General features: G+C 34.8%; 9 protein-coding genes and 1 pseudogene across 11 annotated transcripts; 2 read left to right on the top strand and 8 right to left on the bottom strand.

Moving 5' to 3' along the window:
* Nucleotides 1–34,229: 34,229 nt before the first annotated feature.
* LOC131595286 (transcription factor bHLH147-like) lies at nt 34,230–35,480 on the bottom strand (annotated as a pseudogene).
* Nucleotides 35,481–50,667: 15,187 nt separating this feature from the next.
* Nucleotides 50,668–56,104, bottom strand: LOC131595285 (probable protein phosphatase 2C 42). 2 transcript variants are annotated; one of them, XM_058867596.1, is made up of 4 exons: nt 55,492–56,101; nt 54,853–55,223; nt 52,463–52,699; nt 50,668–51,107 (listed from the first exon to the last, which is right to left on the bottom strand). In XM_058867596.1, exons 1-4 carry the CDS (start codon nt 55,787–55,789, stop codon nt 50,895–50,897), a joined length of 1,119 nt encoding a protein of 372 aa, XP_058723579.1. In that variant the 5' UTR covers nt 55,790–56,101; the 3' UTR covers nt 50,668–50,894. The 2 variants fall into 2 exon arrangements, with proteins under 2 accessions (XP_058723579.1, XP_058723580.1); XM_058867597.1 differs by lacking the exon at nt 50,668–51,107 and adding an exon at nt 51,193–51,543 and having other exon boundaries at nt 55,492–56,104.
* Nucleotides 56,105–63,173: 7,069 nt separating this feature from the next.
* Nucleotides 63,174–65,912, bottom strand: LOC131599745 (GDSL esterase/lipase At4g16230-like). The gene is made up of 6 exons (XM_058872015.1): nt 65,664–65,912; nt 65,438–65,565; nt 64,923–65,165; nt 64,771–64,835; nt 64,353–64,546; nt 63,174–64,257 (listed from the first exon to the last, which is right to left on the bottom strand). The coding sequence occupies exons 1-6, from the start codon at nt 65,884–65,886 to the stop codon at nt 64,034–64,036; spliced, it is 1,077 nt and encodes a 358-aa protein (XP_058727998.1). The 5' UTR covers nt 65,887–65,912; the 3' UTR covers nt 63,174–64,033.
* Nucleotides 65,913–72,414: 6,502 nt separating this feature from the next.
* On the top strand, nt 72,415–74,821 carry LOC131599744 (probable pectinesterase 67). The gene is made up of 5 exons (XM_058872013.1): nt 72,415–72,744; nt 72,833–72,995; nt 73,546–73,752; nt 73,848–74,095; nt 74,383–74,821. Exons 1-5 carry the CDS (start codon nt 72,515–72,517, stop codon nt 74,534–74,536), a joined length of 1,002 nt encoding a protein of 333 aa, XP_058727996.1. The 5' UTR covers nt 72,415–72,514; the 3' UTR covers nt 74,537–74,821.
* A 630-nt stretch (nt 74,822–75,451) lies between these two features.
* Nucleotides 75,452–80,114, bottom strand: LOC131597934 (glycine-rich cell wall structural protein-like). The gene is made up of 3 exons (XM_058870591.1): nt 79,962–80,114; nt 76,923–76,957; nt 75,452–76,085 (listed from the first exon to the last, which is right to left on the bottom strand). The coding sequence occupies exons 1-3, from the start codon at nt 80,112–80,114 to the stop codon at nt 75,452–75,454; spliced, it is 822 nt and encodes a 273-aa protein (XP_058726574.1).
* Nucleotides 80,115–81,004: 890 nt separating this feature from the next.
* Nucleotides 81,005–82,228, bottom strand: LOC131597933 (glycine-rich cell wall structural protein-like). The gene has a single exon (XM_058870590.1). The coding sequence runs from the start codon at nt 82,226–82,228 to the stop codon at nt 81,005–81,007; it is 1,224 nt and encodes a 407-aa protein (XP_058726573.1).
* A 26,935-nt stretch (nt 82,229–109,163) lies between these two features.
* Nucleotides 109,164–109,733, bottom strand: LOC131599743 (large ribosomal subunit protein eL29z). The gene is made up of 3 exons (XM_058872012.1): nt 109,682–109,733; nt 109,494–109,597; nt 109,164–109,405 (listed from the first exon to the last, which is right to left on the bottom strand). The coding sequence occupies exons 2-3, from the start codon at nt 109,593–109,595 to the stop codon at nt 109,328–109,330; spliced, it is 180 nt and encodes a 59-aa protein (XP_058727995.1). The 5' UTR covers nt 109,596–109,597; nt 109,682–109,733; the 3' UTR covers nt 109,164–109,327.
* A 7,288-nt stretch (nt 109,734–117,021) lies between these two features.
* LOC131595284 (uncharacterized) lies at nt 117,022–119,282 on the top strand. Its single transcript, XM_058867595.1, has 3 exons — nt 117,022–117,303; nt 118,855–118,921; nt 119,001–119,282. The coding sequence occupies exons 1-3, from the start codon at nt 117,119–117,121 to the stop codon at nt 119,079–119,081; spliced, it is 333 nt and encodes a 110-aa protein (XP_058723578.1). The 5' UTR covers nt 117,022–117,118; the 3' UTR covers nt 119,082–119,282.
* A 586-nt stretch (nt 119,283–119,868) lies between these two features.
* On the bottom strand, nt 119,869–124,425 carry LOC131595283 (serine/threonine-protein kinase STY17). Of its 2 annotated transcripts, XM_058867594.1 has the most exons (14): nt 124,340–124,425; nt 123,872–124,231; nt 123,288–123,702; nt 122,533–123,178; nt 122,411–122,451; nt 122,197–122,265; nt 121,742–121,842; nt 121,532–121,610; nt 121,331–121,429; nt 121,169–121,237; nt 121,032–121,081; nt 120,861–120,942; nt 120,580–120,674; nt 119,869–120,408 (listed from the first exon to the last, which is right to left on the bottom strand). In XM_058867594.1, exons 2-14 carry the CDS (start codon nt 124,210–124,212, stop codon nt 120,282–120,284), a joined length of 2,214 nt encoding a protein of 737 aa, XP_058723577.1. In that variant the 5' UTR covers nt 124,213–124,231; nt 124,340–124,425; the 3' UTR covers nt 119,869–120,281. The 2 variants fall into 2 exon arrangements, with proteins under 2 accessions (XP_058723577.1, XP_058723576.1); XM_058867593.1 differs by lacking the exon at nt 124,340–124,425 and having other exon boundaries at nt 123,872–124,332.
* A 16,315-nt stretch (nt 124,426–140,740) lies between these two features.
* On the bottom strand, nt 140,741–141,160 carry LOC131597932 (uncharacterized). Its single transcript, XM_058870588.1, has one exon. It carries the CDS (start codon nt 141,158–141,160, stop codon nt 140,741–140,743), a length of 420 nt encoding a protein of 139 aa, XP_058726571.1.
* Nucleotides 141,161–144,179: the final 3,019 nt, after the last annotated feature.

Genomic DNA, 144,179 nt, shown 5'->3' with positions numbered 1-144,179 from the left:
TTGAAGATAGTGGCGACCATTCAGTTATTTTTCTATTGCTTTTGTGTGCAACGAAAGGTTGCTGATGGTCGATTCGGCTGGGTGTCCCTGAAACAGTCGAGGAAAATCTTCAAGTCCTATTCTGACTCCCTGAAGAATTATAAGTCGCGCTTCTATCTCATTCGTGCCTAGTCCAAGGAGGCTCGTGACTCCATTTTCTCTAGGATACCGACCCTGGACGTGCATGGTCGTCCGGTCCTCAACGATATAGGAGAGCATGTTACTGCTCGAAAACCGAAGTTCAGGTTTTTCTGGTCGCGAGACCATTTTGCATATGGCACGGATCAATATCATCCCAGGGTCGGGGATCTGGACGAAGATGAATGGACTGATTATGCCGTTCTTTAGGGATTTGTGCAGGGCCTCCCTCCGGCCACGAAGTTGGATCGATCGGGGAAGCCCGTAGTCGATGATGGAGGGGAGCCTGTTTTGGAGCCCCGCCTTATTAACATAAAAGATTTGCTGGCGAGTGGGACAGATGAGGGTGTCGTAGCTTACCTTGGTTTTTGCCCATTGCTATTTTTTCATTTTATGCGTGTGCTCTGTTTGTTATGACGAGATGACTCTTTATGTTTGTTTGTTTTTCAGAATCTATGGATCGGGCGCGTCACGATAGGATGCTCAAACATGAGAGCAAGACCAAGATGGTGATTAAGAAGAGTGTCGGCCCTCGGCTGACAGCTGTGTTGAATACCCTTGCGACTGGTTCGAGCACTTCCTTCTCCCTTGTGGCCGTTGGATCTCCACTTCGGGCCTCTGACCAAGGGGAATCTATGAGGCCTGCTATCGTTCATCCTTCCCCCCTTCGATAGCAACCAGATCCGGACGCTCTAGTCCGTCATAAGCGGCCTAGGGTTGAAGCTGTAGATTTGACCCAGGAGGAGACTGGTGGTCCCTTTACTTTGCCCTCGTGCTTTCTTTAGCCTCGATTTTTTGAGGGTGGACCTTATTTGCCCATTCCCCGAGCGGAGTCCCTCTACATTGAATGTCTGGAATCGTCTGTTTGTCAGAGGTTTTTGGTGCAGGATGCGGCCGCTGTCGTTAGGGTCCTTGAATTGGCCGCTTTGTATGCTCTTTCGGCGCCCTTGTCTACGGAGGATGTGAGGAGGCTCGAGGAGGATTGAAAGAACAAGGTAGCTGCTCTGGAGGAGGCACGGGGAGAGCTAAAGGACCAGGATCAGGAGCTGACGGACTTAAGGGCTCGATTGGGTGCTAAAGAGGATGCTCTGGCCGATGTGCAGGGGCAGTACACTCTGCTCTAGCGGACCTTGTATGAAGTGATGATGTCTTCCTCGGTTAGGGAGGCTTCTCTTCGTCGGTCTTTGGCCCCTGCTGAGGACGAGACGGAGGAGGAGAAGGCTCTCCTGACCCGGGCGGATCTAGTCCAGTACATACGGGATTTGGGAGGAGACTGCTGTTAGCTGAAGATTTCGTTTTATATTGTCCTTCGAAGGAGTTGAGAATCGAAGGAAAGATGGTTACTGATGGCCATCCCTTAAAAAGTGAAAGAATGGCTACTGATGGTCATGCCTCGAAGATACAGACTTTTAAGTTCGTTGAAGATAGTGAACACTGAAAGACTAATGAAAGCATATGTCTTCGGGACTTAGACAAAATTCATAGAATATGTATTCAAGTATTACTACTTAGCGTGTTTTTTAGTAGTGTTTGTTTAATACACTGCCACGCGTCGAAGATGGACTCAGGCGGGAAGATTTGAAATTCGAAGACGGTTTCGTAACCGTTCAATAACAGATGGCTTCGCTGGAAGTTCTGATGAGAAACGTGGCAGCAGATTAGTGTAGGACCGTTAAGGTCGAAACTAGTATAAATAGGGGTCTTTATGTTAGGATTCCGTGTGTTCATTTTGTACAAATCACTCACATATTTACTCAAGTATCAAGTGTTACGAGAAAGAGTTCGCTGAGAAAATGTACGTATGACACCACCATTTTAATACATGTGTATTGTATTTCATTTTCGAATACATTTCTGAGTTACTGCATTCCATTTATTTCTTGTCATTTACATTCCTGTATCTTTATTTTACTTTCGAATTTACTTTCATGATCATTTAATTTTAAAGTCTTTAACGTTTCTGCAGTTTAAGATCCTTTATGTTTTAACAATTTTTAAGTTTCATATGTTATGTTATTTATTTTTCTTGTTGAAGTTATAATTACATATAACGAAGCAATTACCAAGATTCTTGAATCGAACAATACTCATCGAAGAGGACAAATTACGAATATGATTCAAATGAACATTGATAACAATCTTCTTGACTATGTGTCCTAGGATCAATCTAGTCGATCCTGCAAGTAACCAAATCATATTTATTATAGTTTGGAAGACTAGCGGTTGTTTACCGGAAATCACCGTAAACAAATTGGCACGCCCAGTGGGACAGTGTCACGCGGATTGTTTTAATCAATTGTTTTGTTTTTGTCTAGACAATATCAAGACCTTGTATGAACCTTAGGAACGGTAAATTAAAAGACAGTGCACAACCGATTCCCAAACGAAGGTACAACAGGAAAATGGTCGTTACGGCCAGTGCAGGGGGTAATCAAGATCCCCCACAAGGTTCAGGATCAGGAGCGGCAAATTCGACTTCTACTCAAGAAGCACGAGATGCAACGGGTCCAAATGGATCGAGACCTGCAGACAATTCCCAGACTGCGCCTGAAAATACTACAGGACATTCAGGAACTATTCCAGTTTCGGCATCGACAACCGCACCCTCATCTACAAGTGCAGATGATGTACTGTATCCCTGGACAAACGCTGCAAACAATTCAATGGGTCAAGGCACAAGTTCTGTCTTCGAATGGAGACCAAATAGTCCATATGGAATGCCATACCCATTCCCATTTGGAACAGACGTCCGAGGGGCAAGACCTATAAACACCTCAACTAATAATACGACATTTTCACCAAATGTTAGTTCAGTGGGTCGAAGTGGACGCAACACTAATTTTTCTACCCAAATACCCAATTTCACCACAAATAACCAAGCAGCATTTCGACAAGAAATGGATGCAAGCAACCATGATATGGTAGGGGTTTTGGCCAGAGAACTAACTTCAGTCTTGAACCCACTAATGGCAAATGTTACTACGACAAATAGAGAAAACGTAGAAATTTTCCAAAAGATATCATCGCAAATGAATCGAATGGCAGAATTCATGGGAGTACCACCACCTAAAAGGAAAGACAAACAGCCTGTGAATCAAGAAGAGAGGCCTATTTTGGAACGTGTGCAAGATATGGTTCCCCCACCTAGGACGGTTCCTAGGGATATAGGCCCCTCACGAAGGACGGAGTCGTTCGAAAAGACTCCGGTAATTAACTTGGAGGATTCAAGTCAAAGGACCGTCCCCTTTCGACAAGAAATGGAGGAAGAACGACCCAGATTGAGGATTTTGGGTAGGGACGATCATCCAGATGAGATTGTCCAAAGAGTTAGAAGAGAAAATATGGCCACAGAAAATAATTTAACTGCCATGATAGAAAGGGTTATGGCCAATAATGGCCTTAGTACTGGACTCAGACGTCCAAATTATACATCCCCTATATCAGATTATATCATGCAAACAGAATTGCCTAGGGGAACTAAGGTTCCTAAATTCACAAAATTTTCTGGCGAAACTAATGAGTCAACTGTGGAACATATTGCTAGATATTTAACAGAAGCAGGCGACTTAGCGGGAAACGAAGATCTAAGGATTAAATATTTCCCTAGTTCGCTGACAAAAAATGCGTTTATTTGGTTCACTACTTTGCCACCAAATTTGATAGACGCATGGGCATACTTAGAAAGGTTGTTCCACGAGCAATTCTACATGGGTCAAACTAAGATAAGTCTGAAAGAATTGGCCAGTGTTAAAAGAAAATTCGCAGAGACAATTGATGACTACTTAAATAGGTTCCGCCTGTTGAAATCGAGATGTTTTACAACGGTTCCGGAACATGAACTCGTCGAAATGGCTGCGGGTGGTTTGGATTATTCAATAAGAAAGAAACTAGATACCCAATACCTCAGGGACATGGCCCAATTAGCAGATAGGGTTCGACAGGTCGAACGCCTGAAGGCAGAAAAAGCTAGGGCAAATAAAAGCTATAAGAAAGAAAGAGTGGCGTACGTCGAAGCCGAGAATGTTGATGAGGAGTCTTTCAATGACTCATATAGCCCTGAAGAAGTCGAAATAGACTTGGCTGAATTAAAAGAAGCGCCACCTTATGCTTGCAAATTGTTAAATCCAGCAAATGGAAAAAAACCCAGTAGAAAATGATAAGAATGATAGGTTCCCTAAGAAAACTTATACATTTGACATTACCAAATGTGATGAAATATTTGATTTACTGGTAAAAGATGGCCAAATGATACTACCCCCAAATTCCAAAATTCCTCCGTTGGAACAACGGAAGAAAAGAGGTTTTTGTAAATATCATGGTTTTTTAGGCCATAAAACTTCTCAATGTTTTCTTTTCAGGGATCTAATTCAAAATGCTCTCAATGATGGAAGGTTGAAGTTTGCTGACAAAGCCAAGAATCAAATGAGGGTAGATTCAAATCCTCTGAACATTGCTGACGCTAGCCTCTGTGAGGTAGAAGATATCAACATGGTGGAGGCGTCTGAAGTCGAAGTTGTAGAAACTAAATCAAAGTTCAATGGAAAGCAGGCTACTGAAAGCCTAAATGGTGACATAATCTTCAATACTGATGTTGAAGAATCTTCCAAGGCAGAGATAATTGAAGCCTCGAAGGAAGAAAGCAGCGAGGCCACTGAAGACCTCAGGATGAAACTCCAGAAAATACAAATCTCTGAAGTTCCTCCAGTAGCAGTTAACATGGTCAGTGCCAGACGCCCAGTGTCTGAGTTTGGCGAATTAGAGACTTGGTTAACAAGGCAAAATGGGGGCATCGAAGCTCCACAAAAAACTGAAAGCCTCAAAGAATATCTTTGGAAATGTCACGAGAGAAGCGATGGTAAGCAATGGATGTGTCCAAGGTGCTCGATCATGCTGAATCGAAGAGTCGAAGCCAACTTCGAGAGGGCTCGGCGCGAAAGATGGGAACACCCAGGAAGAGAGCCAAATCCTCTGCTACAACTATATCCAAAGATGGATGAGAGCTTGGTAGGATTTTTGGTCAAATGCCACAAAGGAAACACTGAAGTTGCTCTGTGTCCCAGATGTGGGGCAGTCTATGATGAAAGACTCGCACGATCATTCGAACGCATATACTGCCATATGAGTAGGGAAACTCAGGGGTTGCGTCCTAACCTTTACGGTTTCGACATATGGACTCCGACAAAGAGGCCTGATAGTCCACACCCTAGAGCTCGAAGAGTGACTTTCAAAGTCCCTGCGAATGCACCCAGGGATAGGTGGATACAAGCTGATGCAAGAACCAACAAATGGCGAAGCTGGGACCAAGGAGGAAGAACTGCAATGGCATATAGGAAACAATTTCAAAGACCAAATCGAGAGGCGAATCGATTGGAGAATTATAAAGGAAAAAATCCTATGTCTCGATCCCAGTGGAGAAGGCATCAGAGGATAAAAAAGTCTCAGAAGGAATACAGGCCAAGAGAAGTTGGAGAATCTAGTAGCAACCAAGTCTCATACCAGGGGGCAAAGTTAAACAAACCTCCGGTGGAACGCAGGTTGTTCGAAGCTGAGAAACTCTTAGATGAAGAAGAGAAGATGCGTTCAAATTCCTGGAAAGAAGAGGATAGAATGACAAATGATTTTGATTTCGATGGAGTGTCATCCATAAATCTTAATTGTAATGTAGTATCTGTACTCCCTCACGAGTTTAACCAGGAAGTTGAAGTAGAAGACTGCGAAGAGGCTGATATCGAAGAAATGACAAAACACAGACCTGTGTGTTACTATGTGCTGAATAATGGTGCAGTAGAAGAACAGAATGCTTTCTTCGAAAGACCAGATGAGGGTATGCGAAACCACTTGAAGCCACTTTACATCAGGGCGAAGATTGAGAATGTTGCTATTAATAAAGTCTTAGTTGATGGAGGAGCAGCAGTGAATCTAATGCCTCAATATATGCTGAAAAGAATTGGTATGTTCGATACAGATATAAGGCCACATAACATGGTCTTATCTAATTATGAAGGCAAAATAGGACAAACACTGAGAGTTGTTCAAGTCAATTTGACAGTAGGCTCAGTTACGAGGCCAACCATGTTTATGGTTATACCAGCAAAAGCAAACTACAACCTTTTGCTTGGTAGAGAATGGATTCATGGTGTAGCAGCTGTACCCTCAACAATGCATCAGAGGGTGACGATTTGGAGAGAAGATGGTATAGTGGAGAATATCGAAGGTGATCAGAGTTACTACATGGCTGAAGTCAACCAGGTAAATAGAACCAACTTCGATAGGAACCTGGCAAACATAGGTCCTTGTCATGCTGCTGAAGAGATGTATGCTCCAAATAGAAATGCATTGTACTATTTGACTTTGCATCCAAATGGATTCCAATGGGATAGGGAGATCATGGATGGTCCACCAGATCCAGCACCATTGGAGAATTATCAGACAGGACGGCCAACAGGCTGGGATGATGACGGTAATAATGTCTGAGTCTGTGTTCTTCGAAAAGATTTCGGCCTATGTGGCCGAGAACAAAAGAAAGGCGGCTCTCGAAGCCGAACTATCAAGTACAAAGATAGATACAGTTCCAATCAAGGAAGGAACAACAGAATTGGAGATACGTACGAGTTTCGAATTCCCTGAAGACACGGCTCCAGTTGAAGAGATCATAAGAGAAGAACCAAGTCAGAGGTTAGATGCAATATACGACGAAGAACCTTTGGGATTCGAGAAAGACCCAATGGCGTCGAACATAAAGATGTTGGCCCAAGATCCTCTTGAAGAAGTAAATCTTGGAGACAATGATCAAAAGAGAATAACATACATCAGCGCGAAACTAGAGCCTGAGTTGAAAGCAACGATCATCAAAATGTTGAAAGACAACAGAGATTGTTTTGCTTGGGATTATGATGAGATGCCTGGTCTCGGAAGAGACTTAGTCGAATTGAAATTACCAATAAAAGAAGGGAAGAAGCCAATAAAGCAAACTCCTAGAAGGTTCGCGCCAGAGATTCACTCGAAGATTAAGACAGAAGTCGAAAGACTCTTGCGTTGCAAATTTATCCGAACTACAAGGTATGTCGAGTGGATTGCTAATATAGTACCTGTAATTAAAAAGAATGGCTCATTAAGAGTATGCATAGACTTTCGTGACCTTAATGCAGCTACTCCTAAAGATGAGTATCCTATGCCTGTAGCAGAAATGCTAGTAGACTCAGCCGCAGGTTTTGAGTATTTGAGCATGTTAGATGGATATTCAGGATACAATCAAATTTTTATAGCAGAAGATGATGTATCCAAGACAGCATTTCGTTGCCCAGGAGCAATAGGCACTTACGAATGGATTGTGATGCCTTTTGGTCTGAAAAACGCTGGGGCATGTTGCACCCCAAAATTTGCCCATCTTAATCTATTTCTAACTGGCTTTTTGTTTTAACATCACTTGCATTTTAGGTCACCTAACATAACTCATACATTCATCATTTTGTAACTTAGCAGTAAGATCGAGGATCATGGAAATTAGGGTTTCTAATCCCTTATGCTGAGCTTGACAACATTTCAAACGAGGATCAAGAATCAAGGTTTATTTCCCTATGATTGCGCTCATCAAAGCTTTATTGAGATCAAATGGATTAGGTTTTATTTCACTATTCATTTATTAATCAATGGGATCTACAAATTAACTAGCAAAGGGTAAATCAAGGTGCAAAGATAAGGTTACAGGCTTATTCTATGTTTGAGACCTTGTCGTCACTTGTTTGTTTTGCGAGTATGGTGTGGAAAGAGTTGGAGTGAAGCAAATATGTCATTGAGATTGTAAGATTGCTATTATTATGCAAGATTAGATCAAAGGTTATATTGAAAATTCATTCATAACTATTCTTTGGTGCAAGACCATTCAAATGCATTGTTTCAAATACAAGTTACATGCTACAAAATAAAGGAGCATAGGTCAAAAGAAAGGAAAATAATACTTTGACATTCAAGTCAAAAGTCAACATTCAATTATTAAAAGGCCAAGTACTTGTTACAAAGTCCAAAAGTATTGATATAAGTTTGTGATCCCAAGTTCATTACAAATCCATACATTACAAAACTCCTCTCATAACTTCAACAATGTCACTTCAGATGCTGCCCGCCCTGTCGAATCATTTTTGGATCATGGTGTTGACAGTTTTATACGACTCTTCCCGTGATCAGAATGTTGTTATAACTGTCTTGGCCTTTGGGGAAGGGACTGGCTGTTTGCACCTACTGTTGGTGTTTGTGAACAATGCTTAGCAGATCAAGCTTTTAGTATATTCAATTGGAAAAAGCAAAGTGCATCACCCTGCAAAAGAAAAAAAACGGCGAACATATATATTAACCTCTTTCTTCACATCCTAACCATACAAACCAGAATTAAACCCTGCACACAATCAATATACCAGCCAATCATTTCCTAAGTTATTAAACAGAAAGCTAAAAAATGGCAGTGATAACAGGGGCTGAGAGCAGAGGGTTAACATGCTGCCAATTCTAAACCAGCCATTTACTAACCTCCACTTTCCTACCTCATTTCCAACCTGTTTCTAACTATCTCTAACAGCTTTATAACAAACTTCCAACAGAAAACCAACTTCCCATAACTTCTAACTTTTCCCTCTTATTCCCTAACCGAATCCCCCAACACATAACCATCTATAACTGTCAAACTGAACCATAAATAACTACCAGAATAACAATTAACTAACTACCTTCTAACCCTCTTAACCTCCTAACAGATCCTAACAACCTCTAACTGTCACATAACAAACTAACTCAGTTTCAAACTTTCTAACTTCCAATCTCCAAAACTAACATAACCAACTTTCAACAATCATAACAGATTCCCAACTGTACCTAACAGAATCTCAACAAACTTCTAACCAATTCAGTTATGAGCATAACGAAAATGCAATGGCAAGGGATCCAGAACAGAAACTAACAGAAATTCAGAAGGAGAACTAACCTGAAAAATTCTATAAATCAGAACTTCCATTCATCACTTTCCCCTCCACTATTTTCACACTTCATCACCATCTTCAATTCTCTCCCGTTCTCTCTCAGCTTCAACCCCCTGCGATCTTCATTCCTCTCTGCTTCACCATCTTTGATCTCTCGACTCCACCACTGCATCAGCCTCTTCACTTTCACCGTGCCTTCACTCTACTTCTCAACCTTCATTCGTTCATCATTACTCGGCCTCCACGCCCATTCACCGTTCAACCATTCATGAGCTTCATCTTCATCCGTTCTCAACAACTTCAACAACATCATCATTTCCGATTCATAATTCCAGTCGCCTCTGCATTCATCGTCATCGCGCTTCAGTAACGTCTCCGCGAACAACAACAATAATCGCATAGAAATTCAATAAGAAGAAAGGTTTAGAATCTGAGAGAAGAAGAAGAAGCAAGATTGAGTGAAGAGTCAAAGAATTCACCTGAGATTTCTATCGCATTCAAAGGCGTCGTTTATTTCGCATACGAAGAACGCGGATTCTCCTCTCCGGTTACCATCTCTCCGCCTCCGATCTCCAGCCAGGAGTGTAATTTTAGGATGAGTTTGTGTCGGAAGCACGTAGATTCGAGGTGAAACGACGGCGGTGGGAGGTGAAGACCGTCGCCGGTGAGGTACGCGAACGAGAGAAAGAGAAGGGGCTGAGTCTTGAATTTTGAAGTTGAAGAGTCACAGTACAAGTAACCCTAATCCCATTTCTTTCATTCTATTTTATTATTATTATTAATGTTGTTAATTTGATTAATTGGTATAATTAGAATATAGCATAAGGTCTAGTTTCCGATTAATGGACTTAATTAACATTAGTTGAATAAAAATCATCAATAATCTGAATTTGGATCAAACTTGGCCTTAGAAAATCTAGAAAATAACCTTGGGCCATGAACTTCAATATCTACACCTCCCCTAGCCCAATGCACACGGTTTTTTGTGTGCTGAGATTGGACAAAAAAGGCTTTGATTGGGCCTTGATTTGACTGGGCCTTGCGCCTGCTATTCACCACTATAGATTCATTTTACACCCCTGTTTCTATTTTCTCAATTACTAGAATTTAGATTTTAATTAGATTTTATCATTTCTTTGAGTAATTAAAATACTAATTTTCTCTTATCATTTTAGACTTTTAGTACATATTTTGTCATAAAAAATAATCATAAAAAATATTAGTTTAGGCTCATTCTCTCTTAATTCATTTTTTGGTTAATTAGAATTCAATTTTCTTTCATAAAAGCCATAGATAAAAAATAGTTTCTTTTATTTCAATTTTGCACTATATTTTAAATCATTTGTTTCCATGCTTTGTATTATATTTCAAGTCATCTTTAAATCATTTTGTGCTATTTTGTATCATTTGTTTACATTGATTCTTTTGACTTATAATTTTGTGACTTCACTTGTATGTTTCCTTTAAGATTTAGGACCTATAATCTTCATAATATTAGGCTTAGTCTTTTCCCTTAAAATCATAACACTTAGGCTAGTTACTTCATTTTAGGCTAGTTCTCTTCTCCTTTTTCTTTTTCGACTTTTTAAAACATTAATAAAGGACGACGCGAATCATGCTAATGCCCTTTTTTAGTGTGAAAGAAATGATTGGGGCGTAGGCCCCGATGTATGTTCTTTCCCACTTAGCGGAAGAGAAATGATTGAGGCGTAGGCCTCGGTGTATTTCTTAACCGTTATTTAGAGAAACGATTGTGGCGTAGGCCTCGATGTGCATTCTCTAATTATTCAAAAATTGTATTTCATTTAGAGAAACGATTGTGGCGTAGGCCTCGATGTGCATTCTCTAATTATTCAAAAATTGTATTTCATTTAGAGAAACGATTGTGGCGTAGGCCTCGATGTGCATTCTCTAAATATTCAAAACTCTTTTTGGTATGATCTAAGTCACAAATTAATCTCCCTTAAAAGACACCTAAACAAAAACACTTCAAAATATCTAATAAAGGCTCAGAGCTAATCAAAGTGAGGAAGTGATGCGATGCCTTGTAGTAGGTTTTCGTCCATCATGGAATTACACCTAAAAAATACAAACCAATTTTATCTCTTCTCTCTCTTGCCTCCGAGGCATTCTTTCTCTTGCCTTCAGGGCATTCTTTCTCCTAATCGGACACGTTATTTCCGCTCCATTCCCAGCTTAAGACTCCAGAGGTCGAGCAGCGGAGTGTGAATGTAACTGTTCAACTAAAAAACACAAAAACAAACAAAAACTAAAGAGCCGAACTACGGCGCTCTGATTCCTGAAAAGGATACGTAGGCATTGGGTCGCGGGGCCTAAGCGAGCACAACTATTTATAAACCTTATTTTCCCCGTGTTTCTTTTTCTTTCATTTGCATGCATTCCCTTAGTAATTAAGCTTTAGATTTATACACCCTTTAGATAGAAACAAACATAAGTGGATCCTGTGGAGTACCACAGACGTGAGGGGTGCTAATACCTTCCCCTCGCGTAACCGACTTCCGTACCCTATCTTTGGTCGAAAGACCTTGCTCTTATTCTTTTTAGGTTTGCTGACGTTCCTTTCCTTTTAGGATAGATATGTTAGTGGCGACTCTGCTGTTCACATTTCGCGAGCGTGCGACAGCTGGCGACTCTGCTGGGGATGTGATAGACCTTTACTGGTCCATTCTTAGCAAGTCGATCCTAGCCTTTGTTTGTTTCTTTTATTGGGTGTTTATTTATTTGTTTATGTGTTTACATTTTGTATATATGTTTGTATATCATGTCTATTTCCTGTTTGCATATCATGTTTACTTCCCGCATGCATCTGGACTATATTATGGGTCCCCGTGGGGGCCACATATTTTCTCTCTGTTTGCAGGTTGGGTGGGATGTTCTATGAGGTAAAAGGCCCAATACACAGGCTATGAGTGCACTCTAGGGACCCTAGGATAGAGTGGGAGCATAGTTTGTCTCGAGGTGTACGTCTCGGGATGGATTATGTGACTACGAGCAGAGTAGTGGTTTCAAACGGAGGTATTATCGTCACCCGCATCCGCGCTGTGATGGTACTTACCTTCGGGCGGACCGTATACTGCGTTTCATGACTTTACCCTGACCTAGACTACACCTGTGAGTGGGGAGGGAATCATACTCTATACAGGTGCAGGTACATGTTATGTTGGTGACTATTGGTTTTCCTGGCATTCAAAAGGGCGTCGAACCTTTGATCCTGGGACATTTGACTTATACAGAAGTTCTACATCAGTTATCTATCAGAATCAACGTCGAACCTCTGAATATGGAGGTTTGACCTTATATGACTTATGCAAAAGCTATCTATCAGAATCAACGTCGAACCTCTGAATCTGGAGGGTTCGACCATCTTTGACTTATGCACAAGCTGTTTATCCAGAAAGCAACGTCGAACCTCTGAATCTGGAGGATTCGACCATATCTTATTGACCATGAGAAGTTGTTATCCAAGAGGCCTTGATCCTTGATCCTGATTTATGTTGCATTTGCATCATCATTAACACTTTGCATTCATGCATATGCATCCATGGTTACCAAGACTCTTACCACACTTCCTCTCCATCAGATCAGTCAGGACGATTCCTCCACACCAATATCTGACAAGAGCTCACAGAAGAAGAATCATGGGGAATTACAAATAAGATCAAGTTGCTATCAGAAAACTCCATGCCTCCTGAAGGGGCACCTTCCACCAAAGGATCCTAAAGACTTTATGTTTACTAGAGAATATTTCATTTGCATCATAATAAGGCCAAGCTTGCCATTGTATAGATTTCTCTAGTATTCTCAATTGTACTATTTTCGTTGTTATCAAGTACTCCTCATTGTAAGAAATTCATTCTGTTTGAATAAATAAAAATAATGCAATATACATGTTTTTCTCAAATCATTTCATCTTTGTCATTATGTTCATTGATACTTCACTCATTTGTCTTAAGCAACCAAAAAAGGAGAATGATGAAAAATAAAAAAAATACATGAACTACTAATTGTATGCTTTTGGAACAAAGGTCCTGCTGACGATGTACAGGCATTGTTTCAATTCCTAAACACCGGAGTTATAAGGGAGTGAAACCTTCGTCAACCCCTTTGAGCCTAAGGAGTAGTAGTTTTTTTTCAAAAAAATACAAAACCCTCAATCTTTACCAGGGGCAGGGTAGTCTTCAGTTAGTGCGACCGAGCGTTCAAATTTCAGGTATTCCATCAGAGGATCAATCATATTCCATCTCTCATAACAAAAGAAGAAGAGCACTATCCACAATGGATGTCTCCCATTCACAAAGAAGAAGGCAGTCACAACCTTTTCATCAAGTCAATCACAAATATCATACAACTTGTTCCCGAACGAGACAAAAAAAAGAATGAAAAGAAAGTTATGAATCATGAAAAAAAAGGAAAAAAAGAGCCCGCTAAGTCAAAAAAAAAAAAGAGAAAGAAGGAAAAGCTTTGAAGCAAATGACTTAGGCAAAAATTAGGGCATATCCCGCTGGACAACGGAAACCAAAATCAAAAGAAACTTTTTGTCCAGGCAAAAGTTAGGGAAAGCAAAAAGCAAAATAAAAATCCTCCAAGGGACAAGTTGTTGTAACCATCAACAAAAGCACCGAAAGGGTGGCTGCCACCTCCATCAAAGCTATAAAGGATCCTCATCCATCACATTCCTTCCTGAAAAGTGAATACTCGTGTCGAACTAGCTGAACGTAGGACTGGAGAACATCACGAAGAAGGGGTGGGTTAAGTAGAACTTGAGCCTTTATCCTTTGTTTCTCAAACCGTGAACCCGGCCACGTTACAACCCTCAAAAGTCCTAATTGAAGCAGGGTTCGTTTCGAAAGCATACAAACTGTAAAATCATGTCAAACTGACTCCTAATGTTGCTGTGTCATTTGTGTTCGTATCAGTATAACATTTTGACAAATAAAACTTTTCTTTGAGATTAACATGTGCATTGCATTCTCATTATCCTTTTCAAAACAGAATTGTCTCTAACTTGAAAGTAAGTACTTGATACCAAGGATAGTTCAACATTGAAATTCCATCGAATAATCTTACAAAGGCAAAGGTTGGTCATCCACCGAGCAAATATCTTAAACATCCATTTGGTGGAAGAGTTCCTTTCAATATGGGACATTCATTCCATGATCTACACCGGGGCTGACCATTTCAAATCTCCATGATTCAAGCATTATCAAAGTTTTATCTCAAGAGATCATACACGCTGGGGCAAGCTAGTAACAATTCATCTCTTCATCTTCAATCAAGTGTCAGATATTGAGACAAGTGTCGAGGAGTCAAGCCGAACACCTCACCTTCACAAATCCTATCCTTCAAGCAACAACTTTTCCGCAAGGGCACACTCCATTCATTCCTTATATCTTGGAAACAATCATTGCACTCATAATCATACAATCATTACGCATATCATTGCATCCTCATTATCATTATCCCACATGATCCGATCATCAATAAAGCAGGGGCATCCACCCCACCTTGATTCTCAAGCAGAGTGTCAGAACTCCACCTAATCTATTCTACACAAAGCAGAAACTATAATCAATCAGTACACCGCATATAGAATTCATTGCATTGCATCTCCAGAAGTGAACAAATAAATCAAACATTTGCATGTGAAGCATAAGCCAAGTTACTCATCGGATGGGTTCACTACAAACATTCAATTGATAGTCCACTGGATCACTCAGAGTTACCATTGTGGTGTCATCTCCCATAGTCAATCATGTTCATCTTTCTTCAACCCAGAGTTGATGTTTTTGTGTTCAACCCAGAGTTGATTTTCCATTCATCTTTTAACCCTGAGTTAATTATATTTTCCCACTCAACCCAGAGTTGACGGTTATTTCTTATTGATTTCTCTTCCCCACTCAACCCAGAGTTGACGACCATCCTTTGTTCAATCCAGAATTGACTTCTCTTCCTTTTCCCTCTCAACCCAGAGTTGACGGATACTTCTTATTGATTTCTCTTTCCCACTCAACCCAGAGTTGACGGTTACCTTTTATTCAATCCAGAATTGATTATTCTCTTTTCCCACTCAACCCAGAGTTGACGGCTATCTTTTATCTTTCCCACTCAACCCAGAGTTGAAGGTTATCTCTTGCCTTTTTCCCACTCAACCCAGAGTTGACGGTTATCTCTTGTCTTTCCCACTCAACCCAGAGTCGACGGTTATCTCTTGCCTTTTTCCCACTCAACCCAGAGTTGACGGTTATCTCTTGTCTTTCCCACTCAACCCAGAGTCGACGGTTACCTCTTGCCTTTTTCCCACTCAACCCAGAGTTGACAGTTATCTTTTGTCTTTCCCGCTCAACCCAGAGTTGACGGTTATCTTTTGTCTTTCCCGCTCAACCCAGAGTTGACGGTTATCTCTTGTCTTTCCCACTCAACCCAGAGTTGATGGTTATTCTTAATTGTTCATCTTTCCTCTTGTAACCCAGAGTTGAATTACCCTCTCTCAACCCAGAGTTGATGTCTACCCATTGTCTTCAACCCAGAGTTGATTTTCCTTTCTTCTTCTTCAAACCAGAGTTGATACCCATATCTGGTCCCATCAATACTGATTTCCCTTTCTGTGCTCAATTCAAAGTTGACATTTTACCTCCTATCCAACCCAGAGTTGACTTCCTTTTATTCTTCGACCCAGAGTTGACCCACTTTTATTTTTTCAACCCAGAGTTGATATGTATTTCATTCCTAACCCAGAGTTACTTTGTTCAAACCTGAGTTGATACATTTTTCCTCGATGGAGTTGACACCTCCTTCCCCAGTGGATCCTATCTCTCATCAGGCAAATTTTCAGGTTCTTTTGGTATTTAATCTTCTTCTACCTTGAATGTTCGAAGGGCTAACGCCAATCTCACCTTCAGGTTTAAGACGATTAAATAGGGGCAGCTGTTGCACCCCAAAATTTGCCCATCTTAATCTATTTCTAACTGGCTTTTTGTTTTAACATCACTTGCATTTTAGGTCACCTAACATAACTCATACATTCATCATTTTGTAACTTAGCAGTAAGATCGAGGATCATGGAAATTAGGGTTTCTAATCCCTTATGCTGAGCTTGACAACATTTCAAACGAGGATCAAGAATCAAGGTTTATTTCCCTATGATTGCGCTCATCAAAGCTTTATTGAGATCAAATGGATTAGGTTTTATTTCACTATTCATTTATTAATCAATGGGATCTACAAATTAACTAGCAAAGGGTAAATCAAGGTGCAAAGATAAGGTTACAGGCTTATTCTATGTTTGAGACCTTGTCGTCACTTGTTTGTTTTGCGAGTATGGTGTGGAAAGAGTTGGAGTGAAGCAAATATGTCATTGAGATTGTAAGATTGCTATTATTATGCAAGATTAGATCAAAGGTTATATTGAAAATTCATTCATAACTATTCTTTGGTGCAAGACCATTCAAATGCATTGTTTCAAATACAAGTTACATGCTACAAAATAAAGGAGCATAGGTCAAAAGAAAGGAAAATAATACTTTGACATTCAAGTCAAAAGTCAACATTCAATTATTAAAAGGCCAAGTACTTGTTACAAAGTCCAAAAGTATTGATATAAGTTTGTGATCCCAAGTTCATTACAAATCCATACATTACAAAACTCCTCTCATAACTTCAACAATGTCACTTCAGATGCTGCCCGCCCTGTCGAATCATTTTTGGATCATGGTGTTGACAGTTTTATACGACTCTTCCCGTGATCAGAATGTTGTTATAACTGTCTTGGCCTTTGGGGAAGGGACTGGCTGTTTGCACCTACTGTTGGTGTTTGTGAACAATGCTTAGCAGATCAAGCTTTTAGTATATTCAATTGGAAAAAGCAAAGTGCATCACCCTGCAAAAGAAAAAAAACGGCGAACATATATATTAACCTCTTTCTTCACATCCTAACCATACAAACCAGAATTAAACCCTGCACACAATCAATATACCAGCCAATCATTTCCTAAGTTATTAAACAGAAAGCTAAAAAATGGCAGTGATAACAGGGGCTGAGAGCAGAGGGTTAACATGCTGCCAATTCTAAACCAGCCATTTACTAACCTCCACTTTCCTACCTCATTTCCAACCTGTTTCTAACTATCTCTAACAGCTTTATAACAAACTTCCAACAGAAAACCAACTTCCCATAACTTCTAACTTTTCCCTCTTATTCCCTAACCGAATCCCCCAACACATAACCATCTATAACTGTCAAACTGAACCATAAATAACTACCAGAATAACAATTAACTAACTACCTTCTAACCCTCTTAACCTCCTAACAGATCCTAACAACCTCTAACTGTCACATAACAAACTAACTCAGTTTCAAACTTTCTAACTTCCAATCTCCAAAACTAACATAACCAACTTTCAACAATCATAACAGATTCCCAACTGTACCTAACAGAATCTCAACAAACTTCTAACCAATTCAGTTATGAGCATAACGAAAATGCAATGGCAAGGGATCCAGAACAGAAACTAACAGAAATTCAGAAGGAGAACTAACCTGAAAAATTCTATAAATCAGAACTTCCATTCATCACTTTCCCCTCCACTATTTTCACACTTCATCACCATCTTCAATTCTCTCCCGTTCTCTCTCAGCTTCAACCCCCTGCGATCTTCATTCCTCTCTGCTTCACCATCTTTGATCTCTCGACTCCACCACTGCATCAGCCTCTTCACTTTCACCGTGCCTTCACTCTACTTCTCAACCTTCATTCGTTCATCATTACTCGGCCTCCACGCCCATTCACCGTTCAACCATTCATGAGCTTCATCTTCATCCGTTCTCAACAACTTCAACAACATCATCATTTCCGATTCATAATTCCAGTCGCCTCTGCATTCATCGTCATCGCGCTTCAGTAACGTCTCCGCGAACAACAACAATAATCGCATAGAAATTCAATAAGAAGAAAGGTTCAGAATCTGAGAGAAGAAGAAGAAGCAAGATTGAGTGAAGAGTCAAAGAATTCACCTGAGATTTCTATCGCATTCAAAGGCGTCGTTTATTTCGCATACGAAGAACGCGGATTCTCCTCTCCGGTTACCATCTCTCCGCCTCCGATCTCCAGCCAGGAGTGTAATTTTAGGATGAGTTTGTGTCGGAAGCACGTAGATTCGAGGTGAAACGACGGCGGTGGGAGGTGAAGACTGTCGCCGGTGAGGTACGCGAACGAGAGAAAGAGAAGGGGCTGAGTCTTGAATTTTGAAGTTGAAGAGTCACAGTACAAGTAACCCTAATCCCATTTCTTTCATTCTATTTTATTATTATTATTAATGTTGTTAATTTGATTAATTGGTATAATTAGAATATAGCATAAGGTCTAGTTTCCGATTAATGGACTTAATTAACATTAGTTGAATAAAAATCATCAATAATCTGAATTTGGATCAAACTTGGCCTTAGAAAATCTAGAAAATAACCTTGGGCCATGAACTTCAATATCTACACCTCCCCTAGCCCAATGCACACGGTTTTTTGTGTGCTGAGATTGGACAAAAAAGGCTTTGATTGGGCCTTGATTTGACTGGGCCTTGCGCCTGCTATTCACCACTATAGATTCATTTTACACCCCTGTTTCTATTTTCTCAATTACTAGAATTTAGATTTTAATTAGATTTTATCATTTCTTTGAGTAATTAAAATACTAATTTTCTCTTATCATTTTAGACTTTTAGTACATATTTTGTCATAAAAAATAATCATAAAAAATATTAGTTTAGGCTCATTCTCTCTTAATTCATTTTTTGGTTAATTAGAATTCAATTTTCTTTCATAAAAGCCATAGATAAAAAATAGTTTCTTTTATTTCAATTTTGCACTATATTTTAAATCATTTGTTTCCATGCTTTGTATTATATTTCAAGTCATCTTTAAATCATTTTGTGCTATTTTGCATCATTTGTTTACATTGATTCTTTTGACTTATAATTTTGTGACTTCACTTGTATGTTTCCTTTAAGATTTAGGACCTATAATCTTCATAATATTAGGCTTAGTCTTTTCCCTTAAAATCATAACACTTAGGCTAGTTACTTCATTTTAGGCTAGTTCTCTTCTCCTTTTTCTTTTTCGACTTTTTAAAACATTAATAAAGGACGACGCGAATCATGCTAATGCCCTTTTTTAGTGTGAAAGAAATGATTGGGGCGTAGGCCCCGATGTATGTTCTTTCCCACTTAGCGGAAGAGAAATGATTGAGGCGTAGGCCTCGGTGTATTTCTTAACCGTTATTTAGAGAAACGATTGTGGCGTAGGCCTCGATGTGCATTCTCTAATTATTCAAAAATTGTATTTCATTTAGAGAAACGATTGTGGCGTAGGCCTCGATGTGCATTCTCTAATTATTCAAAAATTGTATTTCATTTAGAGAAACGATTGTGGCGTAGGCCTCGATGTGCATTCTCTAAATATTCAAAACTCTTTTTGGTATGATCTAAGTCACAAATTAATCTCCCTTAAAAGACACCTAAACAAAAACACTTCAAAATATCTAATAAAGGCTCAGAGCTAATCAAAGTGAGGAAGTGATGCGATGCCTTGTAGTAGGTTTTCGTCCATCATGGAATTACACCTAAAAAATACAAACCAATTTTATCTCTTCTCTCTCTTGCCTCCGAGGCATTCTTTCTCTTGCCTTCAGGGCATTCTTTCTCCTAATCGGACACGTTATTTCCGCTCCATTCCCAGCTTAAGACTCCAGAGGTCGAGCAGCGGAGTGTGAATGTAACTGTTCAACTAAAAAACACAAAAACAAACAAAAACTAAAGAGCCGAACTACGGCGCTCTGATTCCTGAAAAGGATACGTAGGCATTGGGTCGCGGGGCCTAAGCGAGCACAACTATTTATAAACCTTATTTTCCCCGTGTTTCTTTTTCTTTCATTTGCATGCATTCCCTTAGTAATTAAGCTTTAGATTTATACACCCTTTAGATAGAAACAAACATAAGTGGATCCTGTGGAGTACCACAGACGTGAGGGGTGCTAATACCTTCCCCTCGCGTAACCGACTTCCGTACCCTATCTTTGGTCGAAAGACCTTGCTCTTATTCTTTTTAGGTTTGCTGACGTTCCTTTCCTTTTAGGATAGATATGTTAGTGGCGACTCTGCTGTTCACATTTCGCGAGCGTGCGACAGGGCAACTTATCAAGGAGCAATGAATTCTATATTTCATGACTTTATAGAAACATTCATGCAAGTGTATATAGATGACATCGTGGTAAAATCTACCTCGGGTATGAGTCATCTCGATCATCTAAGCCAATCATTCGAAAGAATGAGGAAATATGGTTTGAAGATGAATCCCCTTAAATGTGCTTTCTTTGTGCAGGCAGGTGATTTCTTGGGTTTCGTAGTCCACAAAAAAGGGATAGAAATCAACCAAAACAAGACAAAAGCCATTATGGAAACCAAGTCTCCATCCACGAAGAAAGAATTGCAGTCTTTATTGGGTAAGATAAATTTCTTGAGAAGATTTATCTCTAACTTAAGTGGACGCACCCAAGCTTTCTCGCCCCTATTACGGCTTAAGCAAGGGAAGTTCGAATGGAGTGCAGAACATCAAGAAGCTTTCGATCAAATAAAGCAATACTTGACGTGTCCACCAATTCTCATTCCCCCGAATGGGAAGAAGCACATGCGCCTGTATATCTCAGCATCAGATAAAACAATAGGCAGCATGTTAGCCCAAGAAGATGAGAACGGCATCGAAAGAGCCATTTATTACTTAAGTAGAGTACTCAATGATGCAGAGACTAGATATACTGATATAGAAAAACTCTGCCTTTGTTTGTATTTCTCTTGTATCAAACTTAAGTATTATATAAAGCCAGTTGACGTCTACATTTCATCTCATTGTGATGTTATTAAACACATGTTATCTAAGCCAATACTACACAGTCGGATTGGCAAGTGGGCTTTAGCCCTTACTGAATATTCATTAATATTTCAGCCTCTCAAGGCAATGAAAGGTCAAATTGTGTCAGATTTCATTATTGACCATGCGGTGGTTGAGAATCATCAGCATTATGTGGATTTGAAACCTTGGAAGTTATATTTCGATGGTTCAACACATAGAGAGGGTACTGGTGTTGGAATATTGATAATTTCTCCTGATGGAATTCCAACAAAGCTCAAGTATAAAATTGAGGGTCCATTATGCTCCAATAATGAAGCTGAATATGAAGCATTGATTGCTGGACTTGAGGCTTTGTTAGAATTGGGGGCAACCAGAGTCGAAATTAAAGGAGACTCCGAATTGGTCATCAAGCAATTGACAAAAGAGTACAAGTGTATCAAAGAGAATTTGATCATGTATTTTGTTATTGCAAATAGGCTACTCAAGAAATTTGAATATGTGGAATTAAAACACGTATCAAGAGTGAATAACCAGGAAGCAAACGACTTGGCACAATTAGCCTCAGGATATAAAGTATCAAAAGAAAAGTTGGAAGAATTGATTGAAGTAAGAGGAAGAGCAATGTTTACTAAACTTTCGCCAAGTGATCTGGAGAACTCACGATTGGGTTATGCCAACAAAGAACAATTCGAGGTACTGAATATAGATTCATTAACAGACACAGATTGGAGGAGTCCAATTATTAACTATCTGAAAAATCCTTCGACGGTTACAGACAGAAAAATCAAGTATAGAGCCCTGTCATATTATCTGATGGGAAATGAATTGTTCAAGAAAACTCCTGAAGGGGTATTGTTAAAATGCTTGGGAGAAGCAGAAGCATACTTGGCTCTGTCGAACGTACATAGTGGGGCATGTGGTGCACATCAAGCAGGGCACAAAATGAAATGGCTTTTGTTTCGATATGGGATGTATTGGCCTTCGATGTTAAAAGATTGCATAGAATTTGCAAAAGGGTGCCAAGAATGCCAAGAACACGCAGGTATCCAACACGCCCCAACAAACGAACTAAGTACGATAGTAAAACCATGGCCTTTTAGGGGATGGGCACTAGATTTGATTGGAGAAATTCACCCCAAGTCCTCTAAAGGTCAAAGATACATTTTGGTGGGAATAGACTATTTCACAAAATGGGTCGAAGCAATACCGCTGGCAAATGTGGATCAAGAGGCTGTGATTGAGTTTATTCAAAAACATATTATATATAGGTTTGGAATCCCAGAAAGCATAACAACGGATCAGGGATCAGTCTTTACTGGACGAAAAATGCAAGACTTTGCCAGAGAAATAGGTTTCAAGTTATTTACTTCTACACCTTATTATGCTCAAGCAAATGGCCAGGTTGAAGCAGCAAATAAAGTAATAATCGGCCTTATTAAGAAACATGTAGGAAAGAAACCCAAGAATTGGCATAAGACTTTAGATCAGGCACTTTGGGCTTGTCGAACATCTCCAAAAGAAGCCACAAATACAACTCCTTTTCAGTTAACGTTTGGACATGACGCAGTACTTCCAATTGAGATATGTTTGCAATCAGTAAGAATACAAAGGCAAGCAGACATTCCTCCCAACGTATACTGGGAATTAATGATGAACGAGTTAGTAGATTTGGACGAAGACAGGCTTCGAGCATTGGAAATGATAAAGAGGCAAAAGGAAAGAGTGTCCAGAGCATATAACAAAAAGGTGAAAGGTAAAACTTTTGTTAATAATGATCTAGTTTGGAAAGTTATTCTACCTATAGATCGAAAGAATCAGGCACTTGGTAAATGGTCCCCACATTGGGAAGGACCCTTTCGAATCTTAAAAGTATTCTCGAACAATGCCTACGAAATTGAAGAGTTGGCAGAAGATCGCAGGATCTTAAGAGTGAACAGGAAATACTTGAAGAGATATAAACCTAGCATGCATGAAGTAAAGATTGCAAAGACGTAGACACTCAAAGTACTACGAAAAGCCAAAATGGTCAGGCATGTGTCAAAATATACTTCACATTGATCAAAATGGCTTTAGAATCAGAAAGAATTATGGAAAGAAAAATCAAAACACCAAAATATTCTTTTCATTGCAAGCATGGAAATACATTTCATTACAAAAAGATCCAGAAATAGGATCTGAGATTACAAAAAAGAGAGGAAGGCATAGACATATAAAAAGATTAAACCTAGACTCGCTAGTTAATTCTGGCGTCTAGACTGTCCAGAGATAGCACAGGAACAGGTTCAGCTTCGAACATGTCCCTAGCCCCAGAATCACGCATTCTTCTCACTACGCCCTTCTTGAGAAAAATGTAACTAAGGAGTCTCCCGTATGGAAGACAAGTTACACTTTCTCGACGGTCCACGCCGATAGCAACAGCTTTGACAAGACCTTTGAAGATCATCAAAGGTATGTTAATCTTTCTTCCCCGAATACCACAGAGAATAAACTCCAGATCTTCAACCATGATGTTATTCTCATCAATCACCCGAGGTTGAAAGTTGCCTACGAGCATTTGGTGCCAAATCCTGATGGTTTGTGCGCTGTAGCGATCACTATCCATGAGTGTTCTCAACATAATATGAGTAGTCATGCTGAGAACATTATCATCAAAAGTTGCTCCGGTGTTATTGCATCTTATGAGATTGGCAATAGTGGTGGGGGTAATGCTAAGGTGAGCATGTCAAACGGATGAATCAATGGTGGCTCTACCTTCAGGGTCCATGCGTAAAGACGCATTCATCCAAAACTCTGCCACCATATTAGGGTAGATGGCACCCTCCAGGACTTCCTCAAAGTAGAAGTTCAGTTCCTGATTAGCAAAGAGATTTTCAATGTTAATGAAATGACGAAGGAGTTCATCCTCATCAAGTCTGAACTCACCCTTGATGAGAGCTTTGAGATCGTTAAAGGAGAGAATTCCAGCCATTTCAGGGAAAAATGGTGTTTGAGAGGAAAGAGTTGTGTTTTCTCTTTTTTCTGTGTTTTGGTTTGGGGAAGAAATACTTGAATGAAGAAATAAAAGTGATATGGAACCCTTTATATAGAAGGAGAATATTGAAGGCTGGTTTTACATTTTTAATGAGTGATTAGACGGCGGTTCGTTTTTCAAAGTAAGAAGTTATGGCCTCCGCCGTTTCCCGCCCTTGGAAGTTGAGAAGTAATCATTAAACTGATGCACGCACGTCTTAAAAACCGACGTTTTGGAGAAAATGACGTCACTTTTAATAATGATTATGGCTAGAAGAAGTGGAAACGTCAAGTCTAGAGGCAAGAGTGCTGCGAAGGATGTTCAGGTTCTACATGTTGCATTTAATAAAAGCACTATAGGAAATCTAAAGATATATTTGGCAGAAAATTGAAAGATTTGTTAAAATTAATGCAAGCAAATATTATAGATAGAAATGGGAGTCAGGCGTACAAATATTATATGTCTCGATTACAAAATAAAAATCCAACAAATGAAACAAGATTGAAGACATCTAGCTAAAGTCCTCAGGGAGATCCCTTTTGATCTTCAGATATTGAGTTTCCCATGAGGACATTCGAAGTTCAATTAGTGCCCTTTGCTTCTTCAACTTTTCGATCTCTGGCACTAACTTCTGTGCAGTCTCGAAATGTTTGATTCCTGACTGCACCACTTCGAGCAAATCTTGTTGGTTAGATTCTTGGAGGGCTGCTTGGCTACTTTCAGCTTCCTTTATCTTGCCCTCGAGCATTTTTATTTCTTGTTTCCAGGAGCTGATTTTCTTCTCATATTCATCAATGGCTTTTTGATTCGCCGAATGTTTAAGCTTGAGGGCTTCACCTTGTTTTGTGGCTTCCACAGCAGAATTCCATGAAGAGTCATGAGAGGCCACTATCTCAGATAATTCTTTCTCGACGTTTTGCTTTCGAAGAATGTCAGCTTGGAGTTGGTCAAGGAGAGAGCCTAGCAGAACAATCATCTCTGAGACTTCTGGGGAAACTTGAAGCAAATCTACTTTCTTTAAAAGTTGATTTAAGTTGTAGCTTTTAACAGGGTCCCGGTTGAGAACATCTACAAGATTGACCCCAAAGAATCTCTCTTTTATCTGTCGAAGAAGATTAGGAGTATCTTCCTTGTCACTGGAATCTGCAGTTACAGCTGGAGAGACATCAGGCTCCGAAAGTGAAGAAGTATTCACATTCATGATAGCCCTTAGGAACCCAAGAGGATCAGTTTGTTTGAGTTGTTCAAGCTCCGAAGGGGTAGGCTTCGTAGGAGCAGGCGTCGAAGTTGTCTCAGGAATAGTTTGTACATCGGGAGTCGAAGTTCCTTGAGAAATTGGTTTTTCTGGTTGAGAAATCTCCTCCATGGCATCTTTTTCCGATGTAGAATCTTCGTTGCCATGAGATTGCTGGTTCACATTGTCGCTGCCGGAGAATGGATGATCCTCTTCCAAATCTTTGCCTTGATGAGTAGGTGGGGATTCGTCAGTAGATTGGCTTTCTTCGATTGGCTCATTAGGCAATATAGTGGCAATTGGCCTAACGTCTTCGAAGACTGGTGAGAGAACATGGGTTCTAGCTTGAGAAGTATCTGTTTCGAACGAAGCCAAGTTAATCGTGAGGTTAAGCCTTCGAAAGTTTTAATTGACGAAAGTTGAAATTTAACAATTACCATAAAGTTTATCAACATCAATGGTGAGGCCAGGGTCTTTGAAACCAGAAGTAGCAGTGCCAGCATCATCCTGCAATAACAAGGTAAAATGCCAGTGCAATTAGTTAGTTAAAATTACAAGATAATATGTAAGACAAACGCAAGATACCTTGGGTGGATTATTGTCTGGGCTTGAGTTATGACTTTCCAAAACAAGAGCATTGCTAGCAGTCTTCAAAGGAGATTCTTCAGAAGACGCCTTATTGCCAGGAGAAGCAGCTTTTGAAGGACTTGCCTTTTTCCCTTTTCTTGAAGGGGTAACAGCTTTGTGTTTCTTTTTCTGTCCTTGTCTAGTTTGAGGAGGAGATTTGTCTTCACCATCTGAGGCATTGGTCGAAGAAGCTTTACGCTTCGAACCCGTTGGGGGTTTCGAGCTCTGGCAAGTGAAAGATGAGAAAGATGAGTACCAATCACAGAATTGTACAAGATTTAGAGTATGAGATAAGTATTTACCGTGGGCTTCTTATCCGTGACGATCGAATCACTTTCGTTTGGTTTGTCGCTTTTAGATGTCTCAGACTCTTTTGGGGCAGAAGCTTCTTTAATCTTCCTCCTTCGTGCAACAGCTGTAGTTGAGACTGAAATCAGTATATCAGTAAAAGAAAAGAAAAGTCAGTCGAAAAAGATTGCCTTAATCCAAACCTTCAGGTATTGGAGTCAGGACACGAACGTGTCTAAGATCTATATGAAGATGTCCTTTGAAAGTATCCAAGGTATGCTTAGTCGGAACCACTCGTTCAGCGCGTTTTTTGGCACTCTCTTGAAGAATTTTGAGAGCATTCCCACAAACGAACCAGTCTGGGAAAGGAGGACTTAGAGCCACACCAAAATCAGCACTTGGTAGTGGGGGGAATTTTGGAGGATGAAGTTTGAAAGCCACTTCATAACGTAGTTCTGGTCGAACATACGAGGGCAATTTCAATTTATTTAGTTTGGTGGAAAACTTTTCGCGCAAAGTGACTGCAGCCTCACGAACGGTCCGACTAAGATCATCAGGCCTATAGATAGTTTCAAAGAATTTTTGAAAAGCTTGGATTTCTTTAATATGAGTTGAAGTACCTTTTTTGAAGTTCTCCTGCACATCAGTGAAAGCTGCGGTTAGTTCTTGAGCAAGGCTATCAGCATCAAAAATTTGAGAGCTATAATACTCTGTCCACCATTGATGGAAATCTGGTGTAGAGTAGAAAGAAGGTTCGAAAGGAATAGGAGAAAGGTTGGTAACGCCAGTATATTTGCTGATTTTTCGTTCACATTCTTCTTCAGTCAAATACAAAGTGTGGAAACACATATGGTTTCTTTTTTCATATAAGCACTTGGGTGTTATTTGAGTTAGCCCAAACTGTCTCGAGACCAAATTTGGTTGATAGCACATGAGGGTACATTGACCTTTTGACGGTCGAAGACGTTGGGAAAGCAACCTTGGAGTTAGAAAGGCTTCCTAAATTTCCATAGATTCCATTTGTTGATCTTGAGAAGCTGGTGGAAACTTTCGAGTAAACCATTCGGGACCTATTGTTCTGTGTACAAATGGGGCCATGGAAGGATCGAACTGTTCACGCCGAGCAAACATCATCGAATACGCCAGGAAATGTTCATGGAGCTTTCCCATTTCTTCTTTTGGAGTTAGGTAAGCTAACCTGGTTCCTTCTATAGTTCGATTCTTGATTTTGCTATCTTCCTCATTGACATCTCCTCGAAAGGGAAGATGAGTTTCGAATGTAGCATTAAGCCACAGTTGCAATAGCCAGAAAGGACCAGCGTAAAGTAAACTACCAGATTTGAAATTCTTGGTAAGGTTTGCGGCTTCACTAAGGTTTTCATAAAGAGACCCTAAAAGCAGTTGGCTGAGGTTGAGCTTTTTTCCAGCATGCAACTGATTAGCCATGCAAAGGTACCTCTTTGCAACCTGGATAGATCTTGAGCAGAAGGCGCATCGTGAAAGCCATAATGCTAGGAAAGCAATATGCTCTTCATCAGATACTGTCGCTTCAGTGGTAATATGATGCTTCTGGATGAACGCCGTATAAGTGACTTGCGAATCGTTAAAACCAATAGTGTCATTATCCATTTCATTGGGATCGAAGGTTTCACCAGTTGGTCGAAGTCCTGTAATAGCGGCCACGTCGAAAAGCGTGGGGGTAACCATTCCACATGGGAGATGGAAGGTGTTGTGAGAAGCATCCCAAAAATGAACCGCTGCTACTAACATGGGTTGGTTGTATTCTAAACCCGTTCTTGACAGTTGAATCAAATAGTATATTCCTAATGTTTTCCAGAAGGATCCTTTTTGTTTCTCTACCTTTTCTAGCCAGGCATAGTACAAGTCAGGATCTTTGGCTAAAGGGATTGACCTAAAAACTTTTACAGAATTGGTCATATAGTTTAACCTAATTTTGGCCAAAGCTAAAGGGGTTGCAGTTAAAGTTTTCTCTACATTAGTAGATTTGCCTAAAGGAGAACGACCGTCTTCATCTATCCTAACTTTGCTAACTATTGGTCTAGTTTTATAGTAAGCAGGAAAAAACTTATTCACGGATTGGATGTTTTCACTCGGTAACGGACCCATAAAGGCAAGAGTTTTTCCAGAAAGATCAAAAGGTATGATTACCTGGGAAGCGTAGATTGCGCGTATTTCTTCAGTATTAGGGTTTGGAACGAACTCTCGTTCCCCAGAACGTGTTGTTGATTGGAGCTTCACAGCGGGTTGAAAAACATTTGAAGATGAAGCCATGGAAGAGTTTTTGCTAAAGAGAGCAAGATTTTAGAAAGAGTGAAGATATTCTTAGTTTTCTCGGTGTAGAAGATGAATGGAAGGCGGTATAAAGGCACAAGGTCAAATATTTAAAGGTTTAACGGAAACCCTTTTAAATCTTTTGGGTAAAACCCGAGAGACACGTGGCGGCTGGTGATTTAATCCAACGGCGGTCGAATGAGTTAGCTTCACTCCTAGTATGTAGGAGTAATGATCAGGAAGTAAGGTTAAAACGTGGAAATGTAAGTTATGAGAAGACATCTTTGAAAATGACAAGACGTTTCGGAAACAGTGTTATCAGTGATTATGACGTTAGTCAGCAGTCTTGGAACTTTCAAAGATCATAAAAACGAAATCTTATAATGACAAGAAACGCCTATTTCTGTTGATTCTCGAAACAGGCATTTATTGGGGGCAATTTGTTAGCTGAAGATTTCGTTTTATATTGTCCTTCTAAGGAGTTGAGAATCGAAGGAAAGATGGTTACTGATGGCCATCCCTTAAAAAGTGAAAGAATGGCTACTGATGGTCATGCCTCGAAGATACAGACTTTTAAGTTCGTTGAAGATAGTGAACACTGAAAGACTAATGAAAGCATATGTCTTCGGGACTTAGACAAAATTCATAGAATATGTATTCAAGTATTACTACTTAGCGTGTTTTTTAGTAGTGTTTGTTTAATACACTGCCACGCGTCGAAGATGGACTCAGGCGGGAAGATTTGAAATTCGAAGACGGTTTCGTAACCGTTCAATAATAGATGGCTTCGCTGGAAGTTCTGATGAGAAACGTGGCAGCAGATTAGTGTAGGACCGTTAAGGTCGAAACTAGTATAAATAGGGGTCTTTATGTTAGGATTCCGTGTGTTCATTTTGTACAAATCACTCACATATTTACTCAAGTATCAAGTGTTACGAGAAAGAGTTCGCTGAGAAAATGTACGTATGACACCACCATTTTAATACATGTGTATTGTATTTCATTTTCGAATACATTTCTGAGTTACTGCATTCCATTTATTTCTTGTCATTTACATTCCTGTATCTTTATTTTACTTTCGAATTTACTTTCATGATCATTTACTTTTAAAGTCTTTAACGTTTCTGCAGTTTAAGATCCTTTATGTTTTAACAATTTTTAAGTTTCATATGTTATGTTATTTATTTTTCTTGTTGAAGTTATAATTACATATAACGAAGCAATTACCAAGATTCTTGAATCGAACAATACTCATCGAAGAGGACAAATTACGAATATGATTCAAATGAACATTGATAACAATCTTCTTGACTATGTGTCCTAGGATCAATCTAGTCGATCCTGCAAGTAACCAAATCATATTTATTATAGTTTGGAAGACTAGCGGTTGTTTACCGGAAATCACCGTAAACAACTGCGTGGCTGCTGCCGAGGATACATATAACTCCACCGCGGCCCAGCTTAAGTTGAAGAACCCTGGGGTGGATTTGGTAACCGAGGGTGCCGATCCTTATCACCGAGTGGAGGGTGACCATATCGTCTCTCCAGATTTCGCGGTCGGTGGGGAGGAATCCGTAACTCAGGAGGCCGATGAGACCCAGATAGAGGAAGGTGTTTGAAGTTTTTGTTAAGAGTCTGGCCTGCGTGCCATTTGTGATTTTGGTATGTATCTCGGGGGGAATGCCCCCCGTTTTTGTTTTGTAAGGATATCTACCGGCTCGGTCTTTGCGGTCGTTAGTCAGGCACATTTTCGGCTGTCTGCTCATCGTTTATTAATTTCGAATTTCTTGCTTTGAGGGAAATCCAATCTATTAGTTTGGGCTCCTTTAGATATGCTTGACATTTACACCAAAATGGTGTGTCTCGACTCTCTATAGATCCCTTGGTTAAGCCAGTGTGCTAGAGAAAACATATGGTTGTCAAAGAAAACAAAGAAACCATGGACAAAGAAGTTCAAAAGTTAACAAGTGTCGATTAAAAAATGGATATTAAATATCCTTCGTGGAGACCTAACGTGATATTAGTAAGGAAGGCACAAAACAAGTGGTGTATACATGTCGAATTCACTAGTCTCAATGCGAGAATTTGTTATTAACTCTTAAAAGACACGCATGACCCTTAAAGTCAAACTTTAGTGGTTCAAAATCATATGTCTATAAGTTGAGTTGGCGACCCCCCGAGTTTAAAACTCTTTGCGAGAACTTGGAAAATTCTATCTCATAAGTGGATAATATGGCTTTCTTCTTGGCCACCCATGAGCTTCGAAGACATGAAAACTCTATCTTTATTGCCCCGTTTACAATGAATATTGGGGTTCATTTCTTGGTAACATATTTGTTTGATGTCCAACAACGCTCAATAGAGCCTATGGTTATTTACCTAACTTGTTTCCATAGTGCCACTTTCAAAATGGTTGAGCCAAACAAAGATATCTTTGTCATGATCTTTGTAAAAACTTTAAACTTGTGAACTTTTGGTGAAGCTATAACTTTCCCCAAGGCAACCTTCATGAACGTGAGACAAATGAGAGCATATAAGAACAATAGGATGATAAGGGTACTTAATATAAATATTCCATGGATATTCAAAGAATTTAATAAACGACGAGCAAAGAGAATGAGGTAATGACAAGGCTATGAAAAGAAGAAGACTCGGAGAATGATCGGGAAAAGCCATGTCAACCTAACCACGAGGTACACCTTAATAGGAACATCAAGGAAGACAATTCCACTCCTTTGAATAAAATGTGGCTCAAATACTTAAGGAGGTTATGAATACTCAAATTATCAAACATCATCTCCCTCCCCCTGATCACTGTCTAGTGGAAAACAAAGCAAGTCAATGGTATGAAATCCAATAAACACATGATATATATAATATTGTTTTACTCTTAGAATGCATATCTAAAATATGTTACAAGAAGGTCATTTGTGAAGGAACGTACATGGACAAGATGGAGGTTAGTTCGACAAGGTATTGAGTCAATCACCTACATAAGGACATGGGAAGGAAAAAAAGCATAATAATGAGGTGAATGAAAGGCATGAAAATAATAAGAAAGTCAATGTTAATGTATTAGGAAGATCCTAAAGTTCCACCTTGGTTGGAGATAGAGCATTGAAAGAGTTTATATAGAGTGACACTCCTCACCTTACTAACCAATTTTGTAAGGATGTGTTAGGTCAAACTCTAATATGGTATCAAAGCCTATCGATCGGACCATGGGCCATCCACTGTTAATATCCACGCACCAAGCCCAAAGAGAATGCTGGGCGTGAGGGGTGTATTAGGAAGATCCTAAAGTCCCACATTGGTTGGAGATAGAGCATTGAAAGAGTTTATATAGAGTGACACTCCTCACCTTACTAAGCAGTTTTGTAAGGATGCGTTAGGTCAAACTCTAATATAATGGAATAGTTGAGTGAGAAGCTCGAATAAATAAATATGCCCTCAATATCGATCAACTTTGTCTCGTAACATGGTGGGATTCTGTTCTTTGTAAGAACATCACCATTTTGCATAACTTCAAGGTTTTTGGAAGGGTGCACCTCAACGACCTTAATCTGTTGGTGATCTCAATAGTTATTATTGATTATCAAATAAATTTGGCAAGGATGGACACATAGAAATCGACCAACATAATATTTTAGGATTTCTTTAAGAGATTGGGATTTCCCAAGGAAATCATGAAGGAGCGCCAAGAAATTCTTCCTGGATTCTTTAGCAAGTAACTTGAGATCATTCGTACATAGACTTACATACCACATTTGGTGAGGGAGAAAATACAAAATCTATTGTGATAAAATACATCATAATAGAATGTAATCACCTTATAACCTTTTTTTTAGAACATGCCTCAAACAGTATAGGGGAATTAATTCCAATCACATACTTATGTATCAAGTTATTAGTAGAAGGATGGGGGTTGGTATTGGAAGTAGAATGACACCTCGTAATCTACATTACAATTTTGTATTTAGATCTAATTTGATATAGCAAGGAAGAACGGGAGTGGTGTCCAAGGTGAAGTTCCTTGTGAAATGCCCTTTGGGTTGGCTGCATTTTGCAAAACAACAAGTAAGAAGTGTTCAAAGTGTTAAAGATTGATCTAGCTTGCTAAAGTTGTATGAAGGTGCAAAAGGAACACATGTTGGATGCATTGTCCCAGCATGTTGCTCGGCATTTGGGCCTGGCTCATTAGTCCTCTGCTGTTGCATTTTGGAAGAACCTATGATCAAAGATCAGATCAGATTTTATTATTATTAAGATAACAATATGATTATATGATTTATTGGACATAAGTGAAGATCAAATCAGATTTAAAGAGATTTAAATTTGAATTTGTAACAAACTAAATCATATTTTTTGTTGGAGATAATCAAGGACACAACAAACATTGGAATTCAAGCACTCTTGTATACACATTGAAGATCCTTAGAGTGTTAGGTTTGTGTCAAGTGGAATCTATATGTACACCTCTATATTTCAGTAACTTGGCATAGAAGATTTGTCTAATTTGGCATAGAAGATTTGTCTAATTGAGTTGTAATATTCAACATCATTCAAATGTATTTTTTGAAAAATTAATCACTAGAGTTTAGTGGTTGGAAAATCCTATCACGAATTGTGAGATAGAGTGCTTTTGTTAGGAGATACATTAGATGGTCCCCCAATGCTGAGAATGTCTGAGTATTGCTCTCTCTTAATTTGTTTTGAAAGTGTTTGGGCTTGAATAAAGTGATGAGAAAATAAATCCTAATTGAAATAAAAGAGATTTTTGTTATTTTTTAAATTAAATGATAACAATTACTAATAATATTAACCTTAACTGTTTATAAATATAAATTATAATTCTCCTTAATCAAACCTAACCAAATAGTCAAGAGGCATTGCACTGAGTATGTACCATTTATGCCATCTCATATTGATTAAATGTATTCTACTTCATTAACAATATTACGTTAAAAAAAAGAATTTAAGGATGAGGAGAACGGAAAAGTTAGTGGCATTATTATAAAAGAAAAAAGATGTAGGTGATGTCAAATATCATCATCAGTGTTGTACAAAGTGGGAGGTAACATGCCACATGGGTCCATTATATTGTGTCGAATAAGCATGTTTTTTGTTTTTGGCACTTTCGGCAACACTTTATACAGAAAGTAGAGTGTAGTTAAGTTACCTTATTGTTATTCATCAACTTCTATAATTGATTACTTTCACAAAACAATCTACCATAAATCACTTCTTAGAAATATCATTTTCAAAACCTTGCATCTAAAAAAAGCCTAGGGTAAAAACTGCTTAACTTACCATACATGAAAAAAAATTCTAACTAAACACCCACAGTAGCATACTAGCATGACAGGATAACCTGTGCATGTACAGCTCTGTGGTGAACTGTGAACTGTGAACTGACTGAGATTAAGATCTAAAAAAACCAATAAATTCTGGATTCTCAGAAATTCAGTACCAAGACAGACATGAATCATGATATCACGTGTTGTGTTATGTTATGATGTACTATCTATCTATCTATACTTCAAAACACTTTTGAGTATCATAAGACCATACCAATTAAGAAAAATACTTGCCGTGACTCATTTGAGTTTCTCTTTCAGAACTACACACAAATATTGCCTCAGAATAGTTCAACTGCAAAATCTCAAGATAATGATAATATACACATGCATACACAACCTAGCTATAGCTAACCAATTTAACAACCATTAGCAAGGCTTTAAATTGCTTTTGCGTAAAGGCTTTCTGGAATTTTGATCTGTATGACTGGTACAAGAAATATAGAAGATATATAATACTAAGTAGATGTATTAGCATTTAGCAAATTCTTGTTGCAAATGTGAGATTGAAACTGAGACAAATAATAATAATAATTAAGAAGTAAAAAAATGATAGCTGGAATATATGGCGAAAATTAAATGTTATTAACTCGGCGGCGGGAAGGCGGCGGCCGCGGAAGAAGAAGCGCCGGCGAGGAAATCAGCAAGAGCTGCCATGGCTCAAACTTGCATCTCAAGAGCCGGTATGTAATCAATAACTTCTGTAAGAATAACCGGTAAAGGTTCTTTCCTGCAACCGGGAACCAACCGGCCCAGGACTTTAACTTTTCTCTGAACCGCTGGGAGGGTTTTTCCCTTAAGACGCAAAACACCGAACCGGGCTTTTTTAGACCGGGATGGACCAGCGCCGAGGGCTCTCTGTTGATGATGTCTCTTCTGTTTCCTGAACTTGAGTTTCAGTCTGTTGGTTAGTATGGCCCGGCTCCACCGGGTTTTTCCTTTGGCCGCGACGGCGAGAACTCTATCGGCGGCTTCTCGGACGGCCTTCCCGCGGCGAGGACCGGTGCCGGAGAGGTTGACTCTGGCTAAAGCTTGGTGTAGTTTGGAAGAGTAGATTTGTTGTTGAGCCTGTGATCTCCATTTGGTTAGTCTTTGTTGTTGTTCTTGGACCTGTTGTTGGGAGTTTGATAGGGCTTTCTTCTTTTTCTTTATTCGGTGTGATCGGTCGCTGGTTGTTGAGTTTGAGATCATAGGAGATGACATGTTCCGATGACAAATCTGAAATTTTTGAGAGAAAAAAGAGAGCAAAAATGAAAAGGAGATTGGTTTGGTTTGGGAACTGAATTTATGGAAAAAAGGAGTGTTGGAAAGTTTGTGTATATTTTTGTGGTTTTCTATATGTGGGAGAGAATGAAATTTTTTTTGGATTCAAGATGGATTCGAATGAAAGAAGGGAAGTTATGGTTAGATTAGATTAGATTCTAGAGAGAGAAATTGTTGAAGTGAGTGAGATTTTTGAGAGAGAGTTGAAAAGGAATGGTGTGGAAGGTGGAGAAGGAAACGGAACGGGGTTGAGAGGAGAGGAAGAGAAGGGTGAGTGGGTTGTGGATGGTGGGTGAGGTGTCCCTTCACTAATTTGGAGGTTGAGTTGAAGGGAGAGAGAGATGGTGGAGAAGGCTTTATATAAAGGAATCACAACCCCACCTAAGGTGTCGTTTTCCATTTTTTTTTATTAACTAGATAAAAACAATAAATGTTATCTAAAAAATAATACAAAAATAAATTAATAAAAATGTTATTAACAAATGCCATTGAAACATTTGATTTAACATCCTTGAAGAGGATTAGTATGGGACTTGAATTCAAAGTCTTTTGATCAAAGACTTCTCTGTAGATCAAATCTTTAAATTTAAATGTCCTTTAAAAATTGATTAAAGTATAAGTGTATAAAACATCTCATGTGAACTCGTTTTGATTGGGTTTTTGGATTGGACCAAAACCAATTATCATATATATCTGAATGCAATAGCGGTTTCTTTCATAAAGTGATGAAACAACGTAGAAGGAACAATCATTTAGGCTCGATTCTATCTTTGGAAGGATTGGTGGAGTCGGTTGAGGAGGTTAGGGAGACAGTGTTTAAACACTTCGGGGAGAAATTTGTAGAAACGGAGGATAGTAGACCGTTTTTGGAGGACATTCCGTTCAAATCTTTAAGTAAGGAGGAGGCGGATGATTTGGAGAGACCTTTTCTTCATGATGAGATTAAAGAGGCGGTGTGGGAGTGTGGAGGTGATAAAAGTCTGGGGCCGGATGGGTATTCCTTCCTTTTCATTAAAAGATGTTGGTACTTTATTAAAGAAGATTTCTTCAATTTCTTCAACTATTTCTTTGGAGGGAGTACTTTATCAAAGGTAATCACTTCATCTTTTTTGACTTTAATTCCAAAGAAGCATAATCCTTTGGGATTGGACGATTATAGGCCTATTTGCTTGGTGGGATGCATTTACAAAGTGGTGACCAAACTTTTGGCGGGGAGACTAAAAAAGGTGTTAAGCTCCATCATCTCTCCTAATCAAACCGCCTTTGTCCCCGGTAGACAATTGCTTGATGGGGTGTTAGTTGCGAACGAGGTGGTCGATTATGCTAGGAAGACGAGTAGTAATTGTTCTCTTTTCAAAGTTGACTTTGAAAAGGCTTACGATAAAGTGAGTTGGTCTTTCCTAAAATTTATGTTCAAAATGATGGGGTTCGGTAAGAGATGGATGAAGTGGATGGATTTATTGGTGTTTAAGAGTGATATGTCGGTGCTTGTTAATGGGAGCCCCTCGAAAGAGTTTGGTGTTTTTAGAGGGTTGAGACAAGGAGACCCTCTTTCTCCTTTTCTCTTTGTTTTGGTGGCGGAAGCTCTCACGGCCTTGGTTAGAAAGTCCATGGAGATTGGGGAGTTCCAAAGTTTTGTTATCAAAGGTTCTTGTAGAGTGGACATTCTTCAATTTGCGGATGACACTTTATTGGTGGGGGATGGTAGTTGGAAGCATATTAGGGCGGTCAAGGCGGTTCTTAGAGCGTTTGAACTTGTGTCGGGTCTTGGTATAAATTTTAATAAGAGTAAATTGATAGGTATCAATTCTACCAATCAATTCTTGGAAGCGGCGTCTCTTTTTTTGTCTTGTAAAATTGAGGAAAACAAGTTTCTCTTCCTAGGCATCCCCATTGGTCACAATCCTAGGTTGGATTCTACTTGGGATCCTTTGTTGAACAAGATGAAGGCTAGATTGGAAGGGTGGACTAATCGTTTTTTGAATTTTGGAGGAAGGATTACTCTCTTGAAGTCGGTTCTTAGTTCTCTCTCCATTTTCACTATGTCTTTCTATAAAATGCCGATGAGGGTGGTGAAGAAATTCAATAGTTTGCAAAGTAAGTTCCTATGGGGAGGTTTGGAGGAGAAAAGAAAGATTCATTGGGTTCGGTGGAAAGACTTATCGCTTCCCATGGAGAAAGGGGGATTAGGTGTTAAAGATATCGCTTTGTTCAATATTTCTCTTCTTAACAAGTGGAGGTGGCGTATATTACAAGGCCGAAAGTCTCTTTGGCTAGAAGTTTTGAAAGCCCGTTATGGTGATTTATCGTCCATTTTGTTGGTTGATGGCAAGGTTAGTAACATTCCTCACTCTCCTTTTGTTGCTTCTTCTTCATCTTCTTCTTTTTGGTGGAAAGATTTAGTTAAGATTCGGTCCTTTTCTCCTACGGATCCTATGGTGGAAAACGTTAAATTTACTATTAACAACGGGTTTCAAACGCCGTTTTGGGAATCTAATTGGTTGGAAGGGATCCCATTGAAAGAGGAATTCCCGGATTTGTATGATAATTCTCATTTGAAGGGTGTGTCGGTGGCGGGTATGGGGGATGGATTGAAGGAGTTTGGTGTTGGGGCGATTTTGGTTTAAAGTTGGAGGGGAATTTTTTAGAGCCGGATTTGAATAAGATGAAGAACCGGATGGATTCTTTTATAGGTTGGAATCATGGCAACGACTCGGTTTTATGGACCAAAGAAACTACGAAGGAGTTTTCGGTAGCATCTTGTTATAATTTTTATTTGAATCTTCAAATCCCGTTTGGTCCACTTAATAGGTATGATGGACTTTTTGAGTTTCTATGGAAAATGGAGGTTCCGTTCAAAATTAAGGCTTTTGGGTGGAGACTTTTTCTTGATAGGCTTCCAACGATTGATGGATTGGTGTATAGAGGTATGACTTTTCCTAATGATATGTCTAAATGTGTTTTGTGTGGTCTTGTCTCCGAGGATAGGGATCATTACTTTTTTGGTTGTTTGGTGGGTAAAAAGATTTAGAATGATATAGCTTTGTGGGTTGGTAAAGGGGGGTTTTTGGAAAACGAGTGTTTGCCGCATTTTTGGGAGTGGCACTTGTTTTTTCGTTCTCGTAAGGTTAAAGATAGTAAATTGGACGTGGTGTGGATTGCCACCATTTGGTCTTTTTGGTTACTTAGGAATGGAGTGCGCTTTCGGAAGGAAGCTTGGAGCATTAACAACACCGTTTGGAACATCAAGTTCTTGGTTTGGAAATGGTCTTTTTGCGGGAAGATTACCCATCCCAATTATACTTTTTACGATTTTAGTAAGGAGCCCCTTTTCTTTCTATCGTAAGAGTAATTGGTGTGTAATTTTTCTTTTTGTCGGGCTTTCCCGCTCTCCTTTGTAATCGGGTTGGAGAACCCTTAGTTCTCCGTTTAATATAATTTCTTGATTACAAAAAAATATATATATATATATATCTGAATGCATAAACTTCATCAGATGATCTAATGTATAAACTTCATAAGATTATCTATTTTTTGTATTAACTTTCATGCACATTTTGAATTTATACTGACTTCAACATTGTTTGCAAGTATATCCCCATCATAAATTGTCACCTCCCCCTCAGATCTCCATTTAAAAATCCATTTGATGACCAATTTTTCCATTGACCCGCCGTAACTAAATGATCTATTATCTCTAGTTTCATATAAAATTGACTCGGTTGTTTATGGTATGGGTTACTGGAAAAATTAAATTGAACCGAACCATATTAAAAATGGATTCGAATGAAACTAAACTGTTTCAATTTATTCAAAATCGAATCGAATCATAATAATTAATTTGGTATACCGTTAATTTTTCCTTAATCGAACCGTTTATTAAACGAACCATTAAACTATTTTTAATTTAAAAAAAAATTGTATTTTTTTTATTTTCAGTTTTGATTTGATTCGGTTATAATTTTGGTTCAATTCAGTTATAGTTTTGGTTCGGTTCTAAAATTGTTTGTACAATATGATTTGATTCACTAACCAAATATAACTCTTTATTTATTTTAACTTCAGTATAGTTTAGTTCGACGGTATAATACAGCTCGGTTCGACGGTACAATACAATTCGTAGTACTCCCTCCGTCTCAAAATAAAATTCGTTTAAGGTTGTTACACATGGATTAAGAAAAGTAATGATTGAGTCAATAAAGATAACATTCTTACAAAATTACCCTTAATTACTATTGATTGATATACATTATCATATCTTGAAAAGAGTATAGATAAGGGGTAATGTTGGTAAAAATTAATCAATGTTGCATTGGAAAAGCAAAAAAACTTATTTTGAGACAACTTTTTAGAGCTAGAAAGACACTTATTTTGAGACAGAGGAAGTATTTTTTAGTAGTCCTACGAATTCCATTCTCCAATTCTATTAAGGCTATCAACAATGGTTTCTAAATTCAACACGATACTTTTTCACTTTTTACACTGCACATCATCATCTCTTTCTTCCACCTAATTATTCAAGACCCATTCAATTTTTACTTACTACAATGATTTTGTTTGTATTCAACACCCATAAAAGAAAATAATAATATAAAATAATTAAGAGTTAAATAATTTATTTTTATTTTATTTTTTTAATTTTTTGTTGGGATCCATTTCACTAAAAATAGGTTAAGAGCTACAAACAAGAAGGCTAAATAGAAAAATTAGAGAGAAGAAAGTTGATTTTTTTCTGTGTCCAAATCTAATGAAACTAGTCTTTATTTATAGAGAAAAAAATGAATTTTGATAAAAAAAAATTACTATGAAATAATTGACCCCAAATAATTATGATAAAATAAAAATATAATAACTTATAACAACTAATAATATTTTTGGCAAGTGTTTTTTTTTAGCTCCCACACTCTCTTATTCCATATGTTGAATATATTCAACACAATTTAATTCATCTCAATTTCAACACTCAATTGAACACCCGATTGCTCTCATTCAACTACTTAATAAATTATTTAATATGTACCTTGTAAATGGTCTAATGAGTATAAATTGTCACCAATTCTACTAATGATAAGGTGTCAGTATAAGTATGAGTTATGACTAGAAAAATTCAATAAGAAAATTACAAGAAATACGGGATATTATTGGGAAACATGAAATATTTTCAAATATAATATAATTCAAGAGTTAAAATTGATTAATTTACAACAAAATATCACAAAATATCTTATTAAAATTTCAAAAGATGAAAATAATATTTAATTAGGGTAATAAGAAAAACTAAAATACAAAAATAATATTATAAAAAAACTTATAGTCTCCCTCTAAATGGGATAAATTAGTATTTGGAGTCATGTACACTCTACCAATCTTAAAAACGTTATCATTCTTCATTTAAATATAAATTTTAATTAATTCATTTAATAATATATTATATAATTATTACTAATTAAATAATAAGTTGTTGTTTTAGATTTATGATTGATTAAGTGCAAGTAGACCAGAGCTCTAGTTTTGCCTAGTCGGATTAGGGGTGTATTTGTTTCATGTCTTAAAATTATATTTATTGGAAAGATATTTTTAGAATTATTACTTTTAAAATATTATTACAATCTGATAGAAATTTTAATTTTAAAAAATAATTGTAAAATTTGTTTAACTTATAAAAAAAATAAAAAATAATAGTAAATGTGATTGATAGGAAAATATATAGTTTATTGAACTTATTTCTATATGAGAATATTATATTCTCAGCTTTTAATTCTTGAGATAAAAATAAAAAAACATACATAAATAAAATTCTTGAAAATAATAAGTTTATGTTTCGCATGCATCTTAAAAGACTTATTTGGTAACAGTATTTTCATCACGGATTTATAGTTTATTTTACTAGTTTATAGCTTATTGTCCAGACGCTACTTTAAATAGCGTTTTAGTTTATAGTTCATAACTTATCATTTTTTTCTTTCATTTTTATCTTTATTATTTTAACTAAAATTTGCTTTTATCCTCAATTATTTATTTTAATTTAAAATAAAATAATTGTGTATTAAATATTTTTATGTCATTTTAATTAATCAGTTAGTTGAATCGTTAGTTTTATCAAACACTTGAATTAGCTTATCAGCTATAAGTCATCAGTTAATAACTATAAGTTATCAGTCATTAACCATCGGCCATAAACTATAGCTATTAGCTAGCTTATCAATCGACCGCTAATTTTACCAAAGAGAATCTGCCTCTAATTTATATCAAATATAAGAAAGTGTATTCTCATAGCCAATAGTCATATTAAATAAATATATTTTTGTATACCTTCAAACAAACACACTTTATAAGAAGCAATCGAGGATTTGTCCTCAAATCAAAGAAACTTTTACTATAGAAATTGAATTATAATAACATTTACAGAGAAAAAATAGTAGTTGTTTTTAAAGAATAAAATCAATTTAAAATTAGATCATAACCATTAAATTATTTGACATAATTTCTTGGGTTCGAATTCATTCCTAAAGATTCAGCAAAGTTTAAAAAAAAAAATTAGAGAGAAATTATAATGCACATTGCAATTGCATTCAATGAATAAAAAATAAAATTATTTGACATAGGAGTAACTGTTTAATTTAACCCCGCAGGTTTGTAATTGAATCCTGCACAATCAATCAATCAAAGTAACACGATTCCAAACAATAGCAAATCCCAAGCGAGACCAAGTTTGACAACCTCTGACAAATTTCGAGTTTCGGTGCAATGGTTTCTTTATGGATGGGCAATTCCATCACCCACCCATTTGGATTAATTGGTGCATGCTCTTGCCTTTCACTTATTACTTATTGACCAAAGTGAAAAATGAGGCCCCACTAATTATTTTCTTTTCATTCCGTGCAATGATTAATGGTGGTGATGAACTGTTAATCAACAGAAACAACAAACACGAGACGGATACATACATGTGCATGTAGGTTGTCTTTCCAGTACTTGTCATGTCTATCCCAGGCCTTTGTTTTGTCTTTGAGGGGTTTTGTGCTCTCTTTTACCCCTTCGGGATATTGATAGTTATGCTACACATTTCCTGAATTGAAGACTAGTCTAGTCCCCTATCTAACAATAATTTTTATCGATTATATCCCCAATTATATTTCATAATTAAGAGATGTAAACCAATTAGCATAAACAAAAAAGGGTTTTCCTTTGCTTTCTTTTCTAGTATTTCATAGCAAGCTTTCTTATGTACTTTTTTCTTAACAAGGGTTAGTGCTGGAGGAGGGCAAGTTGAGGTGTCTAAGAGATACCACAACATAAAGCTAATCATCATTAATTTGAACACAATCAAATTATAACTCAACACATATTAGCTGAGGTAAGAATTTCTCACTTTTGGATCACGAGAAATTTACCTCACCTATATTTTTTATAGCAAAGATCTTACTGTGTGCTGCCAACAGAGACATTATGCAGAGTTTGCCTCTTTGGGGAGTGACACAACATACCGTAAATACCAAAATAATAAAAGAGCATTAAATGAATAAGATATTAAGATCTCATTACACGTAAGTGTTGAAGGGTAAATCAAGGCAATCTGTTGTGGATACTGCATGATCATATAATATAATGATATTTCACATATCGTTTCAAGAATGAAAGTTTTCTAGGCATTTTGTTCAATTGAACCACCCATAAAATAATTATGTTTTGCAAGGCAAACATGGATATGTAACTTCCATCATTTTCAAACTTGTATACTTGTCTTAAGTACTCCAGATTGTAAATCACTTCAACTGTTTGTGGACAACTATTTAAAGCCCTTTATCTAATTTTGAACTATTTGATTAGTACCCAAGTCAGATCTCTAGATGAAATTAATATTTAGTTAACTTTAATTATCATCCGATAAATTTAGAAGTACTCAAATTACTTTATCATAAGCATAAAGATTAAGAAAAAAAGTTCGATTAGTCACTATGGATGATGCATGTAAAATTAAAATGTGTATCCTGCACTAACTAAGATGTGGTGTAGGGGAGTCAAATTTGCTTTAAAACTAGGGCATTAGCTAGTGCTAAATAACAGCCATTCGTCTTCCGGGATTTAAGCAAAGGAGCAGAAAAATTCAGTTAAAGTAGATAGACACCTTAAGTATGTCCCCAGTTCTAAAACCCAAACATAAAATGGTAGTAGAGTCCTAATGAAAATTTTCCTGATACACCAAATCTTGCTTTAAAATAAAGCTGGTTCTGAATGTCCTATTCCCACATGTATTTAATTGAAAAGTACATTCATAGATTTCATTAAAGCTTTCACTTTGTAAGTATTAAAAACTAGTGGCAGGCCAAGATTTATCTCCCTGTTAGATGATATCAAAACCCGGATCATTTACCGCGTCTGACCGCTGTAATTGAATCAGCCAGCTGATGAAGTTATTAGTAAAAAAAAGTTCTAATTACATTCACTGTAACAGAATAAAACTAAAACCTAAAATTTTAATCAGTGTCACTCTTCTAGTAGAGTTCTTAGCCATTCTCTCATGTAACCTATTAGGTAACAGTCTCCGTGGCATTAGGTGAAGCAGGATAAGGCAGCAACAGTATTTCAAAAATTATAATTAATGCTTACAAAGACCCCAATTAAACCCATGTCTTGCCCCCTATTTCTCACTCTGAAAATAAAAAGATGAATAGATGATGAGCATCACAACTCACAATTGATCCCTACCACAAACAATATTAAAAAATCACAAAGAATATTAAAAAATTCAGCTTCTTGATTTAATCTGTCTTGCCTCCTTGTTTCTTTTTTGCCCCCATATTTAGTAACAAATCCAGGCTGAAAGATCTCCATGATAGTATATGTTATACATTATTAAAAATATTGTGGTTTGTGTGTGTATATTCTTTTAGATTGAGTGACACTATCCCCTAATTGAAGAGCACCTCTGGTATCAAAATCCAGTGAGCTAGGTAGGAACTTAAAATGATCGCTTGAATAACCTCTAGAGGTCCAGAAAATTTACAGGGTTGGGTAAATTTCGTGAGGCCTATATAATACTTCATTTATGATTTCTGTGTAACATTAGTTTCAGTATATATATGATGCACATACAGTTTAAATTCTATTGTTTATCATTTGGAGTCAGTTTTTAATTTACTAAACAGTAATAGGACCAAAGCATATTCTGGTTAGGATTCGGGAATGACTCTCTGGGGCCAAGAACAAGGCAAATTGACCACAAATCCTTTGACTAAACATAAGCACTTACTCAAATTAAACTGTCAACGATCATATTAATAATTGTAAAATGCAATAAGCTATTTCTTATTAATGATATATTGGCTCATAAATATAAGAGCAACACATGCTTCTTAACATAACTGCCAAAACGTTTATATTTATTTACAGCATCATTGCATTGCAACTACAGTCAATCTGTGACTTATGGCTCTATATCATATCAACACAAACCTCACATACACAGTTAGTAAGATTTCGTAAACATCAAATGAGGTACCAAACACCTACTAACCACAGTAATCAACCACATCATCCAAGTATATTATAAAACCTTCAATCAAAGACTAATACAAATTGAAAACAATTCAAATTACCTCAAGATAAGAACAAATATTGTATCACTTCAGTGGAATGGTTCAAGTTGCCATTAGTCCACAATCAGCATCAGGAGTGCAGAAAAGAATAACCAATATTCCAATGAACCAAATGATGACAAATAGAAACACAAAGCGATTTTTCCGAGAAAGCCCTTGCGATTGAGATCGCGTGCGATTTCCATCCTCTGGCACCACATTGCGCTTGAGATCTTGCAGGACATACTCAATTATCTCATCCCTAAGCTTCTTATACCGTGGATCATCATTGTCAAAAGTGAGCATTTCACCAGGTTTAAAATTTTTGAGAAAATTCATAGTGATTTGATCCTCCACAGAAGTGAACTTAGCACTTTCAAACTCACACACGTCAAAGCAACTACCGGAACTATTTTCCGTTGTTGTGTCAGTGAGTTTTTCAGTCTGAAGTGAAGCTACAGATGAAGCTTCTTCCAACAAGAAAGACTGAAACAGGGAGATTAATAATTCGAATCAGTTGAATTGAAGCCTAACTGTTAAACTTAAAACGCTTATTTCATTCTCGAAATCGAAATGGTAGGAAATGCCTAATAATCGAAAGTTTCAAACAATTTCAACGAATTTCAACAGATCCAAATCGTATTGTTGTTTTTAATACATAATTAGTAAATAATCACAGAAAATGAATTCGCACATTGAAAATTCAAACAAACATCAACGAGATATCAACAGATCTAAATCTAATTAAATAATTTCTATCGCATAATTAGTAAAAATCACTGAAAATTTGCATGAAGCTTTAAATAGAAAAATGAACAACAGTGATAAATCTAGTTATATACTTACTGTGACATTTTCATCAAGAATATCTTCTTTGATCTCAGAAATCAGCGATGAATTCAACGATTCTTCAGAAACGGATCCAGATGATGCATTCAAGCTCTTGTTCGAGATCTGAAGAAAAATCAGAAGATGAAATTAGACAAATTAAAGCAGAAAAATGTAATGCATGAGGTTTATGAATTGAACTGTGCCTTTTTAGATTTGTTCGCCGGAGAATCTTTGGATCTTCCGGTGCGATTCTCGCCGGAGCGAGCAGAGAGCTTGGTTGGTGTTTGAAGTTCTTTCATTTCGCGGGTAAAAAACGGTTTTCGAATTTCAGTTTCAACTATATATAGGTCGAAAATTCTGGGATAATATAAGGATAATAATTTATTTTAATTAGTTTATCTGTAGTTTTACGAGGGAAATTAATTTATCTGTTAATGATTACTTTTTCTAACCTTTTTTAAAAGATTAATTGAAATGATATTCCTAATTAAAAACTTATAAGAGAATGAAGTTTACTCTATTTTATTATTATTCTTTCTTTTTATACAAAACTATATCCTATTTTATTTTTTAATAGAAAATATATTTTACTGCTGATTAAAGGAAGTCTTTATTTTTTGTTCCTTCAAATATTAGAGTATAAGTTGTGAGAATCAAACTAAATGCTTTCAAATTATAAACAAAGTAACATTTTTTATGTCAAATAATAGTGTTGAATTTTTTTTCTTCTTTATTTTTTTACTTATGTCAAAATTTCTACTCATGTTTTTATCACTAACTTTTTTTTAATTTTTTTGTCAAATTTATCTAAAATACTTCAACAACAACAAGAATCAAACATTATATCATTAAATGGAATCGTTATCTAGATCAACTTCTTTCATAATATCATATTTCCAACTATGATTCTATTTTAATTGTTAATCTCGAGATATTTTTTAATAACTTCTCTAATGGTTTTTCTAAGTCTTACTATATTTCTAGTTGTTTGAATCTTCTCTATCTAATATGTTCTCCTTATCACATAATCTACATATCTTTTCTCTATATGTCCAAACCACATAAATTTATTATTTATCATTTTTTCTACTATAGGTGCTCCCAACATTCTCTCTAATATTGTCATTTTAAATCTTATCATATCTAGTATTACCACACATCCAACTCAACATCTTCATCTTTGTTACATTTACTTTATTTTTATACGGATTCTTAATTGATCAATATTTTGTCATGTACAGCATCACAGGTCTTACCACAGTCCGAGAAAATTTTCCTTTCAGCTTGAGCAATACATTTATGTCACACAAAACCCCTGAAGCCCTCCTCCATTTCAGTGACCTAGCTTGAATTCAATGATTTACACCCTCATTCTATTTCTTCATTATTTTGTACTACATACCTAAAATATTTAAGTCGTGTAACTTGTGGAATGATATGATCTCCAACATTCACCTTTAGGTTAGAAACATTTTTCTTTTACTCAACTTACATTCTATATATTTTGTCTTACTTTTGTTTAGGCAAAAGCCATGCATTTCTATAGCACGTCTCCAAGTTTCCAACCTCTCATTTAAATTTTCCTTCGACTCTTCAAATAGGACTATATCATATACAAAAACATGCATCTCACTGCTAGCTCTTGGATATGATCAGTGAGTACATCTAAAATTAAATTAAAAAGGTAGGGGATTGAGATTTAACCTTGATGCAAACCTATTATAATGAGAATATTGTTTGTCTATATTCCTTGTGTTTGTACACTACTCGATAACCCTTTCTTACATATATTGGATAACTCAAATATATTTTGATGATGATGATCGATGAAGTAGTATTTTTTGAAGAAAACAACTTCATAGATCAAACGACTTATTTATGTTTAGAGTTCTCCATGAGAAGGGGAGTTAATTTAGATTGTCAAAGTAAAACTTCTAATGATGCTACCTGATAAATAAGATATCTCAAGCCTAATCATCCAGAAGATTCAAGTTCAAGTTGAAGTGCTAATTCATCATTTTATCAAGCAAGGGAACTTGAAAATATAAAGTTCTGAAAAATGTGAAAGTTTGTCTGGTCCTGCACTTTGTATCTTAGAGTGATAAGTTAAAATGTAAAAGGTCAAGAGAAAGTCTTGAAGTACTGAGGCAATCACACACACACGATAAAAAGTTTTTTAAACCCTCTCTTATTTCCTAAAATTTTTTGAAAAGCTATCAAGGCTTGTATGAAATTCATCAAGAAGTATTTCTAAACAAATTGAGAAAGTTTTTACACTGCTTAATAGATTAAGGACTTTGTCCAATCAATTAGAAAAAGGTTAATGACCTCTTAGTTGATTAGAAAATCTTTTAATCAATTAAACCATCTAGCAATTTTAAAGATTCCTTTTTTGAATTAGGGTTTCTCTATTTGAAAAGCCTTTAATTGATTATCAACTAGAGTTAATCAATTATTCATTAAAATGACTCATGGATCATTTCGATTTTGAGACAAATATTTTCCTATATAAAGGAGAATTCTCATCACTTCATTCTATACTGAAAATCTTCTATCTTTATTCTACTATCTTTGTTTACATATTTGTTTTTCACAAATATTATTGTAGTGCCAAAAGACTGAAAAGCCCTTATGAGAGTTTTTTTGTATTTCGTGTTGCACTTTAAGTTGTTGTATCCAAGAGTGTAATTATCTTGTGAAATTATTTTTTAAAGATTGTGTGCTAAACTTTTATAAAAGAGTGGTTGTAGGTTCTTGAGCTTGACCTGTATAAAAGCTCTAGTTGTATACTATTGAGTTTGTCTTATGTAAAAAACTATGTTTGAAGGTCCTTGAGTAAAACCTATGTAAAATCTTTGTTTGTTGGATCTTAAGCATAGACGGTGTAAAAACTCTATTTGTTTGTTGTTGAAGGTTCGTGGGCAAATCTTATAAAAAGCTCAAGTGTGTTTAAGGAAACTCTCGAGAAAAAACTCTTGAAAACAGGAGTAGATCAAGTGGTTAGGTCAAACCTGGTGCACTATGTCTATCTCTTCTCTCTTTAATTTTTGTTTATATTATTTTAGTTGCATATTCATCTCTATCTTCTTTCTTTAATTTTACTGCTTTATCTTTGTGTGATTATCAAAATTAAAATAATTGTTTTAAATAAAAAAAATTAAAAAATTAGAGTCGCCCTTCTCTGTTGCATTTGGCCAACAATTGACATCAGAGCCTAACTCATATTATAAGACTAATAGTCTCAGGAAATAATATGATGACTTTAAATACCTCTTTTTTTAACAAGCGACTTTTCATGAATACACCTCCACCGTTTGATAGTGAAAGGTTTGATATATGAAAAGAGAGAATAAAAATATTGTTTAATTATATTAATTGTGATTTATGGTATTTGATTTTAGATGATCTTTTTGTCCTTATTCATTTTGTTAATAATGAAAAAGTAGACAAATCAAATTATTTGTGGACATAAAAAAATTATAATTTGGACTGCAATTTAAATACTTGATGACTGATACATTAAGCACTAGAGAGTTTTATCATGTTATTAACTGTAGCAAGGCTAAAGAAGTGTTAGACACCCTTAAAAAAATCTATGAAGTTTCAACTATTGAAAGATGGTTCTCAAATAACGGAATTAGTCTCTCAATTTTGTTATTGACAAATATCTAAGTTTCAAGATCTGGTATTAGAAACTTGATTCAGTACTTGACTTCGAAGATTAGAAAGTTTTTGATGAATTTCAAGAAAGATAAAAAAAGAAAATTATCATAAAGTTTAGAGAATTAATTCAATATCTTAAGGATGAGGGAAAGAACTTAGATACATCCGAAAGAATCTTCGTCATCAAAAGAAGAAGCTTTTGAGAGATCGTCATCAAAAATATCATTGAAAGAACCGTCACTATATATGAAGGATCTTCTAGAAAGTCATCATCATAAAAGTTGTATGAAGAATCATCATATCAAAAGTTCAATCCAATATAAGAAAATTTTGTAGCATCATTAGTTAAATAATCGTCTTCATCTTCTAGAGCTTCATCCAAAAATTCATCGAAAAATTTAAATGAAGCATATTTTAGAAGATCGAATTAAGAATCGGATGAAGAGGTAAATTTGTGCCTTAAAGCTACTTATGAAAAGAATGACGACGACATAACTACTTTATCCTACACACAAATGTTTGCCTCAAGTGTAAAACTTGACAAGGAAAATGAGAAATTAGAAAGAAACAACTTAACTTTAAAAGATGATATTGAATATCTTAAAAGTAAAGTAAATGTGAAACTCGTCTTTTTTTTAAAAAATGAAATTGAAAACTTGCATGAAAACATTCTTTAAATCAATTAAATGTGAAACTCGTCTTTTTTTTAAAAATGAAATTAAAAACTTGCATGAAATGATAAGTAAGTTTACCAAAGATAAAGAGAATGTAGACTTAATCTTATCTAATTAAAGGACTTATACTGAAATTAGTCTGAGTTATCAACATAAAATTTATTTATAAGTATTTGTTATACTATGAAGAAGACCAACCGTTTTGTAAATAAATGAAACTTTTGTCATAAGCATAGTCATATTAAACCTTTTTGTGTAGCTAAAATGAATAATTTAAGATGGTATGAAGAGCATGGTTCAAGACTTCAAGTCATCTTAAATCCACTAACTCTAAATGATTTAAAAAAAATAAATAAATTGCGTACCATACCTCCAATTCCAAACATTGCGTGCTTAATATTGAATTTTTTAATTAAACTGCAAAATTACTAGAATGACCTGTTTTTACAGATTTGTTGAAAGTTAATAAATATTTTATTAATTTACCATCCAAGAGAAACTTAGTTTGGAATTTTATAAAAATATTTCTCACATAAGATAGTAACATTATTAAAAAAACATTGGTAAGGCACGTCAAATTGATGACTATTTTATTAAAGTGGGGCTTATGACGCCCTTTAAAAAATATCAGAAAATTAACAATTCCCAAGCTGTGAGCTCATACAACCTTGTTCATTTATGGAATTTGAACAGAAAGATTTGGTCAAGCATTTTGAGCAACATTATGTAAAAGTGAATTGGTGAATTACTAAACTCAAAGTTACTTTCCTGGTTCATTTTTCTGTCATTTTCATGCATGAATTTGTAACGTGTTATAAATCAGAGTTTCACCAATAAGTCATCTCAGTTATATCTCAATATCAGTAACCATGCTTGCCGGCACTATTCTTACCAAGGGTTTGCTGTTTGTGTATTCTGGCAACGTGCCAGTGGTGTGGTGTGTGTATCTTCTAAGTATTTGTACTGTTGCCAGAATACCAGTATCAAGACAAATCTTGCTTACAATCATACAAGTCAGTGATTGAGAGCACTTCGAATTGACAGCGGCGGGTTTTGAACTGTACCTCTAGTTATAAGGTCAGAGTTTAAGAATAAAACAATAACAGTTATATCATCATGAAAATGCCGTCGAACTTTCTTGTCAATTGAACGAAGGTCCGAATATCGCATTTCACGTTTTCTAGCTGCTTCCTGCAGGGCAGCCTTGATAAGTCTCTTGGCACTACCCTGCATTAACATAAGCAAATAGATCAACACAATTAATATAAGCAAACGCAGCAAGGCTGTGAAAGAAACAACAAAATTAACAACCAGCTAAAAATTAAAAATCACCCCTCAATTCAATTCTCTCCATATTTACAGATAACTTAAATGCAAAAGTCATGTCATCATCACTGATATTGGATATTTATTCTGTTTCATATTTTCAATTATTTGAATATATACTTTCCATGTGAAGTGATATATTAATATCTATTTCCTAACAATAACCGAAGATTATAATCAAGTCAATCATCACTGATATTGGAAGAAACTCTGTAAAGTAATATATTTACTAATTGCACGAGTATTTTAGACATTAATAATTTACCTTACTATCCTGTATTTCAGATCAACTCATTCTCATCCTACATGGACCAGTCTTAGTTGAAAAAGATTTGACCTAATCAAATTTTAAGGCTGGGTAAGAAACAAGCATATCCATCCTACTCTGGCTCATAATAGAAGAAGCATAATCCATCCTATATGACAGTTTTTAGTAAAAACAAGTGACTGGCTTTACAAAGGGCCTGTTTGAATAAACAGCTTATTTGTAGCTTATAGCACAAGTGCTTATCAAATTAAGCGCTTGTGAATAGGTTTGCATAAGCTATTTATAGCATAAAAGATAACTAATTTAAATAGTTTTTAAATATACTATAAGTTATTTTCATAAACTGTCTTGGAGAATCTATAAAAAATATCGTAAGTTGTTTTGATAAGGTCTTCCAAACGGTGTCATAAAACTTATGTCAATAGATAAAGCTCAAACAAGCAAATCCAAACAGGCCCAAAGTTGACAAAAACGTCACTCATCCACCACTTTTCTGCCTTCGAGCTTAATGCCTTGTTGCCTCTTACTATCATGTGTTTGACAGTTGGCTTACTATCATGTGTTGGACAGTTGGCTTATCAAAGAACTTAATGGGCTCATTTTGAGCTCTGTGGTCTTCTGAGTATGATTATGAATTTTCAATTGAGTCTAGTAAAATGCTTTGATTTGAAGGTTAATTTTATTATCTATGTAGCTTTTCCATTACTATTGATGGATTTTCAACCTCCCTCCCTCCCTCCCTCCCTCCCTCCCAATCCTAAATAGGATTTTGATTTTGACAATATTAATAGGCATTAGGCACTCTTTGTTTCACTGTAATATTACAAGAGAGATAACCTGAGCTATGTTCATGATTCAATTGGTGGGTTTAATTGAGTATAAACAATGCATTTAGTAGTAATATAAACTGAATATAAGGAAACTAAGTACCAAGAGTACAAAAATAAGTGCTGTAAGAAAAAGAAAAAAACCAAGTAAAGGATCTTACCGCTCGCGGACTTCTGTGAACAATCTCGACTGCTTGATCATTATTCAGGTGCTCCCATAAACCATCTGATGCAAATATAAGGAAGGAATCATTTGGTTGGAGAGGATGAGTAAGAATAGATGGATTAGCAGACAAGATAGGCATGTGCATTGGTTCAGGAAGTCGGAACTTTGGATTAATTGGCTCCCGGTTAAACTGTGCATGTTTCATATATACGTCACCTATAGATCTAGAAACCTGCACCAAATATCATGGAAGTAATGGAGTGATATTGTTATTAAATCAGTGTAAGAAAAGCAACGCTAATAAATAATTTAATGGTTATAACTTATAAGCTACTAGTACTGGGAAAACTGAAACATTTCCATAAATCAAATTTAAAAAGCAGCACAGGATTAAACTAGAAGGCATATTTAAAAGTTTGACGTGATTGCCACCATATTCATTTTTTTCATACATAACAGTGACATAAAATTGAAATGGCTTTTTCTATTTTCACAGAAGCCATATCTGAAACACTGTTTTACCAGTGTTCTGGTAAACAGAACAGCAAGCAATGTAAATACTTATCTCGTGTTTCTATTTCGTATCAAATCCATCATAAAATAATTTAAATTTTTCAAATAAAAAATAATCATCTTTCACAACTTATGATATTTTGAAACTTGTAAAATATTATAAAGGCTAACAACTGCACCCCATGTAAATTATGAGGCATAACAATCGTTGTTTCAATCAATCAAATGAAAGTTCCTTGTAGTGTTTTGCTATGAAATACCCATTGCTGCAAGCAGTCTCATGATATCAAAATTTTGAGGTACAAAATTATCCTGTGACCTAAGTTTTGAAATGAAGTGATTTATCCTCGAGTACTTTTACTCGAAAATCAAGTTTGACATAAAACTGTAAACAATCCACATCAACATAAAAGCCATATTTATACTTCTAGGAAAACTAACTTGGAGGCAAATTCAGTTCTTGTACAATCTAACCATACATAACAAAATCATGCATGTCTTATGGAAAATCAATTTTCACATTCTCAACCGCACATCCAAACATAAACTAAAAGGAAATAAAAATATTTTCTTTCTTTTCTATTTCCCTTCATCAAACCAATGTAGAAAGTCATCTCAATTTCTCTTCATTTTTTTCCTACCCATTTTCCCTTCAAATCCAAACAAACAATCAAAATTCCTTTAGAAGCAAACAAGACCTATAGTGTTGTATCAGACATTTTATGCTTAAAGTGTGTCTCAGAGTTGGCATGAGTCAATCAAAATTTCCCAGATGTGATGCTTAAAATTCATGCACTGTTGTTAGTTGCTAGTAGCACATATATATCCTGAGTCAATATAATAGGATAGGAACTGCTCTATATACTACTAATCTAACATGTCAGAACGAATTCTTCGTCGGTATTACACAATATGTAATGCATGATATTTACATGTTTGTTCTTTTATCCAACATTTTTATTTGGCATTCAAATCAAGACTACAACTCTTAGTCTCTTTTCAACACTCTCTCACACTTATTCTCTTATTGAGTGAAACACATGGGGATCCCATGCTTTAGAAATGGGTCTCACATAAAATAGTGGGACTCATGTGTGTTTCACCCAATAAAAGAATCAGTTTCCAAGAGTGTTGTACATGTTAATTTTTTTTCTGTATTGCTATGTACATTAATGTATCATGTCCTGTGTACTGAATCAAATGCACAAAAAGATCAGATTTTAACAGGCAATTAGACATCTCTTAGCCTAAACCAGGCAAAACTTGATGTTTTATTTGTTTGCCTAAATTTGTCATTTGTAAATATGCCTATGGACAAGACACTCAATAACATTTATAACAATGTTATGCGGCAAGCAAATGAACAGTTTAGCCTGATACATTACATTGGACTGCTAAATTAAATTTTGAACATTATCACCGATCATCATTCACTATACTTCCCAAGTCTGCTTAGCATCCGTTACATGGAACTATATGTCACGATGCTTTAGCAATTTAAAATGGTTAAATTCGTGAGAGGAGAATCAGTACAATAAGAAACATTAGTTACTTTTCTTTTCTGAACCAACAAACAACTAAGAAGGAAATAGAAGAAAGTTATTGTTGTATTCAAAATCCCCTTGAAAAACTCCTTATTTACTTAGGTACTTCAGAGGAATTTCTGGCAACAATAGAGGGCAAAATGAGTATAGATAACATGAAATGGGGAAAACACAACAACCTATTATCACAACACAAAACAAAAGTTTCATCCACACAAGACTTCGAGTAGAAAATCAGAAAACACAATAAAGCACTAAAGCAATCAACAAATGTCTAATAGACCACCATATTCAATGATTCCATATGATTCAATAACATAAAATTTACCTGAATAATGCCTTTTACTCTCCACACTCCATGCTTGAGAACAACAATCTGAGGATCATGAGGATGTAACTCTTTAAGTTCATGTCTAACAGCCTCAAGATTCGCATTATGTTCCGTCGACAGCTGAATCGCCGCAACCCCACCAGTATTCCCAACTTTCTTTCCCAATACAACCCGAGAATCTCCTAAATTTGCCACAAATAGCGTCTGCTGAAAAATCACTCCAACCAAACAACATGTTCCAGTAGTCGCAACTTGAGGCCGAGTATTCCATAAATCAGTAACCATAGCAGTAAACCCCTCTTCCGTCGATCGAAAAGCGGTCTGAATTGTCTCGGCCGTCACAATACCCTGCGACTCACTCGATGCCGCTGCACACACAACATATTTCAATTCAACACAGCTAAATAAAAATAGCCAATTTAATAAACACATAAGAAAAATCATTAACAGTTTTACTATATTAAAATCAAATCTACCAAAAACAGAGAAAATTCAAACGCAATTAAATCAAAAACAGTATCTACGTGAAATTTTCAACCACTATTTGATTCACGTGAAAACACAAAAAAATAAAAACGATCACGAGAAAGCGAATCCGTGAATTGAACTAACCCTACATAAGAGAGAATTAAGAACCTTGAAAATTGCGGAACAAGTGATCGCAAACGTAACGCGCGGCGTCGGGTCCACCGTGCCCGTCGTAAACGCCGACGAAAGTTCCAAGCGGTCCAGATTCGATCTGGCTCTGATCTTCGAGGATTTGATTGGCCTGAACAACGGCCATAGAGAATTCACCGGAGCCATATCTTCCGATGTCACGAAACCAAAGCAATCCGTCTTTGCCTTCTCTTCCAACAATGCCTGCTGAAGAATCGTCACCGTGCCCGAACGGCTTCCAACATGGAGAGAGAAGATTCATCAATGGCTGAAGCATCCCACATCTCTCAGAAACCCTAACCCTAATACCCCAACACCGGATCCTAATCCAATGGGGGTGGTGATATGATATGAATCTGGCAGTAGAATAATCGAGAGAGAAGGGTTAATAGAAGAAGGTTATGGAAAAGAAAGAGGGGGAGTGCGTAGGTTAAGAATGAGGCGCAAGATAGAGAGAGGTGGTGAAGGAAGAGGGGTGTGTTCTGTTCGGTGGTGAAGGAACAAGAATGGGCTGGTTTTGTTTGTCGGGAGAGGATGGTGTGGGGAAGCCCTTGTTGTTGCGTGTTCTTCTTTTCAATCACCTTTTTTTTATTGCAAAAAATATTTTAGAAGTTACCATCACCTTTCTTTCACTCTTCCTTTACATTTATTTATTTATTTATTATTTAATATTTAATTTATTTTTCATGAATTGGCTGCATTGGTTTTTTTTCATCAATTGTTTTATTTACTCATAGATGCATTTATTTTAGAGTTGCAATCAGATACCACAACATGATAAGGTAAAAGAAGTTGGTATACTACTAGGTCAAGGGAAAGTAAGAAAAAATGACATTCAGTTAACAAATAAGGAGGATTTATTTGTAGGAAGTTTAGAAGACATGTTTGACATCGACTCAAAGGTACTCTCTTATTGTTAAAAGATATATGTATCTGTGTGACATGTATAACAATCACACAGATATAAATCTCTGTCAATTTTGGTATAGGAATATTGATATTAATTGGAATAAAATGAGTTGATTTCGTCAATCGATCATTAATCATCCAAATCGTATCATGCCCTCTGGGAGTATTGGGCAGCCCCGTCACAAAATTCATCGATATATTATTCCATTTCTATTTCGGAATGGCTAACAGTTGCATCAATAATGCTGGTCTTTGATGTTCGACCTCCGACTTCTGACAAGTCAAACACGCAGACACAAACTGTGCTACATCACACTTCAACTCAGGACACCAAAATAATTTCTCCAAATCTTGATACATTTTAGTAGCCTTAGGATGAATACTCAAACTGTTTCGGTGACATTCCTCAAGGGCCATGTTCTTCATATCAGCATCATCTGGAATACAAATTCTACCGCGGAACCTCAGCACATATTGTACATCCATTCTAAAGTCACCATCCTCTGATTGATTACCTCCAACCATCACATCTATTAATTTCACATCCAACTTTTGGGCTTCTTTGATTCTAGTTAAGAAATCACTATTAATTTTCAGCATTCCCAACATAACACTTTGCAGTGTCCTCTCACAAACTAAACTCAAGTCTATGAACTGTTCAATTAATTCTAATTCCTTAACCATCATCATTGACATGTGGAATGTCTTTCGACTCAAAGCATCAGCTACAACATTAGCTTTATCTGGATGATAATTCAAGCCAAAGTCATAGTCTTTTAACAATTATAACCACCTGTGTTGTTTCATATTCAACTCCTTCTGATCCAACAAATGTTTCAAACTCTTATGGTCGCTGAATACTTCAAATCTATAACCATAAAGATAATGTCTCCAAATTTTCAGCACGAATACCACTGCGGCTAGTTCCAAATCATGCGTAGGATAATTCCTTTCATGAATTCTCAATTGTCTCGACGCGTAAGCTACCACTTTATCATTCTACACAAGCACACCGCCTAAGCCCAATTTACAAGCATCACAATACACAACAAAAGATTGTTCGGGATTAAGTAATATCAAAATCAGAGTCGTCGTCAACCTCTTCTTCAGCTCGGTAAAACTTTCTTCACATTGAATATCCCAAACGTTTTACCTTTGCAAGTCAGTTGCATTAACAGAAGTGCTAGCTTAGAAAAGCCTTCGATAAATCTCCTATAATAACCAGCCAAGCCCAAAAAACTTATAATCTCTGTGATTGATTTTGGGGTTTTCCACTGCAACACTACATCTACTTTGGATGAATCCACAGCAATGCCACCACCTGAAATGACATGACCAAGAAAGCTAACATTCTCTAACTAAAACTCACATTTGGATAGCTTTGCATATAACTTCTTCTCTTTCAAAACCTGCAATACCACTCTTAAATGTTCGGCATGGTCTCCTTCTGACTTAGAGTAAATCAGAATATCGTCAATGAATGCTACCACAAACTGATCTAAGTAAGTATGAAAGATGCAGTTCATATATTCCATAAATACTCCTGGCACGTTAGTAACACCAAAAGACATCACCAAATACTCATAATGCCCGTATCGGGTTCTGAAAGCCGTTTTCTGAATATCTCCATCTTTCACTCTAATCTGGTGATAACCTGATCTCAAGTCAATCTTGCTAAACACACGTGCCCCAACAATTGATCTATCAAGTCATCTATTCTCGGAAGTGGATACTTGTTCTTAATTGTTACTTTACTTAACTGCTTATAATCAACACACAACCTCATACTTCCATCTTTCTTTTTCACTAGCAACACCAGAGCTCCCCAAGGCATTTGGTCTCACGAACTTCTTCTTAAGTAAATCCTCCAATTGCTTCTTCAACTCTGCCAACTCAGATGCTGATATCCTGTATGGTGCCATGGAAACAGGTCTGGTACCAGGGACACGATCAATAGCAAATTCAACTTCTCTTTCTGGCGATACATCGGGAATCTCATTGGGGAAAACTTCAGGAAATTCACGTACCACCGGTAATTCATCAATTGTAGCTTGATTCTTAATAGATAACGACGCCATTAACAAAAAATATTCGCGCTTTATTTTGTACCAATTCCCGCAATTGTCTAGCAGATGATAAACTAGTTCCCTCCTCCTCGTCTGAAGTTGAAAACTGCACAGATTTGTTATAACAATTAATATGAACATTGTTATATTCCAACCAGTTCATACCCAAGATCACATCCAATCCACTCAACGGCAAACAAACCAAATCAACAACAAAGTCTTTGTCAAAGATCGACAAAGTACACTTCAAACACACTAGAGAAGTAGTCACTGATCCCTTAGCTGGAATATCGACGACCATCTCTCCATTCATAGACGACAACGCAAGATCCAACTTTTTCACACATTCAGCAACAATAAAATAATGTGTAGCACCAGTATCAATAACAGTAATTAAATGGGTACTACTAATGAAACATGTACCTTTGATTAGTTTGTCTTTGCTAGTTGTCTGAGTTCCTGCTAAAGCAAACACTTTCCCACCAGATTATGCCTTATTCAGTTTTTCGTACTGACTACTAATATGTCCCTCTTCGCCACAGTGGAAGCAAATTACCTCTTTGTGCTTACAATTAGCTATTTCATGCCCGACTTTACCACAACCGAAATACCTCTTTCCATATCCATTACATGCATTATTTTATGACCTGATTTCTCACATTTGAAACATACAATGCCAGCAGGAGCGTGTCCCCCACTAGTCCTCTTACCCTTAAAACTCTCTGTTTTCCCTTATCAACTAGAAAATTATAAGGCTTCCCACGGTTCTGTCGGTGCTTACCCCTCTTCTCATTTGTGATCTTATAATGAGCATTACTGTCCTCCTAATAAATTCTGCAACTATCTACCAAATCCAGAAAATTACGAATCTTTTGGTATCTAATTGCCTTCTTGATCTCTGGGCGTAACCGTTCTCAAATTTGATACACTTGGAAAACTCAGCAGTTGCCTCGTTATAGTGAGGATATAACACTGTCAATTCCACGAACCTAGCAGCTTACTCCGTAACCGACAAATTTCCCTGCTTCAGTTCGAGAAATTCAATTTCCTTCTTCCCGCGGACATCATCAGGGTAGTACCTCCTCATAAATTCCCTACTAAATACAGCTCAAGTGATAACTTCACCTGTAGTCTCCAACCTTTAACGAGTCTCTAGCCACCAGTCATCAGCTTCTCCCACCAGAAATTCCCTACTGAATACAGCCCAAGTGACACACTCCCTATGGGATCATACTTTCCCGTGGAGGTAGGAGGATTCTCCCTCTAGAAAGTTGCCAAACTACGGGATTCATCATTCGCACCAGCGTTAGGCGGATTCTGCATAGCCTGAGCCATAACTTCCAAGGCAGCAACAATCACAATATCGTTTCTTCTAACTACAACATAAACAACTGATGTTACGACAACAACAACATAAACATCATTTCTTCTTCTTCTTCTACCTACAGACTTCCGGAATTGCTCTGTTTTCTTTCACTCCCATACCAGACCAACACAATACAACACCATACAGTATTACGACAACATACAATTTATGCACAATCAACATAGAATAATTATTCAGCAAGAATTCATCAGCAACAATTAATTTTCAGGATCAACCACAACAATTAACACAAATAAAGACAATTTTACAAACCCAATCCCACATACCATCCATCATATACCCTATTATAGAGTCAGAACCCCACCCTTACCTTGGATTGAAGGTTGCTCTATAATTTTCTCCGATCGGTTCCTAGCTTTTGTCCCTTTGGGTTCTCCTCTTCTCGGCACCCTCACGTTCCAATTTTCCCGTTAACCTAAAAACCTCTCTACTGATACTTCTAATTTCCTTTTATTGTAATTAACTAATATAATATTCCATTCTCTTTTTAGGCTAACATTTTTATACCCCCACTTTGCTACTTCTAGCCATCAAATAAGCCCATATAAATAATATAGTATTATTCTAATACTATTTATACAACTTAATCAACTAATCAATCGCCTAATTAATTTAACCGGTTAATTCAACTAGCAACCACACAACTTAAATCGACATTTCATAATCTCAATAATTCACAACAAATAATCAAAAATAATTTAATTAAATAAGTAATTAAACCTCGGGTGTTATATAGACCAATGTCAATTTATTGTAATATATCAAAAATAATTCAATTTATTGTATTATATTGGTAAAGATTCTTTTAGATCATAAATCCATTTGAAAAATATTTAATTGGATATGATAAAAGATTCATATTTGATTTTAATGAAGAAGATTGATCATGCAATTTAGGATTCAGCTGATTTTTTGATTGTTACCTACTGTGCATTTCAAATGGATCATGGTTTCTATTTAAGGAGATGATTCTCTCTGTTTGAGGACTCACCATTTCGAAGTTTTGAGTGTGTCGTATTTTGCTTTAGTGAGTCTTTGTATTTTTCATTGTAATACTATGTTCTTAAGGCTCTTTCTTAATTTAGAAGGATAGAGTATTTTGTTTGTAGTTGTGATTTGAATCACACCAATATAATAGTTTTCTTATAAACACTTGGGATAGTGTTTCAGTGAAAGGTTTTTTTAAAGGCCAAAAGCTACCACACGGAAACCAAACAGATACAAACATAAGACGAGAAAGCTACCAAACAAAAACCAAATAAATACAAATATAAGACGAGAAAGCTACATGGAGAAAAATAAATTTGCCACATCAAGTCAAACCATGGAGAAAAATAAATATGCCACATTAGCTTGACCACCAACACTGGAGAAAAATAAATATGCCACATTAGCTTGTCCACCAACACTGGATCAAACACCATCAAGGAAAGACCAAAGAATAGGGTTCTGAAGTCAATATGTGAAGGTGGAAGAGTTTCCCCCTGATATACCCAAAAACCATTTCCAAGCAAAAAAAATACTTCTCTCCTCCACTTCTTTCATGTTTGTTTAAAAACTAGAAAATGCAATCTTATTTTTGGCTTTTCAACTGGTCCAGACTATGCCATGCCAAATCATAGACCTCCCTAGACTTCTCCATATAACCTAAAGAAGGAAACACTCGAAGAGAAGGCAAGGGTCCCTTGGAAAAACTATTTGCCACCCTACCTATCTAAATATCCTATAAGTGACAATACTAACTAAGTGACAAATGACAAATAAGTGGGAAGACAACTCGATAAAATTACCTTAAATAAGACACATGGTAAAACTAGGGTCAAAAATCACCTTTCTCTTGAATAAATTCTCTTTAGAAGCAAACCTATCTAATAGAAGTTTCCAAGAGAAAAAAATCATGTTAGAAGGTGTCTAACTACCCCAAATGTGGGGAAGAGTTAAATTATCTGTGAAGGAGGAATGCCTTAAAAAATTGAAAGAATCCAAAATAGAATGATGAGTAGAGGGCACCGAGAAAGTACCATCCCTAACAATATTCCAAATCCACATATCTCTATCCAAAGAAAAAATATGCCCTCAAATGTCCGAGAGGAATTAAGCAACAACTGGTTCCTCGTGAACAAAGAAATGGCTCATCCACATAAAAGCCCCAAATGAAGATCTTATTTATCCATCTCCCAACTTCTACCACATTTCCCTCGTGATAATTATTGATTGTAAACTATCTAGGGAATCTGTCCTTAAGAGGTATACTTCCAACCCAAGGGTCAAACTAAATAGATGTATGCAACCCTGATCCAACCTTAGTAGACATGCCATCCAAAATCCGGTCAAAGTGGTCTTCCTGCTTAGAACCAAGAAGGGAAACTCCTTTCCATCAGGAGGAGGAATTTCAAAAGCCTGAATCTCTGTCACCCCATAAAGAAGATACAATAGAAGCACTATAGTGGGAAACAATGATATCTCTCCAAAGACCCGAGGCACACGAGATAAGGCGCCATCTCCATTTAGGTAAAAGAGCTAAGTTAATTAGACGAAGATCTCTAACCCCCAATTCACCTTTACTTTTAGGCTTACACACATCGACCAAACTAAACTAAGATAGTTTATATTCACCCTTAACAACACCCTACAAAATTAAACTTCTTTGAATCTGAATTATTTTCCTCCTAGCCTTAACAAGCATTTCATAAAAGACAAGAAGAAAACAAGGATAACACTAAGTAGGAAGTCACCAACAGAATACAAAAAATTGGGTCCACATTAACCCATATCAGACTACTCTTTAAAAAATTCACCCGAAGGCCCGAAGCTAGCTCAAAACCCTTTAGAATAACCTTTGTAGTCTAAATGCTTCTCAACAAATGGATCCGCTAAGATGAGAGTATCATCAACACACTAAAGATGATAGACTACTAAATATGACCCTCCTATCCTAAAACCAGTAAGTAGAGTCATCTCAACGTCCATACTAACTAAACCACTTAACCCTTCCGCCACAAGCAAGAAAAGGAAGGGAGCTAGGAGGTCCCCTTACTTCAGATCCCTTTGAATGTTAGTCTCTTAAATTGGACAACAATTGACCAACACCACAAGATTCCGAACATAAAACACAGACTCTACTCCAAGACCTCCATTTATTATTAAATCCAAATCTAACCGACATATACTTTAGAAACTCCTAACTCATGGAGTCATATGCTTTTTCAAAATCCACTTTGAAAATGAGACAAGGCTTTCTATATTTCTTAGTCAGGCCAATCACCACATTCACAACCACCACACCATCCACCAACATACTACCTTTTTAAAAGGTATATTGATTTGGAGAAACAAGTTTTTCCATGACCTTCCATAGTATAGTACTAAAACTTTAGACACCAACTTGTATAAAGAACCATCCGAATAAATAACTTTGAAATCACTTAACTGAACATGAGATTTGATCTTATGAATCAAGGTTACAAAGGAAGAAGTAAAGAGACGAGGTAAAGAGTCAAACTGATGATATTGATCAAACATAACCCTAAATAGATTCCAAAACTTTCTAAAAAAAGAGAAAGAAAAATCATCATGTTCATGACTCTTGTTACCTTCACACAAGGAAATAACACCATCAATCTCCCGAGGAGTAAAAAGAGAAGTCCGGGCAGATTCAATGAGAGTTTGGGTCGAAATTCACGGGTAGTATTAGAAAAAGAGTACCGAACTGAGAGAGATCATCTGAGACCATAGTGTACTATTGACTATTGAATTAGTAAATTTCCTTTCATTGGGAGGATGTCCTCTAAACATAAGTGACATTGCACTGAATTGAGTTAACTATTATATGTGTTATTTGAGTTGTTTATTTGCTCTCTATTTCTTTTATATCGTGTTATCTCACATTGTCTCAACATTGTGTGTGACATCTTGTCGTTGATCGAACAATATTTCAATTGTATTAAAGTGTTATGAGATATAGTTAACTATTTGTTTAGGAGAGCGTGAGTGTACTAGAGGCCATGTGATGTCTCTTTCGAATAAAATGTTCTGTTTTTCTTCTCAATCAAAAAAGAAGAAGAAAAAAGTCAATGTATCTTAATGTATCTTAATGAAACACTTTGCTCTAAGGAAACTCTCCTTAATTTGTCATAAAAATTTCAATTCTAGCAGCATCTCAACCTTGCAATAGTTGCCAAACATTAGTAGGTGAAACATCATTAACATCACCATTTAACAAACGTTTTGCAATAATAACATTGGCAGCATCACTAGGATGAAAAGTATCCCAAAAAATATACTTTGATCTATCTTCACAAACTATTGAATAACCACCACATGCAATCAACCCTCCAAATCGACCAACTAGATGACAACATGCCGAATTTGGATTCTTGAAACCTATTAATAACACATTATAACAACTATAGTCATTAATAAAAAAAGACAATGAGTATTTGAATACTTCAAATAAATAATGAACTAACCAACCCTACCATATTTAGTGTAATTCATGATGATATCTTCCATAATGTGGTAAGCATCTCCATAAACAAATAATGAACCTTTCAAAATTGTTCTCAATTCTTCAACAAGAATTTTCAATTGAGTGTTAAATAATTGAGCTAGTTGATTAGGGAATGTGACACATTTGTCTCCAGAAAATGGGTTTGAATCTCTCATATATGCAGTGGCGGAGCCAGAAATTTTAGGCAGCCTGGGCAAAAACTTTACACCATTGATTATTTATCTGTTTTAATTTTTATACCATATTTTTACTAATTTTGCCCCTAATTTTGCCCCTGATTTTATCTAAAAATTGACTATTAAATTGGAGGGAGTACAAAGAAAATAGGGGTTGAGCCTGGGCGCCTGCCCGGGCTAGCTGGGCCTTGGCTCCGCCCCTGCATATATGGTATACACCCAATAGGCCCAACATTTACCACAAGAAATTTTCTTGCTCCAAGATTGAACAATCTCTGCAAATAGTTGTAACATATTATGTAATCAACAATTAAAATACAAATATTATTATTTGAATTTTTTGAGGTTGTTAGGGAAATTACTGTTAATTGTACTCTGAATGTTGATATCATGATGGCTACAAATGATTCCGGAGACAAAAACTGAAAATTTGGAATTGGTGGAGGTGACAAATAATTATCAAGGAAATCATTGGAACCAAATGCTAGTGTGAAGAGAGCATTGTTAAGCAATTTGAGAGATGCAGGAACACCAATTCTTCTTATAATTTCTTGTCTTGTATTCGCAAAGTTATCAATTTGTGCATCGAAGTTGATTCGACCAACCTATGACACGAACGAAGATTTAAAAGATACTCTAATAATTAATTTTTTTTATAACTCAGATATTCTTTATGCGCAACTGCACAGACTGATTCTTGGAACCGTGTGGGACTAGAATAGGCTGCAAATTTCTCTCTTAAGAGATTTAATATGCCATAATATTTGATTAAAGCTCAATTACTATTATTGTACTGTTCAAAAGCTGTTGCTTCTGGAATTTTGATACCCTAATAATTGAGCTTAGAAACTAGAAATCAACAAAAAAAAAAACTTACAAAAATATGACCAGTGTAATTGAGAATCCCAGCTGCAGCAGAAGCATAATTAACACCTTTTAGAATCACCATTCCAGAAGTATTAGGAGACAAATAAGGTGGAGTAAACCCTAGACCCAATTTTTGCTCTAGTAATAATAATTCTAAGTTAGAGAAATTTCACATTAATAATTCATCATCATAATTAAGATTAAAGAAAATGAAAGAATCTAAAATAAGCTCTTACCTATAACATCCACAACGGTTCTTCCATTGCAAAAACGACCTGTTGGTTTACCAAAATCAATTCCATAAGGGTAATGATTTGCTTTGGCAAGTGAAGTAATGTAATTGTTGTTTCCAACATCAAGTAAAGAATCTCCAAAGACAAATGAAGCTTGGATTTTATATGATATGCTGATCTTTAATGAGAGTAATACTATAAGAATTCTAAAATAATAATGATCCATTTGAGAGAAAATTTTAGAACATGAATGGTTGAGTCAACTTTTTAAACAGGTTCTATATATGTCCAAATAATTTGGTGGATACAAACAAATGAATAGTAGCACACATTCTTAAAAAATATTAATTATCTTAAACCAACATGATTAGTATTTTTATTTACTTTTTTTTTTGTTTTTGTGTAGCACTTGTGGCAACTACTGATCCAGTTGTACATATTGCCAACGTTTATACATACACAATTTCTTCATAATAATTTAATAATTTAAGGAAATGTGTATATCAAAATTTGATATCATTTTTATATATAGAAAATATGGGGTAGGTTTGTTTCAGCTTTAAAAAAATAGATTTTTTTTCGTATTTTTGAAAATAAATTTTGTAAAACCATTTTTTAAAATATTACAAAATTTTTTATATTTATTTTTTCTAAACTGAAATATTAATTTTGACATTCTATTATATAAACATACACTATTAAAAATTAAAACATAGTTAAAATGACAATTTTTTTAAAAAGTTATATTTCAAAAATGATTTTTATAAAAATCTATTTGAAATAGCTTTAAAATTAAGTAATTTTTTGAAATTTTGATATCAAAATTATTTTCGATAAAATGATGAAAAACCTAAAATATAATTTTAAGGATAACTATTCAAACTAAATTTTTATTTGAAGCTTTTATTAAAAAAAATGGTAAATTTTTTTTACATAAAATTTTGTAACACTATAAAAATTATTTAAAAAAAATACTATAGATTAACTGTTATTCTGATTGGGGAATATTTAATGCAAGTTGGACAAAGTGTGTGAAAAATGAGCATAATTGTTTAGTGGGCTAGAAAAGAAAATCAACTTTCCCTTGTGATAAAATCCTATTTCAAGCTTTTTCACTTTGTAGATGTCACACTCATCTTGGACATGAAGGCATCACCCGTGAGGGTGAAGTACAAAATTGAAATTATCCTATTTTTTTAGCCATGTTTGATGGTTGAGAAAGACAGTAGAATGAAATTCTCAAATTTTACATTTGACTTGTATTTTTACTCGACAACATTAGTGTTCTTGGCCGGCCGGTAGCTCAATAAGGAGAGGTTCATTAGTGCCTTAAAGAGGGTCCAACAACCAACTCAATCTAAGGATAAATGCTTCCATGCTTGTGAGACCTAAGATACATTCATATGTTTTGCATTTTCACTCTATCTCTTTTTGGGCTCATTAAATGACTTAAACGTTATAGTACTAATCTTGCAGGTCCACCTCCATCCCCGTAATCCACCATATCAAAGACTTGCAACACTGCATTAAGGGTCAAACATCACAATTCAAGCATAATTTTGGTTTTGATCCGGAATACTGACGCCGTTGTGGGAACGACCATTTATTCTTGCAAAAATCCAAAATGAGACCCTATATCCAAATTCAGATCCAAATCACTTTAATAGAACCTCCTCATGGAGACGGTGACTCACGATTTTGACCCCTCTCGTTCCTCTAAACAATCTAGTCCGACGTTGTCTTCAATCTCTACGATCGATGAGATCAGAGAGACGTCGCCAAAAACAGTATCTTCTTGCGCCAAACTCCACTCAATATGTCGTGCATATCGAAGAGCGAGAAGATGACAAACCAATTTTAGGTTTTTGTGACCATGAGATCGTGGATGGAATCCTTAGTGCTACTTTTTTCGTTGGTTACAACTGCCACCATTGCAAACCACGTTGTTCCAGGCCTCCTAATAGATTATGGTAGCGCATGTAACTTGATGTACTAAGATATCTTCAAGAAATTGGGTTTACAGATGCAAGATCTAAATCCATGCGAAGACAAGAACATTCCAGCATTCAATGATGCGACCACTCGATTGTACGGGGTATTGACATGATGGTCTCGCTCAGAGAGGGAAAGATGGAAGAAACACGTGTGTTCTTCTTAACAAATCCTTGTGAATACCTTCAACGATAACCCTGGGAGACCTTTCCTAGAAAAATTGGATGTGATTTCTTTCCTGATCCATCTCAATATGAAGTATCATAGTGATGATACAAGCTGGTTATCATTGTTGCCGACCTGCGCGATGCTTGTTGCATCCACGGAGTAATACTTGGATGATTGAGCACCAATTCCACAGCCGCAAAGAAAACCCCAAAAGAAGTTAATGTGGATGATCTCGATACCCGGGAAGATGACGTTGATCTATATAGACATGTTCCACTCAATGTAACAAAGGCTCTAAGTTCATTAGCCAATGGAGAATTTGAAGTTATCCAGCATGACGATAATTCTTCTCGGTTAGTAAAGCTAGGCGCCAGTCTCCCTATCAAAGTGAGAAAAGAGATCGTCAAGTGTCAGAAAGCCAACATTGACCTTTTTGTCATTTCATCACGCACGAAATGCCTGATATTGACCCGAGTGTGGTGTGCACCAAGTTGAATGTCGACCCGAAAGCCCGATACGCCTCCCAACAAAAGAGACACAAATCCCCTAAGAAGGCATGCACAATAGCCATAATGGTTAGAGGGTTGTTAGACACCAATTTCATCTCTGAAACAAGATATACCGAATGACTCTCTAGTATCATGCTAGTTAAAATGCTTCGGGGAAGTGGAGAATGTGCGTATATTATGTGGACCTCAATCGAGCATGTCCTAAAGACTCTTACCCCTATCAAACATAGAAAAATTGATGGACAACTCATTTATCTATATACTTTTGTCGTTCATGGATGCATATTCTTGCTACAACTAATTACCTATGTAGGGATCAGATAGAGGGAAAACGACCTTCATGATTGAATATGCAAACTACCAATACAACGTGATGCCCTTCGAGCAGAAGAACACATGGGTGACATACCAAAGGATGATGAATAAGATCTTCCAGGAGGAAATAAGGGAAACACTAGAGGTTTACATGGATGATATGATTGTAAAGTCCAACGATGAAGGCTACACGTGAAATACCTCAAAAGAGTATTTGAGAGAGTTTGATAGTATAACACGAGGTTCAACCTAAAAAAGTGAACTTTTGGGGTTCAAGCAGGAAAGCTTTTAGGATTCTACCTGATAGAAACAAGGACTAAGGCCAACCCTTACAAGTGCAAGGAAATCACCAAGATGAACGCACCATTTACCAATAAGGAGGTTATCAAGCTCAACAGGATGTTGACTGCTTAGAGTCGGTTCATCTCGAAACCCGCTTAACATGAATTACCATTTTATAGGTTGTTAAGGAAGGAGGCAAAGTTCTAGGGGACCCCAGAGTGTGAATAGGATTTTTCTTCTCTAAAAACCGCTTTATCCATTTTGTCGGTCTTTAGGCGGGTGAACAACAGGGAAATCTCATACCTATACCTCATTGTATCCTAGGAAGCGGTCATCGTCATACTGATCAGGGAGCTAAATTCTCAACTAATTATTGTGCACTTCATATCCAAAGCTTTGGTCAGACCAAATATGTATTACTTAAAGATATAAAAGGCACCTATAAAATTGGTGACAACATCAAAGAAGCTATGAGGGTACTTCCTAGAACACTCTATAGTTGCTTGCATTGACTTGCCTCTGAAACAAATACTAATTCAGCAAGACCTTACTGGCAAGCTAACAAAGCAGTCCATCAAAATGTCCGAGTTTAATGTCTCATTCGAATCAAGAAAGGATTTAAAAGCATTAATTTTTCCAATTTCATAGTCGAGATGATGCCCACCTTGCTAGAGGTAGCCTACATGTGTGTCATGTTCATAGACGAATCCTCTAACAAATGAGGAAATGGGGCCGAATATTAGACAGTTATCACGAGGCTTATCCTAGTAGCTGAAATGGGGGCCGATAACATCAATTTGAAAATAGATCCCCAATTGGTAGGCTCTCAAGTGAAAGGATAACATAAACCAGAGACTCGTCATTACAATGATACATGGTAATGACCAAGGAAAAGCTAAAAAGGTTCAAGATTTATGAAGTTGAATGCATTCCAAGGTAATAGAACACTCAGATAGATGTCCCATATAAGTTTGCAAGTACGAGGGGATTCAAGATCAACCACTTATTCATTTAGGAACATGCCCTGCCCTACCCTGCTCTATTTTTTGTGGGATTTTGCAAAACATACCTAAACGGGACAAACATGCCCGCTTGCCACCTTTGTACACAAGGATAAAGATGGACGTTGAACCACTACCTTAGCCTCAAAAGCTTGAGGTGAAAGAGACCGAAGCGAACTTGTATAAGGATCAGGTACTTGAGGGGAAATAGGCTATTGTATATCCAAGAGGCCCGTGTGACACATATATATTATGTTTTTACAAGGAACATGTCGTCAGAGAAATTTTAAAGGAAGAAATATGATTCATACTATACAGTTTATTTTATATAGTTATTTTATATACTTATTTTATATTGCTTCTCTTTAAAAAAAAGATGTTTTCAGTATCGTGAAGGGCCGTTGAAATGTGTAAATAATGGAAAGAAAATCACCACTCTAAATACTCCAAACAAATAATCATTCATTGATGTCATTTGAGTTAGTAGTCTAACCAATTTTGCCGACACAAGATGCAACTGTTTAACTAGAATTTGGGCAAACAATTACTAGTCTTTGAAAATTTCACTTGTAGAATTGAGTAGTAAATCCTAGGACATATTTGTGCGTAAATTTTAGGAAAAAGTGTTTGAGTGTTATCAGAAAAGTATAGTTCGACTCTAGGTTTGTAAGGAATAAATATTGCAAGTTGCAAATAAAAAAGCAAAGGATTTCGACCATGTTGAGATCTTTGAACAATAGAACGTAAATGTAAAAAGTGAAATACGGAAAAGTGCAAGATAAATAAAAAGAACTTTGCTAAAAAAATGTAAAGGCTGATGTACAATATCATACATGTTTACTCATTTCTCGCTCTAGTTTGGGTACTTTGAGTGTTTGGAGTTTTTTATAATGATATTGCCACCCCTAAATCCCAACACTAGAATCCCAATATATACTAATGTACAAATAACTGCTCGCAACAGTTCTACTTCTAGAAATCGACATGTGTTAAAAAAGGAGAAAAATTATATTGATATATTGGACAAAATCGCATTGATCTTCACTACCCTCCCCCAATAGACATATGTCTTCCCTTCCACCATGATAATCACATATGAAGCTTGTCAATGATAGGCATCCACATGATTTTCGTCTAGGATTAGCTCCAACTAGAATAATTAAAAAGGAGAAAGGAAGAGAACTAAATCCTCACAATAAAAAGGAAGCAGCAGTCAACATGAAGCCTTCTAGCATATTTATACCAATAATCATGCTTTTGAAAAGAATCACCCGAAGACCATACACTAATTCAAAACCGCTCAAGTTAGATTTCAAACTCCATAAATTCTTCCACGAGCCATTGCAAATTAACATAGTGTCGTCTGCAAATTGAAACAAGTCAAAGAGAATTTGATCATTAACCTTAAACCTTGGTACACTCCTAAAGTTACAACATTCCTTAAAAGGCCAAACAAGCCTTCTGTCACCATAATAAAAAGAAACGGGGAAAAAAGGTCCCTTTGACGCAAACCACACTTAGATTAAAAATCACCAGTCAGATTACTAATAACAAAAACAGACATGGAACTTGATAATACTAAGGCCTCCATCCACTTGAGCCACTTGTTACCAAAACACAATTGCTTCAAAATATACATGAGATAATTCTAAGAAACACAGTCTCTATGCTTTCTCGAAATTAGCCTGCATCAGTAAGCACTCATTCTTAAACCTCTTTGTGTAATCCACTACTTTATTTATCACCAACACTCCATTAAGCATTTTCCTCTGAGAAATAAAAGCATATTGACAATGACATATCAATTTGCTTAAAATATTCTTGAGCCTAGCAGCCAAAATTTTCGACACAATTCTATAAAGGTAGCTCACTAGACAAATTGGTATGTAATCCTCGACCCTTAGAGGGTTAATAGATTTGGGAATAAAAGCAATAAATTTCACCTAATTTACATACTCTCATAAAATACTAGACTATCTTAATTCACTTTTTATATATTTAAATCTATCAAAATATATCACCTAAATTTATTTTCAATGTGTTTTTATATCATAATGATATGATCATTTCAATTAATCTCTCTCATTTTAGTGAGTTGATTGAAAATTTTCCAAATACTTAACCATAAAAATTATCACTAAATCACTATATAGTAACTAATTAATATTTGAATAGACATATTTTGCAAGCCACACATATAAAAAAAGTTTAAATTATTAAATTACCACATCATAAAAAGTATATTTTACATTTAATGAACAATTCATTATATTCCAAACATTCACAAAACTATAACGTTATAATTAACAACTAGCTACATGCAACCAAAAGTTTGAACTTATGGACGTCCTCCAATATAGAGTAACCAACCCATAACCTTTAATTTATTAACGCTCAATTCTACCTTCCTAACATCTTAACTCCAAAAATAAATAAATCTCTTTGCACTTATAAACCTCTCATTTCCCTTCTATCTCATCACACAAAATAAACCTCAAAATATAATTTACCACAAATTCTCATCTCCTACAAAACCTGACTATTTCTTCTTCTTTCTTGTTTGTCTCATTCCTTTTCAACATTCACAATGAAAATTCTCATTTTTATTTTGTTTTGTATACCATGTTATGCTCTTGCTTTTGAAGTAAAATCCGTCATAGATTCTCCTATGTTAACGAAAAATATAGGAACTAATCGTACAATCATAGTCGATATCAATGGAAAGGGAGACTTTAAATCAGTCCAAGCTGCAATTGATTCAGTTCCAGAAAAAAATTCGAATTGGGTCATCATTCATATTAGAAAAGGAGTATATCGGTATATAAAATTAATTGTTTTTATTAATGTTATCATTATATTTTGTCAATAATTTATCAAATTACTTTTTTATTTTGATGATGTGAAGAGAAAAAGTGCATATTCCAAAGACTAAACGTTATATATTCTTGAGAGGAAATGGGAGAGGAAGAACTGCTATTGTTTGGTCTCAAAGTTCATCTGACAACGTAGAGTCTGCCACCTTCAAAGCTGAAGCCCCTGATTTCATTGCCTTTGGAATTAGCTTCAAGGTATAAATTGATGCTTTATATTAATATTTTATACAAGAAATTTGTGAATTATAAAAATAATTTCATGTAGATAATCTTTTTATAAGCATGTCAAACATCTGATTAATTATTTCTAAAAATATGATTAATTCAATTGAATAGATAGTTTATTAGTTTATGTTGAAAAATATGGTTAATTCATTTGGTGAAATTAACCATAATTTTGTCAAACTTAGTCTTGGGCACGCCACGCAACATTGTTAAATTTTTTTGAGGAGAGTTTTGTCATCCATTGTGACTCTTCCCAACTCGAGGACATAGTCTTTGCAGTTGCGCGTATAGGATACTCAGTTTCTACCGGGAAAAAAACCATTATTTTGTCTGTGAAATTAAATATTCATTTATTTAACTAAATTAACCATGTTTTTACTTGATTATCCTGATGTTACATTACTATTATTAATTTTGGTGAAATAAAATAACCCTAATTTATTGTTGTTTAAACTAACAATCAATTCAACTGAATTAACCACATGATTATCCTGACGTTTTCAATTTTCTTGCGTTATAGAATGAAGCACCAACAGGAGTTGCATATACTTCACAAAATCAATCTGTGGCAGCATTTGTAGCAGCGGACAAAATAGCATTTTACCATTGTGCATTTTATAGTACACATAACACACTCTTTGATTACAAAGGTAGACATTATTATGAGTCGTGTTACATTCAAGGTTCAATTGATTTCATATTTGGTCGTGGAAGAACAATTTTTCAGGTGAGTTCTTTCTCATGTCTCTCTTCAATCCTTATAGTTATTACAAAAGTGCAACAATTATGTATTAATATTAATCATAAATATTTTTTCCGCAGAGTTGTGAGATATTTGTGATTGATGATAAAAGGATAACAATTCGTGGATCAATAACAGCTGCCAACAAAGAAACTGAACGTGAAATGAGTGGATTTATATTCATTAAAGGCAAAGTTTATGGCATTGGTGGAGTGTACTTAGGAAGGGCCAAAGGTCCTTATTCTAGGGTCATTTTTTCTCATACATATCTCTCAAACACCGTTGTCCCTGAAGGATGGACTAATTGGAGTTATGATGGTAGCACTGAGTAAGTAAATTAACTCTTTAATTATTTATTATTTTTATGATAATCATGGCTGTCTTTGAGAGCATACAAGGTGGGCTATTGCACCGGGCCTTAAATTTTTTACGATTAAACTGTACATAAACAGGGCCTCATAAATCCTTGTCACGGTTAAAATATGGTTAAATAGAGCCTCTAATATTTTTTCAGACTTGAACTATGACTAACCTACCCAGAATCTAAAAAAACTTAAGACGTTTTTTATGAAGATTAATATATTTAATTTTGGTTATTTGTTTTGAAATATGTAGAAATCTTTATCATGCTGAGCATAAATGCCATGGGCCTGGTGCTACAAAAGAAGGAAGAGCTCCTTGGTCAAGGCAACTTACTGATGAACAAGCTGCTAAATTTATATCTATTGATTATATTGATGGCAAGAATTGGTTGCCAGCCTATAAATAATCATATCATGTGTTCGATGCACAAACTCAATACGATGTGGAATTTGATACAAGAGTAGATGTTATTATATAAGTATACTTTGTCATAGCTATATTTTTATTTTATGATATATATATATATGTGCTTTAGATTTGTCTGTAGCTAGTTTTTAGTTATATAGTCCATGTTGGTAGGGAAATGAAGGAAGTGTTATGTTTGTATCTTCCTTCATTTATTTGTAATTAATATTACACAAAGTTGTTTGGTATCAAATGAGAAAAATGCCACTTTGAGGCTTGTCGATTATTATTATTCTTGTAGTTTCTTTTGTCATTTATATTGTTTGTGTATATTTTGGATAATCTCCTCCCTTTTTCTTTCATGCTCTCCTAATTTTGTATCTCTCTCTCTCACGCTCTCCTAATTTTGTATCTCTCTCTCTCACACACACATAAAATCATTTTGTTTTGAAGAGAGAGTAAGATTAAGAAAGAGATAGGGTTTTATGAGAGAAATGAATAGAAAAAAAGGAGGAGAGGATAAGTTAGTTTGTGTAAGTTTTTTAAAAAGTAAGGTAAAACTTAGAGTACTAAGAGAAAAAGTATATAACAATAGTATTGGAAAACATAATAATATCTCAATAAAACTAAGAAGAATTAATTATAAATTTGTTGATATGAATTAGGTTGCTTAAATGTGTCCATGGAAAAACATCATAAAATTTGAAATTTTATTTAATATAATAGAACTATTTTAAATCCATATTTTGATATTACAACCATGAGGAAACATACAACTTATACTTATAAATTAGAATTCGCCACCTTCACCGTCACCACCTCATCTTCCAAGACCAACACCGACTCCCACACCTATACCACCACCAGCTGCACGTCCATGGCCTCCACCATATCCGCTTCCGACTCCACGACCAACTCATTCTCCTACACATTTTCCATCGTCAGATCCTCCTCCAATGCCATTTCCATGGCCTCCATCAAAGCCACCTCCGACTCTAATACCTCCACCATTTCTGCCACCACCACCGACTCCTCCTCCATGGCTTCTTCCAAATCTACCTCCGACTCCACCACCAGCACCACCTCCAACTCCCATACCTCCACTATTTCCACTACCACCACCAACACCTCCTCCATGGCCTCCACCAATTTCACCTCCAAAACCGCTTCCATCACCATCCCCAACTCCTCCTCCTACACCTCCACCACCATCGGATCCTCCTCCAATGCCACCTCCATGGCCTCCACCAATATAACTTTCAGCTCTTCCTCCTATACTTCCACTATTTTTGCCACCACCACTAATTCCACCTCCATGACCTTCGTCAACACCACTTCCAACACCACTTGCTCCTCCTCCTATTCCTCCAATGTTACCACCACCATTACTTGCTCTTCCTCCAATGTCACCTACATGGTGTCCATCAAATCCACCACAAGCACCGCCTCCAACACCTCTATTGTTTCTACCACCATCGTCGGCTCCTCCTCCAACACTCCTCCATGGCCTCCACCAAATCCACCGTCCAAACCACCTCTGACTCCTCCTCCTACACCATCATCGGCTCCTCCTCCTGATTCACTTCACAATACATCATAGTACGACTTATCGACATTGACCATAGGGTCTACAACAACAACAACAATTTCCACATACTAGCAACAACGACAACAATTTCATCATACTAATAACAACATCCACTAATTCATCATGTTAACAACAAACATCAACAACTCATCTAATTAACAACAACATCAACACATAGTTAATAAAATAGAGGTGTGAAATTATATGAAATAATCTAACTTTAAAAAATAATTTATAATTTTAAGAGAAAATAATGATACACTAACTGTGTAAAATAATTTTACTTTATCAATCTATCACGATCATATATTCAATTAAATCACTCTTATTTATATAATGGTTAGATTTAAATATGCTCCATGTAGTTGTTATTTCTATTATCTTTGGGATCATCGGTGGTTAAAGATATGATTTTTATAGTGATTATATTTGAGATAGGTTGTGGAACGCATTATTTGAGTATGATCATATAATTCAGAAGAACTATGTGAGCATAATAGTGCTATCTTGGTATTGCCAAAGTGAGCATCTCAGAAACTATGGCTTTGGGCCTTGCTACTTAGGATGTTATGTACTTTAACTCGAGTTCTTTCTTGGTGGATGATTGCTAACGTACCATGTAAAAATAAGTTCTTTTATGGTATCTATAGAGGCGGGTTTGACTTGAGTGACTTTGGAACAACGGTGACTTGGTAATTTTAGTGCAATTTTAGAGTAATTGAGAGATGGAAAAATAATTAAAATGAATTATTTGTTAAGAGAGAGTGATTGATTTAGAGGTATATAGAGACAAAGTTACCATTCCTTCACAGTCACTGAAACCCAACCCGAGACCTATAGAGACCGAGTGTATATCAAAGTCGTTCAACAATTATTATAGTGTTGATCAATTTGAATTCAAATACAAGATGGAGTGAATTTTAATATTAAATTTTTTTCAAAGATGATAAAAAATAAAGCGATTTTAAAGGAGGAGGAGGAGGAAAAGATGATAATGATGTATAAAAAGAAATGTGATAATATTAAGAGATAAGGGATGATAAGTAACATACTGAATTTATCTTAGAGTGGGTTGAATCAACGAAATCTACTTCTAGTCCCCTGATTGTGTGCTTTCCGCAAGTATACAGATCGTATCGGAGTAATATAAAGAGTGTCGAATTTACAGAGACCTAATAGTCAATCTATTGTATCGTTACAGTGTTTATCTAAGGCTAATAAAATTAGATTTGAGTTGTGCAAATTAAAGTAAATAAAAGACTTGAATTAATATTAGAAAAACAATGTTGGAATATGGATCTCATTAATTCGTTGATACTCTTGGTGTTCATAAATTGAATCTCTATGGGACAATATTTTCTACTTTGAAAAGAAATAATTAAACAGGAATTGTCGCTTCCGCATATTCAGAACCAGATTTATTCTTTAAATTATACCTTCCATTGTCACAATGGAAGGCGCGTATTGCGTTAAAGTAATAAAACATATTTTAAGTAATTAGACTCTTAACTTGGTTGATAAGTGATTTTGATTGAAAAATAATATCTTAAAGAGTTTCCGATGTTCGCATCGGCAACCGTACCCTAAACTAATAAACACGTCGGAAAATAGGTTTAATGGTATTTTATTAAAATAATCATCTTCCTAATTAAATAACAAATGGCTTTCCCGGTTTTTATCAATTAATTACCAACTAACTTAAATTTTTTGTGTTGGACGGCTTTCGATCTTAACCGACTTATAAAAGGTTTCTACTTTCTCAGTAACCGACAAAGTTATGATTTGGAAAAGTTATAATTAAAACCAAAACAATCCCAATAGAGTTCCTTAATTAAACAATTATTTAGAGTACCATCGAATCGACCGTGCTCACATTTCAACAAATATAAATTAGCTTGACATAATTATAACAATTAACAAAACATTTGATTTGAAATTGGATTTAAACATGTTAAGCGGTTTGATTAAGATGAAGAATGTGCGATGAAAGTAAAAGTGCGAGAAGTAAAACAAGACAATAATAAAATAAATAAATGCGGAATATAATAAGAACCTGCTCCAAACAAAGGCTTGAATCTGGTACAATGAAAATAACTCCGGGAATGTAAATGGTGAGGAGATTAAATTTGCTTCAAAGTAAATTTGCTTCGAAATAAAATGCTGAAAATAAATTGCTCCAAGCTCAGACACGATCAAGTGCTATAACCCTTCGATGTGAAGGATTAAGGCTTTAAAATGTAAAAAAATATGGCTTAAGGTACTAAGCTTGGATGTCTTCAAAGTGAAAAATAAAGTCCTATATATAATAAAACTAAACCCTAAAAATGTTGAATCAACTACTAGATTCGTGCGAGACTTTTTAGGAGAGAAAGCAGAGAGTGGGAGGACCAGGCCAGACCCAACTCAACTGAAGCGCAACTTTGATGTATGGCAACCGCCACACGTCCATGGCTAACGCCGTGCTCATAAAGTGGGCAAGATTCGGTCTTCTGACTGTTGAGATGTGGACCACTCATGGCCATTTGTATGATAAACGCCATGGTGCTCGCCATGAGTGCAATCAGCTCCATTTCCTTCGTTTTCTCCCATTTTGCTTTGTTTTTTAGAAAAACATCGTAAACACACACAAATATCATTATAAAAGAGAAAAAGAATAAAAATGCAACTAAAACATGCACAAATCGAGCCAAATAAGCAGTGTAATTACGTGTCATCAAACTCTCCCACACTTGAACCATTGATTGTCCTCAAGCAAAATAAAAGTAAACAATGACACTCAACAGCTAATATGGTCATAAAGACTTTATTTATAACAAGGTTATGTCAATAGGTACTAATTTAAACAAAACAAGGGTATCATAGTAACACATTCCGCATTTTTACGAGCATAAGTCTCTCTCATATACAAACCAATCGGAATCATGTCGATATGCTTAAGCATGACTTACTCGTTCCATTTTTCATCCTTTCTCATTCAGATGCAATCACATTAAGCACTTTATTCGTACATAATCATAGTAAGGCGACCGGTTAGTGACTCTGATCCTTTGCACGGGGTTCTAGTACTTTTAAGCAGTGTAACCCCTTTTTATTCTCCCTATTATAGTTGCGGGATATCGGATTGTAATCCGCCCTACCAAGTTTAGCACTAGAAACCTCTGAACCAACTATCAACGGGTATTTTATTCTTTTTTTGTAAGATCCGCAACTGTTGAGTTAAGTGATCGAGTGAAGGTCACCTAACTTTAGAAGTCGCATTCCCGATTTTCAATTAATTATAGCAACAAAACTAGGATCATTCACTTATATTCATAGGCTTCCCTACGTAGATCATGCTTAAGCCAGAGCCGGCTGCTACAATAAACTACTAAAGGATTCATTCTGGGGTGAGATTTTAAAGCTACAACATAACAAGTATCCAGATCAATCTATAATTGAGAGACTTACGGTATTAAAACGATACTGATATTTCTGGACCTTTCCCAAGTCTCTATAACTTGTCCTTAATTCGTCTAATAGCCCCTCAAGTTCAAAATAAACCCTGTTTCTTTTTAAAAAAAATCAGTATGGCTCAAGAAAAAGGAGAGTATTCAATCAACAACAAAAATCACGCATAAAGACTCGACAACACATGCAATGACTCGATAAACAAACTAAAAATATGAAAAGTACTAAAAAACAATAAATCTAAACTAAAAAACAAGAAATCTAACTATAAAGCAAGTAAAGTTCATCTCCCACGCTTAAATCAAACATTGTCCCCAATGTTTCGATCTAAGGTAAGAAAGGAAAGATAGAACATGTGTGTCGACTAATCATGGTCGTGACGGCCCCTCACATTCTTGTCACGTTCTCTTTCTGAGTGGGCTCCTCGAGAGCTTCCTCTTAGCTCCAATGAATGGTATCCAGACTGGCTTCCTCCCTGCTGAAGTCTCATGTATGCAATCATCTCGGCATTATGTTCATGTAGTGTCTGAGTAGATGCTTGCATAGAAATTTGGGTTTGTTGCAATGAAATTTGACTTAGTTGTATTTCTTTAATGTACCCCCATCATAACCTGTTGTTGTTTGTACATGGTGTACAACAAGGAATCAGGTCCCACCTACAAAATAGTCAGAAGCCTGCGGTGTAGTGTGTCCAAGTGAAAATGAGGTGGAGGAGGGTTATGAGCAGGTGAGATATGTCCGTGCCTGTCAAAATCATCATCAGTATCATTACCTGCTTCTGCATTAGCAGGATTTGCTATGGGTAATGGGCCAGTGTACTTAGAAGCATCAATATTATAGATGCAGTTGGCCCTTACTCACACATTTGTGTACTCAACTATGTCACAATCCGCTCCTTTGAGTACCATAAACCCATTTGTCGTGTTCTAGTGAGATATATCATGATGCGTTTGGCTACACTAAGATGTAATTCTCTTAGGGATGCTTGAAAACGAGTACAAAGACATAGAGACAACATGATATTCAAACGAGATGCAATGACATAAAAAAGAGAGAAAATCAAACTTCAGTATTTTCTTTCTTCCACTAGTTTTCCATTTTCATCTTTGTCAAGGTTACATGATGTTGACATTGGAGGATAAGATTTAAATCAGTTTGTATAAGTTTTAATAAAGATAAGGTAAAACTTGGAGTACTAAATATTTCTATAAAGATAAGAGAAAATATATATGATAATAATATTGAAAAATATAATAATATTTTAATAAAACTAAGAAGACTTAATTATAAATTTATTGATATAAATTAGGTTGCTTAAATGTATCCATGGAGAAACATCATAAAATTCGAAAATTTATTTAATATAATAGAACTATTTTAAGTTCATATTTAGATATTACAACCATGAGAAATCATATAACTTTTACTTTTAAATTAGAATCTGCCACCTTCTCCGCTACCACCTCCTTTTCTAAGACCTCCGCCAACACCGACTCCCACGCCTATACCACCACCGACTCCACTTCCATGGCCTCCACCAAATCCTCTTCCGACTCCACCACCAACTCCTCCTCCTGCACCTCTTCCACTGGCAGATCCTCCTCCAATGCCATTTCCATGGCCTCCACCAAAGCCACCTCTGACTCCACCACCAGTACCACCTCCAACTCTTGCACCTCCACCATTTCCACCACCACCACCAACTCCTCCTCCATGGCTTCCACCAAATCCACCTCCGACTCCACCACCAATACCACCTCCAACTCCTACACCTCCATTGTTTCCACTGTCACCACCAACACCTCCTCCATGGCCTCCATCAATTCCACCTCCAGAACCACCACCACCACCATCACCACCCCTAACTCCTCCTCCTACACCTCCATCACCACTGGATCCTCCTCCAATGCCACCTCCATGACCTCCACCAACACCACTTCCAACTCCTCCTCCTATACTTCCACTATTTCCGCCACCACCTGCAGCTCCACCTCCAATGCCACCTCCATGACCTGCACCAACACCACTTCCAAATCCACCTCTTATTCCTCCATTGTTACCACCACCATTAACAACTCCTCCTCCAATACCATGGCCTCCACCAAATCCATCACCGACACCGCCTCCATTATTTCTTCTGCCACCGTTGACTCCTCCTCCAAAACCTCCTTCATGGTCTCCACTAAATCCACCGCCCAAACCACCCCCGACTCTTCCTCCTACACCACCACCAACTCCTCCTCCAATGTCACCTCCATGTCCCCCATTAAAGCCACTTTCGGCTCCACCACCAGCACCACCTCCAACTGCTCCTACTATACCGCTACCTTTGCCGCCTCCAAAACCTCCACTTGATCCGCCACCACCTCCTACACCTCCGCCTCCTCCATGGCCTCCGGCAGCACCAACTCCAATTCCTCCACCGTTACCACTACCCGTACTGCCTCCAAATCCGCCACCTTTTCCACCACCACCTCCTTCACCTCCTCTTATACCATCACCATATCCGTCTCCTTTTCCAAATCCTTCTCCACCACCAAGACCACTACCGATGCTTTCTAAGGATTCTTCTTCTTTGAGTTTGCGGCACTCTGATATTCTTATCACCAACATTAATATCACACAAACTATTCCAACTCGTTTATTTAACTTTGCCATCTTACGACACTGAAAGAAAAAATAAGCTAGGAATATATGCTTGCTTAGTTGTACTTTGGAAAGCTAACAAGGAGTGGTCATATTTATAGTGGAAATTCATAGTACGTGTGGTTAAGATCGCTAATTCATTGTGATGTTGATGCTTTCTCATAGTCTTCAAATCCAACATTGAGCCTTAAAATTCAAACTTATGTGGAAAATTGAGAAAGAAATTTGTGAATAACATTCAACGCATCACACCTAACTGACTAGATATATAAGAAACAATTTCTATATCTGCCGCCTAATTAATAACTTGATTATTAATACTAAGCTTTCAACCCTAAAAATTTTGATACTAAAGACTTTAAATCTTGCGAACTGTTATGCCATATATGGATTGAAGATGGTGGGAACAAACTTTTCAATATTGAATCATCACAAGCGCTATAGTATATAATATAATTGTTTTATATTAAACACTTGCTTCAAAAAGGTGCTACCGATAATTTTCCTCATATACTAAAAATGGGATGAAAAAGTAGGTGAAAATGTAACTACTATCTCTTACGTTGATAGTTTACCATCATGTTGAATATTTTCGCCAACTATATAGAGCAAATTTAAATGTATAAATAAATTTTATTATACCTTGCTTAAATTTAAATGTATATTTTTTTTTTACTCCAAGAATAAGTTATCAACACTTACTCCTCATCATAACCATTGATTTTTTTCAATCTAATGGTTAAAATTAATGAGTATTATTTTTATCTCTCCACATTTAATTACTTATTAATTTTAACCATAAGATCGAAAAGAATCAATGGTCATGATGAGGAGTAAGTCTGGATAACTTACTCCATGGAGTAAAAATATCCCTCCCATATATATATATATATATATATATATATATATATATATATATATATGGGGACGACTCAAGTGAGAACACTTGGTTATTATGAGAAATGAGAAAATTGAATCACGACCATTAAATTTTGATTTTGTGAGAAACGAGAACTATTATTATTAACCATCAGATTTAATAAATATTTGAGATTTAAAAGTTTTATATAAAGAATACCTTACTCAATCATTTTATGATGCACTTATTATTTAAAAATTCTATAAAAAGAGATTCTTACCAAAAATATATTTTAGATGTATTTTTTTATTTAAACTATAAGTATTTTTAAAACTAAAAGCAATAATTCAAAATAAAAATTCTGAAAAATAATATTAGTTTCAAAATAATCAAAAACACAAACTCTTTACTCAGCTTCCTAGTATTAAAATGCTTTTTATATAAAATTGTGTCATATAGTTTTAAAAAAACAAATCTTAGAAAAATAATTTAACTAAAAAACTATTTTAACATTGAATATGTCGTATTTTATAGAATCATATTATTTTTAGAATTTATTTTCATAAATAAATTATTAAAGACTTAATTTTAAAACCAAATTATTTTTTTAATATTTAATAACAATTTATTGCAATAATTAAATTGTTATTAATATATTGTGAGTTTTGTTTAGTTTTAATAGTATGTTTAGAAAAAGTTATTTATCCAAATAAATTCAAAAGAAATATAGTTAATAATTTTATTGTGATTATTATTCGTTATAAATATACTAAATATATATTTAGGATACTATCATAAAATATACTTGAAGTGTATTTTTTTTATTTAAAGTATACATATTTTTTAAAAGTAAAAGAAAAAATTCAAAATAAAACTTCTTAAAAATAATATTAGTTACAAAATAATAAAAAACACAAATTCTTTACTCATCTTTCTAGTATTAAAATTATTTTTATATAAAATTATGCCATATAGTCTAAAAAAATCAATCTTAAAAAATTAGTTTAATTAAAAAACTATTTTAACGTTGTACCTCATATTTTATAGAATTATACTTTTTTAGAATTTATTTTCTTAAATAAATTATTCTAGGCTTAATTTTAAATTCAAATAATATTTTAATACTTTAATATTAATTTACTGTAATAATTAAATTGTTTTTAATATATTGTGAATTTTATTTAGAGTAAATAGTATGTTTAGGAAAAGTCATTTATCAAAATAAATTGTGAAAAAATATGATTCTATTAAATACGAGATACAATGTTAAAATTGTTTACATAATTAAGTTATGATTTAAAGAGTGATGTTTTTAAAATAAAATTAAGTTATATATTTTTTTAAAAAAACATCACTCTTTGAATCATAATTTAATTTTTTAAGATATATTTTTTTAAAACTATATGACATGATTTTATATAAAAATACTTTTAATATTAAGAAGATGAGTAAGTAATTTATATTTATAATTAGTTTAAATTTAATATTATTTTTCAGAAGTTTATTTTAAATTTATTATTTTAGTTTAGAAAAATATTTATAGTTTAGATAATATTTATTCTAAATAATAATAAATATAATTCAAGTATATTTTATCATAATATCCTAAATAAATATTAAGTATATTTATAATGAATAATAATCACAATAAATTTATTTTTGGCAATAATATCCTTTTATAGAATTTTTAAATTATAAGTGTATCACAAAATGATTGAGTAAGGTGTTATTTATTTGAAACTTTAAATCCTAAACGTTTATTAAATCTGACGGTTAATTATAATAGTTCTCATTTCTCACAAAAGATATCAGTTCTCACCGGATACGCTCCCATATATATATATATATATATATATATATATATATATATATATATATATATATATATATATATATATATATATATATATATATATGAGGGTTATATTTACTTCAAGAGTAAGTTATTATAACTTACTCCAAATCTAGACCATTGGAGTAAGTTAAAATAACTTACTCCTGGAGTAAATATAACTTACTCCAAATCTAGACCATTGGAGTAAGTTAAAATAACTTATTCCTGGAGTAAATATAACTCTCGTCAATATATATATATATATATATATATATATATATATATATATATATATATATATATATATATATATATATATATATATATATATATATATATATATATATATATATATATATATATATACGAACACTTACTTCAAATCTTAACCATTGATTATCATTAATCTAACGGTTTTAATTAATTTTTTATATAGAAAAATATTTTCAAAAATAATTAAATTTAATGATCAATTAAAACCGTTAGATTAATGAAAATCAATGGTTAAGATTTAGAGTAAGTGTTCAACACTTACTCTTGGAGTCAATGTATCCTTCATATATATATATATATATATATATATATATATATATATATATATATATATATATATATATATATATATAAAATTAGGTTTCATACTGAAAAACTTATAGTATTATTAAGAGTTGTATATCTTAATATATATAAATTCAAGGTTGTCATGATGGCAACCTTAAAAATAATTTAACCCTATATTAAAAATAAATACAAATAATAAATATAATAATCATAATAATAATGATAATAATAATAATATAATATTCAACAACAATTATTAATAATAATTATATAAATAACATAAAATAATATAATATTAGGCTAATAATAATAAAAGAAAATAATAATAATAATATACAAGTATATAAAACAAATATAAATAAATTTATACAAATAATTTATAATGGATCAGAAACAAAAAAAATATAAATACAATTTAAATATATATTTATCATTTTTAAAATATAAATTAAAAATCACTATCTTCTACAATTCAGATATAAATTTAAATAATAAGTTAAAATTTTAAATTGAAATTATAACTTAATGTTAAACTTAATATAGTTCAAGTATCGGTATTTTTTTACTTATAAAATTATTTGTTAAAATTCTTTATATAAAAATTATTTTATTTATAAAATAATATAATTTATACAAACCCTAATTCTAACTTTTATTAATTTGACCCTATATTAAATATAAATATTAATATTAAATATAATAATAATGATAACAATAATGTAAGTGTTTATTTTAAGGCTTATTATATATAATAAAAAAACATAAATAAGGTTTATATAAATAATTTATTATAAAGAAGAAATACAAATATATAAATTTAAAAATCCATCTCTTTTACATTTCGAATTTAAATTTAAAAAAGTAAAATTTTATAAATTTAAATTATAAGTGAAAAGTTAAATTCAATATTGTCTCGGTAGTCAGATTCTTATACTCATAAAATTATTTGTTAAAATCCTTTATATAAATAATTTATAATAGAGAAAACATAAAAAATTAACTATAATTTTAATATATATATATATATATATATATATATATATATATATATATATATATATAATCATTTTTATAGTATAAGTTAAAAAAATCTCTCTCTTTTACATTTTATATTTAAATTTAAATGATAAGTTTAAAATTTAAAATTTCAATTATAAGTTAAATGTTAAATTTAATATAGTACAAACAGTTTTAAAATGTATCCATATAAAAATATTTTCCGTATTTATATTTTAAAATATTCAAAATATATTTAATATAAATTCATTTATAATACTCTTCAACAACTTTAATTTAGGGAAGTTACATAATAAATAATTATTGGACTATTAACTTCCTGAACGTTACTTGATAAAAGAGTTAAAAGAAATATTTAAGATTTAATTAATTTAATTTAATTTTTTATTTTTTAGGTTTTAATGTTATCATTATTATATTATTTTTAATTATAACTTATTTTTGGAACAAAAATCAGTTACAATTTTTTTATTATATTATCTTCTTAATTATTGTAAAAATTAATGTTTAGAACGTAAAGAGTTTTATGAAACGGTTAATTTATTTTTTATATCCCACCATAATATCAATTTATTACTTTAAAATTGATCAATTTGTCTCACTTTCTTTTTAAATAGATAAATGCCCCTCACTTTCTTCCACAAGCATATGTTAGAAGTTGATGCATAATTTGACAAAGAATGGGATGAATGAGTGAGTTATTCTACCCCAATTCAAAAAGAGAATTTATTTTTCTATCTTTATATAATCCAAAAGCTCTTGAAAGGTTCCATCTTTTTTTACATCTACTCAAATATATTTTATGTTCATATTTTTCCATATAAATTTTATTTTATTATTTTGATCATATTCAAATTTATTTCAGAAATATTATTTTGATCATATTCAAATTCATTTCATAGTCATATTCATATTGTGTAATATATTTTTTAATTATTATTTTGCAAGTTTTGCAATTTAAATGAGAGTCTACTCGGGCCAAGCTCCTAAATTCTAGAAACTGTAAAATGTATGTTTATGTTAAAATTATTTTGATATATGTTGTATATTGTTGTTGTAATAAATATGCATATAAATTTATATGTTCCAATTTGAATGTAATTTATTGGCCTCTACGCATAACAACCTTAGAATGAATATTGAAATATACAAATTTTGCAATCATTTAGATCGTCAAATTTCTAAAGATATAATACACATGTTTTCATCCAAATATAACCATATCAAATAGATTATTATTTTTTGTTTAATTTCCTTCTTCCACTTATGATTTCTTTCGAATATAACCATACCAACAATATTTTATTTTCATTAAATTGTTATGAAGTTTTTCTTTTGATTAATTTCCTTCATCTCAACTTCACAATATTTTTGTGGTTTAGAAACATGGAATAGTTGATGTTGTTATTCTTTATAAAATTTTTTTATACTTTTAGACACTATTTTTAATAATCAAGATTCTTACACTACAATTAGTGCATATTGACGATATTTAATTTTTATTTTAATTATTTTGAAGTTTTGTTTTTTATTTCTACATTCCTATTCAACCATCAATGATTTATTAAAAATATTAAAATATATCTCTCACTATTTATCAATCCAAATTATAACTCTAAAAAAAAAAATTAAAAATCCAATTTTTTATATTTAATGACATTATCTACCAATAAAAATTTTAACTTTGTAGTTAGTACCAAATTCTAATTTTAAAAAAATCGATCTCAATTATCCTAAACCTATAATTAATGACTATTAGAATTTTTGAAATTACATTTCTTACTTATTATTAATAGAAATTTTAACCGTTTAAATGACAACCAATCAAATTGTTGTTTTATATATTATTCGTTCATTAAAATCATAAAAAAAAATTTATGCAAAAATCATTAAACTTTTAAGGTTGATAAAATTTATTGTAATTCCTATATTATTTACAATTATATCTTTCTTTTTTATCACTCTTTAAAATTCAACATATTCTTAACTATTATAATAAACTCATATATAATAATTAATCAAATAAACTCATTAGAAAAATAAATCTTATAAACATAATCAATTGATCATCTATATTATTCTTAAAATTCAACTTTTTCTTAAGTATGTATCTATAAAACTACATATAACATTTACTCAAATAAAATCATTTAAAAACTACTCCACCAATGAAATAATAATCTAAAATTTTAATGAAGTTTAAAATCTTATATACATTGATAATAATATATTATAAGCTAACCGCGCAACGCGCGGGTTATATACTAGTAAAATTATAACTATAAAGTTATAGTATACTGAAAAATTAGGTTTTATGGAGAAAAACTTATAGTATTATAACTATAGTATTATTAAATTATTAAGAATTGAAAATTCTTTGATATTTAATTAAGAAAAAAAAATTATCATTAATTGTTAGATGGATCATCATTCATCTACCTAAGTACTTAAAGCATCTTCATTAAAAAAAAAATTCTATTGAAGAAACTTCAAGTGACATAATGCATAACATAAAAGTTTTTTTTTTTTAAAAAAAAAACCTTAAATAGGATACTATAGTATTTGGTTTATAATAAAGTATTATATCATAATTAATATTTAATTTTTCTTATCATTGCATCAAAAAGTGCACGAACTATGCATAAGTATGACGTAATATTGTAGGGACCATTTATTAGTAGTATATACAATTTAAAATAAATTTTAAAAGAAATTCTAAAAAGCTCTTAAAAGTGTGTAATTAGATTATAAAATTCTTGTGGTAGCGGTGAAACACTTGAGTCTTGATAGTATGTCTGTACGAGTATCAATGTGGTATGTTCATTTGTTTTACATAATTTATTTTGTATAGAAAATAAAATAGGATAGGTAAATAAAAATTATATGAAAAATAAATATGAAGATATGAAAGAAGATTGATAAGCACATTATTTCTAAAATATATTTAAAATAAAATGAATTTTTTTTAAAAGAAATAATAAATCGGTGTCTATAATTTTTTTAATATATAAAAATATTTGAATCAATATTATATATATATATATATATATATATATATATATATATATATATATATATATATATATATATATATTTGTTCTGGAGTTATTCTAAAAAATATTTAAATCAATAGTAAAGTTGTTCTATTATTATTTAATATTTTTATCAGTAACTTCATTTTTCCGTTAATATTCAATATTTTGATTAGTAACTTCATGGTTTCGTTAATATTCAATAGTTTGATCAATAACTTCATATGCTTGTTAATATTCAATATTTTAATTAGTAAATCCATGTTCCCGTTAATATTCAATAGTTTGAGAAATAACTCCATGTTTATGTTAATATTCAATATTTTTATCATTAATTTCATGTGAAACAATTGCACGAGTATCGTTGTATTACGCGCAATTTTTAAAAATATTGTATCTTAAATTTTTAAAAAATGTCAAAACAAAGCTATTAGTAACATAAATAATTAAATAACAACACATTTTCTCCTGTTTGGATTCATACATTATTTTAAATATTTTTATTTTTTTTAATTGTAAAAAAAATAACTCGTGGGTTCGCACGAATTCTGGTATGGTTACCCATGCATTCAGACGGTATTGTTGTGTTGCCTGTGCGTACTCATGTGGTTGTTCCCTTTAAAACTGATGAGGTTGTTCCCGTTAAAATTTTAAATTTTATACATGACAAACAAATTGTATGATTAATAATTGGCTCCCCATTTGAGTTGAATCGTAGAAGAGTGTGATTTGAATCACATCTCTTCATGACTCGAATCATGAGACACATGTGACTCGGATCATAGCATTGTTCCTTTCTTTCCAACCTTTTATTAAAGTTGTTGTTTCTTTAATTCAAATTACTACTTTATGATTTGATAAAAACTTACTTTTTTTTAGTGTGTTCTAATCTCTTGAACCAATCTCTCTCAACTCTTATAACACATAAGAGAGAAGAAGTAAGAACTTCCTAAAAAGTGTGAATTAAAAAATCAAGAGAGTGAGTTGATCAATCAATTGATGAATGTGATCGATCTCTAAAAATTCACCAAGAACCTAGAAATCCATTTTTGCCAAGAACCTTGAGACAACCAAGTGTGTTCTTCATTCACCAACACCTATCTCCTTGTTGATATCTTGTAATAAACCTCCTAGAATATGGATCTTGTGAAAATGAGTTATGTGTGTGTGAGATTCTTCACATACTATTCATCATCTTCAATCTTTGTCAAGACCAGTGTTAAAGATCTCAACTCTAAAGATTGAGTGTGAGAGCTAGACTAAAGGTACATTAAGAAATCAAATATTTTTCTAAGTTAAGTTTTTGTGTATTAGGTGGAAGAATTGTTTCTTGGACATGAGTTTTGGTTGTGTCTTATTCTCAAAGAGAGAAGAGTGTCTCTATACTTCATTGAAGACTTTGGTGAAACCATGTGAAGGTTGTCGCAGAACAAAGTCGAGAGTTATCCAATTATCTCAAGCTAATGGCAATAGCTCAGACAAGTCTTCTTTATATTCAAGGAAAGAATCTTGCAGAAATGAAGCTTGGAATTGTAACACTCCAAATCTATCCCGCAATTATAAGCGAAAATCAGAGTGCATTTAAAAAAATATTCATCAAATATGGGATGTCACAATTCGACTAAACCAAATAAACATACTTATATTGCATTTAATAAAGATACATAGCATTCGAAACAAAACTTCATTCACCACTTACAACTTAAACTTATAAACACCTTTCAATTCAACTTAACACAAATGTCATCATGGAATACAATAATCATATAATAACGACTAATCCCCCCGAGTGCTACGTATCAGAGCAATGGACACCAACTCGACTTGCCATAAAGTAACATGAAGACTTCACATAAATAACCTCGGACCTCCACGACTAATCTTGAATACCTGCCCCTTTCCCATGGTAGGGGAAATATCAGCAAAGGGGTGAGATATCTTACAATATAAAGGAATGCATGATAAATAATATAGGAGATATAGATCATACATAATTTTACCACTTCGCATCTCGTATCATCTTACAACGATTTTCATCGCAAAACAACTTATCAATATAATACAACTTTCAAAGCGGCAACAATATCATTAATCAGTTAAGACAACATATTCAAATTCACAATTATACTAACATCACGTCACAAAAACATATCACCGTCTCGACAATTCAAATAACATAATCAACTTATGAAATGGCAACAATGTCAACAATCAACCATGACAATATATGCAATTCACAAGTAAGATTCCAACACATCACGATAAACATCTCATCATCAAGTCAACACATCACCACAAACATAATCAAATAAGACTCAAATGCAATTCACATGTGACTCGACTTATGCAAATGCATGTGGTACCATTTGGAGTAAAACTCCCACTGTCTCAAAATTTGCCATTGGGCACACCGTTGCTATTTGCCATCAAGGCCACCGTCGCTTTTGCCATTAAGGCCATCGTCTCTTTATGCAATGGATGTGACTCATTAAATGTAACATCCACACAAACACAACACACATAATTAACATGTCACGACATCATCTAAATCACCATCGAACATTATCAATATAATGTCGAACTTCAACAACAACAAAATCATCATTCATAAGAATGCACCACTTCTCAATCACGTCACTATGTTGCATCATCATACAACAATAATTCACCTCAAAATACATCACAATACAACTTATCAACATTGACCATAGGGTCTACGACAACGACAACAATTTCTACATACTAGCAACAACGACAACAAATTCATCATGTTAACAACAACCACAAATTCATCATATTATAACAAACATCAACGATTCATCATATTGCCAACAACATCAACACATTCATCATATTCCTTAATTCAATTAATCATCATAATACATTATATTCAATTTCATATATATTGTTAAGTCATCGCATGGCATCATCGTCGACTCATACATATCAAATACGCACAATTAATCGCATATAGCATACAACATCTTTATTAATCATGCATATCATCACATACATCATTATCTCTAAAACCCTAACTCTTACTATCCTTCTTTTCTTTATTGGGCTTAACCCACAATCCAATCTCATATTCTATATAGGCCCAATTCATAATATTACTCTAATTAGATAATTAAGTTAAATAACACACATAGTTGAATAATCACATAACATAACGAATATTATTCCCAATAATATTCCCCAACTACAATTGCTCCTTAACTTAATTAATACCAACTCGCAATTGTACTTCTCTGACTAATCCGACTAATAAATCCGACCACAACTTAACTGCTCAAAATAACATATTAATCTAAACTACGCCTTTAGAATAATACCGATAAACCTCGGCTTCAACTAATTCCAATGAATAAATCCTCGATCAATTTAATTAAATAATTAATTAAATTTGGGGCGTTACAGGAATACTTTATTATGGATAGAAATATTAATGGATCAAGATCATTGAGGATCTTTTATGTAGCAGTTGAGTATCTGCATCAACAAAAGAAATTGGCATTTGATCTATGTGTAGGCTAATGCAATCTGGCCATTAGTGTTTGGATTGATAATAGCTTATTGTATGAAAATATTTGTATATTAACTCTTGAAAATAGCGGAAGACGGGATTATTTCCCACGATTTTAAACCATTGAAGACTATAGTAGATGTGTTTTAAGTTGGCATCTCCTATATATTTACTAAAATATACCCATCATATTTTTGCGTATCATTAACTGCTAATTTATGAATTAAGTAGAAGTTAATCAAATTCTAGCTAGATAACGTGTTTATTTACTTGATATTATCTAGCATGCTAAGTATTAAAATCTCACAATATATAAACTAAAGTTTCAATTTTATTCATGTAAATATTAAGGTAGAACATGTCATTGGCGTACTATTTCCTAACAAAAATATCATTTTTAGTAATGATGTACAAATATTTCCCTATTGATTGAGTAAACTCAACCTTTTTCAAAAGAAACTCACAAAGAGCATTAGTGGTGTGAGAATGTTGAACAATACTTTCTCATCCTCAGTTCTTGTGTATGTTTTAAACATAGAGAATCATAGCAGACATGGTGGGAAGCGCAAGAATCTATCCGCCATATAGCTACAAGATTGATCTTAGTAATCATAATAATAAATGGCTTTTAGTTAAGTTAGCCTGTAATACAGGGCCCCTGTATATATGTGTTTGGTCTGCTCCAATACTTGCATTCTGAATGACCTAGTTTCCCATGATTAAAACAAATGAATTATGAGAAAGAAACATTTCTTTATCAAAGCATCCCATTTTTTTTAACATTATTGTAAGCAATGCAATAATCATATAAATCACCAGTAACTTCATTCTATTTCTTTTTTTTCAGCGATAATCATTCTTATGTCTGTCATAAGTTTAATTCTTTTTTATATCCTTTTCAACTTGAGTGGCATATCTTTAATGAAGATAATGTCAACTTTTTTCATTGTTATGAAAAATAACAAATTTTATTACCACCATTTAAAATGATTTTCCTCGAATTTAAAAAGTTTTGTTGAAGTCTAAAACAGTTGTTGTACTATAATCAGCAATATCTTTTGTAAACATGGTAAGAATGAAACGCCTTAAATTTGTTATTTTAAATAAAAATAATTTTAAAAAAATTTTTCTCTACCAAAGAGATTATTGAATAAATTATGTAATAGATTTTTCTCTTTAAGACATTTTGTGACGCTAACTAAAATCTTACAAGTCTCTAAGATAAAACAATTTAGTTATATTGTTCGGTATTCTACTGCATTATAAATATTGTTCTTGAATTACATTCTCAAATACAATGGATAGACTACACGTGATCATTTCAAAAAAAAATTGTCTACACAAACTTTTCTTTGTAGAAATTATTTTCGAAAACAACTTTTTTTAATAAAAGAATATTTCTAAAAGAAAAAAAAAAGTCGAAAAGTTCAATAAATATATAAATAAACAAATAAAGAAACTTTCAAAACTCAAAGAAAGGAGAAACTCCAAAGTTTAGTATTAGTAAAAAGTTTTTTTTTATATAAATACGATGCACCCAATTATATTCAAACAAATACATGTGTGTTAGGGGTGGACAAAGAAACACCACCCGACCGTCTCCGACCGAATCCGAAGATTTTTTGACTCAATGGATCGGTTCGGTTCGGTTGAACGGATAGCCGGTTCACTTGTTAGGGTCTAGCCGGTTTATTTTGATCGGTTTCGGTTTTTATTTTTGGGCCCGTCGGAATCTGAAACCGACCGAGTCCATGAACATATATCTTAAAAGTATGGCCCAATCCAACTCATTCCATTATGAAACCCTAGTATAAACAGAGTAGTCCTCTTACTCTCTTTGTTAATGCGTTGTTCCCCTCTTTTCTTTTCCCATCTCAAACCTCACCACCTCCATATTTCCTATTTGTGCGGCATTCCCTCTCTTCGTCTTTCACATCACCACCATCATTTATGTTCATCATCGTCGCTCTCATCTTGGTCTCTCACATCACCACGCATCTAAATCACCATGAATCTTTTCATCATTTTGTTATCTTGTCATGATAATTTATGGTTTGTGTTTAGAGTGTGGGATTTTTAAAAAGGATTTAGATTTGCTGAACTTCTAAATGATTTATAACTTTTTATTTTTGATTAGGGTTAAGGGTCAGTGGAATAGTTAATGGTTTAGCGAAAAAAGTTTGGGATTAGGGTTAAAATAGATTTGTATCTTGTGTTTATATTTTGTGTTTTTGTCTTGTGTATTACTTGATCTTATATTTTTGAGTTCGATTTTTATCTTCATTAATATTTGTTTTGATGATTTGCAGGTAGATAGTGAAATCTAATGAAATCAGATTTTCTTCTCCTTAGAACTCTATATTTGAATCTAATGAAATCAGATTTTCCTCTCCTTAGAACTCTATATTTGAATCTAATGAAATCAATTTTTCCTCTCCTTAGAACTCTATATTTGAATCTATCTGATCCTTTGATTTTTTGACTTTACAGGGCTACATCAACCAAGTGTTGGTAGGTGACAAGGTCTGATATGATAAACTACCTAGTTAAGCACTTCTTTCTTAATTTTTCTGATATATTGCTAGCTATTGTTGTTGTTAAATTGATAAAATGTCAAAATCTGTTTTACTGACTATGAACTTCATGTGTCAATGCTGGCTCTTGATGAATACCTAATGCTTGCTGATTATTTATGTTATTATTTGGTGTTATGTTATTATTTGGTGTATTACTATAATTATTATTATTTATCTAATATTAACTCCATTCTAAAATGCAGTTTTGTGTGGTGTTTTTCATTAACTCAGTGTTTTGGACTATACTGTTTGTTGCTATTTCCTCCATTATTGATTGTGTTGGATCAAATTATAAAATGTTAAAACTCAAGATATTTCTTAACTAGTTCACGTTTTTTTAGTTTACAGATTCACCTCTCCAACAATGATAAAATTATATATATCTTTCTCTTCTATGTAGGTTGACAAGTATATTGTTGTATATGCTAAACAACATATACTCAGGTAATTTTCCTTCAGGTTTTGATGGAGGTTTTCATCAAACTATTGTCAAACTAAGTTTTGAATTTAAAATGCAATTTATGTTTTTATTATATCATTAGGGATTTGTAATTTTTTAAATTTTTTTGAAGTATGTTGAACTGTTAGATTTAGTATTATCTAACATTTGGTTTTGAATTTTGATTTGTTGAGGTGAATGAAGGGTGGTAGAAAGAAAGTATAATATTTGATATTTTTGATGTTAAACTTAAAAGCACTTTTTGAGTTATTATAGTTATAATGTGCAAGTTTTTTATTGGAAGTTACTGCTATTCATGAATGAACTGGTGTCTTAATAATATTTGTGTTTTGATATTGAAAATTAAGTGTTATTCTATAAGATGTAATTTTTGTTATTTTTGTTATAATTTTTGTTATTCTTTAAGATGTATTGTTACTATTTATCATTTTTTTTTTGTACTTATTATTGATCGGTAAATTTTTCCAGGTTGAAGGCACAATTGGGAATGTAGCTATAAATTCTCATATTTTTGGATTGGTTTAACCATAATTTCAATTTTAATTTTTATTGGTTATGCAAATTAATTTGAGACATGTATTGGGAGTGTTAATAATTAATTTTATTTAAATTTCCTATTATTCTTTTAACTATTTTCAAATGAAAAGTTGAACAAATTAAAAAATAACTATGTTAAAGTGATTATATTGGTCCAAGTGTTAATAATTAATTTTATTTAAATTTCCAATTATTGTTTTAACTATTTTTAAATGAAAAGTTGAACAAATTAAAATATAACTATGTTAAAGTGATTATATTGGTCCAATTAAACTAATTTCAATTTTAATTTATTATTAAAAATAACTATTGAATTATTATTTGGGCTAAATTTTGTAATAGCCCAACAGCAAATAGTTTTTAATCAGAATTAAAAAAAATAAAAAAAATCTATTCAATTTGTTATTTGGGCTGAATTTTGTAATAGCCCAACAGCAAATGGAATCCGAAATAAACCGTCCAGTTACCCGAACCGTTTCAACCTGAACCCAAAAAAACCGATTTTTAATAGGGTCGAAATTGGGCCTATCTATACCACCCGAGGGTTGGGCCGGATTGGGGTTTTGGGCCCGAACCCGAACCGGCCCGAACCGATGTCCACCCCTGTGTGTGTGCATGGGGTTATGATTATAAGTTGATAAAGAAAAGGCCAAGACATTATAATACACGTGTCATCCATAAATGGCAATCATGTGTGTACCACCATATTTGGAATTAGTGTGAGCTTGCTTTTCAGTTCTCCATGTCAAGAATTTAAACTATGAATGTGTTTGGGTTATTTTTGAAACGTGCTTCTTGAGCCTCATGGATTGTATTTCTACAACCACCATAGCGTTGTGTCATAGATATTTAGAAGAAATGTCTCTGATTATTATTCCACCTTCACCACACTTGCTAATCGAACCCAGGTCTTACCAGATGCAATGTTGGATTGTTTTGTGAGTGGGCTTAAGCCCGACCTCTGTCGTGATGTTATATTCCAAAACCCTATCTCATTATCCAAAGTCCTATCACTGGCCAAACTCTTTGAGGAAAAATACACCCCACTTACTAAACTTACCCCCAACCCACAAAATCTTTCTACAATCCCAGTCCACACTCCCTGCCCCGACCCACAAACGCTATCTTACCCACTCCTTCAAATTGTTCCCAAATTCAAACACCAACGTCCCGAGTTCGTCTCATTCGTAGTATTACTGCAGCTAAGATTCAACTTCGGCGAGACAAAGGACAATGTTTCTATTGTGATGAAAAGTTTTCACCTAACCATCGTTGTCCAAATAAACACTACCTCTTGATGCAAGTGGATGATTCGGATCCACCAGAACCCGAAACAGACCCTCCAGATGATGATCCACTACTTGCTGTTCTTGAGTCAGAGCATCATCTCTCATTCAATGCTCTCAAAGGGGCATATAGTGTTGGCACAATTCGTTTCCAAGGTCAAATTCAAGGCGTCCAAATTCAAGTTTTACTTGATAGTGGCAGCTCTGATAACTTCCTCCAACCACGTATTGCTCAGTGCTTGAAATTGACAATCCATGAAGCTCCTCAATTTCAAGTACTCGTGGGAAATGATAGCACTTTGACAGCTTCTGGGGTGATTCATGATTTACCAGTAACCAGTCAAGGCCATACTCTTCACCTTCCGGTGTATCTGCTACCAATTACCGACGCTGATCTAGTGTTAGGCGCACCTTGGCTCAAAACTTTAGGTCCTCACATTGCGGATTATGATGCGTTGTCTATTAAATTCTACCTCAACAACAAATTCATCACTCTTAAAGGTAATCAAGTCATAGAACCAGACTAATCTCAATTTCATCACATTCGTCGTCTTCAGAATACTCATGCTATTGATTTATCATACATATTGTAATTCCATTCCATAGCACAACCATCATCAATAACTTATATTGATACACTCCCTGTTGACTTGGCCACTCTGTTACACCATTATTGGTCTGTGTTTGATGAACTTACACGCTTACCGCCACCTTGAGATCAGGATCATTCAATCCCTCTCATTGAGGGGAGTAACCCTTTGAAGGTCAAACCCTACCATTATCCCCATAGTCAGAAGGCTGAGATTGAAAGAATTGTGTCCGAGATGTTGAAGCATGGTATTATTCAACCCAGCACGAGTCCATTTTCTTCCCCTGTTTTGTTAGTAAAAAAAAGGACGGATCCTGGCGCTTTTGCACTGATTATCGTGCCTTAAACGCGATTACAATCAAGGACAGTTTTCCCATTCCCACCGTGGATGAATTGTTAGATGAATTGTTTGGAGCTGCTTACTTTTCTAAGCTGGATTTGCGTTCTGGGTACCATCAAATCCTAGTCCATCTTGAGGATCGTCATAAGACTGCGTTTAGAACTCATCAAGGTTTGTATGAATGGCTTGTCATGCCTTTCGGCTTAACAAACGCCCCGACTTCATTTCAAAGTCTTATGAACTTTGTTTTTCACGGCCAATTACGCAAGGTTGTGCTGGTTTTTTTTTATGATATACTTGTGTACAACCCCTCTTGGTCTTCCTATCTTGAACATTTGGAAGTTATGTTAGGGCCGCTGTAACAACATGAGTTGTTTGCGAAAGTCTCCAAATGTTGCTTTGGTCTCACATCAGTGGATTATCTAGGCCACACCATCTCCAGTCAAGGGGTTGAGATGGATAAATAAAAAATTCAAGCGGTATTAGAATGGAAAGTTCCTACTTCATTCAAACAGCTTCGTGGTTTTTTAGGGTTATCTGGCTACTATCGGCGTTTTATTCGCAATTATGCTGCTGTTGCGTCACCACTGACAGAATTGTTAAAAAAAGATGCTTTTAATTGGACATCTGTTGCTACTGATGCTTTTAATAAGCTCAAACAAGCCATTACACAAGCTCCAGTTCTGACATTACCAGATTTTCGTTTACCTTTCACCTTGGAAACGGACGCATCCGGTTCGGGCATTGGAGTTGTGCTCAGTCAAGCTCGCCATCCTATTGCATACTTTTTGAAGAAATTGTGCCCTCGAATGTAGAAAAAATCCGCTTATGTGCGAGAGTTGTATGCCATCACCGAAACTTTAGCAAAATTTCGCCACTATCTTATTGGCCATAAGTTTGTTATCAAAACTGATCAACACAGTCTCAAATCACTCACTGATCAATCAATTCAAACCCCTGAGCAACAACACTGGCTTCACAAATTCCTTGGCTATGATTTTACGATTGAATACAAACCAGGTGTTGATAACATAGCAGCTGATAGTCTCTCCCGTTCCTTCTGCTTGGCTATGTCGATATAAACTCCTCAACTTATTTCAATGATATCTGCAGCTGTGAATGATGATCCTTCTTTAGCTGAGATTCGAAATAAATGCTTGTTGGGAACCAATTCTATACCACATTATCAGGTCATACATGAAATGTTATTTTGGAAAAATAGGCTGGAGATACCTCAAAAACCTGACTTGATTCACATCATATTGACTGAATTTCATTCTTCTGTTGTTGGGGGTCATGCTGGAGTCACACGCACCAAATCTTGCATAGCTTCCCAATTCTTTTGGCCTAATATGGCAAAGGACGTCAAGGAGTTCATTTCGAAATGCCTAATTTGTCAACAAGCAAAGCATTCTACTGCCTTACATGCAGGGTTACTACAGCCCCTACCCATTCCACAACAAATTTGGGAAGACTTATCAATGGACTTCATAACCGGATTGTCGTCATCTAATGCTTACACTGTCATTTTTGTGGTTGTTGACAAGCTTTCAAAATATAACCTTTTCTTGCCCCTCAAAGCTGATTATAATAGCTCCAAAGTTGCTGAAGTTTTCCTTCACATAGTAGTTAAACTTCATGGTTTTCCCAAGACAATTGTCTCTAACAGAGATCATGTATTTACTAGTCAATTTTGGCAACATTTGTTCAAACTCAGCGGCACTACTTTGGCCATTAGTACCGCCTATCACCCACAAACTGATGGGCAATCTGAAGCTGTTAACAAATGTTTGGAGTTGTACCTTTGTTGTTTCACTAGTGAATCACCTCGACAGTGGTCCAAATTGTTATCTTGGGCTGAGTATTGGTACAACACATCCTTCCACACTAGTATTGGAATGACTCCTTTCAAAGTTGTGTACGGTCGCGATCCTCCAACACTTATTCGTTACGAAGTTAACAAAGTTGATCCTCCCTTGCTGCAACAAATGTTAACTGAACGAGATGATACCATCACAACTCTCAAGTACAATCTGGCGCGCGCTCAACAAATTATGAAAAAGTTTGCTGACACCAAACGTCGTTTTGTTGAATTTCAAATTGGTGATATGGTTCTTGTCAAATTGCAATCATACAGAAAACACTCAGTGGTATTAAGGCGTAATCACAAACTCAGTATGCGCTACTTTGGTCCTTTTCTCGTGATCGAAAAAATTGGACAGGTTGCTTATAAGCTCATGCTTCCTCCTGCTGCGAAAATTCACCCCGTGTTTCATGTGTCGGCTTTGAAACTATGTAATGGAGATCATTCCACTCAGCTGCTGCCTCTATGATTGACCACCACTGAATAAGGACCAACTTTACTGCCCCTTGCCATTATTGGTCACCGTACAGTCATTCACAATGGCCAACCAGTCCGCGAAGTACAAGTGCAGTGGGAAGGCATGTTACCAACCGAAACTACTTGGTAAAATTGGTCTGAGTTTCATACTAATTATCCTAATCTTGAGGACAGGTTCTTGTTAATGAGGGGAGTAATGTGATGAGTAAGGATAATACTTGGAGCTGGCAACAGGTGGATGCTGAAGGAAAAGGACAAAAACATGTGGCAAACGATCCTTGCATCATGGAGCCAAGGAGGGGCAAGAGAGAGAATTCCTAACAGAAAATATTCCTCTGGTTAGTACAAATAGAGGGACTGCAGTAGTGATTAGGTATGCAGAATTTGATACGTCTTTTCCCTCTCTAGTGGCATTCCTTGTGAATGAATTTCTTTTCTTTTAGTTGCAATAAACTTGTATTTTTCATTCCAAGAAATGATTGAGTAATCATCCTCAATCAAGTATTTCTTAGATTCTTCATTGTATTTGTTTTACATATAGTGAAGAGATCTATTTGAAACTTTCTGCTTTAGTCCTGTTACAAATTTTCTGCTACAAAGTTTTGCTACTGTTACAGTAGATTATTTAGGAATTAAAGTGTTTGTACCCACATGGTTGAGTTTATTTGAATGTGATATAAAGTCATGTAACATGGCAAACAAAGACTAAATTTTGATGAAAACATATTAATTTAATGTTAAAAACGTTTTGGAAATGATTATTTTACGATTACATATTATTTTTTATTATAAAAAACTTTAGGTGAGTTAAGTTGGCATCATAACTCAAATAACGATATTCATAAATTATCTATTAAAAATAGAAAATTTCTTTACCCATCTCACTATGGGGGTCACCCCCAGCAAAATCCCAAAATTACCCCTGCTTCGGAGATGCATCTCCGAAGTTATTATTTTTAAAGATTTTTCATACATTTCGGAAATGCGTCTCTGAAAACACCAAAAAAAGTGGTGTTTTCGGAGATGCATTTCCGAAGTCAAAAAAATTCAAAACCGTGAATATTTCGGAAGTTCATTTCCGAAAATATTCTTGCATATACAATTTTCCCTCCTTCACTATTTCATCATTTTTTCTCCAAAACTTCTCCAAACCCTCTCCAAAACTCAATCAATCTCCATCCATTTTTCGTCTCAAAATCAAGTTTCAAACCGTTGATCACGTTAAAGGGAGCATAGAAAGCTACAATTTGAGGTAAACATCTCTTATTTCATCCCCTATTACATTGATTCAACAAATTTATGCTGAAACCTGCGATGGTTCGGAAGTTCATTTCCGAAATATATTACCTAACAAATTTCGGAAATGAACTTCCGAAATATGCCCTGGCAGTTAAAAAAAACAGTTTTGGCCAATTTTGCTAATTTTTGCATATGTTAGGTATGGTGCATCCGGACAACATTGTGCAAGACGATGACATAGTAGTTCCGGAAGTTGTCAACGTTAATAACGATCCGGTTATCGACGTTAAATCTATGATCAATGCGGTTGATGTTCGGCAACAATTTACAAATGATCGGAGCTTTGGTAGTCGCGAACAATTGATTGATTGGGTTCGGAACGAAGCTAGTAAACTTGGATTTGGAATTGTTATTTTAAGGTCCGACAATGGAAATAGTAGGCGGAAAGCTTTCGTTGTTTTGAATTGCGAACAGGGTGGGAGTTATGCACAATCAAACCGGGTGCTAAAACACGAAGACACGGGATCGAGAAAGTGCGGGTGTCCGTTTAAGTTGCGCGCGACTCAGAGGGTTGATGATTTGTGGCGTTTAACCGTAATTTTTGGAATTCATAATCATGCCTTGGATGCCAAGTTATACGGACATCCAATGGCGTGTCGTTTGTCCCGCGAAGAGAAGAATGTGATTTCGGATTTAACGATAGTCAAAGTGGCGCCTCGCAACATACTTGTCGATTTGAAGCGTAAAAAACCGGATAGCGTTTCAAATATCAAGCAAGTTTACAATGAACGACACAATCTCAAAGTTTGGAAAATGGGCCCTCGCTCGAAAATGCAACAACTTTTGAAACTATTAGGCGATAACAAATATGTGTCAAGCTTCCGAACGTCCGAGGACAAGGTTACGGTGCGTGATATTTTTTGGACTCATCCCGAAAGTATCAAATTATTCAACACATTTCCAACCGTTCTTGTCAGGGATTCGACATACAATACAAACAAATATAGGCTTCCTCTTCTAGAGATAGTTGGTGTGACCTCGACGGACAAGACTTATTCGGTCAGGTTTGCTTTTTTGGAGTGTGAAAAAGAAGAAAACTTTACATGGGCTTTGGGAATATGCAAGTCTTTGTTAGTTGATCAAAAGGTTATGCCAGACGTCATTGTCACCGACCGGGACAATGCTTTGATGAATGTGGTTGATACCGTCTTCCCGACATCGACCGCGTTACTTTGTCGGTATCACATAACTTGCAACGTGAGAAGTAAGTTGAAACCCGCGGTTGGGACAAAAGATAGGCCGGATGAAAACGGTAAAGTTATCAAAGACGGTGTTGTGGTTGATAGGATAATGGCGGCATGGAGGGAAATTTTAGATGCATACTCCGAAGAGGTGTATACAGAGAAATTGGTACACTTTAGGCCTTTGTGTAGTTCCATTAAGACTTTTTTTCATTACGTCGAATCCACCATTCTTGACAAAGTCAGAGAAAAAGTCGTGTGCGCTTGGACAAATCGAGTTATACATCTTGGTTGCACCACGACTAACCGAGTTGAATCCGCACATGCGGTCGTCAAGAGGTGGTTGGGTGATAGCAAGGGAGATTTGTGTCGGGGATGGGACACCGTGAACCAAATGCTTGAAAATCAACACAATGAAATTCAAACATCGTTCGGTCGGAGCAAGACGGTTATGGAACACCGGTATAAGGGCCAAATTTTATTCTCCCAATTGATTTACAACATATCCCGGTCGGGTTTGAATTTTTTGTTTCATGAAGCGAAGCGGTCAAAGACCATGGGGCCGGATAGTTCTTTATGTGGGTGTACCATTAGAAAGACATACGACCTTCCATGTGCTTGTATACTTTCAAAAAAGAAGAAGTTAAATTCACAAATACGCATGGATGAGGTAGCCGGCCATTGGAAGAAACTTCGTTTTGATGATTTTGACCCGCCGAAAGAAAATGACTCCAAAATCACCATCTCCGACAAGTTGGAAGTGATAATGGAGAAGTTTGCTAAAGCGGATGACACAATGAAAATGCACATAAAAGAACAATTGCGAAAAATTGCATTTCCGGAGACCACCGATTTGAAACCGCCATCTCAACCGGTTAAAACGAAAGGTGCACCGAAAAATTCCAAAATTACACAAGAAGACACATCAACAAAATGATCTCCTTCCTACTTTGAACATGTTGATGCATCATTCCCGGATTCACCGACACCGAAGTCCAAGTGTAGTGGTAACAAAGAAGCCCGTATTTCGAAGCCACCTCGCACACCGCCGATCAAAAAATCACCCATTGTCTACATTGATGAGATGCCACTTTTTATGCACAAATATATCGATAACATCGTTGATGTTGGAGGCGACGGCAATTGTGGATATCGGGTCGTTGCGGGTTTGCTCGGTAAAGGGGAAAATAATCACACTTTAGTCCGACGGGAACTTATTGCGGAGTTGACTTCGTATCGGGACATCTACGGCTGACTATATGAAAATCAAGAAAAGTTTGCGAAAATTCATGATTCACTTGTTCCATCACTTACCGGTATCGCTCCGGTTTCGAAGTGGATGTCATTCCCCGATATGGGTCATCTAATAGCAAGTGCATATGATATGGTGTGTGTCGATTTGACGAGGTTTGGACTAAGTGAGACTTTCTTTCCACTTCATAGTCGACCGCCATTGGACGCGTCGAGCCGCATCATATGCATCGGATATCTACGATCGCGGCACTTCGTCCAAGTGTTTTTGAAACCGGGGTGTCCTATACCGGCTACTTCTTGTCAATGGACGGCACATCGTTCAAATGAGGTGGAGACTTGGTCGGATCCTTTCGTTTCAAGAATGACGGAGTTTGAAGAAATGATGAGCCAAGAGCGCGAGCAAAATAGAGAGCGGTCGAAGAACATACCTATTTTGGACTTAGGATCCACCGATTGGTTCGGTGAATTTTAGTTTGTTCCGGATCGTTTTTTGTTTGTAATGACCATTTTGTATGTATTGTTGTTTATCATGTAAAATCGGACCGATTCAGTACATATATAATATAAGTATGTTTTATGTCATCATTGTCTAAATTATGTCTATTTTGAATTCCTTTTGTATTTTTTACACAAAACACTAAGCAATCAACAAATTGCAAAATTTACATCTGTTTCTGAATAATTCGGAAATGAACTTCCGAAATATACTAGTCTGCCTCCAATTTTCGAAAGTTCATTTCCAAAAAGTCCACTGAGCAGGATAAGGTTTGTTGGGTCATCATTGCTCCAATAAGTCTATAAATACAACACACTCTTATTCATCCTCTTCACACCAGAAAACACAAATGACACAAACCTACCCCCACCTAGCATTCGTCTACTTCACCACCGGCTACCCGATGCCGTTCCAATTTCGCTTCTCGCACGACACGCCGTTTGCGGAGTTGATAACGTCGCTCAACACGCTATTGCAATATCCCGAAAATTGAAAGGTTGTCAAGCTCGAGTACCGCTCGCCATCGCTTAACAACGAGGGATACATTGAGTTCACACCTTTTGAGATCAAGAACGACGAAGATTTAGCGGTTTTGTGGACAACGTTCGGCCGATTTTCTTCGAAGGGTCCGATCGAGTTGGACGCGAAACTTCAAAGATCGGGGGCCGACGTTATCAAAATGTTGACTCATCCTCACCTACCCGTGTTTAACAATATGTGACTTTAATCTTATGTAATGTGATCGATGTAATCTTCATCTGATTAAATAAAGCGAATCGTTCTTGTTTGTTATTTTTCTTCTGTCCAGACCTTATTTCGGAAGTACATTTCCGAATTCCTCCAAGGGGGGTGAATTCGGAGATGAACTTCCGAATACACCAATTTTCTGAAAAACAACTTTATTTCGGAGATGCATCTCCGAAATCAATATTTTTCATTAAAATATTCACCTTTTCGGAGATACATTTCCGAAAACACCTTTTTTTCAATAAAAGTACGTTTTCGGAAATGAACTTCCAAAACAAGGGGTATTTTTTGTAAATTCACCAGAGGTGACCAAGAAGGTTAGGAGGTGGGTAAAGAAATTTCCTAAAAATATTCTCATCCGATGTAGAAATTAAATATAATTTTAAAAAATTTGTACCATTTATTTCTCAGTATGAAGACTATGTTATGTACCACATGTAGACAACGAATGATCACTATTAAAAAGAAAATAGAATTTACTTGAGTTGTCACTCTTTTTAGGTCTCATAAATCTAAATGAAATACTTAAAAGATTTATTAGAATTATGCACATCACCCCTAAGTTGTATTATGTGTTGTTTGTTTAATATGTAATTATCACAAAATTTTAGTTTATTTAATTTCTCACTCCCCAACAAACATTATATAGCAAGTTTACGCAAACTTCTATACAAACATGCTATAATCTCAAATGCCATAGTTAAGACATATCATTGAGGTATTGACTAGTTTTTGATACTTGACCAACGATAGTGGAACCACCAAAACAATATAATCCATAAATTTTGTACCTTTTAGCCATTACTAATGCACCGTGCACAATTTTCAACAACTCACGTTCAATTCTAATGTAGTTACCTAGATCATCAAACATGCTTAAGAACAATAGATTTTGCTTTAGTTCGAAACATACCTCATATTGCGTAGAAGGAATTCATGATCATCAAATATTTTTAGTCTCATTGTATCAATACCATGAACTTTGCAACTATTATTGTTTTCAAGTCGAACGACTTCACGTTCTTTCAGCTCTAAAGTTTTAAGATATTCTTACATTGGACAGATGTCAAAATAGCAACCTAAGTCCATACCCTAACTAATGTGTCAACATTTTCATAACCATTTTCATCTGAGATAACTGCAAACTGAACAGAATCACCCTTGATCCCTCTTTTGCAACAATCCATCTTGAAGTCGCTGGTTACTTATAAAAATACTTGGACTTGGACCTTGACCTAGATCATTTCTCTTTCGTGTTTTATTTACTCTTACTCCTTCATATTGAGACACTTAAACCTTCATCATTGATGTCAACTTTCAAATCTTTCGACTTTGATAACTCCTTCGATTTTATAAACGTCTGAACTTCATCCAAAGTGATAATATGTTTTTTATCATAAAGAAATGCATCAATGAAATGTTCAAAGGATATAGATATTGAGTTTAACAAGAGTATATCCTTGTCTTCATCCCCAACTGTTGCCTTAATATTTTACAAATGATCAATTATCTTATGAAATTGTGTCAATTGCTCCACAATAAATTTATTTCCCATCATATATAAAGAATGTTATTATTTCAAACATAATTTGTAAGTTAATGACTTAGTCATATATAATGAATCAAATTTGATCCACATTTCAACCGCAGTAATTTTTTCCATGATTTATCTTAACTTGTGTTAGGCTTGCAAACATCAAAGCATCTTTTTCAATGCTTCTACACTCTATTTTAAATTAGTATCATTCATAATCAATTTTTCTCACTTGTTTAACCCTTTTCATAATCAATTTTTCTCACTTGTTTAACCCTTTTTCCTACAAAGGGTGTCATACAATTCAAAAAAATTAATGTGTCAGACAATTAACAATGACAACCAACCAAATATCGCCAATGAATTAAAAATATAAAGAACGCATAAAAACTTGTTTAATCAGCTAAATTTAATCGATCTATGTTAGGGGGGAGAACAATTCTCTAATTCACTAAACTTCCAAAAATTGTTAGAAGAGATTTCAATGTGAGTTACAAGAAAGAAGCCTTTGAAGTTCCGAAATTAAACTTTATTTTTATCTTTAAGTGTTTTCAATCTCTTCAATTCTCAATATAAGAACCACACAAACTCAAAGTGGATGTCAAATCTCAAGAATACAATCCTAAAAATTTATAGGATTTTCTTCTCACTAGGATTGCCATCTAATGCACCGCGTTTAAACAAACTCAAAGTGGATGTCAAATCTCAAGATTACAATCCTATAAATTTCTATTATTTTCTTCTCACTAAGATTGCCATCTCATGCACCACGTTTAAACAACAAACAATATAATAACATATTTATAACTATCAAAACCTTAAAGGATCTAAAACATGACCCATTAATACGCGAATATGCTAAGAGTCCGAAAAACTCAAACATGTCAAGACTGCCGCCGTCAACTAGCCTCCAACCTATCGATGCTAGTCACCTGCCATGACAAATATCTATGTTGCGTCGCTCAGTCTCTCCTTGTCAAAAAATCTAACAGTTCTGGAAAATGATTACAACATAGCTAATTACAAATCTTAAAATGATTGTATAATAGGGTGTTTGAGTATGAAAACAAATTCATTTATGATGGAGTTGAACTATGATAGAGTTAAGCTGCAAGAACTACATTATACTTTATTCGACAAACTAAATGAAGAGCAACATCATGTTTAAGATACAATAATGAAAAATTCGTGCTATTTCAGTATGACCAATTCTATTTATTGCATGAAGGTTGCTGGAACTCATAGTAAAAAAAGGAAAAGTTACAAGATTTTGAAACGTTCATAAAAATATGACTTAGAGCTGAGGTGTTGTTAATCTCAAAACGTGAAAATTCCATTAAAGAATTGGTTAGCTTTGTTCGTGTAAATCATCCAATACAACTACTATGAACAAAATTAAAGTTGAACACAATTTAAAATGCACACTTCAACCAAAGGGGTATTACAGAATACTAATAATGAGCTTATAATGAGCTGTGTGATTGAATGTGAGCAATTAAAATAGAGCAAAAATGCTGAGTACTACAATTCCTCTGAATTAAAAAACCTTGAAAACAATATCAGAGTATAGATTTAACATAAAATCTATAGTTCAAAGACAAATATTGGATGAAAATACAAAAGGCCATTACAGATCGACACTTTACTCGGAAGCGATTTCTCCACTTTTCTTGTTGTGCTTCCTTGCGTACCTCTGGTTCCTCAAAAACTTTGGATCCATCTATAGTCATCAAACAAAACATATAATAATCAAAATCATATTAAAAAAGAGAAATTCGTTAAGAGTTGAAAGGAGAATGAATACATACCCCTTTGGTTGAAGTGTGGCGATGCCTCTTTGGCTTTTTGATGCCATTCTTGTGTGCTTTGTAAGATTGATTGTGAGCGGTGTGATTCTTCGACTTCGCCATTTCTGAAATTCAACACAGAGTTAAACAACAAGATTGGTGGAAAGGAATTAGATAATTGAAATTTGGAGAAGTAGAACAAAACAAACCCTAATTCGGTGGTTCAGACGATTGATTTGCGCTAGGGTTCAGTTAAGAAGAACTAAAGGATATTTATATATGTGACTGTGATCTGAAGTGAGTGTTTCGGGTTGAGGGTGAAAGCGGGCTTTGGCCACAGCCCAAACTTAAACTTGTTTTTGGAAAAATTAACCTGCCACCCCCAATTATACTTGGCATCCAATTTTCAATTTTTTTCTAAAAATGTTCCAATAGTTCATTTTGGTATAATTTTATTTTAAAAAATATTAATCTATCAAAAATTTGAAATGTACTAAGATTTCCGTTACAGTACCCCAAATTTCTAATAGTGTAAAATATTTAATTTTTTTATAGCACTACCAAATTTTTTGAAAATTCTGTAAATTTTCAAAAAATCCAATAAACACAAAAAAAAAGAAAATCAATTTTTTTTGGACATGAGAGTAATAGCATCATTTTTTAAATGCCAAATATAAGTTTGGGAGTGGCAGTTTAAAATTCCTCCTTGTTTTATTTGTTTTCTAGTATTCTTCATATGAAAAATAATTACTTAAAAATAAATGTGAGAAAATATGATAGGTTATCATGTATTCCGCAAAATTAAAATCTAATTTTTAATTAATAGTCATATGGTTGAGTAATGAATTTCTATTAAACGATAATCTAAAAGTATTTCATACTAAGAGTGCATAGGCATGGCAACGGAGCGGGTCGGGGACGATTTTACCTCCCCAATCAATCCCCGTTACCCGCCCCAAACTCAAACGGGAATAGGGAATTAAAACCCAAATCCGTCCTTAACGGGTTCGGGTATCCCCGCCCCGCCACCATGTATTTTGTAAAATCAAATTTTTCAATAAAAATATTTACATTTTCAAAAATCAAATTACATTATAAATAACAAAATAAAACAATCTCAAAAAATTTCATACATATATTTTAAATATTTAAAATAATAAATACAAATCAAATTATTAAAACATTACATATTTAATAATATAAATTATGAAATATAAATAATAATATACATATTGAAATAAACGGGGCGGATACTAGTGTCCCCATTACCCGACCCATCCTCATGCTTTCTAATCGGGGAAAACCCAAACCCAGTCAAAGCGGGTTTTCCCCGTCAACTTCGGGGCGGGTTCGGGTGGGTACTCGTGGGTCTGGGTTTTATTGTCATGTCTATGCATAACCGTTAAACTCAATAAATATTTATAAAAGTATTACACAAACATTCCATCAAAATATTTTAAAATGCTAAATCATACAAGTTTTTTAAAATTTAGAATTGACTTAGCAGGATACATAGTTGTCATTAGTTGACAAATAATTTACACCGTTAATACATCGTCCATTTTCTCTTTTTTATTTATAGGGTTAAATATATTTTTAGTCCCTGTAAATATGACAACTTTGAGTTTTAGTCCCTACAAAATTTTTCTTCAAACAATGGTCCTCGCAATATTTTCCGTCCCTATTTTTGGTCCCTCCCGTTAGATTTCACTAACGGAAGCTTACGTGGCACGCCATGTGTCACGCCACGTCAGTTAAATCAATACTAATATAAAAGAGACAGATTGCGGGGGTTTTAAACCCCCTTTAGATAACTTTAAAAACAATAATTTTTCACTACTATAAAATGATTGACACAATTAACTCTTTTAAGTCATTTTTTCTTGGTTTATATGATATAGCTATTTAGCATAAACATTTAAACATGGTTGAAACTGACCGTTCTACACTTTTTTTACATTCTTCATATTTCTACATGTTTCTTTTGACTTCACTATTTTTATACACATTAATACAATTATAAAATGCAATACATATAAGAAAATACAATACATATACAAAAAATAAAAACTCATTGAAATAAATTCACACCATTCTTCCATAAGTTCATCCATTTGATCTTTTGAGTAATGAGTACACATGAATTCGTCAAAGTACTACGTGATAATATATACGTGATTTAGTTAAAACACTAATGACTAGGATTAATCCCTACCTCTTAAAAATAAATAGAATCTCCTAGCTTTGAAAATAATTCAATTTCTAATGACAAACAAATTGTTTAGTACCTATTTTCATTAATAAATAATCTTCTTTATTGCATCTCAAACCACTTAACCATTCAATTAACTACTTTAATAGTAATGGTATTTTAGTCAATGAAGCTTGTTTTATGAAGAAAACTAGTACATGGGGCCGGGATGATTTTTTTAATAAGTAAGAAAAATCTTAGAAGGACTATGAGTTACCTACCTGCAGCACCAGAATGAATTAAATGAAATCAACAACCGTAAGTATAAATACAATATCATCTTGGTAAGGAAATTGGTTAATTAATATTCAATATATGTTTGTTTTCTTAATTAATATGTTGTCAACAAAATTAAGTATAAATGCAATATCATCTTGGTTAAGAAATTGATTATTTAACATGCACGATTTGTCAATAATTATAATGAAGAATGAGGGTAACAAATATTTCTCTAACAATTGTTTGATTAATTACTTGTGAAAAATTATTGTTTTTTAAGTTATTTAAAGGGGGTTTAAAACCCCCGCAATCTGTCTCTTTTATATTAGTATTGATTTTAACTGACGTGGCATGACACATGGCGTGCCATGTAAGCTTCCGTTAGTGGAATCTAACGGGAGGGACCAAAAATAGGGACGGAAAATATTGCGAGGACCATTGTTTGAAGAAAAATTTTGTAGGGACCAAAACCGAAAATCGCTATATTTATAGGGACGTCAAACATATTTAACCCTTATTTATATACATTTTTAGGCATTCATCTTTTATGCAATTTCGCATCTAATTTTTAATAATATTATGTATAAATTCAAATTAATGAATTAAGTACATTTCACCTCAGCCAAAAATAAACCAAGGTATTATGCGATAGCGCGCCATGTTTTATTTTTATTTTAAAAAAACATATTTTCTCGGTTTTTAATATAATCGGGAGGGCAAACAATTCAAGACATATTTCAAATCTCAGCTATTGCAGTTTATGTTTTTAATTTTTTATAAATGTAAATAAAATGATTTATCCCTTCGGTTTTCGTAATAACCGAGGGATAAATAATCAGATTTTACTATAAAAGCACTCGTTAAACAAATTTTACCATAATCTTAACTTATATGTAGCCATCTCACACTCATATGAATCATTCTTTTGGGATGGATTGCAAGACAGAAAAATCTTCAATATTCTACTATCTTGAACAAATTTGTTTATGCCCTTACAATTTATCTCACGTAATGATTTTGATGTTGTTGTATTTTTGGAATAACCTTTCAATATTGTCAATCAAAGAAAACAACACTACTTTTTCTGGGTTAACTGCATACAAAAAATGGTGACGGGTAAAAAATTAAAATGGAAACATGACATGTTACTTTCAATTTTTTATCATTCACCATTTTTTGCTTGAACCCTAATACCTTAGTTTTTTTTATCAAAACTGAGGAGTTGCCTTATTTTATTTTATTTTTCTATTAAAAAAAGAAAATTATTTTCCCTCAAATTTTTAAAAACACCAAGGAGTTTTATTACATAGTCATAACAATAAATCTTTACTCTACATTCATAAAGGAATAATGCTCAATATAATGCCAAGATATCAGTCCACAACAAACTATTTACTTTCACCATTATATATCTTTCTTGTAAAAAGATTTGCTTTAGATAGTGAAATCTTGGAACTTAAAGAAGCCTGGAAAAGTTTTGTGTGATAGATTTCAAATGCAGAAAAAACATTTTCCAAATTTGGAACAGATAACTTCTTAAAAGTTGGATGCATTCAATCCTTGAAAGTTGAAATAACAACGACTATGATGAAACTGAATTTGTTGTAATAATATATTTTAATATTATGTGTAAGCAACGTACTATTTAAAAAAAGCTTATTCACCTCGGTATTCTACTGAAACCGAGGGGTAAACATTTTTTACCTCGGTTTTTGACAAAACCAAGGGTATAATTTTGATGTGATTATTGAGGATATTGATGGTCGTCCTTAAACAAATCTTTGTCGTTCATTTTATGAGTTTCAACACTCAAGAAGCTACCATTAATGATGCACGTGAAACATAAAAAAAAAAATCATTATAAAAGCATTTTGAATATCAAAAAAGATAATGAATTATCAATAAGTGCTTTAAACTATCTATATCCAACACTTTAGGGTTTTCAAGAGTATTTGCCATGAAAAGATATCTATGATGGATCACAAGAGCAGAAAATTATTTGGGTTTAAAATTTGTGTTCTTAAATATTTACTTGCGTAAAAAATCATTTATTTATCAAACCCTCTTTTGTTTTATATCAGAAACAAATGCGAGCAAAAGCTATAGAGAATATTCAATGATTCGAAGATCTAACATGTTTTCTTAACTGACAAATTAATTTTTACTTTAATATTCTGTTTAAACAATGTAATATTCTAGGTAAACAATGTAGTTTATAAAAAAAGTTATTTATTAGTATTTTGTTTAAACAAGGTAACGAGTTTAAAAAAATAATCTATCTTATCCCTTGATTTTATTGTTAAACTAAGAGGTATAATGCGCTAGTTATGAAAATTATTAAAATGTAGGTGTTAGGGGTTCAAACCTAAGTGCAGATATCTTTACCCTTCGATTTTAAAAAAACTGAGGGATAAAGTGACAACTTTTGATGATACCCTTCGTTACCTCGCTTTTGTAGTCGAGGTTAAATGCATTTCACCTCTGAGGTGTAACGTGTTTTTCTAGTAGTGACTAGCCTTTGGATTACACTCTCTTAGGAAAAACGAAATTAGTCAAGTATACACTATAAGGAAGCACTCCATGTACCCATCCTGACACTGCCCAGGCTGCTGAACCGCAACGGCTGTATTCATGATCTCACGGGGGAGCTGAGGATGTGACTCTCAAAAGGACGATGCTCGCGGTGACCTGTATATGGTATCCATATGACATCATCCAGCGTCAGAGCATCCAGCCTCCGTCTGTACTCCATCCAGGGTGCCTTTTTTGGAAGGGTCTGTCTGGTCTTCCACCTCATCGTACAAGGGTCAGCAGTCACACAATGTTGGTCCTCTGCTCACAGATGCGAGGGGAGTACTCGTAGATTCAACACTGCATAAATAAAAATAATCAAGCCTATGTAAAATATAATAAAACACAAAAAACCATGTAAGAATATATACTTATAGTAAGCTCAGATAACCAGCAAGCTGTCTGGTGTTAGGACGAGAATCGGCATCAAGCGTCGTGTATAGCATCGTTAGAGAAGCCACTCCCCAAGCCCAACACGGGGTATCAAGGTCACTGAAGAGAGTAAGATAGCAAACATATATATAATATGCATACTTGTCCGCAAAGAGAGTACATGCCACTAGATGTAGCATGTACGCCCTAGCGGCAGCCTGGTACCTCTCTGCATTGACAAGTTGCTGATAAACCTTCCTCAGCCAAGACATTCTAAGGTGAAAGCCCGGAGTGTCACCAAACTCCTTTAGCACAGCCAGCTTATGAAACTCTAACGCATCCCTCACCATCTGCACCACCGTCGCCTAGTTCCTATGAATTGGTGAAAAAAATGTACCAGCTATCAGAAGGTGAAACAGGGCACTGACATCATCCAGAGTCATCGTCATCTCCTTGAATGGAAGATGGAAGGATGATGTCTCCGGGTGCCACCTCTCTACATAAGCTGATAATAGAGGGGCGTCCAGCATCGTCAGGGAGCATCCAGCAAAGTCCAACAAATAGAACTCCCAAACGATCCTCGCCACCTCCTCAGGCATCGGTCCCTCGGGGAAGTTCTTCAACTTCGACCCGTGAGAAGTGAGCTTCAGCACTGGACGCTCCTGTAACAAAAAAAATATAATTAAAAAACTACAATTAAAACACAATAGTATAAATCAAATTGCATAATAAAAATTAAGCAATGTTACATACCTCGCCCTGCCATATCCTAAAAGCGACATGGTCAGCATAGCTTGTCAAAATGGACCTGTCAAAAGTAGGGGTGGCAAACGGGCATGCCCGCCCCGCAAAAGCCCGCGAAAAAATGGGGCGGGGGCGAGCACATTAAAGGGAGCGAGCCTAAAATCTTGCCCCGTTCCGCAAAAAAGTGCGGGCGGGACGGGGAAAGTCCGCGGGCATTGAACCTTTTAGGCTTAAAAATAGTAAAATTATATAAACAAGCTCATGCCCGCAAAAACACGGGACGGGACGGGCGGGCACGTTAAAGAGAGCGGGCCTAAAACCTTGACCCGCCCCGCAAAAAAGTGCGGAAAAAACAGGCTTTCCCCGCGGGCGGGGCCCGTTTTGCCACCCCTAGTCAAAGGTCCTCCTAGAAAAGCCTCATCAGTGTGGTGGTGTCCGTATCATGCACCACCACCTCCTTAGCAACCCCCTCATCAGCCATAGCCACCTGTTCCTCAACCACCCCCTCATCAGCAACATGTACCTCCGGCTCAACCCTAGCAACCACCGGCTCAACCCTAGCAACATCCTCCCGAAAAACATCCCCAACCCTAGCAACATCCTCCCTAGCATCCTCATGACCAACATCATCCTGCCCGTCCACAACAGTGGAGGCTCTACCACCCCATGCACCGAGGTGCACGGAACCCCTACCCGCCTGCGCCTCCTCAGCCCTTCGTTTCCGGTAGAAACCGGTCGGAGCAACATGTACAACATGCAAGACTAACATACCATCCTCATCAGCATCAGCCCGAACACGAGCCTCGGCTCTATCGATGGCCCGACTCGCAACTATACCATCCCTGCCTCTAGTCCTCACTGGAAAAAAATATAATTTAAAAAAAAAATACAAACTACCGGAAATTTCAAATATTTCAAAATTTTCGGTACTTGAAAAAATATCAGAAATTTCAAAATTTCCGGTATTTCTTAAAATTTATTAAGATACCGGAAATTTTGAAATTTCTGGTACAAAATACCGTAAATTTCAAAATTGACGGTACGAAATACCGGAAATTTTATAAAAATACCGAAAACTTACTTATTTTCGCAGAATTTCTAGTACACAACTCAAATTTCCGGTATCGCCCTAAAATTTGAAAAATCTGGTACTCTCCGTAGATTTCTAAGAATGGAATAAATGATTTTGGTTGGACATTATGGCCTTTTCATACCTTTTGGGGGTGCCACGGATAACTTGGGGGTTGGCAAGTAGAATTCTCAAAATATAGAAATTGACAAAATAGATACACTAAAAATTGGGCTTAAATCCGGGCCAAAATGTAAGATGCAACCCGAAGAAGCCCAATAACGATCCAGAACTTGACTGAACTATCATCATTACAGAAAAACGCAACCTCACCTTATTTTTCGGTTTCTGAATTTTGCTAGGGCAAAGTAACATAATCAGAAGCTGAAAAGAGAAGAGAAGAGAGAGAGGAGAGAGAAAATGGAGGGTGGAGATGAAGCTCTGGAGATGGTAATTGACTCCAAAGACATGCAACAGCAGAGTAAAGCCTTCGACAAACTCACTGACCGCGTCGAAGATCGCCAGCTTGATTCTACTCGCGTTCAAGAAGCCATGGCTTCCATTGCTGCTTCTGCTGAAGCCGATTGGAATGCCATGCGCTTGAGGTATCAAAATCAATCATCAACTATTTCTTTCGTGATTTTCATCAATTGTTCTTTTCTGTCAAATTTTGGTAACAGAAAATTTTAGTGCTGTAGAAATGAGAATTTTATTTTGAGTTAGTGGCTATAAAGAAAAAATAGGAATAGAAGTTCAATGATTAGAGTTATGGTAGTCCCCATTGTAGGAAACGTGTTAGTACTTAGGAGTGGTTTAAGCATGTGAGGAGAAAACCTATGTGAGCATTCGTTAGTACTTAGGAAAGAATATTTTCATTGCTAGTGTGGTCAAGATCTAGATTTTTGAAGCAAGATTGTAAAAAAAAGAGAGTGCTGAGCCTTTTTTTGGTCTGAATTATAATTTTTATCTTTGTGTATGTGTGTATAAATATATATATGAAATTACCATTTTTACCTTTGGTAGGATCTTGCGTGCCGTGCTAACTGAGTTTTACGATCTTTCACAAGCCAACCAATCCTATGTAAGATCTTGTGCTTGGCTCCATTGCAAGGCAGGGCTTTAAATAGTGGAAGTCCATAAAAATTATAGGTCAAACCGTGGAGATTTAGAAGTAAATAGTTTGTCTTTGGACTTGATGCACGGCAGGGGAGTTATGACATCAACTAGTTTATGTAGCCGACTGCTAACTCCAGCTAGTGGAAAAGGGAAATGGATTCCCTGGTAACTGTAGGGTGATCATATCCATTGATTTGCTAATATAGTTTTTCATTTATTTATTGGATTTTCAATCTGCACCATTGAATTTTAGTCGTAAAGTCTATAACTTGTTGACTGTGACTGCGCCCTTCTCTGACTGCAGAGAGTTGCGGTCCGTAGAAAAGGGTTTTGATATAAATTGTTATTTTTAAATTTGGAAGGGTAAATTACACACGGAAAAAAGTTGTTGAAGGACCATCAGACTTTTTGGCTTGATAGGGCTATTCGCTTTGTAATGTGTAGGTTTGGTTAAAGGACATTATCAAAGTATTGAAAATAGGAAGCAGGGTTTAAATTTACCAGTGTTTTTGCTGTGTGACAAGCTAGTGTAGGTACTAGGAACCTTGAACCAAATTTGTTAAATCCAAGTTCAAAGAGTTGGTATCACTTCCCTTCTTCCGTACCCTCTCGTGCCATTGCCTTGCCACACTAGTATGGTAATCAAAAACTGTTTTAGTCTTCAACTTGAGTATTCACTCTGTCTGTGAGCATAGGAGGTGCCTTTGTTCTTATTTACATAATTTCATAATTCATTTGCGTAACAAAAGTGTACACATGTAGCTGTTTGCTATGCTTGATGTTTAATATGTATGTTTTTCTTTCCTTTGCGCTATACCTTTGTACCCTTTCTGTTGTTCTGGTATATATGTTGAAATATAATTTTTGTATTACTAGTAGAAATGTCAAGTAAAGTACTTGTGTAGTTCTATAGTTTTTATTTTAACATGAGTGAAACATGATTAAGTAAAAAGACCCATGGATTACTCTCATTTCTCCTGCATTTGTGATTTGTTTTTCTTCTCTCTCTGAATCTTGGTTGCATTTTGATTGAATCACAGGGAGAAAGAATTAGCCGCTGTTAAGATTAATGCAGCAGATGTTGATATAATTGCAAATGAACTAGAGGTAACTTCTTCAACATGTACCAAAATCTATCCGGAAAGCTTACATTCCAATTAATTAACATACTTTTCTTATACTACAGTTGGACAAAAAGGTGGCTGAAAGAACCTTGCGTGAGCATAAAGGTGATGCTGTTGCTGCCATTCGCCACTTGCTTCACTAGTATGTTAAGAAACAAACAAGGGCCAATGTTTCCGACTACAATCAATGTTATATTTTTGTTGTGCATTGAAATTTGAACCCCAAATGTATACACTATGAAGATGAAGATGATGTAGTTCTTTAGAAATCTTAACTATGTTGTTGATATTGTAATAACCCTCACTCAATTTTTGTGGTTCAAAAGATGTTCCGTTTATCTTAATGCTGGAGTTTGGTTATTCATGAAGATCTTCATGTTTGTCATATATGGGTGATTGCTTGCTGGACATATATAGTTTGTCATCATCATGCCAGCCTGTACTAGGTTCTACTCAAATATGACAGCCCTACACGCATTTGTCATTCCATTATGTTGCTTGTTGGCGATCCAACTATTTTGTGACTTGCACTCTATGTGTGATAAAATATAATAATTTCCTAAGTCACCAAAACTTGATTTTAACCCCATACAGGATCGGTCTTTCAAGATTTGTTCGTATTGGCCAATCCAGTTGGTATGAATTTAGCAATCAGTTTCGTCCTCATTCATTGACATTCAAGTAATTGAGAAGTTATATACTTCATGTCATAGAAATTTGACAGTTTTACGCTGACTGTCAATTGCCTAACACAACTCTTATGTATAGCAACCTAGACACTGGTTATGTATAGCAAAGCTAACCTAAACAGGATTCGACAAGTTATACACTGTTGGAATAAAATTGTAACCTGTGATGTTTCAAATTTCTAACTAGAAATATGATCAATAATGCTTAAAAATAACTCGGTCAATAAAGCTGCAATGAAAATTCACAAATGACAGACCACTTTAAATCAACAAGGATAATGCAACTAAAAAGTGGCAGTTCTATGCAGTAACATGAAACCTCTATAGTTTTTTTTACTTCCTTTTTTCTACTTACTGTACAATTAAAAGTGGTACAAACATTATCCATATAAAATTATATTACAGTGATGATAATAATAGAAACTCATTCCCCAAACTCAACACACAGCATCACTATTAAGTTTAAGATCTTCAATGGTAAACACACAAAATAACTCGAATAGTTTTGCAAGATTAATGCTATGGAGCTCCAGGACCAATTGTTTGTACCAACTCGTCTACTCGTAAGGAATGCTTTTGTAAGATATGTGCAAAATAATCCTTTGGCATCAGCAGCCACAACTACAAAAATCGAAAGATGGTTTGCTAGCTTGGCTAGGATTCCTTTCGAGTGACTTCACCACCAGCAGATCTGGCTGCTTGGAACTGAATCGCATACCGTCTTTGCAGCTCTTTAAGCCTTTCCAGCAGTTCCTGGAATGTTGGTCGGCTAGCCGGATCACTGATAGTAACAGATAAAGTTGTAAGTTAGCTAGCATATTATGACTGATGATGACTAGTGGTGTTAAGTTTTTGTTTTTTTTCCTAAAGGTTGATAAGATTGTTTGGAAATTTAGAGCAATGGGAAATAAATGATAAATAAGAAATATAACAGAGTTTAAAGAAATCGCACGTATGCCAGCAACTCTCGATTATTGAAGCCCACTGTGGATCAATATTTTCCGGAATTTCTAGTCGATGGTTCATGAACCCTACAGCTCCAATAACCTAAAGAAGAAAAATAGAGAAACGTTTGTTCATATATATTCTTTCTAAGCTTGAAACAGAAAAACGCCACATTATAATGAAATATTTTGCAGCGGTTTTTCATTCAATAAGCTTAACTATAACATTACTTTATACATATGTTAAATTTTAGAAATTTCCGTGATTCATGCGACATGAAAACAATACCTGCATTGCATTGAGAGTATCCCAAGGGATTTTTTCTGTTGCAAGTTCCCACAATATCACTCCAAAACTGTAAACGTCGGACCTGATTTTCCCGACCAGAAAAAATAGATATAAAATGTAGAACTTTAGTGACAGTGAGAGAAAGAAATTGTGGGTATTAGTTAAACGCACTTTTCATTTGAGGGCTCGTTACGAAGAACTTCTGGTGCCATCCATTGAGGCTACAAAACAAAAGATGCCAGGAGAATCAGTAAGATAAACTGGTGGCATCATTAACCACAAATTTAGACGCAATAATAAGAGCCTACCGTGCCTTTTCCCGTTTTAGTCGTAAGATAGGTTTCATGTTTGATACGTGAAAGACCAAAATCACCAACCTGAACAAGCTTGGATATGATTAAGTGTATCTAAGTAGAAAAAAATGCTATAGTCAAGTGAAGGAATACTAAAAACAAAGACAAGTGTGAGACCTTCACAGTCCAATTCTTGTCGACTAGAAGATTTGAAGTCTTCAAATCTCGGTGGATGATTGGAGGGTTGCAATGATGAAGATAATTTACACCTCGTGCCTGTAGAAAAAGTAAGCATCAGGACCATACAAATCAGGACCATACAAATGAATATCTTCTATCTATGAGATTTTGTATATAACTTTGTTTCGAAGTACTCACAATATCCAAGGCCATGTGAACCCGCCGTCTCCAGTCTGGTTTGGATGTGTTTCTTTGGAGCAAACGAAATAAGCTTCCGCTGAATTGGTAAAAACACAAATGGATATGCGAGCTATCAGCATAAATCAATTTTTTTTGTGAAACATAGCACAGTAAATTAGAATTAGAATCCTCATGACACAGAATATCAAAATAAAGTTCAGGACAAACCGTGGGAGAAACTCTGTAACAATGCATAGACGCTGAGGTGAAGTCACTGCGCCCATAAAGAGTAGAATATTTGGATGGCGAAGTCTTTTCATCAGAGACACCTTTCAGCAGAGTACATAGTCGAATTAATGTTACATAAAGTAATCAAAGAGAAAAGTACAAGACTACGAGGGAAGCAGTGGAACTTAATGAATAATATGTATACTTGATAACAGCAATTGCAATAACGCATGCACGCGCACACATACACACGCGCGCACGTATGTGTGTTTTGGATTTTTGGTTTCTTATAAGACTAAATTCTATTATGTTTTCGTCAATTTTTCTCTCTCAGGTAACTTAGCACCCACATCCATTTTTTTTACTTAAATGTAAGCTCATTACCTCATCTTATAATGTAAAAGTTAAGTCGATTTCCAAACATAATAAGAAAATTAGACTATCGAAGAGCACACCTCTTGTCTGAAGGACTGTATTACATCTTCTGAATATTCTTGCTTTGAGAAAACCTTGACCGCAACATCCTGTAGAAAGGTGAATAGAAAATAAAAAACAGAACAGCAGCATAACACTTTGAATAGTATTTCTGAAAAAAGTAAATATGTTGTCATGTATGTGATAACAAATGAAATTAAAACCAAGAAATCAAAGGTTGGGAAAAGAACATACTGATCCATACCACAGAGCATGGTATACAGTTCCACAAGAACCTGCATGGTAGCAATAAAAAGATTAATAGAAAACATATAGAGGGCATCAATGCACGATAACCATTGGCGACTCAATATTACCTTGCCCAATTGACTCTCCAATTGTCAAGTCCTCCCACAAAATTTCGTAATCTAAACAATCGGAGTCAACATCCACTCTATTATTGGCAGCAGAACTGCTACCACTGCCACTCCCGCAACTGCTGGTACTACTTGTGCTGTTAGCATTGAAGGATGACCAAGATCCTGAAGCCTCGTTAATAACTGGTTGATAACTTTCACTTGCCCGACTTTCCAGCTTCAATCCAGAAGACACATTCTTTTGATTAGCGTGCTCTTTTTCTTGATCACCCTGCAACCAAGGCCAAGAAACCCGAACGTTCTTTGACTCAGATTCTTCCCGATCATTTGTTTTCCATGGCCATGACATAGTTTTCTTTTGAATCCATGCTTCCGCCTTAGAAGTTATGATTTTGTGTATCGGTTTTTCTTCACTCTCATCACCAGAGTTTCTCATAGGTTTCCCTTGTGATCTCTCCTCGATGTGAGAAGGTAGACCGAAAGGAGATTGTGGCAACTCTCCGGCAGGTGTGCTAGCTCCACTAGAATCACCATCCTCTCTCTGGTCTGAAAAACCACGTTCAGTTTCTCCGCTCTCTCCTTCTCCACCAACACCATTTTCTCGAGTCCGGATTCTAGACTTGACTTTGTTACTCACCTTTGAAGCCTGATTCAATAGTTGCATTGCAAGTTTGCAACAACATCAAGACACACCAAAATAAATTATAACCTAAAAAAACAATAAACATAAAAAAAACACAAGCACAAATACAAACCAAATTCGATATTTTCGAAGCTAGAGCATTCTGAAGTGGCTGCTGAGGATCAAGACCAAGTTTATTAGTAATCCCAATTTTAGAAAAACTAACACCCGAATCCTTTTCTTCATTCTTCCCAACCGAAAAAGGAACTATATTTTCAAGGAAAGGTCTTGAATCACTAGAAACACAAATAACACCGACCAAACTCCCATCATCATCATAGAAAGGCGTATTCGTCGCAACCGCTACAAACCTATCACCCGTCTTATTCTTAACAGGAAACTGACCAGTCCAACTTTCTCCCATTTTCACACGGTTGAATACATCATTCGCCAACTCAAATTCACTAGAATCAACAAGCACTTCAATCCCATCTTGACCAAGAACTTCTTCTGCTGCATAACCATACAGGTTTTCAGCACTAGGGTTCCTACAAAATGATCATCATCACATCACATACATCACAATCACACGAACCAAACCCTAAAACCCCTTTTCTAAAAAACCAAAAAGATTGTTTTTTTAATGTAGATTTGCAAAAAAGAAAACAACCCAAATATGAATAAACACCAACAAAAAAAAAATAGTAACTAACTAACCAGTATATGATACGACAATGAAGATCCAATATATGAACAGAATGACCAATTGACTGCAAAATATTGAGATACTTGCCACCATTTTGACGATGAGGATCATAACTACTACTACCACCACCACGGCTCTCTCTCTGAAGAGGTGAAGAAGACCCTTTGTTATTTGCAGCAGCAGAAAAAGAAGCAGCAGAAGCACCTAACCTTGAACGTTGAGGTGAAACTGAATGAGACCTTCTACGTTGAGAAAGCTTGAGCTTTGACATTTCTTGTTTGAGGTGAACTTGACCAGCTTCAAGCCTTTCAATCTTCTTTAGAAGCTCTCCTTCTGGTTCTGGAGTTTCCATTTTTGGATTGTTGTTGTTGCTGAAATTGGAAGCAATAGGAAGAAATAGAGATGAGAATTTATTACAGAGAAGAAGAAGATGAAAAAAAAAGAAAGAGAATAGATATGGTTTGTAAAGGGTCAACAACCTTTTTCTTTTTTCTTTTTATCATCTTTTGTTTGTTTCTGTTTCTTTTCTTAATTTGTTTCTTTCTCTTAATTGTTTATTCTTTATCATATGGTGGCTTTTGTGAAAAAATCACCCCATATTAAAATACAAACTTATACATTTTTTATTATAAATTCTTTTTCATATACAAATTAATACTCAGATACTTTTAGAGAAAAAAAAATTTAAATAACAAAGTTTTAAAAAAAAATTACTAAAAAAACAAGTTTTTTAAAAAATTTACCAAAGTGTCTAGGTTTTGCAGGACCCCCTAAAGTATGCGCCAAATGAATTGGCGCATTGGTACAAAAATTAGGTGTTAGCGCCAAATGATTTGGTGCCTATGTGTCACTCACATTAGGCTAGCCAAATGGTTTGGCGCCTATGTGGGTGTTTTTTTTTTTTTTGATTTTTTACACTAATAAGCCAAATGAATTGGCTAATTCAAGAAAATCTTATATCAATGCGCCAAATGGTTTGGCGCATACTCCAAGGGGTCTGCAAAACCTAAACACTTTGGTAAATTTTTTTAAAAATTTATTTTTTTTAATTTTTTTTAAACATTGTTATTTAAATTTTTTTTATTTTTAGATATCTTTACACAATTACCAACTAAATTATATGCAGTTGCATATTTCTGCACAACTATTACCTAGATAAATCCTTGTTAAGAATAAAGAAATGATTTAGATGTTAGAGAATTTTTATGGGAGTAATTGAATTAAAAAGGTAGTATTTATAATGTTTGGAACACATGGAGTAGTTGTAATTTAATGTAAAGGCACCGACCGTAGCACAAACTCCCATGGTAGGTTTGTGAGTTGAAATCTTATCTTTTTTGTGCTTTTATTGGTTACTTAGTTACCACTTGGCATTTCCTCTCCACTTATATTGGACATACTTATAGAAGGAAAACAACGATGTCACTTTTCTTTGCTTGCAAATTTAGGGATTTATGTCGGTTGTAACTTGTAGCTTCTTGTCATTTGAAAAGCTGCGGTCACACTAACATCTTGTCAGCCATTTTGGTAATGTTGAATGAAAATTGAATGATTTAGATTTTAAATTTTATAATAGGAATAATATGAATTTTTGGTATCTTTTAATCGGACTCAATTGCAATACTTTGGAGTTTTTATTTACATGCTTCTTCTATTTTTTTTAGTTGTCGACATTAATTATTTTGATCAACATTATTTTAAAAAAAAGCTTTCATGTTTGTTAGTTTTTTTCAGTTTTTATTTTGGTTGATTAAGTCAGTTCAATTGATAATTTGTATAAAAATATTAAATATAAAAATACGAGTTCAAATTTGCAACATCCGTTTATTCATTTTTAAAGGATAAAATTTTAATTATTAAATTAATTAACGGAAACAAATCGCGACAACAAGAAAAGATTCAAAACTTCTTCTAAGTATACATATAAGTATGCATGCAGTTCAACAACAATTCCAAGCTTTGTTTTCACCAATAATCTTACAAATTTGAACTAGGTATTTATTTTTCTATGTTTCATCAAATACTTTTTTTTGGTTTTCTTCTTTTAGGGTCCAATTTGTTGTTTTATGATTTTGAAAAAAATGTCTTTGAAGAGAATATTGAATCGAGTTACAGAGTACGTCACTCTCTTTAAGATATTTCGTGACATTGCTTAAAATTGTGCAAGACAAATTATCTACCACGACGTCTCAAAGGTAAAACAACTTAGTTCAACTATACGATTACTACTACACATTAGATCATCGATCTAGAAATACACTCTCTAATGACATAAAGACTAGTAGAATGTATATAAATATCAGTTGTAGCATCTAATAACTACCAATCATATATGGCACAAAGCAATCCCTCAAAAATAAAAACATAAAAGAAAAATATAGAGATGAAGCATAGACAAAAAAGATTTTGATTTAATACGAAAATCTATATAAAAAATGAGGTGGGAAGATCTTTATTTGGTCACTTAACTATACCCCAAGGTCTATTTTGGTCCCTTATCTTTAAAAAGTGTTAAAGTGGTCATTTAATTGTTAAAAAAGAACCACGTTTGTCCTTTCCGTCAGCCCCGTTAGTCAAAGTCAATGAAATGGTGTATGTGGCAGACACATGTTTATTTAAATTATCATGTGGATTATTTTAATTGCCATGTGGGTTATTTTATGTGAAGAATAAAATAGAAATAAATAATAATAATAATAATAATAATAATAATAATAATATAATTATTATTTTAATTTATTGTGGTTCACACACGTTTCCACTTCCTCAAAACCTAGATCGAACAAAACCCTCAACCTCCATCACGCCACCGTAGCTCTTCTACTGTGTACATTTCACCGCTCTCGCACAACAAATTGTAAACCCACCATTTGCTGTCATTCAATTCTGTTTGCCACTGTTCGCTGTTATTTAATTTTGTTTGCCACCGTTTGATTTTGTTCTCATGGTTTTCTTGGTTTGTTGGTTGATTTTGAATCTGAAGTTACAATTAGGATATTTTCTTAAAAAGCTATTGTTCTGAATTTATGTTTTTAATGTTTTCGGTTTACAATTGATGAAATTAACATGTAAGGTGGTTTCCATTGAGGATTTCGAACTCAAATCTTGCTTGCGTTTTTGTTGAATCATATCTTATCGGAATCTAGAAATTCCAGATTCAGATCTGGAAATTTTCTTCATGGAAGGCTTCATGTTAGGTACACAGGTTTTTTTCCAGCTTAGTTTGAAGCTTATAATATTCAATGTTTTTCCATGATTGAAAATACTAATTGCTTATAATTCAGAAACAGAGAAATGTAAAATTAAGTTTTGTTGTTGTTCTTGAAGCTTCAAACTATTTTCTATTTTTCAAGGGAATTAATTGAAAGCTAAAACAAAAGTTAATTTTAAATATATATTTGAATTGTAAAACATTTATACAAATACAATATGGCCTAGACAAAACACCTTATATATCTGGTTTGTCATTTACTTACTTATTTATTATGTTTACTGATTTGTAAATTATATAAAAAGGATGAAGTGGTCTAGTGGTTTGTCATTTGTTCAACTACCAACATGACCTGAGTTTGAATCTCGTCTTAGGGTAATACTTTAAAAATTTTCTTGGAATTTTGATGACCTTTATGAAATATATACCAAGTCAGATGCCATGCATACACAAAGATGCCATATCGGATGCCACCCATGCAAAAGTTAACGCCGTTTGTGAAAATTGGACGGAAAGGACTAACGTGGACCTTTTTGAACAATTAAATGATCACTTTGACACTTTTTAAAGATAAGGGACCAGAATGGACATTGGGGTAAAGTTAAGGGACCAAAAAGGGTATTTTGCCTTATTTATACTAGCATGATCATCTCGTATAGGGCTGGACAACGAGTTAGGTTGGGTGGTTTCGGGCCAAAAGTCTCACCCAACCCAAACCGCGGTTGAGATATCTAGGCTCATTTTTTCCCATTATTTTAAACGATTTGGATGGATTGGGTTAGAGCGGGCATCAAGTTAATTCAAACGATTTAGGCTCATTTTTTCCCATTATTTTAAACGGTTTGGATGGATTGGGTTAGAGCGGACATCAAGTTAATTCAAACGATTTAGTCAAATTCTTGGATTGATTTTATTTTTTAGCCCAATATTATATTTTGAACATTTTTTTAAATAATACAAAGATCAAAAGAATCTAAATACAAATTAAAGCATTAAAGAACAAAAAATTTGCACTAGAATAATGATAATCTCAAATGCAGCAGCTTACAATGTAGACAAAGACTAAACTGATTTCGAGAAATTATTGCTTTATGTAAACTAGATAGTGACCCGCGCGATGCGAGAGTGTAGATTTATATGCAAATGCAAATTAATTTTTATCAATTCAAAGTTGAACTCTTGCAAGGTACATGAATAGCTTTATCTAGAAGAATAATTTATAAGACAGGGGAACAAAACCAACATTGATCCCTTCCATCAGATGGTTTGCTTTTGAAATACGTGTAAATGGAAAAGTCAATTAGTAAAACGCTTCAATTGCTTATCTAAAAACTTGTTTAAATATTAAAGAATAAAATTTGAACAATTATATATGATGTCTAAAAAAAAATATGAAAACAATTCCAATGAATAACAATAATATTATTCAAAATTATAAAATTACCTACTTTTGAGAGGTGAGAGCTGTCAAATCAGCAAATTGTTGACATGGCAAAGATTGACTTATGTCACAAAATTTTAATAATGTGGCAAATGTTTTGGAAGTCTGCTTGTAATTTGATCATTCCTCATATATAATTATATATAATAGATTCTTCAAATGACACCATTTGGGTTGTCACATTAATCCTACATAGAGAAGAAACAAAACTCAGAATCCAACATGTGTATAAATGTATATAAAATATGTGAAGTTCTTCTTATTAGTTTTGTAAGTATTTGAAACCTTTGTGTACCATATTCATCAAGAGGTGAATCATAGTCATTACTGACAATTTAAACAAACTTTGTTTCTTTATGATGATGAAATGAACAAATTAAAGGGTCAAGTTCAATATTTAAAGCAATGAGCCTATACAACTACATATTAAGTTCGATAAATAATGAATTTACCATGTAAAAATTGATAAACGATCCCCTTTTGTATAAATCTTGTAATTGAAAATAGTAAGTCTTCAGCAGGGTGTCGAGGTACCGGACCTCCAAACTCGGTAAACGTTCAAGCATGAAAGAGGAATGAAAGTAATGTATACTCAAATTATATGTGTCTTATATTTATCTTAATCTTTATGAAAATATAACAAATTTGAAAACAAGGCATTAATACCGGTCAGTCTAAGCTTCGTTCCACATTTTTGATATGTAAGCCCTATTTGGAGAGAATTACTCAGAATATATGCCATTGCAGGTGTTAACTTGTACAATGTTTAACATCAAAATTAGAAGATGAAATCCTTGGAGGCATAAAGAATGCATCACAAATAAAATGTTTTCATGAAAATGATAAGATTCAATTGAACTTACATCAGAATCAGAAGTATCATCTTTCGTGCATGTTATCCACGTAACCGCGGTAGAGTCTTATAACCATATATGTTGCCCATTTTGTGTAGGATTTACCAGGAGCACCAATTTCATACTCCATTGGTCTATATTCACTTTCAATCTATACAAAATTAAAAGGTCTAGTCATTAAATAAAACCTATAAAACACTCTAAGAATAAGGTTGAGTTAATTAGAAAGCTACTAGTATATTTAATTTACATGTGTAGTATATTTCTTCATGCATAATTTATAGGCAGTTAACAATTTGACATGGGGTACCCGTAGAAAGACATATACATTATACTATAACACACCAAATTAATCCAAAACTTTCATTTGTAGTTGATCTCAAATAATTAATTCTAAATAAAATGGTAAAGGACACTTCTTGGATCTGATTCTTCCTCTTTTGGAGATACATGTGCTATGAAAAAGAAGTTTTAACATTTGCTCAATTTGAAACGTACATGGATGAGATCATGAAAAAAAAATTTTTTAGAGATCTAAATCAATAAATATAAAAATTAACAACTCAAAAATATAAAATGGTAAAAACTCTAAATAAATACAATAAATTTAAAAATAATAATATTAACTTGAACCTTTACATTTGCAAACAAGAAGAAGAATGAAAGGTAACTAAGAATCAAGAAGATGAAGGATTGTTAGCCTGAGAGGAAGAAGAACAAGCCGGGTAAAAACTCCAAATAAATACAAGAAATTTAAAAATAAAAGGTAAAATCAATAATTTTAACTTGAACCTTTACATTTGCAGACAAGAAGAAGAATGAAAGATAACCAAGAATCAAGAAGATGAAGGATTGTTAGCCTGGAAGGAAGAAAAACAAGCCAATAACTAGGACAAAGCGGGCGACCCTCCCCGTTTAAGGTCGTCCAAAAGCAGGGCGGAGCGGACCAACTTAGGCGTCCTAGCTTAAAAGTCAAGCTCGCCCGTTTACTAACGAGTTGGCGGGTTGGTGGGCCGGCTCGCCAATTTTTATATTTTATAATTTAATTTACTACATAATTTACAACAATTTTAATTTTTACTAAAAAGATCGATAAAGGATTTTTTTTAACAACACACAATAGAATCTCAACTTGTCTTAAGTACAAATAGTTCAAAAAATAAAATAAATAAAGATCGATTACAAAAAAATGAAATAAACTCATGAACAATAAAAAAATGTATCAAAATAAATAAATAATACATATCATTCTAATCCTATTTAAAAATTAACTACTAAAAGAACCCGATTAAGAATTTATACAAAACAAATAGTGATAACAATTAAATTGTATGATACATCACAATGCATAAAATAGTAGTGCATACAATATCAACACTTGACTTTCTCACTGTTTACATCATATAGACTCTTATATTGACTGATTCCTTAATAGTTAAATCCTAAATTTGTCACATGTATACACTCATCAAATCCTTCATTTTCTTAAAATCAACATCTATTTCTAAAGATAACATGTGAGCTAATGTATTGACAACTTAATAATTATGCATGTCATACAATTGTTTTTTTTTTATTTCAAGCTTTTCCAATCTACACATGTATTAGAGAGTTATAGAAAGAACATTACAATTATAATTCAATTTGTATATATAATAATTTAGAATACAATTCAATCAACTTAATCCTAAGATAAGAGTGATGTTTTTATAGTTAAAGTTTTTTATTCTAAGTAAAAAATAACACTTTTAACAAAAAGCCCGCGGGAAAAATCCGCCTGCCCAACCTTGGCCCGCTTTTTTAAGCGGGTTAGACGGGGCAGGCCAACTCAAGGTACCAAGCCGAAAACCTTAGCCCAGCCCGCCTAAAAATGACAGGCCAAACGGGTCGACCCGGCGGGCCTGGCCCGTTTTGCCACCCCTACCAATAACCAACTGTTTGAATACATAAATAATAATAAGGTTAAATTATTCCCAAGGTTCTTTAAGTTATTTAATTGTAAGAGTTTGGTCCTTCATGTTATTTTTACTACAACTAGGTTCTTTATGTTATCAAATGCGTGCACCATTATCCTTTTTTAACCGAGAAAATATGATAATTGTGGATGCAATTATTTTGAGGTGTGTAAAAATGATGAAGTGCTTCCAAAATCATAGCAATCAACATTTCTAAATGATTAAAATGAGAGAAAAAGGAGGCAGTTATCACCCTAAAGGACCAAGTTGTTACAAAAAAGCTTGAAGGACCAAACTGTTACAATTAAATAACTTAAAGGACCTTGGGAGTGATTTAACCTAATAATAATACTAATAAAGGGTAAAGTTGAAAAACCCTAAAAAAGAAAATCTAAAGTTTACAAAATTCTAAAACAAAAATTAAAGACTAACCTTATAACATACAGAAACGCTAAAACATGAAGATGATGGCTATTGTGAGGCTTGTGTCTCGTGAGTGATAAAGATATATTCAATGATTTCAAAAATGGAATATGCAACATTGTGTTTAGATAAATTTACTCAAAAAAAATCTAGTTGTGGTAGAAGAACGAAGAAACATGAGGAAGACATATAAAATGCAAATAAAGTTTTATTACTGATTTCCGTGTGCCTTGTATGTTCAAATTAATTGGATTTTTATTCATGTTTAAGGTTTTTTTTTGCTCATGATAGTTTTGTGAGAGCATAATGAAAAATACTCTAGCAGTTGCTTAAAACGACAAAGAAATAACGAATGAGAGTAAAAAAGTATGAGTTTTGGATCGAGCGGTTGCAGATACTGACGGCTGGGTTTCCATAAAACGGACCCGCCCAATACAATATGTCTTGGACCACACTATTGGGCCCATCCAACCGTTCACCCATTTGAAACCATTCACTTTGGTTTTTTTCTTTCGGTTTTTACGGTTAGGATCGGTTAACGGGTCCTTGTCCCGCCCCAATCCCGTATTACTCATAACTTGTTATTACACATTTGTTGTAAAATTGATGCCAAGAACCAAGTATAATAGGTTTCTTTTCTTGGCAAGAAACTCACAAGGGTAGGAAAAAGGGAATCAAGAAGAACACAATGAAATTGATTATAAACTGCTATTCTTTATTTTCTCTTTATAACAAGATTACAAGTATTACAGAATAACAAATAATCTCTCTCACCCTAATTAGGATTTGCAGTATTCAATGGTGAGAGACTAGTATACTATTTAGAATAAAACGAAAACACTACAATACGATGACATGCTAAGATCCTATCGAATTATCGAACCAAGAAGCTACCATTTGACCATACTAGAGGTATGTCCAATATCTCATGAATCTTCACCTTGGAACAAACTCTATAACATCAAAGGGACAAACTAGCTTTCATCATCCAACTTTATCAACTGCATATAGTGAAAAAACTTGTAACTTGGCAAGGTCTTGGTGATCATATCAGCAACATTATGATATCTCAAAAACTTTAGCACTTGGATTTCTCCACGCTAGATTACCCCTATGGTGAAATGCAACCTCATATTGATGTGCTTAGTTCGCTCGTGATAGGCTGAATTCTTTGACATGTGTATTGCACTTTGACTATCACATTTAACAACGATAACTCGACTTTGAAGTTTCAGCTCTTTAATAAAACCTTCAAGCCACAATGCTTCTTTCACAGCTTCAGTGAGGGAAATATATTTTACTGCTATGGTTGATAAGGCAACAAACTTCTGAAGTGTTGCCTTCCAATTGATCGTTGTACCAAACATAGTGAATGTAACACCCTTCTAAACCCCCGCGGAATATTAAATAAATTCAGAGTAAAACATGTACAAGGGCATTACAACTCCAAAAGAATTAAAGCATTAAATCATGTCATGCCTTTTGAGGAACATAAAATGACGTTATTTAGTAAACATGTTTAACACAGCGGAATAGTTTCGAAATCTGAATAAATCAAAACGATTAATATTCATCACCAAAGAGCCATAGACTCGTAGTCCAATCAGAATAAAACAAACAAATAAAAACAAGAGTTTATGAAAATAACTCTAAAGAAAGAGTTCCCCAGTGTTACAAGACCAGAGCATGACACCGACACGACGTAACTAAAAGACTACTCTACGAGCTATCCTCACCAAAGTACAAAGCTGCTACTCCTCAATCTGAAAAATGTCAATAGTAAGGGTGAGTCTCATTCATAATTAACAAATGTTTTGAGTCCATAAACAATAAAACATCATAAGCATATTATTCACCCAATTGCAATATATTCAGATTTACAACAACATTCATCAACCACACCAAATAAAATCAATCGCATCACATCATAACATTGGACATCTTCCATTCATGTTATAATAATGCATACATACTAATGCAATGAACTACATGCATGTGGTACCAATTCATGGGATTAACCCATCTCACCGATCCAAACACCACCAGGATACGGCTACTGCCAACTCACTAATTCCACACAATGGGAATTAGCTACCGCTGATCCAAACACCACCAGGATACAGCTCCAAACGAATATGAATGCATGCACCACCTATAGCATGTTAATCATCAACACTGAATAATGCATTGATATTTCAACACCGTGCAACAATAATTTCATGCATACAACTTGATGGGTTGTTTAACTGTATAGTCTAAATATAAACTGCAAGTGCACAGCCTATCGAAGTAATATATAAGATTATCGAACCACAGAGACCAATCGTCAATCTATCGACTTAATTGTTAAGGTGTTTATCTAAGGCAGATCAATATAATGGAATGAGTGCAGTACAAGGAAATAAAAGCAAGTTAAATTAAACAGATAAAGACAAACAGGATAATGTTCCAGTTATACATGTATAGAGCTACTTCTGAGGCGATATTTCCTACTTATAGAAAGGAATGATTTAACGGGAACTTGTCGCTTTCGCGTACTAAGAAGCGAGATTACCCTTTAAGTCTATATCTTCATTTGTCACGTAATGAAAAATGCACATTGCGTTAAAGCAGTGAACCTATTTTTAAGAAATCAATTACTTATCTTAGTAGAAAAGTGATTTTAACTTGAGAAATTTAACTTAAAGAGATTTTTGGTGTTTAGCCAAAAATCGGATTTCAAACCCCCAAACGCGTCCGAAAATAGTTTCGAAATCATTTTCTAAAAATATGTTAAAAAACTCTAGTTAACCAAACGAATGGCTTTCGCTCTTTCCGTTTGGTTAAGAACTAACCTAGTTTGATCTTAAGTATGAACGACTTTCGATCTTACCCATAAACATTAAATACAGTAAATGAGTATTAAAAGTTAAAACATCCTCAGTAGTTTTTCTATTAATAAAACATTGGAACACTGTCGTAATACGATCCTTACATTCTAATCCTTATAAATTTAGCCAGACATGGAAATAAATGCGAGCCTATAAAACATGTAGGCTATGGTAACAGCGGAAAGTAAAAGGTACGAGTCTATAAAACGTGTAAACTATGGTAAGAGCATTTAAAGTCTATAAAACGTGTAGACTATGGTAAGAGCATTTAAAGTCTATAAAACATGTAGACTATGGTAAGAGCAGTTAAAGTCTATAAAACGTGTAGACTATGGTAAGAGCATTTAAAGTCTATAAAACGTGTAGGCTATGGCAAGAGCAATAAAATAAATAAATAAAGCGATTAAATAGAACCTTACTCCAATCGGAGATTTGAATCTGATACAAAGTAAAGGATGGTATGATGAACTTCAACCAAAGTGCTCCAAACTAGATTACAAACTTAATCTACACCGCAATAACTCCCCGATGTGAAGAGATTATCACTTTACAGATACTGATGGTATATGGCTTAAGAAGTACTAAGCTTGGATGAAAAAACAAAATGAAACTCCCTTGCTATTTATAGAGGTTCCTGGAACTATGTAAAGACCAGCATGCCCCTCAACTCCTTCTGAGCGGGAAACCATTTGTGAAGGCCGCGGGCGCGGCCACCTCACCGCGGCCACGGTGTGTGTAAAGAGGAAGATCGTGGGAACGTGGCAGTTGGCCACTGGGTGAAAGTGGGCCACGTTATCGCGTTCCCTGTAGCCGGCGCGGAACTGGACGCCATGTGTGCATTTCTCTGGAAAAAACCTTATTTATCTGGCGTTTTTGCTTGTTTCTTCGCAGAAGGCTCTGAAAGGACATGTGATCTGAAAACAAAGGAAACAAGGGCATAATAATGGAAAACAATAATAAAAACTAAGGAAAACATGTGATATTCGAGTCAAAAACATAGTGCAATTCGGTGTTATCACAATGCACTAACACAATATCAATAGAGCAAACATATTGCCACAGCACCACAGCATAAACACATTTATCATTTATGCATACAAGGTATAAATCACCATCATAAATATCAAGTTTTTAAATAAAAACGAGTTTTTAAATAAAATCGAGTTTTAAATAAAATCGAGTTACCATCCGACACACCATTTAAGTATATAAAATATTTCGTTAGCTTCACAACGCTCAAAACAACGCTTAAAACGGGTACACGGCTTGAAAATTATGAGTTTTAGAAAATATTAATTTTTTTTTCAAAAAGCTACAGCGTAACCGATTACGCCCACGCAAATGTTAATTTTTTTCCAAAAATCCTTCAGTGTAATCGGTTATAGGAATAGCGTAACCGGTTACGCTTGACGTAACTCTATTCGCTATTTTCTCATCTCACACGTAATCGGTTAGAGCCCTGAGCGTAACCGGTTACGAGACCGAAAATTCAATTTTTTTTGGAAAACACACAGCGTAGCTGGTTACGTAACCGATTACGCCCCTTCTGCAACAGCAACTTCGTTTTTGACAGCATTTCAGCCCATCCACTCAATCAAAATCATACCAGTTCGATTCTAACACTAATACAGAGCCAATTTCAGATGTTTCACACAATATTATCACGCAACAAGTCTATCAAACGTCACCAATCATTCACAAACACTCAATCTCATCCAATCTATGAAATTGAACCTTAAACTTCAAAACCCTAAAACCTAACATACATCCCAATTGAATCAAACAATACACAAATTCAACCCTACTATTCATAAACCGATAAAAGATGATAATCGGAAGAGTTCCCTCTTACCTTAGCCAAATTCTTGGATTCTTCCTCTTTCTCTGCTTTTGTAATTTCACGTTCTTGCTCTCTTCTCCTCTTTTGCTCTTTTGCTCCTTTATTTCTCTTTTTCCTTATTTCCTTGTTTTATGAAAAATAGAGCATAACTTTAGTAAAGGCCTAACACTTAGCACCTCCCCTTTACTAACCCCAGCACTGGCTCAATTACCTTATTTCTCAATTCTCCAATTTAATCCGATTAAAATACCAACTAATCCCAATAATTAATTTAAATTATACTTAAATTAATAAATGGAAAATACGAGGTGTTACAACTCTCCCCCAGTAAAAGAGTTTTCGTCCTCGAAAACGTACCTCAAGTAAAGAGTTCAGGATAAGAGTAATTCATCTGACTCTCCAGCTCCCAGGTAACATTACCACTTGCTGGTCCTCCCCAAGCTACTCTGGCCAACGGTATCTCTATACCACGTAGTTGTTTCAATTTCCGATCTTTGATCCTCATAGGCAATGCTTCAACTGTTAGATTGTCTTTCACCTGTACATCATCCCCTTGGATCACATGAGACAGATCTGCATTGTATTTCCTCAACTGAGACACATGAAATACATCATGTAAATTCGCAAGCATCGGCGGTAACTCAATACGATAAGCTACTTCCCCACTCTTTCTGTAAGCTGAAACGAACCAATGAAACGCGGCGTCAACTTCTTTGACTTAAACGCTCGACGAACACCAGTCATAGGAGTCACTCTCAGGAATACATGATCTCCCTATTGAAATTCAAGAGTCCTCCTTCTCTTGTCATGGTAACTCTTCTGACAACTCTAAGAAGCTTTCATCTTCCCCTGAATCATCTTAATCCTTTCGGTAGTCTGTTGAGCAATTTCTGGTCCAATTACCGCACTCTCACAAGATTCATACCAACGTAATGGCGTCCTACACCTCTTACCATACAAAGCCTCAAACGGTGCCATACCAATACTCTAATGAAAACTATTGTTATAGGTAAATAACTATCCCAAGCACCACCTTTATCTAACACACACGCACACAACAAGTCTTCCAACGACTGAATCGTCCTATCTGTTTGTCCATCAGTTTACGGATGATAAGCAAAACTCAATCTCAACTTAGTACCCAAAGCCTTATGCAAATCTTCGTAGAACTTAGATGTAAATCTTGGATCTCTATGTGACACAATACTTGAAGGAATACCATGTAGGCTAACAATCTTCTCAATATATAACTTAGCTAACTTCTCCATCGGATAATCCATTCTCATTGGTATAAAATGAGCAGACTTCGTTAATCTGTCCATAATAACCCAAATAGCTTCACAATTCTTCACCGTCCTCGACAACCCATAAACAGAATCCATAGATATGTTGTCCCACTTCCATTCTGAAATAAACAACGGTTGCATAACTCCATACTACTTCTAATGTTCAATCTTTGACTTCTGGCAAGTCAAACAAGAATAAACAAATTCAGCAATTTCCTTCTTCATTCCGAGCCACCAAAACAACTTCTTCAAATCATGATACATCTTGGTAGCACCAGGGTGAATACTCAATCCACTATAGTGTCCTTCTTCAAGAATACTCTTCCTAAGCTCAGCAACCTCAGGAACACAAACACGATTACCAAACCTCATTATACCATTCTAGTCAATACAGAAATCACCTCCTTTACCTTGGTTAATCAAAGTCAATCTATCAACCAACTCAACATCCATTTTCTGATCCAATCTAATCTCATCAAGAATATCACTTGTCAGCTTCAGCATACCCAATTTAACACTATCAGAAGTACCTTCACATACCAAACTCAAATATCTGAATTGTTCAATTAAATCCAATTCTCTCACCATTAGCATAGACATATGTAAAGACTTCCTACTCAATGCGTCAGCAACAACGTTCGCCTTACCCGGATGGTAATTCAAATCAAAATCATAATCTTTAAGGAACTCTAACCATCTCATTTGCCTCATATGAAGCTCTTTCTGATCAATGAGATACTTCAGACTCTTGTGATCACTGAATACTTCAAATCTCGAACCATACCGATAATGTCTCCATAATTTCAACACAAATACTACAGCTGGCAACTCTAAGTCATGAGTCGGATAATTCCTTTCATGCACTTTAATTTGTCTCGACACATAAGCCACTACCTGTTGATTTTGCATTAACACACCACCTAATACCATCAACGAAGCATCACAATATACTACAAAAGATTCCGCCGGATTCGACAAAATCAAAATAGGAGCACTAGTCAACCTACTCTTTAACTCTTGGAATCCTTCTTCACACTTCGAATCCCAAACAAATGCTTGACCCTTCCTTGTCAACTTAGTTAACGACAATGCTAACTTAGAAAATCCTTCTATGAACTTCCTGTAGTAACTTGCAAGACCAAGGAAACTACGAATCTCAGAAACTGACTTCGGAGCTTCCCATTGAGATACCACTTCTACTTTCGTCGGATCAATGACAATACCAATCTTGGACATCACATGACCAAGAAAACTAACTTCACTCAACCAGAATTCACACTTCAACAACTTAGCATAAAGCTTTTTCTCTTTCAACAATTCCAATACAACTCTGAGATGTTCCGCATGCTCTTCTTCGCTCTTGGAATATATTATAATGTCATCGATAAATACTACCACGAATTTATCAAGGTAAGGATGAAAAATCCTATTCATATATTCCATGAAAACACCATGTGCATTAGTTACTCCAAATGGCATCAGTGTATACTTGTAATGACCATACCTCATTCTGAATGCAGTCTTCTGTATATTGTCCACTTTCACACAAATTTGATGATACCCAGACCTTAGATCAATTTTACTAAACACACATGCTCCAACCAGTTGATCCATCAAATCATCAATCCTCGACAATGGATACCGATTCTTGATAGTCACTTTATTCAGCTGTCTATAATCCACACACAATCTCATCGAACCTTCTTTCTTCTTTACTAACAACACCGTCGAACCACACGGCAAAACACTAGAACAAAAAATTCCTTCTCAAGCAACTCTTCTAAGTGACTCTTCAATTAAGCCAACTCATATGCCAACATACGATAAGACGCCATCGACACATGACTAGTTCCAAGAATAAATTCAATAGCAAATTCCACTTCTCTCAGGTGGCAATTCTCTAACGTCTTCTGGAAAAACTTCCGAAAAATCTGGCACAACCGGTAATTCACTACTTACTGATTTTCCTTTCACTTCCATTGAGGCAAACAATATGAACACGGCAGCCCCTTCTTTAACCGCCTCGTTCACCTGTCTAGAAGTCATCGCCCAATCCTCAACAACGACAGCTTCCATAAAGATAACCGTCTTCATAAAACAATTGATATGAACCCGATTGAATTCCAACTAGTTCATTCCCAGGATAACATCAAGTTGTTCTAGCGGAAGGCACACTTAGTCCATTCTGAACTCCCTACCAAAAATATCAATCGAACAATTCAAACAAGCAAACAAAGTAGTCACTGAACCCGACGCAGGAGTGTCAATAACCATACTTCCATTGATATCAGATATTTCCAATTTCAATCTTTTAGCATAATCCAAAGAAATAAATGAATGAGTCACTCCAGTATCTATAATTGCAATTAATGGTGTGCCATGGATGAAACACGTACCTTTAATAAATAGATCCTCAGGAGTAGTCTCTGACCCGGCCAAAGCAAATACTTTTCCACCAGACTGATTCTTCCTTGGCTTAGTGCACTGTGGACTGATATGACCTTCTTCACCGCAATTGTAGCAAGTCACAGCCTTTCCCTTACAATCAGCAACAACATGACCCGCCTTACCACACCTATAGCACTTCTTCTCTTCACTCTTGCACTCATGGATGCGATGTCCAGGTTCACCACACCTATAGCACCTAACAAGAGCACTAGAGTCTCCCCTACTAGGCCTTTTCCAACCACCAGCTTTCGGATTACCTTTGCCTTAAGGATTACCTCTATCCATAGGCTTCTTTCCCTTTTTGTCAATTAACTCGCGAGAGTGAGATGACTTCATCTTAACATTATCCTCCTCAAAGATCCTACTACAATCCACCAAGTCAGCAAATCGGCGAATCCTCTGATACCTAATACCTTGCTTGATCTCATCACGAAGGCCATTCTTAAATTTGATACACTTAGAGAATGCACTAGCCTCATCATTGTTGTAATGAGTATAGTACTTAGCCAACTCAACAAACTTGAAAGCATACTCAGGAACAGACATATTACCCTACTTCAGCTCCAGGAACTCAATCTCCTTTCTTCCCTGAACATCTTCAGGAAAGTACCTTCTTAAAAATTCCCTTCTGAACACAACCCAAGTAATTTCTACACCATCAGCATCGAGTTCAGCTCTATTAGCAACCCACAAGTCACCAGCTTCCTCAGATAACATGTGAGTACCATACCTCACCTTCATATTCTCAGCATAATCTATCACCCGAAAGATCCTTTCAATCTCTTTCAGCCACTTCTGAGCACCGTCAGGATCGTGAGTACCTTTGAGCAACGGAGGATTATTCCATTGAAGTTCTCCCAGCTGTTTGTTAGCACCAAGTCCTGCTCCGTTGGGATTCCCTCCTAGCACACCAGCAATCATACCCAAGGCCTCAACAATCGCATCATCGTTTCTTCCACCTCTTCCAGCCATTATTCGGCTAATTACAAAATAATCTCCATTAGAACAAAAGTATCGATAATCATAAGACACACTAGTCGCATACAAGGGAATAATAACACTAAGACTCTAGTCACAACGACCGACTATGCTTTGATACCACTATTGTAACACCCTTCTAAACCCCCGCGGAATATTAAATAAATTCAGAGTAAAACCTGTACAAGGGCATTACAACTCCAAAAGAATTAAAGCATTTAATCATGTCATGCCCTTTGAGGAACATAAAACAACGTTATTCAGTAAACATGTTTAACACAGCGGAATAGTTTAAAAATCTGAATAACTCAAAACGATTAATATTCATCACCAAAGAGCCATCGACTCGTAATTTAATCAGAATAAACCAAACAACTAAAAATAAGAGTTTATGAAAATAACTCTAAAGCAAACTTTCCCCAGTGTTACAAGACCAGAGCATGACACTGACACGACGTAACTAAAAGAACTACTCTACGAGCTATCCTCACCAAAGCACAAAGCCGCTACTCCTCAATCTAAAATGTTATGAGTCCATAAACAATAAAATATCATAAGCATATTATTCACCCAATTGCAATATATTCAAATTTAAAGCAACATTAATCAACCACACCAAATAAAACCAATCACATCACATCATAATATTGGACATCTTCCATTCATGTTATAATAATGCATACATACTAATGCAATGAACTACATGCATGTGGTACTGTGGACCGTCCTTTCGGGCCATACCCCTCCGTGGGTGGGATACGTGAACTGACTCTTTTTTGTCGATCGGACGCTTTCGCGTCACTTTTGAAAAAGTTTACAGAGTCGCCACCGACCTTTTATTTTATCCAATGAAGGAAAGGTTTATAAAAGAAACAGAAAAAAGACCTTTGAGAGATTCTGGGTAAGGGGGTAGGTTATACAAAGGGAAGGTGTTAGCACCCTTTGTATCCATGGTTATCCATGGGCTCTTTAGTTTGCTTAGCTCATTTGCTTTACTTTTCAATTGATTCGGAATGCTTTACCTGTGTTTTTGAAATACCTTTGCAAATAGAATTTGTAATGATCCTTGTGCGGATATATACAAATGCTTGTTTATCTTTCGAAAGATGTTTTGAAAAGATCGTTAATTTTGTAATGATCCGTGTTTGGATGTATACAAAATATTGTCTTTTGGAAAATTCGTTTTAAAAAAACAACAGTGTATGAGAATTTTGTTTGTTTTGGTTTTGAGCAAGCAAACTAGGAGGTCTACCCTGAGTTAGGAGGTCTTTATCCTTGTTCCCTTTAAAAATCTATCCATTCGTCGGATATAAACAAAAGGTTCGATTTCGTACTCGAAACAGTAGAAATGTAACTTTGATTTTGAAAAGAGTGAAAAGGGGTTACCCTAGGAGGTGCAAATGTGATTGTGATTGAATTCAGATATTTATCTTTGAAGTTAGTGATCTGACGGTTCAGTTTTATCTTTGACATACACGCAGTTTATATGGGTGCTGGAAATTAAAATGCGGAAATGTAAAGTGCAGAAAGTAAATCTACGCTATTACATCGATTGTGCGGGAAATGTAAACTAGCCTATTTACATGAATTTGACATCCTATACATTTATCTAGGAATTTTAAATTGCAAGAAATAAAAGGCATATTTTTGTATTTTTGTGATTTATTTTAAATATAATTAATGCATTATTAATTAATTTAAAATAAAGAAAAGATGGAAATATGATTAAACCTAGCAAATAAGTTTAAAAATATGTACAAAATGTTTGTTAATTGATTTTAGAACAAAACTAATTTTTTTGGAATTTTTGAAATTGTTTTTGGATTTTTTAAGTTAATTAAAACATAATTATATAAATAATTACACAAATAATTAAGACTTAATGATAAAATTATCCTAAATATGTACAAAATTAGTTTATGATATATAAACAATATTTAACACAAAGAACAATTTTTTTATGATTTTTTGACTAATTAAAATAATTAATAAGCAAATATATAAATACATACTAATTAATTATGAAAAATATTGAAATTTTGAAGAAAAATAAAACATTTTTGTTTCATAAAATAATATATTATTTTAGAAGTTTAAAATATTTTTTGTGGAATTTTTTGGAATTTAAAACTATTTTTAATTATTTTTGCAATAAAAATAAAATAAAATAGAAAATATAAAAAGGATACTTATCAAGTGTGGAATTTGATGAAGGTGCATGGTGTGGTTGCATGTTTTGGAGCGTTGGATGGTGGGATTGATGAGATCAAGGACCCAGATTTGAGGGCGCATGATATGAGTGTGGGGAGCATGTACTGAATTCAAGGAGAATTCAGATTCTCTGACTGGGACCCATGCTGGTTGACCAGCGAATGAGAAACGTGGAAAGGGCCACGCAGGCACGCTGAAAAGTCAAAGCTGGGGCTGACGAACCACGCTGGGACGCGTGGTCGTCTTCAACCTCCAGAAGTGTGGTTTTTGGACTCAAATAGCGGGGGTTTTTAACCTCCCCTATTTGGACGATAAAAAATGCAGTTTTTGGCAACTTATGAACCTGCAAAAAACAAGCGTTAGCAATGAATGAAAGTGACCCAGATCCCCTTAAAATCACCTCCTGAACACGATGGTGGTATTAGTTTTGCAATTTGAGGCCTGTAGCCGTGGGTTCGAAGAGATTCAAGTATGAACACTCATATGCATGTGTTAATGGTATAAGGTTATTCTCACGTGGGAACTCTCATGTTAAAGCCCAGATCACTCATATAGGACCTTATAGACATGTTAGTATGGTTAGTTTACATGGAAATTAATTGCAAGTAAGAAAATGAAAGTTAAGTGCATATGTACATGAAGAACATTATATGCTTTATACGACTCTCATGGGCCTGTGTTAAGAGTTCAATCTTACTCTATGATGTTTGATAAGATGATTAGAAAGCTTGGTATGTATTAATATTGATTGGAGAATTGAATTTGAAATTTTACAAAGTTATGGAAATTTGAGAGAATTTTT

The sequence above is a fragment of the Vicia villosa genome, linkage group LG4 (genome assembly GCF_029867415.1).
Source record: "Vicia villosa cultivar HV-30 ecotype Madison, WI linkage group LG4, Vvil1.0, whole genome shotgun sequence".
Lineage (NCBI taxonomy): Eukaryota > Viridiplantae > Streptophyta > Magnoliopsida > Fabales > Fabaceae > Vicia > Vicia villosa.
This window is presented reverse-complemented; position numbering and strand designations above follow the sequence as displayed.

Excerpts from the sequence above, each read along its gene's own strand:
- LOC131597932 (XM_058870588.1), bottom strand. The coding sequence starts at position 141,160 with ATGGCTGGAAGAGGTGGAAGAAACGATGATGCGATTGTTGAGGCCTTG.
- LOC131599743 (XM_058872012.1), bottom strand. The coding sequence starts at position 109,595 with ATGGCGAAGTCGAAGAATCACACCGCTCACAATCAATCTTACAAAGCA. Across the intron at positions 109,406-109,493 it reads GCCACACTTCAACCAAAGGG|ATGGATCCAAAGTTTTTGAG; the intron begins GTATGTATTCAT and ends TGATGACTATAG.
- LOC131597934 (XM_058870591.1), bottom strand. The coding sequence starts at position 80,114 with ATGCAAGCATCTACTCAGACACTACATGAACATAATGCCGAGATGATT. Across the intron at positions 76,958-79,961 it reads AAAGAGAACGTGACAAGAAT|GTCTCGGGTTGGGTTTCAGT; the intron begins GTGAGGGGCCGT and ends CGGTCTCTATAG. Across the intron at positions 76,086-76,922 it reads TCAGTGACTGTGAAGGAATG|GAGGAGGAGTCAGAGGTGGT; the intron begins GTAACTTTGTCT and ends ATGATGGTGTAG.
- LOC131595284 (XM_058867595.1), top strand. The coding sequence starts at position 117,119 with ATGGAGGGTGGAGATGAAGCTCTGGAGATGGTAATTGACTCCAAAGAC. Across the intron at positions 117,304-118,854 it reads TGGAATGCCATGCGCTTGAG|GGAGAAAGAATTAGCCGCTG; the intron begins GTATCAAAATCA and ends ATTGAATCACAG. Across the intron at positions 118,922-119,000 it reads TAATTGCAAATGAACTAGAG|TTGGACAAAAAGGTGGCTGA; the intron begins GTAACTTCTTCA and ends CTTATACTACAG.
- LOC131595285 (XM_058867596.1), bottom strand. The coding sequence starts at position 55,789 with ATGCTTCAGCCATTGATGAATCTTCTCTCTCCATGTTGGAAGCCGTTC. Across the intron at positions 55,224-55,491 it reads CTTGTTCCGCAATTTTCAAG|CGGCATCGAGTGAGTCGCAG; the intron begins GTTCTTAATTCT and ends TTGTGTGTGCAG. Across the intron at positions 52,700-54,852 it reads GAGTAAAAGGCATTATTCAG|GTTTCTAGATCTATAGGTGA; the intron begins GTAAATTTTATG and ends TATTTGGTGCAG.
- LOC131597933 (XM_058870590.1), bottom strand. The coding sequence starts at position 82,228 with ATGGCAAAGTTAAATAAACGAGTTGGAATAGTTTGTGTGATATTAATG.
- LOC131595283 (XM_058867594.1), bottom strand. The coding sequence starts at position 124,212 with ATGGAAACTCCAGAACCAGAAGGAGAGCTTCTAAAGAAGATTGAAAGG. Across the intron at positions 122,452-122,532 it reads TGGAGAGTCAATTGGGCAAG|GTTCTTGTGGAACTGTATAC; the intron begins GTAATATTGAGT and ends GCTACCATGCAG. Across the intron at positions 121,843-122,196 it reads TACAGTCCTTCAGACAAGAG|GTGTCTCTGATGAAAAGACT; the intron begins GTGTGCTCTTCG and ends CTCTGCTGAAAG.
- LOC131599745 (XM_058872015.1), bottom strand. The coding sequence starts at position 65,886 with ATGGATCATTATTATTTTAGAATTCTTATAGTATTACTCTCATTAAAG. Across the intron at positions 65,566-65,663 it reads AACCGTTGTGGATGTTATAG|AGCAAAAATTGGGTCTAGGG; the intron begins GTAAGAGCTTAT and ends TATTATTACTAG. Across the intron at positions 64,836-64,922 it reads CATTCAGAGTACAATTAACA|AGATTGTTCAATCTTGGAGC; the intron begins GTAATTTCCCTA and ends AACTATTTGCAG.
- LOC131599744 (XM_058872013.1), top strand. The coding sequence starts at position 72,515 with ATGAAAATTCTCATTTTTATTTTGTTTTGTATACCATGTTATGCTCTT. Across the intron at positions 72,996-73,545 it reads CCTTTGGAATTAGCTTCAAG|AATGAAGCACCAACAGGAGT; the intron begins GTATAAATTGAT and ends CTTGCGTTATAG. Across the intron at positions 74,096-74,382 it reads AGTTATGATGGTAGCACTGA|AAATCTTTATCATGCTGAGC; the intron begins GTAAGTAAATTA and ends TGAAATATGTAG.